We start from the raw sequence: 127,548 nt of genomic DNA, 5'->3' as shown, positions 1-127,548 counted from the left end.
TATTTCACATAAACCTAACGTACAAGTCTCTAAAATTGGCGGTAGTACATTACAGAATCGTCAATTAGGGTTCTTCCCAGGCACCAGACTTCCTATAAGTTCGTTGTCGCATTTACTGGGTGTCATTTTCGCACTTTCCAGCGCAGACAGCTACGGGTGGGTAAATCTACACGCCAAGTCATCTCGTTTTGTTGTAAAAAAAGTATGGCGCGATGCAAAAAAAGTGGGGCTGAACCGAGTCCCGAACCGGTTCGGAACGGTTCCTTTGAATCGTTCCGGTTCGGGTTCAGTTCCAAGATGGCGAAAAAAATATGGGTTCGGTTCGGTTCCGGTTCCGGGCAAAAATTCGGGTTCGGTTCCGGGTTCGGGTTCGGTTCCGGTTCGACACCCTGCGTATGGCTGCTTCAGAATCGCTGAAAATAATGTCAGCTGAGGTGTTAGCTATGGCTAAAGCAATTGCCGCTTCCTACGCCGTCTTGAAGGAGGTGGTGTATATCGTGGCGGCTGGTAGGGGTGAACCGGTCCTGGTCACCGCACCTATCGCGCACGCTTTGTGCGGTGTTAGATATTCCGCCGCGTCCACGTAAGCGCGGCCGCGGGGTGGTCCTGGTACTTGTCGCGTAAGGCGCGGGCTCTCGCCTTGCGCCTTCCCCATGGTGCGTAGGGTTTGACAGAGTTCTGTGTACTTCGGGAAAAAGTTGTTTCGAGTCCTCGGTTAGGGGTTCGGCGTTGATCTTTATAAGGTGCAGGATGGCCCTACCTGCCTTTGATCGCGTGAGACGTGCGTATTGGGAAGCGAGGTGTGCTTCACACAGTTCGGGTAGTGTGTTGTGTATGTCAAGGGCTAGCAATCTGTCGTAACTCGTGCTGAAGTAGCAAGCGAGATGATGAAGTTCCTGCAGAACAAAAAAATTGGCTTTGGTTTAGCTCTGGTTAACCCTAGTTGAATTGCGAAAGCAATTGAGCGCGTTGTCTCTTCCTCGCTTCGTTCTATCGTTATTGCCTCTCTTTCGCACTCTCTAAAACGAGCAGAATGTTGTTGTTGCGACCGAGAGAAGGATGAAAAGGAATGTGCATGGGCGTGCCGACCGGCTCGAGCCCAGCCACCACCGCTGCCACGGGCAGATAGAAGAGAGTTGAAAGATAAGAGGAACGAGTGCAAGAAGAGACGGAGGTGTCGCCTCGTGGGATATATATATATATATATATATATATATATATATATATACCACGAGGCGACACCTCCTCTCTTTCGTACGGCGTCCCTGATAGCCTGAGTCGCTTTGGGATGTTATAATCCAGTAGTCCAAACCAAAGCATCCTCTCCCTCTACCCCAGCGGAGCACATCTGGCGCAGGGAGGGGCGACGGCAGCGGTGTCGACGGCCGAGCCATCTGTTGGAGCGCGGCTGCGGCGTTGCTAGGCAACGGCGGTTCAAGGTCGTTCGTGGGCGACGGCATACGGATGAAGTGCGACCACGCGACGAGTCGAGCTGGCTGGCGTAGTGTTGCTTTCGCAACAACACGCGAACGGCAATGAACACAATTAACGCCTAGGGCCTATGGCTTCAGCGCCTGGGATGTTGCGGGCGAAAGTGAGATCGGGGCAGCTGTCCTGTGTGACACTGTTTCCAATGCGAGTAGGCCTGTCGGGGTCTAGGAGTAGTGTCATGAACATAGGTAGCATGAACATAGGTAGCGACCACTATGTTCTCAGCACAAGCTTCACGGCTACACACAACAAAGCCCCCAACCGAACAATCAGGCACACTAACTGAGACGCCTTCCGATAAGTGCGCGCCAAACGCACTTCGGCCCCCATAGACGACCTGGACACATGGACAAACTCGCTGCTCGAAGACACCGCCAATGCAACCTCTACGACTTCCCAGGACCAGGATGGCCCCTCTCCCGACGCCAAACTCATACAGATGTGGGAGGCCCAGCGCAGTCTTAGCGCTCGCTGGCTCCGCCAAAAACACAATCGACCCCTCAAGCTCCGTCTCGTTCGCCTCGAACGAGAGATCGAAGCTTACTCCATCAAACTGAGTCGGGAGCAATGGCATCAAACCTGCGACCGTTTTAACGGCCAGTTAGGATGCAAAAACTCGTGGTTCTTGCTCAGACATCTACTGGACCCAACTCACACCAAATCCACATCTCACAAGAACCTCACCAGTGTCATACACGCTTTTCAGGGAACAAATGAGGAACTCCTCGCTACCCTGAAAGACAAATACATCAATACTTCCACTGAAATTCCCATCCCTTCAGGATACACGGGTGCTCAGAACACCAGCACGGACGCCGACGTCACGGCAGGAGAAGTCCGCGCCGCCCTCAACCAGATTAAAACCACCGCGGCCGCTGGCGACGACCACATAACCAAGAAGATGCTTCATAACCTCAAAGATCAGTCCGTCGAGGCACTCACGGACCTCTTCAACCAACACTGGCATGAGGTCGCCTTCCAGACACTTGGAAGCATGCCTAAGTGATTTTCATACCTATGCCAGGCAAACGACTCGAGATGGGCAACCTTCGGCCCATCTCGCTCACGTCCTGCCTGGGAAAGGTCATGGAACACGTCATACTCAATAGACTCCACACTCCCGTAGACCAAGAGGACCTTTTCCCCCCACTATGATCCGCTTCAGTACCGGCCTCTCCACTCAAGACATTATGTGGAAAATCCAACACGACATCCTCGATCCGAGACCCATCCGAGCTACACGAACCATCCTAAGCCTAGATGTCAGCTAGGCTTTCGACAACGTGTCACATGCTTCCATCCTGGCAATCCTCCCACAAATGAATGTAGGCAATCGCACTTACAACTACATCGCCGACTTTCTTCATAACCGTACAGCAGAACTTCACATTGCAGACCTCCACAGCGAGAAGATCACTCTTGGCACTCGAGGAACACCACAAGGAGCAGTCCTATCTCCGTTCCTTTTCAACACTACAATGAGAGGCCTCCCTCCGCTCCTGGAAGAGATACCTCACATTAAACACTCAATATATGCCGATGAAATTACCCTGTGGACCAACTCTGGCTCTGACAGGGAAATCCAAAACTCCCTCCAAACAGCAATCGATAAAGTACACTCCTTTGTACAGGCGAACGGGCTCACATGCTCCTCCACGAAGTCCGAATTACTAGTCATCAGGGACAGACGAGCTCGCTCGCCCGTACCCGACCCGCGAGAACCTATTGTGCTTCAAGTCGACACACATCCCATACCTCCGGTCCGCACCATCCGCGTTCTGGGTATGTTAATACAGAACAACACGCAAAACTCGGAGGCCATTCAGCGCCTCCGCACCACAGCCAATCAGATCAGCGGCCTTATCCGCCGCATCAGCACCCGCCGCAGAGGTATGAAGGACGATGACCTCAGTCGGCTCACGCAAGCTTTCCTCATTAGCAGGATAGTCTACTCCTACCCCTACTATCACCTCCGCCGGATGGACGAGGAAGCTGTGAACAGCATTATACGTTCAGCGTACAAAGCGGCACTGGGGCTACCTCAGTACGCCAGCACACAGCACCTCCTCGAACTCGGCATGTACAACACGCTCACAGAACTCATAGAGACAGACAAGACCGCCCAAATCCACCGCCTCTCCCGCACTAAACACGGGCGGCTCATACTTGACCGTCTCAACATCAACCCCATAGGCGACGTCCACCCCACGACGCCCATTCCGATAGGGGTCTATAGCCGCCTAGTTATAAAACCAATCCCCAAAAACATGCTACCTGGCCGCCATGATACGCGCCGTCAGCTGAAAGCCCAAGCACTAGATGCCACATACCTTGCCGACGAGCACGCAATATACGTAGATGCTGCACGGCTGAGTGCAAACACATACGTGGCTTGTGCAAGCACGCCACAATCTACTCTCGTCACCGCCGCCATAGTAGTAGCTCACTCTCCGACAGCGGCAGAAGAAACCGCCATCGCGCTGGCCATCGCTGACCCACGTACGCGCACAGTCCTCAGCGACTCCAAAAGAGCGATACAAAATTACTCGGCAGGTTTTATCTGCCACCCCGCTGCACGCATCCTTCGCGGCTGCACTCCCGACCATAAGATCAACCTGGTCTGGGTACCCGCCCACGCGGGAAACTCTGGAAACAAAGGGGTCGACCGACTAGCCCGAGGACTCAACAACCGGGCGGCCGGCCCCATGGACCCAGACGCTCTTGCCGAGGCTCCCCAGACCTTTGCCGAAATTACCAACCTCTACGGAGAGATGAGACACCAGTTCCCGCCTCCACACCACAACTTGAATCGAGCGCAAGCCACCTTGCTGCGCAGGTTGCAGACACACTCCATCCTTAGTCATTCTAGACTTTCACTCATCACAGACGGGGAATACGACCGCGTCTGCCAAAATTGTTACCAGGGAGAAATCGCCACCCAGGCTCACATCCTCTGGGGTTGCGCGGGAAATCCGCCCCCTCGAACCTTACTGCCAGCTCCCTCCGAAGACGGATGGAACCAACTCCTCAGAAGGCCAGACAAGAGCATCCAACTGGCACTGATTTCGTGGCCCCAGGAAGTCGCCCCCACCTGGGGGCCACACCAAGCCCACCTGCCCTAAATCCCGCCAATCTATGGCAATAAAGTTGTTTCTCTCTCTCTCTATGGCTTCAGCGCCGCGTTTCTAAGCCAACCTTGTCAGTTCCTGAAGCCCACATCTTTCTATCACCCCACGTCATTATAAGCGCGACTCAGGCGCCCACTAACCCAGGGAGCCATTATGCACACTTCCTTTCCTTAAAATGATCGGAGTGCAAAACGTTGTCAACGCCAATAAACGCAACGAACACCGACGGGCTATGGCTTCAGCGACGCCGACGGCTCCACCAACGAGGAGAAGAGAAACCATTGGAAATAAATAAACGCTTCACAATTCATACTGCACATTGCCTCGTCTTCAATTTAGTCATGGTTACAAGTACCGGAATTTCAAGGTTTCACAGGGTGGAAAGCAAGCTAATAACAAGCTGACACGTAAGAAAAAAAGAACAGTAGCGCAACCAAGACGAACCCAGTCAACCACGGATATCCGTAGTACGTACGATTAAGATCCGAATCTCCAGTGCCAGGTGGGGATGTCCGTAGGGTATGCCTACGGACGTCCATATTCGGACATACGCATCGGAGATTCGGAGTATGTCCGAAGGACGTTCGCTATCGGATGGCTGGCGGATATCCGCGGACGGATGTCCGACGGGTATCCGTGAATATGCCTGTAGGGATGTGAACTTACGACGTCACATATTTTGTTTTTCCTCACATAAAAAAAAATGAAAAGAAATTCTATTTTGCAAACGACAAATTCAGCCGATCAAATTTTTATACCGACAATTAGTTGCATATTCGGATTAATCAATTAAATCGCTCGAATATGGTGCTGATATGAAAGAAACTGAATTCTTCCAGCATTCCGCCGAGGTAACCGAGGCATGCTGCCTTCCATGAAAACTAAACTCCTACCAGAAGCCGCGGCAGGACGACAGGCCTTAAAGTCGATCCAATCCAATCCGTCAGCCACCAGTTCCGGCGCGTGCGGCACGGTGCACAACAGCGCGATCTTTGCGTAGTTTTTCGTGGCATCATGTTTCTTTCGACCTTTATTTTTGCTACAGTATGCGGTTTGTTTGTTCTGCGGTTGCTTGGCTGTGCTATAAATGTGATCAATCACCTATGCGCTCGACAAGACCTTCTTCTGCATCAGAAGCTTTCGTGAAATAGCCCGGACGTCGTACTGCACCCGACTCTTTGTTGCCTCGGATGAAAGAAGCGGCGTGTTATAACTTGCAAGTAAGTAACTGTGCTTGAAGATTACTTAGATGATGCTGCCGTAGGATGAGCAAAATGCTGAGGCATATTATACTCACTTGCACAACATAATTGTTTGCACTGGAGTGGAAGTTACAAGTACGATGCGGTAGCTGCCGCAAACGTGTTTGCCCGCGTACGCGAGCCTGTCGCGAAGCTCCGTAAGCCAGTGCATCGCGCCTCTCTCGTTCTACACTACGAAAAAAATTGAGACGAGGTGTACACATGCATGATGTGAATCTTAAGGCAGTTGTACGTAAGTTCTTAATAGCGATCAATCAATCAATCAATTTTATTTCCTTAAAGACCCCTTTTCAGGGGCATTACATAAGGGGTGGGTACAACGTTTGGTGCGACAAAGTAATCATGCGTTATGATGATGACAAAAAGGCGTTAGCTCTGCGTGCGAAGTTCGCGGGACAGGTTACTGTTGCAATGTCAGCGGGAAGGCCATTCCAGTCCGCGGCGGTGCGTGAAAAAAATGAAGCTGCGAAGGTGACTGTGCGTGCACGTGGACGGCTGATCTGGAGTTGATGGAGAGTGCGGTGAGATATGCGTGCCGGAGGGACCATGTAGGGTGCAGTTCGTAGATGGCTGTAAAAGAACTTGTGAAATAATAAAAGACTGGCTGTGCGGCGACGCAGCTCGAGTGGCTGTATGCCTGAAAGCGATTTCAGATATGTAACACTCGTGCTGTAATGATATGAAGAATGAATAAATCTGACTGCGCGGTTTTGCAAAATTTCTAATGCGTTGGTTAGATAAGCTTGATGTGGATGCCAAATGGGTGATGCGTATTCTAATTTCGATTTCACAAGTGTTTCGTAAGCTAATAACCTAACATGCATGGGCGCATCGTGTAGATGACGTTTTAGAAAACCAAGGGATTTGTTAGCTGAAGAAATGATGTTAGTTATATGCGCTTTCCAGGAGAGGTCAGCGCACAAGGTTACTCCTAAATATTTGTATGATTCTACTGGCAGCACGGGAACGGAGTCTATGTGATAGAAGGGCACGAGCGGGTTACGGCGGCGATGAAAAGAGAGTACGTTGCATTTGTGAGGGTTAAGCTCCATTAGCCAAATTTTACACCAATCCCGAATCTTGTTAAGGTTGTTTTGGAGAGATAATTGATCAGAATTGTTATTAACTGCTTCATAAATAACACAATCGTCAGCAAACATGCGAATTTTACAAGACACATGCGAGGGCAAATCATTTATGTATATTAAAAACAAAAGGGGACCTAGTACGGAACCTTGAGGGACGCCAGATGTTACAGGAAGGAAGCTGGAAGTGTGTTCATTTACAAAGACGGACTGAGTGCGGTTAGTTAGGAATTCTTTAATCCATGCAACAACATTAGGATCGATATTAAGGTTAGATAACTTGTACAAAAGGCGTTTGTGGGGAACTTTATCGAAGGCTTTTATAAATCAAGAAATATAGCGTCAGTTTGCAGGTTAAGATCTAGGTTGGCATGCAAGTCATGAATAAAAAGGGCTAGTTGAGTGTCGCAAGAAAAGCCTTTCCGGAACCCGTGCTGAGCAGGATGAAAAAAATTGTTCGAATCCAAGAAGGCAATGACATGGGAGAATATGACGTGTTCCATTAGCTTGCAAGGCACGCTTGTTAAAGAAATGGGGCGATAATTTAATGAAGAATTTGTGTTACCGGATTTGAAGACTGGAATGACCTTCCCATTTTTCCAGTCACGAGGAAGTTGGCCAGAAGAGAGTGACTGCTGGAATAGCAAACATAAGTAACTGGCACTGGTGAGTTTCGTATTCTTAAGAAATTTGGCGTTGACATTATCGAAACCGGCCGAAGATGAAAGTTTCATTTTATCGATTAGTGACAGAATTCCCGATGCGTTAAATTCAACAGGTGACATAACATTATAAATAAAAGTGTTTGGCACAGAAAAGGGGGCATCATATTCATTAGTGAACACTGATTGAAATGCAACATTGAACATGTGAGCGCACTCTGCATGACTAAGCACGTCTCCTGCTTCATTTGTGACACTGATATCGCCTTTGTGTTTTGGGTTGATGGTGTCCCAGAATTTTCGAGGATTAGTGTGTAGTATTCGGGGCAAGTCTTTGTTAAAAAAGGAACGTTTGGCGTTCCGAGCAGATGAATTATATGCCTTTTCGGCTGCGTAATACTTATCCCAGGCCGCCTGGTTAGTTTTTGCTTTGGCTGCACGAAATAGACGCTTCTTTCTATTCTCCAAACGTTTTAGCATTTTAGTGAACCATGGTTTCTGTGAACTCTCTCGGAAGGTGAACTTAGGAATGAACTGATCAGCTAGTTCAGTAATTTTCTTCTTAAATATAGTCCAATTTTTTTCGATAGACCGAATATGAAAATTAGTTCGGAAAGATTGAAAGAAAGCGTCTAGTTCACGATTAATCTCTGCATAGTCACCCTTATCGTACAAACGGATCGTCTTTTTAAAAGTTTGGTTCCGAAGCGGAGTTAAGGCTATATCGGTATGAATTACTTCGTGATCGCTTATTCCAGGAAGAATCGTGACTGATTTAACACTTTCGGGATGACTGACGAGTAGTAGGTCTAATATGTTAGCGCTCGTTTGTGTTATTCTTGTTGGCGCCAAGATAACTTGTGTAAGGCCAAAGTTCAGGCACACTTCTATGAAATTTTTGGCTTCCACCGTGCCTGATGCTGAAGCAGTGTTAGTAATCCAGTCAATATCCGGGAAATTAAAATCACCAAAGAGAAGTATATGCGACTTTTGATATTTAGCAGTAAGTTCACAAAGCAAGTTAGTAAGTTTCTCTGAAAAGTCCGGAGTACAATGCGGGGGCCTGTAACAAACACCGAGAAGAACCGACTGAGGAGGACAACGGCAGAAAAGCCACATTATTTCTAGATAAAACAGATAAAACAGAACGCACGAAAAGGATAATGTCGGGGCTGTGTGTGTTTTGCAGTGATTCGCGACTGATTTCTTATTTTCTTACTGTCTTTGCGGTGTGTATGTGGCCCGCCTGCGGAGTGTATTGGTGCCTAAATTATGTCATGCCATGGAAAGTGCAGGTAGGTTGAAAATAATGTAAAATTCGTCTACCTTCACAGCTTATCGACTTGTTTCAACATTAGGCTTGTCAAATGGATGTTTCCAGCCATCTACAGCACAGTAATTTGCGCTGAAATTAATTTTTCATCTTTTTCCTTGCAGCCTGTATGTGGACAGCTCGTGCAATTGATTGTTGCAAATGTGCCACATCGTAGTGTCAACAGGTATGTATTAGTTGCAGTGTAAGTCCATGTTGCCCACTCACAACCTGTCCACTTGTTCCCTCAGGGTTGCTGCACGGACGTCGCCAGCCCATTCAGAGCAACCGTGTTGTAGCTTGCGCTGCAGAGCATTGGTCTACATGTAAGTTCGAAGTGTGTTGAAATTATCAGCTCCCCTCATGCACTCTTCATCTTTTCCTTTGCAGCACGTGTGTGGACATTTCGTGCAATTGATGGCTGCGAATGTGTGACATAGTCAGCAGGTATGTTTTGCTATGGTATTTTTTATTATGATCTTCAGTGGCAGTATCTTGAATTGCAAAAATCATGTACCCTTTCAGTGACAGTATTTTTGCATTTTTGTTTGTTTTCTAGGGAAAAACTTTTTTACAACAGATTCAACATGAGAATACAACCTCCATACAGTAACCCGTCCTATTGCATGGGACCTCTTCCAGCGTCAAGCGTGAAGAATTCCTCTTGAAGGTTGAAAGCATGCATTAATGCCTTTAATAAAATTGTTTGATTTTAAGACAACTTGCGTTGTGTTTGGTTGCTTCCTATAGGCATATGCATTTGATGTACGATGAGGCCTGTGCCTGATATAAAACACTTTGTGGGCTTGTATATAAACTCATTTAGTATATGACAGTTATATTAGTGGCTGCAGTCACAAAGGCCTGCAACATGCCAATGTCCTCTTTAGGTCCGCGGCGGATATCCGCGGATATCCGTATCGGATGTCCGTGGGAGATCTTTCAAGTTACAAATGTACCTCCGTCGGACGTCCCTCGGAGATCCGTCGGAGGTCGGCGGATCTCCCACGGATATCCGTACATCCGTTAAGGGACGTACGTCGTACGTCCGCTGGACGTACAGTGGTTGATTGGGAACACAAGAGAGGACCACACAGGACTAGCGCTAAACTTCATCTAACTTTATTCACTAACAGCGCAGCAAATATAAGGAAAACCAGGACTCGTGCAGAGAGATACCAGTTTCCACACAACACTATCTACAGAACCGTTAAAGATACGCCTTTTACGAATTGAAGAGGCTCACCGACGTATTGCTAACACAAGATACACCTCTCTTCCTTATATGAAATGCTTCCAATAGTTCCCTTGCCCTTGTGTCTTTCCTTTTTCCTAAAATCTTTATCTCATGAAACCGTGTTTAACACTTTTTGCAGTACTTGCATCGTGCCTGTGGCAAATGTTCTGCCGCTCGAGGGCTTTCCTAACACAGCGCAGTGCTGAGAAAGGTGTGCACCACTTAGGTCTTTCACTGACCGGGCGTGCTCACCTGCCCTTTCATTGATGCACCGCCCTGTTTGGCCCACATAGGCTGTCCCGCATGACAGCGGTATTTCGTACACCACCCCGATGCAGCAATTCACGAACTTCTTCGCATGTCTGATGCGGCACCCACTCTTGTCTTTGCTCGCGATGCGCGCGCAGAGCTGTTCCAGCTTGCGTGGGGCCGAGAAAACAACCGGTACGCCATGTTTGTTGGCCACTTTTTTCAAGTGGTGGGCTACCTTGTGCACATATGGCACTACTTCAGGTTTCACAGCCGCTTTTCTGTTGTCACATGGCTGCTGCAACTTGATGGCTTTCATCTTGTTTAACAGGGTTTCAGCAACTGCGGTGATGACTGTGCCAGGAAATCCTGCCGAAAGTAATCTTTCAACCTGGTTATCATAGCTCCCTTGCATGGTAGGACAACACGATTTCATGAGAGCCGATTCAAGGCAAAGCTTTGCAATGGCGCCCTTCACAGTTTTGACTGGGCCAAAGCATACGGCAGTAACTCCTTCTGTGAGTAAGAGCCGGTGAAGCTATTGCCAAGAACTTTATTGCTGTGAAATCCAGTGCTACGAGAGTGAAAGGCAAGGCAGCCCAGATGTGCAAAGACTTGAAATTAGGCAGACTAGCGAGTAGCATTATGAACAGTGAAAAGAATGCGCTTACAGTGTTTTTACTGCGAAGACGCATAAACCGTCAGTGCCTTTTAGATCTGTAGTTAGCGAGACGGACACTTGGCAGCTTAATCAAAGCAGATATCTGCAAAAACACCTCAATCATCTTCCTGTACTTGATCCTTTTCGTACCAAGAGTTTAAATGATGTGATTAGTTTTCTAGAAGGAAATGCTTCCATTGGTTATGTGTTTTCCGTCGATGTAGAAGATTTATTTTATTCTGTGCCCCACAGTGAGTTGTTTGCAGCTGTAAGAGAAGCTATAGAAGGGAGCGGTGCTGTTCAATTTCAGAACTCATCAGGGGTTTCAATAGATAATTTTATGAAGATACTTGAGTTTTACTTCGGTGTGACGTTTGTCGCTTACGACAGCAAATTGTATCGCCAAAGAAAACGGATCTGCATTGAATCCTGCGTAGCGCCTGTACTGATTAACATTTTTCTAACATCTATTGACCGCGCCCTTGAACTAAGTTTAACGGGGAAGGGGGTACTGAAGGTTTTTAGGTACGTTGACGACTTCCTGGTAGTTTTTAAAAAACAGAATGAATTGACGTACACAGACGCTGTGAGCTCTGTGTTAAATACTTTTAAAGAAATGGGAGGGGGATTGATGTTCACGCATGAACTGCCTGTGGGGTGTTCTTTGCAGTTTTTAGACATTAACATCACTGTGGGTGAAGGTCATTCATGTCGCCAATATGCACCGCGAGCGCAGAAGGGGCTACTACCGTATGCTTAGGCCAAGTAAAAAACTGTGAAGCGCGCCATTGCCAAGCTTTGCCCTGAATCGGTTCTCATGAAATGGTGTTGTCATACTATGCAAGGGAGCTATGACAAGCAGGATGAAAGATTACATTCGGCCGGATTTCCTGGCACAGTCATCACCGCGGTTGCTGAAACCCTGTAAACAAGATGAAAGCCATCAAGTTGCAGCAGCCATGTGACAACAGAAAAGCGGCTGCGAAACCTGAAGTAGTGCCATATGTGCACAAGGTAGCCCACCACTTAAAAAAAGTGGCCAACGAACATGGCGTACTGGTTGTTTTCTCGGCCCCACGCAAGCTGGCACCGCTCTGCGGGCGCATCGCGAGCAAAGACAAGAGTGGGTGCCGCATCAGACATGCGAAGAAATTCGTGAATTGCTGCATCGGGGTGGTGTACAAAATACCGCTGCCATGCGGGAAGGCCTCTGTGGGCCAAACAGGGCCGTGCATCAATGAAAGGGCAGGTGAGCACGCCCGATCAGTGAAAGACCTAAGTGGTGCACACCTTTCTCAGCACTGCGCAGAGTGTTATGAATGCCCTCGAGCGGCAGAACATTTGCCACAGGCAAGATGCAAGTACTGCAAAAAGTGTCAACCACGGTTTCATGAGATAAAGATTTTAGGAAAAAGCCAAGACACAAGGGCAAGGGAACTATTGGAAGCATTTCATATAAGGAAGAGAGGTGTATCTTGTGTTAGCAATACGTCGGTGAGCCTCTTCAATTCGGAAAAGGCGTATCTTGAACGGTTCTGTAGATAGTGTTGTAAGGAAACTGGTATCTCTCTGCACGTGTCCTGGTTTTCCTTACATTTGCTGCGCTGTTAGTGAATAAAGTTAGACGAAGTTTAGCGCTAGTCCTGTGTGGTCCTCTCTTGTGTTCGTCTTGGTTGCGCTACTGTTCTTTTCTTACAAAAATTCAGGGTCACTTTGACTCTCTAAAGTGCGTAGAAGCGAAAGCGTTTTCCGCCCCACTTTGACTGCTTCTGTGGCACTGGTGGCGTCACATGTAATTTAGTACTAATTACTAAGTGATTGCAAATCACTAATTAATGCTTAATTACTTATTAATGCCTGAATACTAATTAAATGCTAGTTAATGACGCTTAAGCTTCGCTTTTAGGAGTGGAACGAGACAGCGTGTTGTAGCGCTGTCATGGAGTCCACGGAACGCCACCACCCGTTCGGCGCGATGCCTTGCCGTTTGGACGCAACGCTTTTTGAGGAAAGGAAATGGCGCAGTAATTATCTGTCATCTGGGTGGACACCTGAACCGCACCGTAGAGGAAGGGAGGAAGTGGGAGTGAAAGAAGAAAGACAAAGACGGCCCGTAATGAAGAAAATGAAAATTGTATTTGAGGAAAGGAAATTACGCACTAACTGTCTCACATATCTCGATGGACACCCGTCAAAATTCAGGGGGGGGGGGGATGAACTTTTTTGACCTAAAGTGCGGTCACTGATGTGCGGTTAAGATGTTGAGCTTCGCCTCAAAGAGTGGAACGCGACAGCGTCTTGCAACGCTGCCAGGGAGTCCATTGAACGCCATCGCCCATTCGGTTCTACGCCTCCCTCGTCGGTAAATTGGTTTTTGAGGAAAGGAAATGTATCTGTCTCTCATATCTCGGTGGACACCTAAACCTCGCCAGAAGGGAAGGGAGGAGGATGGCAGTGAGTGAAGACGCGCCTTTGTTCATTCCAAACCATCGAGCTGGCATGGCGGAGTGGATAGCGTGCTCGTCTCGCTCTCCGAAGACCGGGGTTCGATTCCCGAGCTCGACCAATTTCCTACTCGGTTTTACTTATTAGAGCGCAGCTCTTTGGCGTCCGTTCCTGGGTTTTTTATATGGCCTGACTAGAAACGTTAATTAGGCTAATTTGATAATTAAGCAATTAACTAAGCTCAGTCCCATTTACTTGGATGATCACTATATGATCCCTTGTATTGGTTGCATGATTACTAACCAAAGTACAATTGGCTCCATTTGAAATTGGCGCACTGTGACGTCACGACCGTTTCGACCAACCTAAAAGCGTGACATTTCTGTCGACAACTGCTGCTTACAACGATGAGGAATTAAAGGCTTTCGCCTTAAAATGTTCTTCTAAACAAGCTTACTACAATACCGTACACTACGTAGATACATCAGAGCAAATCATCGTATGGAAAAGCACTTAAACAATCAATCCTTAGCCGGGCAGCTAAAAGAGGCTTCAGGTTAGGACACTCTCAAACGGATCGGTTCGTCTCGAAATTTGCCTCAGTAATTTTTATCAGTTCCTAAGGAAAAGGAGAGTTTGAATGTCAGCGAAAGCTTGTTAACAAAGTGCGCTTAACCTCTTATACTGCATTGTCATTCGACACATACGATGATCCCAACACAGCGAGAAGACGTCGCTCGTCCGAGGAAAGCGTCCAGTCCTGTCCTGTTGTGTGTGTTGTCTTCGTTTTTTAGCGGCAGTACGCCTTTTGCGTAAACATGTCATGCTACAACCAACTAGCTCAAATCAAAGTATTGCTGATTTAAATTAATTTTCATTTTGAGAGACGGAAAGAGCGCAGCAGCCCTCTCTCTACTCGGTGACACCTCAACCGTATTCTAAGACGGACTGCCACTGATCCAACACCGAAAAGAATCATTTGGGCTCCTGGCCATCAGGGCTTACGAGGTAATGAGGCCGCTGACGCGGCTGCCCGAGCGCTTATTCACCGGGCTCCTCATCCCAGCTCTTCTGGCTTGGAGACTAACCAGCCGCTGCTGCGATTCAGGGAAATAATAACGCATTATACCGACGACCACCGCCTTTTCAAGGCCCCTGCAAATGGCTGAGTAAGACGGAGGAGCGAACTTTAAGGCGCCTACAGGCAGGTGCTCTACTGTGTCCTGCAATCTTAAAGCATTACGATCCTAACACGGATGGGCGATGCCCGCACTGTGGGGAGACCTGTGATATCTTCCACATGGTGTGGGCATGTACTCAAAATCCCCACCTCCCCCCTTCCCCTACCCCTTCCAGAGAGGCATGGGAGACTGCCCTCCTCAACTGCTCCTCGCTTGAGTCCCAAAGGGCTCTAGTGAAACGGGCGAGAGACGGGGCATTGTCATGCGGTGTCCCGGACTAGGCACGCCGACCATGTAGCGGGGCCACTCTGTGGCTCCCAAACTCTATTTCAGAAATTAAAAGTTTTCACCACCACCAACACCTCAACCGCGCTGTGAGGGAATTTGATTGATTGCGCAACATTTAAGGCGGAAGTCTTTAATGCCTCATACTGTCGTCACCAAGACGTGTTAGCAATTGTGTCCGCGTTTCGAATGCAAGCCTTATATGGGCGTGTGCCAATCAAAAGCCAATCGAAAGCCAATCTATCTATCTATCTATCTAATCGGGTGCAATCGAAAGACATCGGAAAATGATATAAAGAGATTTCATGATTATATCATTGTACTTAATGACTAAATGACTAATTGGTAATTAGAGGTTTGGTTTCGTTTGGTTTATTGGGGTTTAACGTCCCGAAACAACTCAGGCGATGAGGGACGCCGTAGTGAAGGGCTCCGGAAATTTCGACAGTAGTTAAGAAGTGGCATGTGGGCCTGCGCACTGCGCCTGTAGCTTAACACTAATTACTCAGTGTACTAGTTAAGGTCACGTTAGCTATCACTAATCATATATTAGCTAGTATAACGAAAGTCATGCTGAACTTTAATTAACCATCATTATTGGTTAAACGTTTCTAAACGCTTCATACAGATTGTGTCGAACATTCTAGAGTTCCGTCACATGACCGGTGAGTGACAGGACATGATGGATGACATTAGATCAATGGTAAAGACCAGTTAGCCTAATTAACCTTTCTAGTCAGATCTGATAAATTAATAAAACCGGGTGCTTTCGAAATTGGTCGAGTCGGGGAATCGATCCAAGGTTTGAGTGCGAGAAGACCACTCTAACCATTTCGCCATGCCAGCTCGATGGTTTTGAATGAACAAAGGCGCGTGTAGCTAACACAGCGTCTTCGTTCCCTCCCATCATCCTCCCTTCCATTGCAGTGAGGTTCAGGTGTTCACCGAGATATGCGAGAGAGATACATTTCCTTTCCACAAAAACCAATTTACCGTCGAGTAAGGGTAGAGCCGAACGGGCGATGGCGTTCTGTGGACTCTCTGGCAGCGTTGCAAGCCGCTGTCGCGTTCCACTGAATTGCAGAACACACAGAGCACTGATTCGTTCTTAGAGGCGAAGCTTAACATCTTAACCGCACATCAGTGACACAAGCAACAACACTGCGCTAAAGGCTTTCGCCTCACAGCTCTTTAGGTCAGCAAAGTGCTCCCCTGAATTTTTATTTCCATCATGAAATACGCTTATCCCCACCTACTGCACGCAGAGGCCTGGGAGACGGGGGTGGTGAAAACTTTTAATTGCTGCAATAGAGTTTGGGAGCCACAGAGTGGCCCCGCTACATGGTCGGCGTCCCTAGTCCGGGACACCGCATGACAATGCCCCGTCTCTCGCCAGTTTCACCAGTCCTTGACTGGTAGCGGCCTCTTCCGGCAGATGGATGGTGGTGCGCTATAGCTCAGGGTCCGGGCTTCTTAGCAGGGTCTCCCAGGATTCTCTACTGGCAATGTTTTAAGGCGAAAGTCTTCAATGCCTCATACTGTAGTTAGCAGCCGTGTCGGCAGCACAGACGGGGAATATGACCCCGTCTGCCAAAATTGTTACCAGGGAGAAATCGCCACCCAGGCACACATCCTCTGGGGTTGCGCGGGAAATCCGCCCCCTCGAACCTTACTGCCAGCTCCCTCCGAAGAAGGATGGAACCAACTCCTCAAAAAGCCAGACAAGAGCATCCAACTGGCACTCATTTCGTGGGCCCAGGAAGTCGCCCCCACCTGGGGGCCACACCAAGCCCACCTGCCCTAAATCCCTCCAATCTATGGCAATAAAGTTGTTTCTCTCTCTCTCTCTCTCTCTCTCTCGACAGATGTGTCGGCAGATGTGTCCGCGTTTTGACGGGTGTCCACCGAGATATGCGAGACAGTTACTGCGTAAATTCCTTTCCTCAAATACAATTTTCAGTTTCTTCATTACGGCCCCTCTTTTTCTTTCTTCTTTAACTCCCACTTCCTGCCTTCCTCTACGGTGCGGTTCGGGTGTCAACCGAGATGACAGAATTGCTGCTCCATTTCCTTTCCTCAAAAAGCGTTGCGTTCAAAGGACAAGGCATCGCGCCGAACGGGTGGTGGCGTTCCTCCCTTCCTGCACGGTGCGGTTAGGGTGTCCACAGAGATGACAGAGAATTTACTGAGCCATTTCCTTTCCTCAAAAAGTGTTACGTTCATAGGCCAAGGCATCGCGCCGAACGGGTGGTGGCGTTCCGTGTACTGCCTGGCAGCGCTACAACATGCTGTCGCGTTCCACTCCTAAAGACGAAGCTTAAGCGTCATTTAATTAGCAGTTAATTAGGACTTGGTCATTAATCTGTAATTAGGCACTAATTAGGAATTCGTCATTACTTCGTCAGCAATTACGTGTGACGTCATCCAGTGGTGACTTCACAAGTGTCACATAGGCAAAGTGGTGCGGAAAACGCTTTGGCCTCTACGCTCTTTAGACGGTCAAAGTGCCCCCTGAGTTTTTTGCCCGCCCCAAATCTAAACACACTAACACACTAAGTAAAATTCACCCCACACTTTACGCACACAATTGTCCGTGGTGCCATGAAGAACCTACACTGTTTCACATAACATGGGCATGTCAAAAAGTCGACGTCGTCCCAGTTATACCAAACCAAAGTGCGGAGCAATGGGAGCGTCTGCTCTCCAGCGACTGCCGCAATGACCAGATCGGTTTGATACGGCGAGCTCAGCTGATGCCAGCATCCAGCGCAGCCCTGGAATAGGTAGGGGCAACCAACCGTTGCGGATGGACTCATCTGACCGCATAAAAAACACTTGTGCTAGAGCCAAATAAAGTTATCCTATCCTATCCTATTCTATCCCGCCCCGGGAGTGTGGGCACTCCTAAATGATGTGATTGAGGGTCCCTCTCGTCCGCAGTGTGTGCATCTATCATGCAACCCCAGCTCTGGGTACACGTGGTACGCCCATACCGGGTTCATAAATGTACGATTATGTTCGCAGTCGCCTCCAAGCGACAGCTTCTTTATTGTTTAATTTTGGGTGTGGTGTGGGTACCGGCCTACGTCCCGATTTGTAGTGGTCAATAATTCCCCCGTAATTTTGCAGACGCTCCTCTTTAACCCAGTGTTCGGGAGGCTCTACGGTTACCCGGCAGGTGGGTAAGAAAGACTTTTAAGGCGAAAGTCTTTAATGCCTCATGCAGCCGGGCTGTCTGAAGGAGCTATTAGTACGCATATGAGGTGAGGCCTGAGGAGAGGGAAAGAAAGGGCGAGCGGTAGTAAGATATTCAGTAGGGTAAGGGTTCGGGCTAGTTGGTTCGATGGAGGCGAAATTCTAGAGGCCCGTGTGCGGTGCGATGTCAGTGCACGTTAAAGAACCCCCAGGTGGTGGTGGAAATTATTCCGGAGGCCTCCACTACGGCGTCCCACATAGCCTGAGTCGCTTTGGGACGTTAAACCCCAATAAACCAAACCAAACCTTCTTACTACCGCTCCCCCTTTCTTTCCCCCTTCCTGTCCTTTTATTCCCGGTAGCCGCAGCTCAGGTGCTTGAAGTTTGGATAGCGGTACAGCGGCAATATACAGTGCGTACAAATACAGGATATCCGGTCCAATACTGCGGGAAGCAATTAAGCGCTGGTGTAAAAATATAGGTTTTTCGATGCGATTGTCCCAAATTACTATATTGTTAATCGGGTCGAAGTTTCCGGAGCCCTCCACTACGGCGTCTCTCACAGCCTGAGTGGCTTTGGGACGTTAAACCCCCATAACTAAACTAAACATCACAGACTGCTCAAAAAGTGTGCTTGCAGGAAATAAGCATTCTGAAAGAACAAATTCTCATGTATATTTATAGTAAGCACCATATTTTTCACGACTGTATTCAGTGTCTCTTTAAAGTGCAGAGTGACCCTATTTGCCATTGCCACTCACTGGCTGTAAGCGGTGCATGTTCGTCAAAGTTCACAAATTGTTTTAACGCACGGGAAGTTTACATTAATTTTGTTTCGCTGTCGATAGCGGGTTCCTTTAAGGTTACCTGTCGCAAAGTTGCCTTTCGGAAGGTACCCTTTCACATCACTCTATTTATCCGGTACTGTGAAAACGGAGGCTGTTTTTGATCTTTGTGACGCTGAGCGGCGCCAATTGCGCTTTCCTTCGGCGACGGCTCACCTGGGCATAGTGCGAGCTGCACCACTGCTTTTTTTTCGAAGCAAGAGTTTGGATCAGTTGATTGCGCTCATTTATTATTGCGACATCGTTGTATGTCTTTGTGGTGTCAGCAAAAAGTGTCCGCAATTTGGTCCTCACGATTACGTAGATCTCGGAAGATAAATATATGAAAGTCTGTGTGTGTGTGAAATAGTGTGTGATAAAATGTTGGTGTGGGAAAAATTTTGTTGATGAGGGGTAATTAAACAGGAAATAACACGAAAAAATATATAGAGAGTCTGCGAAATAGTCATGGATGTCAACATAGTACATGGACGTCAGAACAGCTACGGACGTCGATAAAGTAGGTGGACGTTTTGCTTTCGCATTGCTCCAATGCGGTCGCCTCAGTTTTTTAATAACAGAAAGAAGAAAAATGAAAGAAAAACGAAATAATTATTAAAATAACATGCAAACAGGACAAGCAGCGGCTTTCGAATTTCCTTTCTTAAAGAAATTTAAGTGTAATCCTGTATTTTTTTTATTTACTGTCATTGTAGGGGTTACAGATAGGAGTGGTAAGAAGAGCGGATTAAAATCTTGTGGTTCGAGGATGGAGACTGTGCAGGTGGGCAGGTCGTACCAGTTTAGCTGCTCCTGGGGAGGAAAAAATGAAAATACTGCTTAGTTATCCAACAATAGGAATGTTACTTGTTGAAAAACCTAGAACTACGGCCGAGAAACTAAAATAAGGGTTGGAATTCTTAGCTGGACCGCCGGCGTTAGCATCGCCGCTCCACTCGATGACATGTGGAGTGATTTGTATATATTTCACGACCTTTTTAAGCATGAAATGCTTTTAGCGCCCGTTGTCGGCAGTGTGGTGACGTCACGCCGAGACCGAGAGCCATCATCCGGGCACTGAAACCCACTCATCCGGGCTCTGAAACGAGAACATCCGGGCACCGTACGAGACTTATCGAGATACAACGAGACTCTCTAAGCTCTCCTACGGGACCGGCATACAAGCGCCGGTTGCTCTCCAAACGAGTCACAAAAAATAACTGCTGCCAGTGTCTTCTCAATGCTTATCAAGATATCAGTCGAGCTGTGCATTTGATAATGCACGGAATTATAATTTCCGATTTCTAATAACGCGTGCAAAAAGCAAATAGATGCCACAATACACTTCGTTGTCATACGTGATCTGTGAGGTGCTTTGAGAGAAGGCCGCTTAGAGAAATTTAGCTCCCGTTGTCGACAGTGTGGTGACGTCACGCCGAGACCGAGAGCCGACATCCGGGCACTGAAACAAGAGCATCCGGGCACCTTACGCGATTTAACGAGACTCTCTAAGCCCTCCTACAGAACCGGCATACAAGCGCCGGTAGCTTCGCGCCAAACGGGTAGTGGCGCTCCTCTCTTCCTGTACGGTGCGGTTCGGGTGTCCACCGAGATGACAGAGAACTACTGCGCTATTTCCTTTCCTCAAAAAGCGTTGCGTTCAAAGGGCACGGCATCGCGCCGAACGGGTGGTGGCGTTCCTCCCTTCCTTTACGGTGTAGTTCGGGTGTCCGCCGAGATGACAGAGAATTACTGCGTCATTTCCTTTCCTCAAAAAGCCTTGCGTTCAAAGGGCAAGGCATCGCGCCGAACGGGTGGTGTCGTTCCTCCCTTCCTATAGGCACCCTGCACCCGCCAGGCACCGCCACCGTCGAGGCTGCGTTGAGCTCCCCCGCGCGGCCAGTTCCTCGTCCCTGTCAGGAAGGCTCGCCCCGCGACTGCGAAGGGATGGCGTCTGCTAGCGGCTGCCGCTGTTCGTAGAGGCGGGATTTCGACCTGTTCATTCATGTGGCTGAAAAATTCTTTCGAAGAGCGAACGCCAGGAAAGGAACGAAGCTTTTTGAAGCAGGCCATGTACAAAATGTGAAAGAGGTGGTGTCGTGCGACGGGAGCGAAGTAGCAGCCCGGTGCATTGCGCAGACAAGCATCACTGCGCCACCGAAAACGATCAAATTAACGCTAAGAAATATTTCTATCTAGTGCCTTTCAGCGCTGCACTCTCACTCATTTTTTTTTATGTAGCTATCTTCCAGTAGACAGCTTGCAGCCGCGAGCTGCAGTTGCAAGGCAGGCAAATGTAAACACGCTGCTGCCGCTGCCGTGTTTTTTGGAGCGGTGCGAAACGCTCTCAAAAACGAGCCACCCGCAAGCCTGTGGTGTTGCTGTATTTAGAAAGGCTTACCCTGAACTTTCATAGACGGCCAGGCGGCATAACATTGAAGGTATTTAGAAAACTCCAGTTTCTGAGCGAACGGCGCAAACCTGACTTCATAACATTCTCGTTTGCCGCACCTTCGGTGTTCGATGTGGAATACCCTGTCCAAACTACGCCTTGAAATGATGCGCCCATTGCGTAATCTGCCACTTATATTTTCTCTTTTTTTCGGCAACTGTCAGGCCATTATCGCTACGACACGTGCGTCAGTATTTTGGTGATATGAGATGTCCAATGAACGAGCTTTTGCAAGCAGAAGAGAATGCAAGCTGCGGTGAAGCGCCTGTGCGCACTGAAACTCCTGCGGAAAACATAAAACTTTTTGACTGGAATTCTGCAAAAAAAAGAGTATCCCGGCTACTTCATGCAGGATTCTTGCAGAAAGCTCGTGCTCAAAAAGCGGAATTTCATTGCAAGGTTTGTTTAATATCTACGCATTTAGAACAAGTGCCTTGACTCTTCGGCATTAGGATATACGATTATTGTATTAAAGTATCACCCAGTCGTTCAGACGTGGAGACAAAGATATATCAGCAGTATGTTGCCGTTGCCCCTGAAAACGTGCCTTTACTGTCGAAAAAGACGCTGGACGACAAGGCACAGTGGAAGCGTCAAGCATTCTGCGCATAGCTGGAACTAAGATAAACGATTCTTTGCAGCGCAAAATTTGTCTCCTTCCTAAAGTGTGACTGCGGGCGAGTTTCGGTGTGGCTTTCTAAGCCCACTTATTGTTGACAGCCAAGTCGCGGTGACCGGAAATCGTGGGTGCAAGAAGGAAGGGTTCCCAGAGAGCCATTAGTATTCCTCCGAGTCTGCTGAATTTGCCATGCGTCAAAAACCTGTCTAGGAGGTAATGCATGAGTCAGGTAAGCGTCTTCCGCACGGGTTTGACCATTGTTTGACCAGAAACCGCGCGCGCGTGTTGCCCGTCGCGAAGGGTGGGCCGTCTCCCAATGTCGCGTTGGAAATCCATAAAACCTTGTCCGAAGCGAATTTATAAATGTGTTATTGCATCCTACAACACAGCAATGTGTTCTGCTGTTGTTAAGTGCCACTTTGTTCCCGGGAAGGAGGCGCACAACTGCTTCGCGACAGCGCGCGCAACACAGCGGGAGCTTTCGGACTGCCCCCGCCTTCCTGACAGGGACGCGCGCGCTGCCGCCAGTGGCGCGCGCGTCGCGCCGGAGTTAGATGCGCAGGGTGCCTATATATATCCACCGAGATGACGGAGAATTACTGCGTAATTTCCTTTCCTCAAAAAGCGTCGTGTTCAGAGGTCAAGGCATCGCGCCGAACGGGTGGTGGCGTTCCGAGGACTGCCTGGCAGCGCTACAACACGCTGTCGCGTTCCACTCCTAAGGGCGAAGCTTAAGTCATCAATTAGCAGTTAATTAATTAGTCATTAATCAGTAATTAGTCACTAATTCGTTACTAATAAGTAATTTGTCATAACTTCGTCATCAATTATGTGTGACGTAATTCAGTGGTAACGTCACCAGTGTCACAGAGGCAAAGTGGTGCGGAAAACGCTTTCGCCTCTACGTACTTAGTTTCGAACGCGTCGCATGTAGTACATTCTTGTCAGGCCTGCGTCTCATCGTGTCCGCGTACGCTTCGTGTTATGCCCGCAAACATTTCATGCTTACTCTACTCTCGGTTACGGGAGAGGTAGAGATTTTTCTGCTCAAGCCAGGTCAGGATTTCTTATAGTCGTCCACATAATGGTGGTGTTCTAGCCTGCAAAGTTTCAGCGACGGTTCTATCTTTTGCGACTCGCCAACAGTTCTTTCTTTCATGGCGCTGGATGGTGCGTTTGTATTCACACTTATCAGTTCTTTTCGTTTCCTTTTTTACGGGCCAACAGCAAACACCCCCAACCACACACTCAGAAAAAGTAGAACCTCAGTGTAAAATTGCATGAAGTTACGAATTTTGACGTTTCGAGAAATATCATTTCGGGATCCGTACGTATAAATACGGTCAACTGTTATTCTTTCGTTCAATTGTGAAAATACCCGCATGGGTCAGTTACGTCACTTGTTTTTAGCCCTTTTTTCTTCCTTTCTTCGTCTTACATTCCAAGATAGAATTGAACATCTGAAGGTCCCGATGAAATTTAGGCCAAACAGCTTAAAACCAGACGTATGCTCAGAAATTTCTCCGTGGTCAAATACCACACATCCTAAGAATCGACAGTCTTACAAAAGCGGCTAAATTATTGCTTAGAATCTAAAAGGCGCCGCTGTCATTTTGTCATTTACAAGTTCTAGGGAACTTGGTTGGGCGTGTAAAGATGAACAAGTGGTATTAAAGGTGCGCTTGTTTTCCAAAGTCTATGACAACGAAAGCGCGGAGCTTGAACAACTACCGTAATTTGCGCTGTATTGTCCACACCGGTTACAGAGCCCGCAGGACAAAATTTCTGCTGAATTTTTTTTCTAAATTATCCGAACAGGGTACATAGCCCCAGGAGCAAGGTGTACAATACGACCGTAAAGCTGTACGAACACATTCAGAACAAGTATCACAAAACATTTTGATATTTACATGCATAATTACATACACAATTGAACGGCGGAGCAACAATGACGCTAACAAAGAAAGAGACACCGCATGTGCACAGGCTGTGCGCATGTGGTGTCTCTTTCTTGTTAGCGTCCTTGTTGCGCCGCCGTTCATTTCATCATGCACCAACTCGCCCCTCAGGCCATTCATAATTACATACATATCCGTCAATATTGAAAAACAAAAATGAGAGGGGGCACTTAAGCCCCGCCTTAAGGACATAGGTTATGAGTTGATGTATGCGAAATTGGTCATTCTCAACTTTACACTCATACGTTCCTGGGAGCCCTCACACCAATCCTTGGGTTATGGTGCAGCAATTAAAGGATGCGCCTCTGCCCTGCAATGGCAGGTGATTCCCCCAGGGGGTCTTGTGCAACCCAAGATGCTCTTCCGGAGCAACCTCTTGCTATCCACCATGAATTTAACTGCCACCTGCCAGGGCGGTTTCGCACGGTGGGTAAGTTGTGATGACCGACAAGGTCACGTCACCTAGGTTGCTCCTCCGGCTGTGGCCGAGTGGGCCACCATACGCCGCTCTGTCGCTCACAGCGTCGGCAACGCCGACAGCACTGTATTTTCTGCGTAACGGGGCCTTTAACGCTATCGCATTAAGCAGCGTAGCACGAGTCTATAATAAGGAGTCTGCAAAGCGCTAAACATTAGCTTTTAACATGCATATCCAGGCGACTGCATACATGAAATTACGGTACTTGTCGAGCACAAAAGGAAGCCTAGACCATGTTTAACAGAAACGTCGATCGACATATCAGAACATAATGTTGCCGTCGCACCGCTTCTGCTTACAAGGACCCTTCGTTGAAAAAAATTGGCGGCGGCTTAGCTTTGGTTAAGCCTGGTAGGTTGCGAAAGCAAAAGCACAGCGCCTCCAACTGAAGGAACGCAGTGCGCCGCGTCTACAGGTCACGCGTGGCTACCGGCCGCCGCTGCGCGACGATTCATGAAGCGTCTTCGGTAATTTGTTTTTATATTTTGTTTTTGACGTTGTTGTGACTGAGAGAAAGAAAACATAATCTACAGTTGGTATGTCGACACAGCGGCAGTAGCGCCACAGGTGCGCAGCGCGGCAAACACACACCGTAACTGCAGCCGGGCTCTCCGAAGGAGCGAGTTGGTCGCCCATAATCTACAGCTGGTATGACGTCACAGCGGCAGTAGCGCCACAGGTGCGCGGCGCGGCGTAACTGCAGCCGGGCTATCTGAAGGAGCGAGTTGGTCGCCCATATTCACTCCGCTAAAGGTCAAACGTAACTGCGGCCGGGTCACGCGAAGGCTTGAAAGTGCAAGTAGCATTGCTTTCGCAATAAAGTGGCTATGCATCCTTTAGCCCTGCAGTTGTCATCCTCACTTTTACACTTGAGCCCAAACTTTGCAACCTTTTTCATCTCAGTAAGCAAGATTATATTGCGGTAAGGCCGCCTTATGTCAATCTGAAAGCTTCCTTGCTTACGTCCCCAAGTGCTTCCTTGATGGTGTTCAGCGTCAGGAACTCGAAGCTACCTCCACGCCTCCCTGCTGGCACTCAACGAGCACTTCACCTGACTGCTGCCCCACCTGACTCTCATTTGCGCATACGAGCTGTCATCTGTTGTTGCAGGCGGCGGGTAGTAAGCCTGTGGTGAACGATGACGAAAGAAAATGGCAGCGTGGGTGGATGCCAGTGTACCAGTGTTGCTAGAATGCACTTTTTGCGCTCGCCTCTGGCGGTTTTCCTCCTTTACATATCGAAATTGGAAGAAAGCGCCCACGTGTCTATAAATTAGCCGTGCAATAAAAATTTGTGACACGGTTTTTTATACTTATTAAAGATGTTCGCGTACAATTTCTGAGGGCGTGCCCTGAAGCCCAGTTATTAAAGATGTTCGCGTACAACCACTGAGGGGGTGCCCTCAAGCCCAGGTGTGTGGCATGCATCTCTTTCATGAGGACTAGTGGGGAAACGCAGAGTACGCCTGCCTCCTTTTCGATATGATGGGTGAAAGCTTGAGCACGAAGTTTTCATGTCCAGCGACCATTTCCGCGCCATTGCAGAATAATGACTGCGCAATGAGACGATCAGAGTTTTATATAATCGACGAGGAAATAATCGCAAAGATTCTCTTTTGATATCTGCGAACCATCATGGAGGCGCTCTGCAAGCAGAAATCAGCAAGAATGTTTGAGATCACAGCTGGCAGGTCATAGCTGGCAGGAAAAAGTGTGTGACTACCTCTTCAGTACAGAAGGTCTTGAAAGTGAAAACTAATCATTTTGACAGATCTGCCGGTCCAATTATCTAAAGTAAGAATTCCGCAACATAAAAACGAAGTCCGCAACTTTGCAAGCGAGCGCAATCCTGTAGACGAACTTTCGGAGGACTCGGACCACAGAATCAACTTTGACGAAATCAGCATCCTTGGAATCAAAACGAATTACCAAAAAAGGCTTTAACTCGAATCCTGGCACTTCCAAACTATTCCGAGCAACATCAATCGCACAAAGGGACACCTTCCCACGCCCAGGGACTTCACTCTGCAGCTCAAAAAAGAGAAGTCGCCACGGTCCGCCTCGCCAAAGTCCGACAACGTGACTGACAGCCTTAACCCCCCCCCCCCCCCCCACCTACCCCTCCCACGCACCTTTCGCATCACAGCTTTCGCTCTTGTGGCCTACTGCTCCCGTCCATGCATACTGAAAGAATATAGCTACTGCTCCCAGCCAACCCTAAAGGAGCCGAGCCAGCACCGAAACGTTGAGTTTCAAATTGAACGTTTTTGGTTGGAGATGTGTAAGTTTATTATAAGAATGTCTTAAAATGTTTCCTGTGTTGAATGTAAAGAGCATGGTTTGAAAAGGAAAAAGAAATATTTCGCAGCTTTCTTTGCAATTCCTGAAGTGCAATATGGCTACGATGTCAGCCTGTTTTTCCCCATTCCTCAACGCACACTTACCTCACTGGTGTTGTTCTGCAGCAGCTAGGCACCACGGCTGGAAGGTGAGAGAAGTTCGCACGAGACTCGACTATTCCAGAGGCCCCGCTGGGAATCCCATGCAGGGTTCTGCAGCGACAGCCCCACCGTGAGGACGAAAATTCTTTTTGGTTCTTTTTGGTTCTAAACAATTTCTTGGTTCTAACCACGAAAAAAAAATTATTCGATATTATTAACTAACCCGTACTGTGCGATTTGATTGTATTTTTAACTAATGCACTGATTCACTCTTTTTGCACTTATTTTGTTCTGTATATTATTTTCGAATATGAAATGATTGTTTCTTGTTATTCTTCCCATAATATATATTTACTGTACTTCCGAACTGTCGTGCTTGCTGCCATGTTGTCCGGGGAGACGGGGCCAGTGAAGCTACCCTTGACGCAGCTTTTATCCCGTTACCCTCGCCACACCTCGTACATGCCCTGTAGTTGTTGTGGGAAAAAATTCAGGGGGCACTTTGACTGTCTAAAGTGCGTAGAGGCGAAAACGTTTTCCGCACCACTTTCAGTGATTCTGTGGCACTGGTGACGTCACATGTAATTGAGTACTAATTACTTTGTGATGCAAATCACTAATTAATGGTTAATTACTGATTAATGCCTGAATACTATTTAACTGCTAATTAAGCTTAAGCTTAAGCTTCGCCTTTAGGAGTGGAACGCGACAGCGTGTTGTAGCGCTGCCAGGGAGTCTACGGAACGCCACCACCCGTTCGGCGCGATGCCTTGCCGTTTCAACGCAGCGGTTTTTGAGGAAAGGAAATGGCGCAGTAAATCTCTGTCATCTCGGTGGACACCTGAACCGCACCGTAGAGGAACGGAGGAAATGGGAGTGAAAGAAGAAAGACGAAGATGGCCCGTAATGAAGAAAATGAAAATTGTATTTGAGGAAAGAAAATTACGCAGTAACTGTCTCACATATCTCGGTGGACACCCGTCAAAATTCAGGGGGGGGGGTGCACTTTTTTGACCTAAAGTGTGGTCACTGATGTGTGGTTAAGATGTTAAGCTTCGCCTCTAAGAGTGGAACGCGAGAGCGTCTTGCAACGCTGCCAGGGAGTCCATAGAACGCCATCGCCCATTCCGTTCTACGCCTCGCTCGTCGGTAAATTGGTTTTTGAGGAAAGGAAATGTATTTCTCTCTCATATCTCGGTGGACACCTAAACCTCGCCGGAAGGGAAGGGAGGAGGATGGCAGTGAGCGAGGACACCGTATTCACTAGACGTGCCATTGTTCATTCCAAACCATCGAGCTGGCATGGCGGGGATTCTGCTTCTGGCTGCCCTGCTAGACGGACGCAGAAATGGCTCGCTCCGGGCGAGGTGTCGCAACGGCCTTTGTTGGTCGGGATAAATCGGTGTCTGGACCACCTCCTGGTTATCGCTTTCTGCTACCGTCACTGCCGGCTGACGAAGGTATGCGTTTGTGTGTTTTCTTGCACGGTGATACCTCGAAGCGTCCGTATCGAATAGAGGACTTTCGTCAACCATTAGAAGATGCCGGCGTCCTTAGGGATGTCAGCGGCATTGGCGCTTACCAGATGAGCCACCTCTGGCTCGTGAGGTTCCGCACCCAGGAGGCGAAGGACACTGTACTTGCGGCCGGGGGCCTGAGTGTGAAAGGCGGTTACTGTGCCATTATTGATCCCTGTCGAAAGGAGATTAACGTGAAGATTCACTGGGTGCCATTTCACATACCCAGTGAGACCCTACGGAAGGCCCTGAGCGAGTTTGGGGAAGTGATGGAAATTCAGCATGAGGAATGGGGTGTTCCAGGATTTGAATCGGCGGAGTCGACAACACGTGTCGCTCGAATGGTGCTTAAAGAGGGAGTCACGGCGGAGGAGCTACCGCATCTTTTCAAATTCTACGGGGGCTCCGTCCTTGTGGTTGTGCCCGGTAGGGCGCCTGTTTGTCTCCGATGTCGCAGACGCGGGCATATCCGCCGCGACTGCCAGACGCCCCGCTGCACTAAGTGCCGAGCCTTTGGTCATGTCCGTGAGGACTGCATACGTACGTACGCCAATGTGCTAGGGGCGGCCTCAGAGGACTGTGATGATAAAGAGGATATCATGGACGTTGAGGAAGCTGAAACGGCGGCCCCTGATGACCGTCCAAAGAAGAGTGCGTCTGGGGAACAGGGAAGCGTCTCCAACGGAAACATGGAAACTTCGAGCAAGACGCCGAACGAACAACGAGCTTTGAGCAACGCGACTGAAACGCCGCCGATGAGTGACCAGGCGTCTGCCATGAACGCCGAAGCGGAGCCAGTCGAGGATGAAAGGGCATCACATGACACCTTCGGTCCGGCTAAGCGTGCCAAGACGGTGTTGCCGTCCCCTTCACAACCTTCCACCGAAGTCAGGTCGCAACGCCTTGAGCCCCAGTGGCTCAGACCCACCGGGGCCAAGGGGAAGTATGTGCCTGAGTGTCGTTCATCGTCCGCGTCTCCCGTGCGCAGCGCAAGGAGCGCTGATTAATCGCCCCTTCTCGGAGGGTAAGGCGTACGCCTGGTAAGGGACTTGTACCTTTTTGTGCTCAGGATTTTCAGCATGGCTTGTCTTCCGTCAAATTTAAAATGCGGCACGTTAAACGTGCGTGGACTAGCAGCTAGACGTAAACAATGTCAGCTAAGGCGCCTGCTCTATGAGAAAGACCTGGACATTCTTGCAGTACAAGAAACAAAGGTAGAGAGTGCGAGCGCGACAGACGCTATGGTTGCGCAGTTCAAGCCGCGATATAACGTGCGTGCTAGTCATGCAGTGGGGACATCAGCGGGCTGTGTTCTGTTAATTAAGAACAGTCTTAATATCGAGGAACAAGCAGTGGTGTATTGCACGAGGGGAAGGTTTGTGCTCTGTGATCTGTTGTACGGGGAGGAATATTTGAGAGTTATCTGTGTGTATGCTCCTACGAAACCCCGTGAACGACTTTTGTTTTTCCAGGAACTATGTGCGTATCTGGAATGCAATAGACTTGTCATTCTTTTAGGGGATTTCAATTGTGTTCTCAGTGCAGATGACCGATCAGGCTCAACAGTCACCGAAAGCGAAAGTGCTGTTTTCTTGAAAGAAAACATTGAAAAGTATTCACTTCAAGACGTAGCCCAGTTTGCAAAGGGCGGAATGAGGCGTCATTATACACATTTTCAAGGGTGTAGTCATGCTAGGCTAGATAGAGCTTACGTTTCCCTTGACCTGGCGGCAATTTGCGATAACTACATCGTCGAACCGGTTACGTTTAGCGATCACTGTTGTGTCATATTCACCATTGGCAGCAATGTGACACCTCAAGCGAAATTCAGCTGGGACTTGTGGAAACTGAATGCAAAGTTACTAAAGGACGATTCGTTTGTTTTAGAAACAAAGAACGTGTTAGAAGAAGTTCGGTTGAATTATGGAAAAAGTTGGGCAGAAAAGTGGGAGGAATTCAAAATTGATGTCAAAATGAGGGCTATTGAAAGGTCCGTAGAAATCAAGCACGCTGAGAAAGCGAAACAGAAGAACCTAAAACAGATGTTGAAAGAATTAATTACAGAGGAAAATAGAGCTCCGGGACTATACAGTGACCTTATCAGCGAAGTTAAACAAAGCTTGAGGTTATCGATGCGACATTGTTTCAGGGAGCTGCAATTCGTGCACGAGCAGATCGCTTGCTGGCAGATGATATGCCCAGTAGGCGAAATTTGACGACAGAAAAAAGATACGCTAGAAGAAAAGATATCGTAGAAATTGAAAACAAAGGCATTCTGACAGACAATCCCAAGGCGATAAGGGAGGCTTTCAGTGAGCATTACCGTGATTTGTTCGCTTCCAAATCGGCAGATGTACAGGCCTTTCAGGATGAATTTTTAAGTCTATTACCCCGACTGACCAGTGAAGACACTGACATCCTGTCTGCCGACTTATCAACAGCGGAATTGGAATGCGCTATTGATGAGCTTCACTTGGGGAAATCGCCAGGTACTGACGGGATAACAGCAGAATTTTATAAGGCGTTCAAACGTGAAACTGCTCTCATTTTGCAACGCGTTTATGAAGAGTCATATAGAACTGGTATTTTACCACCGTCGTTTTCTCGTGCACATACAGTACTTATACCGAAAACTGACAATCCTGCTCAGCTTAAGCAAGTTACAGGTTATCGGCCGATAACGCTTACTAATGTTGATTATAAAATTTTTATGAAAGTATTAGCCAAACGTTTACAATCAGTTATGGACATCTTGGTTGGCCCCCACCAGACATGTGGAATTCAAGGGCGGACCATCTTCACGAATGTTCATGTCACTCGGAGTATACTGGAATGCTGTGACGCTGACTTTAGGCGAGTCGCAATGTTGCAAATTGATTTAGAGAAGGCATTTGACCGTGTATGTCATGACATTCTTTTTAAAATCCTTGAACATGTCTGTGTTGGAGAAGTTATTTTAAAAGGGGTTAAAATGGCCTATAGCAACTGTACCACGAATCTGGTTGTTAACCGAGAGCTCACAGACAGAATTGCCGTTAGAGCATCCGTGCGGCAAGGCTGCCCAATGTCACCGCTACTTTTCGCTCTGTACCTGGAGCCACTTTGCCGAAATGTAATAAATAACAGCTGTATTCGTGGTTTCGAACTGGAAGCATGCGAAATTAAAGTATTGGCTTATGCCGATGATGTGGCAGTTTTCTGTAGTGACCACAGCAGCATAGAACATGCGATGTCGGTTGTTCGTAGATTTTGTGATGTAACCAATAGCGTTGTTAACCTGGACAAGTGTGCGGGCCTTTGGCATGGGAATTGGGCATCAGCGCCTTTGTTTCATGCAAGTGTAAAATGGTCACATGTTCCTTCCAAATACCTAGGTGTACCTCTTGACAAGTATCGAGATAACGATGACTTTTGGAAGGAGAAAATTCAAGAACTCTCCACGCGTGCACAGAAATGGTCGGGGAAGGAACTGTCTGTATTCACGCGCGCAAACATATGCAATGTATATCTGGTTTCAAAAGTGTGCTATTTGTTGCAGGTCCTTTCATGCTCTCGACTTAGCATTCAAAAGTTTCATCGTCTTTTCGCAGTTTTTGTTTGGCAGTCCTCATGGGAGAGGACTAAACGTGATAATTTATTTCTGCGTTTGAGAAAAGGGGGTCTTTCCTTGCCACACTTGTACCTGAGGCAGGTGGTGTCAAGATTTCTGTTTCTTCGAGATCAACGCGACCCTTTCCTGCGGACATTTATTCAAGTGAGGCTTTCTTCGGCTTTGCCAAACTATGTTATTTCCAGTGTGGACGGGATGAGATACAGTGCAAGTAGGTTTTTGAAAGAAGTGGTCTTTGCTTTCCGGTTTCTGAATGCGCGCTTCAGTTTGGAATATCTTTCTAATGTCACGCGTAAGAAATTGTTAAAAGATTTGCTCGACACTGTCTTCCCGGAGCCAATCTATCGATCTATGTATAGTGGAGGCCAAGCAGGAAATGTTTTAAAAAGAGTACGAAAAATGTTGGTGCCAGCGGGTGTGAAGACGTTCTTCTTCAAGTTACACACTGGGACGTTGCTGGTTAAAACATGGATGGAGGAAAAGGGATTGTTTCTACCATGGGGTGCTGACTGCTTGTTGTGTCGCAAACCAGAGTCAATAGAACACGTTTTTATTGATTGCTGGGATGCGCTGCTCTTTTGGGACGTGCTCCAGCGTACAATAAAGAAAGACTTACCCCTAACGCCGTATGGGATACGATTCCTGGACATAGAGCCGGATCTTTATAAATATGATGTAATTTTCCTGCTTGGCCTGCACAGTATTTGGCGAAGCAGGATGGCTGTACGACACTGTGATGAAGATGCGCGTTCTGTCCGCGATTACTTCAAAGAAAACATATTTAAGCTACGTGAAGTGTACAAGGAGCTATGTTTTGGAGATGAAGTTATCGAGTTGATGGGAGAGTTGTGTTCCCTGAGACAGTTTTGATTTTCTCACGCGAGTGAAACACATGTCCGTTCTTGTTGTTTGAGTGTGCAGCGCAGAACATCTGTTTATGATCTGTTGTAATCTGTCAAAACAGGCAATAAAGACAAAAAAAAGAGCTGGCATGGCGGAGTGGATAGCATGCTCGTCTCGCACTCCGAAGACCGGGGTTCGATTCCCGAGCTCGACCAATTTCTTACTAGGTTTTATTTATTTATATGGCCTGACTAGAGAAGTTAATTAGGCTAATTGGGTTATTGAGCAATTAACTAAGCTCAGTCCCACTTACTTGGAGCATCACTATATGGTCTCTTTAATTGGTTGCATGGTTACTAGCCAAAGTACAATTGGCCCCGTTTGAAATTGGCGCACTGTGACGTCACGACCGTTTCGACCAACTGAAAAGCGTGACATTCTCTGTCGACAACTGCTGCTTACAACGATGAGACATTAAAGGCTTTCGCCTTAATAAACTGAAACTGAAATCTCTCTAGAGCCCCGTACAGGATGAGGCTAAGCCTAAAGTGAGTACCACAAGGCCACCTGGTGGGGGCAGCGGAAACTCAAGGACAATACTTCCGAGAATAGATACGACAAGGTTCAGAATGCTGAAGGACACTTCCACAAGAAAGGCAAGCGTCAGTGTGACTGAAAAGAAGACGAGCGCTTACCTCCACATATTGACAAATGGATCGATGCAACGCTCAAATCAGTTAAGTGTGCCTACCGGGAAAGTAATTCCCGCGAAAACGCCAATCCAGGCTCGGTACATGGACAGAATCTCACGCTTGATGTCGAGGTTGTTTAGAGCAGGGATCGCCTGTACTGTGTTCTCCATGTTGACACGCGTGTCTACATTTCAAGCTGACCTATAACACGTAAGAGTGCGCGACTGTAGAGCATCTCTCTAGAGCGTTCCTAATGCACAGCTGACATTCAAACATTTCTAAATACGAATGCGTTGTTTCCCCCTCAACACAGTGCCACAACAGTGAATCAGAGTTGCATTCGGACTAAATGAATCGCACCGAAGGTCTTCCAGAGCAGACTAACACTCTAATAATTTTAATTTTAGTGTATATGGCCTCTGTGAAGTGAGGTAATAAACGATATATGCAATGCTTTGCATGTGCACAAATAAACCTTCGCAATCGACCGCTTGGCTGTGTACCAATTGACGGGCGATGTTCAGAGCTGTCCCTCCAGCGTGTTGTGCTTGTATGCCCAACCTTTGTGTGCGGCCCGTGCACAGAGATGTGGAGCTATCCTGCCATAAGGTCGTTTCAGTAAGTGAACAAGAGCGCAAACAGCGAGCTTCTAGATGAGCAAGCTAGATATTTATCTGCCTTTCAGTTCGTAAGCCTGCGTGAATCATACAAAAATAGGTGCTAACTCACTTATGAAGTTGATTCAGGCGCTGGAAGCCCGGGAGTGTCACTTGTCGATGGACAGCTGGGTACCACATCTGAAGGAGAGCAAGCTCTGCGAAGACACCAGAAAAGGATGTTGCAGCTACAAGGCACACCGGGGCTTAAATGTACTTTTACTACGATCTTCTAAGGTTTAGCAGAGATTAATTTGTTTCAGGTAAACGCAGCGCTCCCTCTCTAGTGGCTCAATTGCAGTAATCAACTAGCACTAAGCATTTCCGCAAACGAACAGACGCAAAAGCACAACTATACTTTGAAATTTACCATTTCTCAAGCTTTTGATGGCGTTCTAGGCATCGACAACCGCCACCGCCACCGATTTTTTTCGAGCTCCATTTTCTACGAGTTTGGTTGGTAGTTTCACCGCTATTAACGACCCTTACCAAACCGGGACTGCGAGAGCGCTTGGTGGTCAGTCTCGTGGCACATATTTCACGCATGCTTCCCGCTGAAAACGGCTAGATTCATAGCCGCGATACAACGTAAGTTATGACGAATGTCGGAAATGTAGAGAGATACATCGTTCGACGAACTTACAGGGGATGATTTCAGGCTTCACTGATGAATTCTGTATTGTTATTCTAACACATCGGTCTATTGGTCAGGTTTGATCTGTACTCACAACAAAAAACATTAACCTCCGATTTACTTCGGTAAACTAAAGACGACTCAGATGCGCCAGCAGAAAACCTATGAGCCGTTCGTGTAAGTTATGAAAGGTTTACAGACAACGTAAGCAGCAGCTGGCGCGACGCGGTGTTTCCACTAGGCTGCAGCAGGCGCACTACCATCCGCTTCACTTGCGTGCAGCTGGTATGCACGGTTTTCATCTTTTCCTTTTGGCTGAGCGAAGCCGGTTTTCCTTCTTCACGAGCTGACCACCAGGCTTCACGGGGCAGATAACTGTTTTTTCACTAGGGACGCACCTTGTGGTAGCCCACAAAGAGGAAAAGATGGGGATTTCCCTAATCCCCTATCGCTACACTGTCACCCCCAATTCCTCACCGATCCACCTGCTCCTCTTGCCTCTCCCACTTACATTTCCCTCTCATCTGTAAGTAAAGGGCAATCCCCCCCCCCTCTACACGTTTCAATCTGCCAACGGCTGCAGGTGGCAGCTGGTAGCTCGAGGCCTCATCCGCTGGCAGAGCGGCTTTTTTTCGGTAGCGAGGCATCTAGTAATTGGTGCTTGCGCACTAAGACAAACACCAGTGCAAGTTGCTTCCAGTCGGCTTTGTAGATTTCATCCACTAACGCCTTGCGGTGGAAGAGGTGTTTCAAGAGGCAAATAAGAAGTTTAAGTAGCCCACAGTGATTAAGTACCGGTGCCTGCAGTAGAAATATCCTCCTGCCAGTTTAGTGGCGCATCGTATAGCTTCTACGCCACTGCGCTGGTAGTGTAATGAGGACTCGGCGTCATCTATGAATGTTAACTAGAGGATGTCCAGTTCTGCATATATGGGCATTGCCACACTAAAGACATCACGTCGCACCCTTTAGGCGGAGTTTAAATGCCTCATTCAGTTGGACAATAAACATAATGCTTTGGAGCATCTCCTCGGTTCCTCTAGTCAATCTACTTTATCAAGCTTTCGCCAGCTCTGACTAATTTTGTTCCTGATTGCTCTTTTAACGCGTGCAAGTCTGGACTGAACAAAAAGAGTACAAAAAATGGGCAGGGCTTTAACGTGGTTAAAGCGAGTAGACGTGCGAAAGCGTGTGTTTAGCCTGATTAGCTCGTCGTTTTGCTATGCTGGGTCGTCGGCACGTCTGAGGACGATATTAGACACTGGTTGTCTCTGATCGAGGTTAAGCTGTTCGCATCGCGGATGGACTGGCCAGCTGAACTGATGTGTTTATTCCTACCACCGCAGGCTCGAATCCCTGTCGTGTTAATATTTATTTATCATTTATTTATTTCACGCACAAGGAACATAAATAACGTGGCATCTGTTGCTAAGTAAAGGCTCAAGACCGGTTGAAGAGGTTCATGTTGGTGAGCGCAAAGTGCTTTTGACTAATAAAAACAAACGGCAACACTGGAACGTGTTTCCAACTCTTGAAAGCCTTATATCAACATTCCTTGCATAAAACGCACTTGTTACTTCACCAATATCACGGCAAAGAACCAGGGCGGACCGTTACAAGTATTAGTGGTGCAAAATGTACTCACATGTGACAGGTGTCTGACAGTGGCATCCCCGCTGCAAGGAGAAGGCGGGTCTGGCTGTCGGCGACCCGACTTGCACCCACGTTACGAAGGCATTCCAAAGTGCGTGCGTGGCCAGTCTTGCGCTCGTCCAAGACACGCGGTGGCCTCCAAATCTTCTTCAGTGCCACAGTAGAGCGACCACGGATGGAAGCCACTTTGGAAAATTCCGGACAGCTGGTATCGAGAGAAGTGAAAGATATTCGGGTTGAGTTCAAAGAGATTGAGTTGATCGGAACAGACTTACTCTCTATAAACTCGAGTACGCCTCTAGGGGAGTAGAATAGAGTGAACTGTCCTCTAGCACACTCCCTTTCATAGATGGAAGTGCGCTAGAGGGCAGTCGACTGTCTTTTTACTCCTTTCTGTTAACGTCTGCTACTTTGAGTGTATATTCGCGACATTGTGAACAATAAGAATTTGTGATGTGCTCTGTTCAAATAGATGGTGCAATCCGGGTTATGTTCCCTGAGGAATCATGCCCAACAATTTTGCAAAAAATCATTTTTAGCGGGAAACAATTCACTGACGCAGTTTTTTGATATAATGCAAGTTTTCACTATGACAATTTATACGCAGTGACTTTGTGTTTTTTTTCCTTTAACGTTTTTGCTGTCATCAAAAGCCTTCTCTGTTGGTTGTATATGGCACTATCAACTGTATTTTGCTAAATATCACAAGAATGTACCTTTACCTTCCATATTTTTGCGACCGTATCTTACAGTTTTTCAATTTTCAAACTCTTTGTCTAAGAGTATTGGCTATATGTGGGAACTGAGAAACGTGTAGCTAAGCTAGCTACGATCTATGACAGACAGAGTGCAATTTTCTCGCATATTGCTTTAACAGTCTTGCTTTCGCGCATAAGTAGCGATATATTGTGTCATCATATCAATTACCTTTTAGGTATACAAATATGAATGAATGAACAGGAGACATGCGCCCACAGCACTTGTTCGCACCTGAGATAGAGATATCTGATTTTCATTCTATACACTGACTGACTCATACTGAACATTGCTACTAACTTACCCATGCATACAAACTTCAGGTGCTGGAACCACCCTCCTAGTAATTCTAGCCGACGGCGAGGCACCACGTTCAAAGGAGAGCCGGCTCTGCGAAGAATTTCGTGCTCATATTACAGCTTGTGCACCCATACCCTTTTTGTTCAAACTTTTGTTTTGTTCAAACTAAGTTTTGTTTAAACTAAGCGTAGAATCGCTTCCGCAATGTGGACAAATATTTCAAGTATAGGTCAAACTAAGCGTAGAAACCAGAAAGCAGTACGGCAGACTAAACACGGATAATCTTAGCACAACTTTCAATTTCGTTCACCAGCTGTGCGCGGCTCCAGCGTAACGTGAGATTAAACTCGCCTTAGAAGCAGCAATCACGTGAGCTCAAACTGCTCACCCAAGAGATTCGTCTGTTCGCGACCCCCTCGGTGAGCCGGCAAGTAGCCTGCCATTCATCGCGTCAGATTCTCGGCCTTACAGGCACAGAAAAATCACGTTTGTTTCGCTTGGGGTGCGCCGTATTCGGTGTTTATGGATGCAGAAGTTCTTGTTGTAAAAGTCTCAGGTGCACACCGACCAAAGATAAAGGTAATATAAATTGTGTTACACTCATTGGCCGCCACTAAAACTTCTTAGGTGGAAGCTCTGTACGCACAAGTTAACTATGCCGTTCAATATGCGTCTCCACCTCTGCCGAATCAAGCTTTCATAAATTCCTACGGCTCGCAGCAGGCTTGAAAAAGTAGCGAGCTTGTTTACTGCACCATCCGTAGTCGTTTTATAATTTATAAGCCTAATTGATTAAGTTTAATAAAAGCAGCGAACTCACCCATGAAGTTCACAGAAGCCCGGCCACCTATCTCTGCATTACATGTGGTGGTCGGCTGCCATGCCAGACCAAGTACCGCGTCCAAAAGAACACCGGCTGCAAGAAAGAATTGAAAGAATTTTAAGGGCTGCAAAAGAGACCAGTGTTTATTCATTCTTACTGATCAAGAACATGGTTCGACTGAAAGGGTTGTCTTCAAAACGCAGCGCTCGTAATGCAGGGGCACGACGCCAGTAACTGATTATTGCTACGCGCCTAAATATGTTCAAATCAACGACATCACGAAGCCACAATACCACCACTACAGACGTGCTGAAAACAAAAGAATGCAGCTTTGAATGCTTCTTTAAGGGCTTGCTGCAGTGCAAGGCATTCCAATCCTTCATAGTGCAATGATATGGCATAGAGCTTCATAACCAGCATTACTCTCACGTTACCATACTTTCCGAACTGGGATTGCGAGTGCTGTTTGCTGTTAAGCTTGTTGGCACTCACAGAGCAGTCCAGCGTTTTATAAATTTAAAGCTGCAGAATACAGCGATCTGAATTGTGCAAAATCAAAGAGTGCGTTGATTGATTTCTATACTGCCGCGCCAATTGCAGACACCGGAGAAAGGTATCTGCTGGGCTTTCTGCGTGTGAACAAATCTTTATCGCCGAAATACGAAATACCGAGGGATATATTTGGGCGGCATGGTCCCCAGGTGGGGACCGCTGCCGGGTCACAGGACGTGAGGGCGACTTGTTGCGATTTCTCTGTGGTTGTCAGCAGTCCATTCCATCCCTCTTCAGTGGGAGCTGGCTGTAGGGTGTTTGTGGGGAGGTTGTTTCCCACATCTGCATAAGATGTGAGCCTGTTTTCCAGGACTACCATTGTGACAATTTGGCAAGAAGGTTTGGTTTGCTTAACGGGGTTTAATGTCCCAAAGCTACTCAGGCTATGAGGGCCCTCATAGTGCAGGGCTCCGGAAAATTTCGGGTGGCTTGTTGTCTGTCGAGGTCAGGATGGAACGGGGGGTTGGGGGGTACATTCGGTGTTCTCTTTATAGGTTGGTAATTTCATTGTAGGTTTGGATAGTCACCGCCTGGGGCATTAAGGAAGGAGGATGCGTTCGCAAAAGCTTGGGCCAAGTGGTCGGCTCCCTCGTTCCCCGAGCTCCCAGCACGAGCAGCAGCCCAGGCTGTGGAAGCGTTCAGCCGAGCGCACAAGGATGTAGCATTGGTTGCTTCAATCTATGGCTGAGGAAGAAGAAGCGCCACCGCCAGATCTACGGATAGGTCAGTGGTTAGTGCTGGTGGAAAAAAAAAAAACATCTATTCACTAGCGTGCGCTGTTACACGAATTTTTCGTAGGATGAGAGATTACTTTGCAAACAGGGGACGTGCGCGGTACAGGCCATAAAATACACCTGGCTTCAATTTTCTTGATTTAAGAACCCCAGGTGGTCGAAAATATCTCGTGTCCCTCCACTAAGGCACCTTTTTCTTCTTTTCTACTTCCACTATTTTTGAAGTATGTATGCCCCTAATAAAGGAAAACAGGGAGATATAAGAGATAGAAACGAGGAAACAAGGGCACAACATCCTTCGTCAATTCAGCGCCCACGAACTTTTTTAAAAGATCACGAACACACCAGAGGGTGAAAATGGTTCTCTTCTTTCATTCCTTCCCTTTTTCGCCTCGTCGCAGTGGCTCAGTGGTTACGGCGCTCGGCTGCTGACCCGAAAGACGAGGGTGTGATCCAGGCTGCGGCGGCCGAATTTCGATGAAGGCGAAATTCTAGAGGCCCGTGTGCTGTGCGATGTCAGTGCAAGTTAAAGAACCCCAGGTGGTAAAAATTTCCGGAGCCCTTCACTTCAGTGTTCCTCATAGGCTCATTCGCTTTGAGACGTGAAATCCTAATAAACCAACAAAATTTTCCTCCTACTTGCATTCCGGTCGCAGCGGCCGAATTTCGATGAAGGTAAAATTCTAGAGGCCAGTGTGCTGTGTGATGCCAGTGCACGTTAAAGAACCCCAGGTGGTCGAAATTTCCGGAGCCCTTCACTTCAGTGTTCCTCATAGCCTCATTCGCTTTGAGACTTTAATCCTAATAAACCAACACAATTTTCCTCCTCCTTTCATTCCGGTCGCAGCGGCCGAATTTCGATGAAGGTAAAATTCTAGAGGCCAGTGTGCTGTGTGATGCCAGTGCACGTTAAAGAACCCAGGTGGTAAAAATTTCCGGAGCCCTTCACTTCAGTGTTCCTCATAGCCTCATTCGCTTTGAGACTTTAATCCTAATAAACCAACACAATTTTCCTCCTCCTTTCATTCCGGTCGCAGCGGCCGAATTTCGATGAAGGTGAAATTCTAGAGGCCAGTGTGCTGTGTGATGCCTGTGCACGTTAAAGAACCCCAGGTGGTAAAATTTCCGGAGCCCTTCACTTCAGTGTTCCTCATAGCCTCATTCGGTTTGAGACGTTAAATCCTAAAAACCAACAAAATTTTCCTCCTCCTTTAATTTCGGTCGCAGCGGCCGAATTTCGATGAAGGTGAAATTCTAGAGGCCAGTGTGCTGTGTGATGCCAGTGCACGTTAAAGAAACCCAGGTGGTCGAAACATCCGGAGACCTTCACTACAGCTTCTCTCATAGCCTCAGTAGCCTTGGGACGTTAAACCTCAATGAAGGAAAAAAACTTTCCTCCTTCTTTCTTCCCGGCCGCGGCGGCCGAATTTTGATGAAGGCGAAATTCTAGAGCCCCATGTGCTGTGTGATGTCGGTGCAAGTTAAAGAACCCCAGGTGACCGAAATTTCCGGAGCCCTTCACTACGGCGTCCCTCATAGCGTGAGTTGCTTTGAGACGTTAAACCCCAATAAACCAAACTTCTTTCAATCCTTTCCTTCAATGCGCAGTTAAGGTCTACCAGAAATGGGACTGTCACTGCGTCATTCCTTTTCATTGAGAAGTGAACACGCATCAGCAAAATACAGAATGACGTCAGTGCGATAGACAAGCAAAGCCCCAAAGCCGGAGGCCCCTCCTGTTTATATCAATGCTACACCGTGACTTATCAGCAAGTAGTCACCGTTTCTCGCCGTTGCGTATCTCGCTGAAGGGATGGGAGAGCATGATGATCTATTTGCAAAGACTGAGCCAGGTACTAACCGTTCGTTTTCTTCAGCTCGTAGTGGGCTGCCGCGGCACGCCCACTTGGACATGTTTGTCGTACTGTATTGAGTGGAGCGACAGAAGAGAAGCACAAGAGCTCGCGAGTCTCAGCGGCACTCTGCTGGTACCAGGTGCTTCGGCTGTTTGTCTGCATGACAGCGAAGCAGCAGCGTCTTCCCTGAAAGCACCTAAAACATGGGCATTGGAGTAAGTTCAGATTAGAGAGAGCAGTTTTTTGTGGTACTGTTGTAAGAAACAGAAACATGCTGCAACGCAATTTTTCTCTACAGAAGTGGCTAAATTCTGCACCTCTGTTCAAAAAAAAGGGACACTTAAGCTCCGCCTTAAGGGTACGATGCGATGGAGTTAATGCACATATATGCAGAATTGGTCATTCTCAACTTTATATTCATATGTGCCCGGGATTCCTTATGCCACTCCTTGCGCAGTGGTGCAGTGGTTAAGGAATGTGCTATTGTCCTGCGATGGCTGGGGCTGCCACCGGTGGGGCTTCTGCGACCCTTGTTGCACCTCTAGAGCAACCTCTCGCGATCGATTACTGACTGCCACCTGCCACGGCGGACAGTCTGCTCACAATCCGGTTGGCAGGTTGCGATGACGCTACAAGGTCACGTGAGCTAGGTGCTCGACCTAGGCCACCCTATTTTTCGATCACAACGCCCGATAACACTACATTTTCTGCACAACAGGTGCCTTAACGGTATGGCGTTCAATCTTCATTGTGTGTACACAGCCATCAATGCCAAATGATCTTGCACGGTGTGTCTACGTGAACGCACGAAACTTTTTGATGCAGAGCTACAAATCAGCGAGTCGTTTAGCAGTGGACCCGCAAATGACTCAAATGGGCAGAGAGCTCATAGCTCACAGCTCATAGCTGCGATAACGTAGCTGCTGATTGTTAGCTTAAGTTTTACCATAGCATTTGTAATTACTTCTGAATAAACTTTCAAAGTTTGAAAGCAAGAAAACGACCGTCAAAAACACGTTGTAAAAAAATCGCAGAATCTACGAAAGATACCAAAGGAAGATTGGTTGGTTTGGTTGGTTTATGGGGTTTAACGTCCCAAAGCGACTAAGGCTATGAGAGACGCCGTAGTGGAGGGCTCCGGAAATTTCGACCACCTGGGGTTCTTTAACGTGCACTGACAAAGGAAGAGCACAAGTATACGGCTAGGATTGACAAATCTCTGTAGTGTGCCCAAAAATAAAATCAGTACGAAGAGTAAAAGGTGAAATGTTTAGCTCGTTTAGGTTTAGAAAGTATTAACAGTTTGCAACTGGCTCAAATCTATTGTTTAGATGTGCAATATAAATTTAAACATTCAGTTCGACGCCGTCAAGAAAGTGGATCCAGCCGCAAGGTGCAGTAGACCACAATTAACGATCAGAAAATTTTAACCATCCAATTAACCATCCAATGACTTTTGTCTATAAAATCTATGGACTCTGAATAGACCAATACTAGAGAATAGTCTATAGGTAATTCAAATGATATAGAGTCTACAGACAATCTGCAGATTTATGGCCACACACTTTAAAAATATAAACAGTCTATAGAATATAAATGGACAAAATGAATTTTTATATTAAGGCAATAGAGTCTACAAGAAATCCATACGCTCTCTGCAGACCATTTTTATTAGGGAAAGGTTCTTATCTTTAGCGTAAACCGTAACGCACCCGGATGGCTGCAGAGGAAAGCTGTACAATTTTGTCAGCGCACTGAATGTGTGGGCGCGAGGCTCTCGTAGCCTGAGTGATTCACTGCAAAAATGGCCGTCAACTCACCCACGATGGCTGGATTCAGGCGCAGGAAGCCCCTCTTGAGCCGCACAGTGGTGGTCGCGGAAGTACCGCATCCAAAGAAACTGCGACGCTTGAAAATAAACAAGAACATCGGCAAACGTTTTTCTGGCTACGTCGACGATCTCTGCTTGTATAAGTTTACTGAACATCGTATAACTTGCACAAACTGGTAACTGCGGGAATATAATCTTCTTAGGGGCATTTCCGAGCTCTATATTTAGAGAGTAGTGAGCACATTTACATTTAGGTCGACATTTATCTATTCGCGGTTATATTCGTAAACAGGTGAGTCATATTATTCGGCGTCAAGCTTTGGGCCGGTCACTCACCTCGGCCCTAACGTGTTTTCTACCCACAGAAGCATGCCGCAGTGAAGATGCCTTGCACATGACCGATATCTAACGTACCGAGACAGCTGCTTTTTGGTTGACTCAGGCCAGCGTGCGAAGTGCACAGTAAGAAACTCAAAGTAAAAACTTTCATCTGTTACCACTTCATCAAATGTGAAGGACGCGTAAACATGGAAGACTTCAAAGGTGTACAGTCGCATACTACTCAAGTCTGCAGCGAAGCTCCGCCCACAGTCCATCCACGACAATAAAGTAGACCGTTGTTAAAACTTTGTTACCTAAAGAAGAACTTAAGCACAATAAAAAAATTACAAGCTCTAGATTTCTGATACCTGACTTGACTACTTTAGCGAAACATGAAAAAATTGATTTCGTTTTTTGTTGTGATTGGCCAGCGGAGTAATACAGTTCGCCGTGGAACTTGACCAAGTGTTAGCAACTGCCGTTTTTTTTTATGTTGTATCCTGCAACAGACGTTTCATAGCCCAAGGAGTAGAAACAGTTATCGATTGTAAGGACGCCATTTTGCTGCTTCTTGGAGAAAAAAATCTACAGTTTGTCGCGGGCATTAGGCTTATGTGTCTTAAACCATCTTATGACTCTTTCCAGATCGCCCAGAACAACGGACTGTCTGTCTTTCCTTCCAGTACGTACCTGGGGACCCGACTGCCTACAGGGGCTGCAGTACAGGTGACAGGCAAAGTGGTTGCGACTCTGAGCGCAGGAAAGCCATCACCGCGTCTGCGACGAGACCTGCCAGGAAGGCACTGCGGTGGAGAAAGAAAAAGCCTTCGTCGGCGCAGGACTGTATCCGGTCTAAAAATACGACAGAATTTTCGGTCGTCCTGTCGTGACGACAAATATTTCTGTAGTGTTTCGAAGCTGCAGCGCGCATCGTTGCGACAGAACTGTCTTTGTCATTACGACAGGAAATTGCTTAGTACTACGGGAATTCCTGTTGCCACGACTAGAATTTCTGTTGTCAGCTCTAAATTAACATTGTTACGACAACAGGAAACTTTCTGTTGTGTTTTTTGATAGCACAGGTATCTGTGATCTGCGAGTTGACAGGCTAGAGTGCAAAGTTGGAGAGATTTATTGCTCATTCGACGGCGGAAAAAAAAAGGTGCCTCCCGTCTTTTCTTTGCAGAAGAAGCGTGTGCGTTCAGACACCCTCCTCTGTTCCGAGTCTCAGCAAGGTGAAGCTTGGTAAATTTGAATGCCGCTAACCTCAGCGCATGAACCACGCTATAAGCAACGCCACGGTACACTGTGTGGACGCATCTAATTAAGTGCGGGAAAAAACGGCGCCACCGTCGACCGTGAAGTGCGCGCGCTTACTAGATGCAGCCTTTGTAAAAAATTCGCAGCCCATTCGTTTTGCTTCTGCGTCGTGCAGTGTACCTTCTTATCACCACCGGCTTTCCAGATCTCTCTCGGTCACAACCCTTGTCGTCAATCGTGCATGGTATAAGACCCGTACGGGTGCTGGAGAGTACAAATGCACGGCTTACACAGAAGCTCCTTGGACTGTATATTTTTAACGCAAGAGCATTATATGGCTACGCACGCGTCATCACTAAGTGTCCGCAAATTGTGTCCGCACGTTCATGTCGTTCTTTAAAGATATGTGAAAAAAAGTTTGATTGCATTACGTAGTGGGTGAAAGAATCTTGCTGAATTCCAAATTAGGTCGATGTAGAGTAATTATTTGTCAAAAAACTCACTTAGACGTTGGAATAGCCATGGGCATCGATATAGCACTTGGACGTCAGAGTAGCAAAGGCGTCGATATAGTATGCGGATGCTTTGCTTTCACACTGCTCCAATGCGGGTGAAAACAAAAATAAAAAGTAAATAAATTTAAAAATAATAGAAGTAACGCAGGGAGAGAAAGGGACAGGGAAAGATTCTCGCATTTCCGCTCTTGAGCAGACCTAAGTGCAATCCTCTAATTTTTGACAAAGAGTGCACCTTTTCAAGTCCCCAAGTATGCTAGTTGTTCATTTCTTGCAGTTTGATAATGAAGTTCATTTTTAGGGCTAGTACAAAAATAAAGCGCAATTAAATTAATACTTTGTGGCTCTACTCAAGCGTATTTTCATGTTTCCGAAGCTCTGTATCCAAGGTCTCGCGTTCTTGCAATAAAAAACGATCGTTTATTACCTGCCTGGTGCCGCTAACAGCGACTAAGCACACGGGGCACCAAATCCCATGAACCAAGCGGCAGTTCTGCTTACCCACCGCAGGGTTCTGCGAAGACAACCCCGGAGTGTCGGGCGCTCCGAGTGTGGTTCTTGGAGGCCTGCCTGGCACCCACGTGACGAAGGCACTCCAGGAGGCGTAGGCTACCGCAGGACTTCGTTCCATGCAGAAGACGGCAGTTTTCCTGCTTCGGGATGAAGGCAGATGTGCTGCTGGTTAGAATCAGCAGCACAGCAAATACCAAAGCTCGGTGCAATGCTGATCCCATTCGAGCACGTCCACGACCTGCAATACGGAGGAATGTTACTTGCGAACATCTATAATATGTATATATATATATATATGTGTGTGTGGGTGGGTGTGCATGTGCGTGTGTGTGTGTGCGTGTGCGTGTGCGTGTGTGTGCGGCGCATATACTGGGTGTTTTACGTAAAACTTCGCGCAATTTTTAAAAATGGGAATTTTCAGTTAGAAGACCACTTTTTTGGGCATAGCATGGTCAGCACTGTAGCACATTAGATTATAGCTGAGACGTTCTAACGAATTGGCTAACAAATATTGAATAGTTAGCTTTTTAACTATTACTACTAGGCTCCTCAATTACCGAGAAGCATGCCGCCTACCGTAAATAATACCCAGATCATTTTTGAGAATTTTGAAAAGGAGGTTACCCTTGGCGCTATAGCCATACAAATTACCGCTGCATCGCGCCAAAATACGAGCGCTTTCGGGAAGTTTGCAGCATAAGCAACCACTCCAGTGCACGTAACTCGTTGAAATAGCCAAAATCTGTAGGGCCACAGCGCTGACAGTAAGCGTTTTCAAAATTCTAAAAAGTGATATGGGTATTACTTACGGTGTGCGTATCTCCGAACATGCTCAGTGCTTGTGCGTTACTCAGTTCACTGCAATATGAAGGTTCTAGGTAGATGAAGAGTCACCGATAAACCTAAAGCATTACATTAGTGCCAGTAATCTTGCCTTTGATGTGTGTTTATTGTTGAAAGGAAGAAAGCTGGTTGTGCTGGTGCTAAGAAAAGTACGTATTTAATCCTTCCTTTTGGTTGCACAAAGCATTATTGAACAAGCCTTATTAGTTATGACTACAGATACATCCCAAGCATAGGAAGTAATTGAGCTGAATAACCAAGGTGTAGCATCTATGCTTGTATTACACTAGCAAAAATATCACCCACACTATTCCGTGACGTCAGTCGTCGTCATCCGCTCTGCGTGGGGCTCTTAATAGCGCTATGTTTAACATTTCTAATTAAAAATTTAAGAACGTAATTACTAAATGGGCCGCTATCGTACAACGGAAATGATTAAGAATGTTTTCTTCCATCTCTCAACCCCGATACGGCACCTTGGGCGCCGAAGGCGCGTTACTAGACCAAGTCCATCCGCCATGGCTGTCCACACATGATGCGCCACACATGATGGCAATGGTCCAGACATTCTACACTCTAAACATGAATGCGCGCATATAGAAGTGATAAGGGAGTAAGCACTCATTTATCGTACTCCCTTTTATACCACCGCTTCACCGGAGCAGTCGCTCTACCAATTGAGCTAACCGGGACGGCAAGCTTATGGTAGGGCGAGAGCGAATTGATCAATAACTCGAAGTGGGAACTGTCTTGGTCATATGTTTAGGAGAATCCCCCAAGGTGGTGTAGTCTACTCCACCTTGGGGGATTCCCCTAAACATATGACCAAGCTATAATGAACACTCGTGGCCATCAGCTCTCAGGATAAAAATAGCATGGCTTGGGGAACTGAACAACAAACCCAAAACAAAGTCCTGTGTAGTTTTCGAATTTCTAAAATGGGCTTGAAACTCCAACGAGTGCTGCAGTTGTGTTAGGACGACAACGATGTTTCACGAAGTCCGGAAAACAGTTTTGACTTGGCAATTGTTCATTTTCACCAGCATGTAAGACGGCCTAACAGATCAGCAGGCCTACTCAGAACGAGCGATTTAACGCATCACTTCTGCTGCAGAAAACGCTGAAAATTGCAACTATTCCGAAGCTAAACTAGTAGAATGCCGGAAGTGACCGACGGGAAAGCTACTACTTTTTAGTCTTTCACAATATATTATTTTCAAATAGAAACGCATTTATATAACATTTGAAACTAACTAAACTAACTGTACCAAAGAGCTTGGATACTTGTGTTCGTTTCAGCAATATGGACAAATATTTCAACCGTTGGTGCAACTGAGCGTATAAACCGGAAAGCTAAATAAGGGAGTAATTACTCACTGACATCCCGAGCGCAGCCATACGGCTACAAAAGAAAAACTTCGTAGTTAAAGAAAAATTCGTCCCACTCCGAGGTTCGAACACGGGACCACCGCTTCACCGGAGCAGTCGCTCTACCAATTCAGCTAACCGGGACGGCAAGCTCATGGTAGGGTGAGAGCGAACTGATCAATAACTCGAAGTGAGAACAGTGTTGGTCAGCGTTGGCTGCATTCGGGTGGATGTCACTGAGTAATTGCTCCCTTATTATAAATCTACTCCACCTTGGGGGATTCCCCTAAACATTTGACCAAACATGAAAGCAGTACCGCAGACTAAACGCACTTTTTTATACAACTTTCAACTTCAACCTGTGCGAGGCTCCTGCGTAACGCCACATTAAACTCGCCGTAGAGTCACCGATCACGTGAGCTCAAACTCCTTACCCAAGTGGTTCTACTGTTCGCGACTCCCTCCGAAGCCGGCAGGTAGCCTGTCAGGTACCCTGTCACATTGTTTTGCCTTAAACACACACAAGCATCACGAGGCTTGTATCTCTCGGGATACGCATTATTCGATGTGTATGGATGCAGAAGTTTTCGGATGGCAAGGTCGCACATGCACACCGGCCAAAGATGAAAATAAAATGGTTTGGTTTATGGGGTTTAATGTCCCAAAGCGACTCAGGCTATGAGGGTCGCCTAAGTGAAGGGCACCGGAAATTTCGACCACCTGGGGTACCTTAACGTGCACTGAGAGTATAAATTACGTTAAACTCAATGGCCACCACTGAAACTTTTTGGTGGCAGCACTGTATGCCCAAGTTAACTCTGCTGATTGTTATGATGAATCTTCAACCATGTAGAATTAAGCTTGTGGTGAGCTTGTTAGTGGTGAGCTTTTTAACGGCACCATCCTTAGTCGTTTTATTCATAAACTTCACTGATTAAATTAAATAAAAGCAGTTAACTCACCCTTGAAGTTAACAGAAGCCCGACCACCATGCTCAGTCATGCGGTGATTGGCTGTCATGATGGACCAAGCACCGCGTCCGAAAGAACGCCTGCTGCGAGAAAGGATTGAGAGGGTTCCGAGGGCTGCAAAACAGACCAGTATTTATCCATTCTTACTGATCAACAACAAGGTTGGACTCAAAGGGTTTTCTTCAAACCGCAGCGCTCCAATGGTTTAGTTTTGTTTATTTGGGTTTAACGTCCAAAGGAAACTCGGGCTATGAGTGACGCCGTAGTGAAGGTCTCCGGAAATTTCGACCACCTGGCATTCTTTAACGTGCACTGACATCGCACGCACACGGGCCTCTAGAATTTCGCCTTCATCCAAATTCGCCGGCCGTGGTCGCGATTGAACCCGCATCTTTAGGGTCCGCAGCGGAGCGCCGTAACCACTGAGCTACCACGGCGGGGCTGCTCTTAACGGAGCGGCTCGACGCCATTAACTAGTTGTCACTTCGCGCGGATATATTTTAAAATCAACTACATTGAGAAGGCTCAACGCATACTGAAAAAGAAAGGAATGCAGCCTTGAATGAAACCTCGTGTAAGAAATTGCAGCTCCGCACGCCTTCCAATCCTCAGTGCCCAATGAAATGGTGTGGTCTGTCGCGTTACCATCCTTTGCGAACTAGGATAGTGATTGCTGTTTCCTGTTAAGCCCGTTGGCGCACATTGGCACACACCTATATAGAGTCCAGCGTAAAGGCTCGAGCATATTTCGGGCATATTTGTCGACTTCGATTAAGCGAGTATAAGTCTGTTTTATAAATTTAAAGTTGAAGTATTGAGCGATGTGAATACTGCAAAATCAAATAGTGCACGGATAGACTTTATGTTACCGCATGCTCAAATTGCAGTCAGCTGAGATAGGAGTCTGCTGGGCTTTCTGCGAGTGAACAAACTTTATTCCTACAAATGGAAATAATGAGACATAGTGGGGTGGCGTCGCCCCAGGTTGGGGGCGATTGCCTGGGCCAGGACGTGAGAGCCACTTGTGGCGACTTGTTTGTGGTTGTCAGCAGTCCATTCCATCCCTCTTCAGTGGGAGCTGGCTGTAGGGTGTGTGTGGGGACGTTATTTCGCACATCCGCATAAGATATGAGTCTGTGTTCCGGGGGTACCATTGTTACGATTTGAGCTAGAAGGGTAGGTGATGAGTGCCACCGTAGGTGATGAGTGCCAAACGAGAGTGACCGAGTAGGGAATGAGTTTGTAATCGAGTGAGCAAGGTGGCTTGTGCTCTGTCGGTGTCGGGATGGGGGGGGGGGTATATCTGGCGTTTGTAGAGGTTAACTTCAGAGTAGGTCTCGGGAGTAACCGCAGAACATCAGTTGAGGACGGCGCGTCGGCCGCCGTTTTCCAGTTCATAAAACCTCGGGCTGAATGGTCGACTCCCTCATTCCCGGAGTAACTAGCATTCCACCGGCTCCCTGCCATTGAAGACTTCCTGGCGGAACAGCGAATTACTCCGCACATCGCCTGTCTGCAAAATATGCCGTCGTGTGAAAAAATTCCTAAAAGATTTAATCGTATGTTCAATAATCGCATGAGTTTTGATTTCAAAGCAGTACTAAGCTCAGAAGTATCCGTAGCTCCTTGTGAGCCACGTTGACTATTTGCGCGAACTGATTCGCACCATCGTGCGTGAAGAGGTCCTCAAATTTTGCAGCCCTTCGCAGTCAGCTCTTGGTTCAATTTCCGCTCTTGTTCGCGAGGAGGTGCAACAGGCGTTCAGGGGTCCTACTGTCGAAACACCACCTCTACCGGGCGACTACAACCGTCCCACCCATGGCGAAGTTGAGAGACGCCCGGCTGCCGCTTCGCCACCACCATTTACAGTAGTGCCTCCTGTATAAGCAGGAATCCAGGCCGTGGAAGCGTTTCAGCCGCGCGCATAGGGATGTAGCATTGGTTGCTTTACTCTATGGCTGAGAAGAAAAAAGGCTGCACAAGGAGCTACGGATACGTCTGAGCTTCGTACTGCTTTGAAATTAAAACTCATGCGATTAGTGAACATACGATGAAATCTATTAGGAACTTTTCACACGACGGCATATTTTGCAGACAGGCCATGTGCGCAGTACAATCATGAAATACATCTAGCTTAAATTTTATTCACTTGCAAGTAAAGAGGACGCTGTGAGCTTGATACTGATTGTCAAGTTTGCTAACCATCAGTGATATTAGCAGTTTTCACCTCGTCCGTCTCGTGGATGAATTGCAACCAGAACTCGCACCAGCTTTCATCTGCAGTTTCGAGTAGATTTTTTTTCTTTTAGTATCAAGCCCAGGTGTGCAAGATGCATGGCATTTTCGAGCAGCCACACTAGCAGAACTTAATCAGTTGTTCGAGTGTGCGGAAAGAATGTCTGTAAGGTTGTTACCAAAAAATGACCTCCCGTATATTTCGTAGAAGTATGTAAAGATTAACAGCAAAAGTAAGCTAGGAATCCACTGAACCAAATAGTTCAAGCCAAGCCACTGAAAACCTGAAGTGGTTTTTGGTGCTGTGCCACTACAAAAAAGCGCCAGAACTAGAATAAAGCAAAAGATTTGAGCATACATAAATAGCAAAATAGCGTTGATATATTATAAATTGATAAAATGGCAGGATCACCTGCAATGTCTCTTTCAGTGAACTTTAGCGCTCGCTATTTACTGGCTCGAATGTCATGAGTCAATACTCCGCCCTTACAAACGTGGTATCACGCTGGTATAGAGCACTAGCACAATCGCTGATATGCCTTCCGAAAATACGGTAAGTCGCCGCAACCCGTCCTGTGTTTTCCGAGATCTGGAACCGCTACTATAGAAAAAGGATCCATTCATGTGCGTCTCCCTATGCTGGCCTGTTCTGTTCATAGGAATGCTACAGCATGATCGTCACCTGTTACTGCCACCTGTCAGCAAGTAGCCACGGTTTGTCTCCCTTGTGTATCTTGATAAAGAGATGCGACAGCATGGTGGTGTATTCCTCAAGACGGAGCCAGGTACTAACCGTTTGCTTTCTTAGCGGGTCGTAGTTGGCTGCTGCGGCGTATCCCCTTGGACATGTTTTTCGCACTGGACTGAGTGGAGCGCCAACGGAGAGGCACAAGAGCTCGCGAGTCTCAACGGCACTCTGCTGGTACCAGGTGGCTCTGATGGTTGTCTCCATGACAACGAAGAACCAGCATCTTGACTGAAACCACCTAAAACATAGGTGCCATAGAGTGAAAAACCTTTTTTTCTCATATGAACGTTCAAGTAGTATAAAAAAGGGAGAACGGTTTTCAATTCTAGTGTTGCATGAAACAGAAATCTGCTGCAAGGCAATACATCTCTACAAAAGTGGCGAAATTCGGCACCTCTCGTGAATAACACTTGACACTTAAGCTCCATCTTAAGGGTACGACGCGATAGAGTTAGAGTTAATGCCCATATATGCGGAATTGTCCATTGCCAAATTTACATTCACAGTTGCCTGGGAGTCCACATGCCATTCCTTGCGTACAAAGGTAAAAGTTTTCATCCTGTTTCCTTGCTATTTTCTGTACTAGGCGGAGCCATGTGGAACAAAATATTCAGTTGTTAGAAGCCCGCATACCTTTGTGTCTATATGCGTACTATGCGCGCTTGGCGTGCTTTCTGTCCAGAAGCTAGTGTTGCCCTCGCTAGCTCGGGACATCGAGGGACTTATGTGCAAAGCTGCAAGTCTGATCCCTTGTTCGCGTCTTCTTTATCTGCCGCAGGATAGCTGAAGCACCCACCATTCATTGAGGCAGTTACAGTGCATCTTTTAAACAGCGCTACGAGGTCCAGAGTCTCTCAATTTTTGTATAACGCAGCCTCGCTCGAATTAAGAAAAGTGGGGATAACAATGTACATGCAAGTTATAAAAATCAGCAGCATATGGAAAACATGGCTGCTGATTGTTACCTTCTGTACAAACATAGCATATGTAATTTACTTCTGAACAAACTTACAATCTTTTGAAACAAGGAAACGCACAGCAAAGACATGTCTCCAAACCAAAGGAAGAGCACAGATATACGGCCAGCAGTCGAAATTCTATGTGTAGTGCGCACAGTACAGAACTCAGTACGAGCAGTGCAAGGTGAAATGTTTTGTCCACAGACTTCTGTCTATCCTGGCAAGCAGTCTATACGCAATCAACTGCTATAGACAGACTATAGACAATCTATACATTTATGGCCATACACTTTCAGTATATAGACAGTCTATAGACTATGAATAGACAAAAATAAATCTCAATATTAAGGCAAGAGAGTCGATAAAAAATTCATACAGTGTCTGTAGACCACTTTCGTAAGGAAAGGGCCTTATTTTTAGCGTAAACCTGAACGCACCCGTACCGCGGCAGAGGAAACCTGTACAACTTTCTCAGCGCACTGCAGATGTGGGTGCTAGGCGCTGGTAGCCTCAATGATTCATTGCAAAAATTGCCTTCAACTCACCTACGATGGCTGGATTCAGGCGCAGGAAGCCCCTCTCAAGCCGCACAATGGTGGTTGGGTAGGTACCGCATCCGAAGAAACAGCGACGCCTGAAAATAAACAAGAACGTTGGTAAACGTTCTTCCGGCTACGTCGAAGATCTCTGCTTGTATAAGCCTACTGAATATCGTATACCGTGTGTGAACAACTAATTGCTCGAAAATAATCTTGTTACACGCACTTCTCAGCTCTATATTTAGAGATGACATTAATGAATTCACAATCTTATTCTTAAACAGAAAAGTCATAATACTCAGCGTCAAACTTTGGGTCAGTCATCGGCCCCAACGTGTTTTGTGCCCACAGAAGCATGCCGCAACGAAGATGCCTTGCACATCAAGCGACCTCTACGCGTAAGTATGAAAGAATCGGAAAGGTGTAGTCGGATAAAACATAAGTCTGCAGCGGAGCTCCAACCACGTTCAAGACCGCCGCACAGGATTCCTCCACGACAAAAAAGTAGTCCATTGTTAAAACTTTGTTACCAAAATAAGAAGCTAAACACAAGAAACATTACAAGCTCTACAATTCTGATATTGACATCATTAATATAGTGAAACATTAAAAAGTTGATTTCATTTACCATTGTCACTGGCCAGTGGATTAATAAAGTTCGCCACGGACCGTGACACAGCCTTAGCAACTGCTCGTTTTTGAGTTGTATGCTACAATAGATGTTTAATAGCGCAAGGAGTAGAAACAGTTATGGTTATCAAGCACGCCTTGTTGTTGCTTTCTGGAGAAAAAAGCTAGCTTGTTGCCAGCGTTAGGCTTACGCTGCTTAAACCGTTTTTGTGACTCGTTGCAGGTCGCCGAGAACAACGGACTTTCTTTCCTTCCACTACGTACCTAGGGGCCCGACTGGCAGGAGGTGGTTTTCTGTGGTCGCTATGTTGAGCGCCGAAAGCCATCACCGTGTCTGCGGCGCAACCCGCCAGGAAGGCACTGGGGTACAGAAAGGAAAAGTCTCCGTCGGAACAGAACTCTATCCGGTCCAAATACATGACAGAAATTTCGGTCTTCCTGTCGTCGCGACAGATTTTTCGGCAGTATTGCGAAGCTGTGTATTTTTGCGACAGAACTGGCTTTGTCGTTACGACAGGAGACTGCTTAATACTGCAAAAAATCCTGCTGTTACGACAATGATTCCTGTTTTCAGGTGCCAAAATACTACATGACAGTCTGTTATGAGAATAGGGAATTTTCAGATGTGTTTTTCGATAGGGCAGGTGTCTATGGTCTGCGAGTCGAGAGTCTAGAGTGCGAAGCTGGCGACACTATTGTTCATTCTTAGGGGGAACAAAAGGTGCCTCCTCTGTTTTCTTGACACCAGATGCCTGTGCCTGCAGACGCCTTCTCTCTTCCGTGTCTCAGTAAGATGAAGTCTGGTAAATTTGAATGCCGATAAACAGCCCACGAGCCAGGCTATAAGCAATGCCAGGGTACGCTGTTGACACACGTCTAATTGATTGCATGCGTAAACCGCGCCACTGTCGACCGAGAAATGCGCATGCTTACTAGGGGCAGGTAAAAAATTCACAGCCTATTTGGTTTGCTTCTGAGTCGTGCAGTGTTGCTTGTTATCACCACCAGCTCTCCAGATCCCTCGAAGGTCAGAATCCTTGTCGTCATTCGTGCATGGCTTAAGACTAACGGATGCTGGAGAGTGCAAATGCCCGGCTCACGTAGAATACCCTTTAACTGTATATTTTTACAAAGAGTTATGATCTTTGCAATCCTCCCAACCCTTCAAAAAAATTTTAGACAACCTATAGACTGCCTATAGATTTTTGCCTATAATGTCTTTAGACTCTCAACAGGTAAATCCTAGAAAACAGTCTATAGGCAATACAAATTCAATAAACGGTCTATACAGGATCTATACATTTATGGCGACACACTTTGAGTAGAGTTTTGTCTATAGGCTATGAATAGAGAAAAAGAAATATTTATAGGAAGGCAATAGAGTCTATTAGAAGTCTACAGATTGTCTATAGACCATTTTTATAAGGAGAGTGTGCTAGCCGTTGCATTTGTTTTCGTCATCAACACAATTTTTTTAGTACAACTGAAAAAAAATTACAGCAGGGAAATCAACAGTTAGTGGTCATATTTTGAGTGATTATCCATGTTTTAGAAACTTGATATTCACGTTCTCGCACTCTTGGCATAAAAAAATTATTGTTACCTGCCTGGTGCTGCTAACGGCGACTAAGTGCGAGGGGGGGGGGGGAGTAAATCCCACGAACCGAGTGGCAACTCTGCTTACCCACTGCAGGGTTCTGCGACAGAGGAGGCTTCGTCCGGACAGATGAGGCTTCGAGTGTGGCTCTTGGAGGACTGCCGGGCACCCACGTGACGAAGGCACTGCAGACGGCGTAGGCTACCGCAGGACTTCGTTCCATGCAGAAGACGGCAGTGCTGCTGCTGAAGAATAAAGGAACAAAGGGCGAAGCTGGTCAGAATAAACAGCACAGCGACTGCAAAAGCTCGGTGCTATGCTGACCCAGTCGAGCACGTCCACGACCTGCACTATGGAGGAGCGGTCGTCTATATTTGCAACGCATACAGGGTCTTTTTCCTAACACTTTGCACAATTTTTAAAAATAGTCTTTTTGAGTTAAAAGACCGCTTTTTTCGGCATAGCGTGGTCAGCGGTGTAGTACTTCAGAATAAAGCCAAAACGTCATAACTAGCAGGCTGGTTAATTATTATTGAATGGGTAACGTTTTAACTATTACTGTTAGGCTCCAAAAATATTCAGACACGTCTAGCCCAACCTGAGGAATATTCATATCAATCTTTAGAATTTCGAAACCGCGCTTACCATGCTCGCTGTAGCCCATCAAATTTCGGCTACATCGCACCAAAATGCATGCGCTTTCGAGAATACTGCAGGCAAAGAAGCTCCTCCAGTGCACGTAACTCGAAGACACAGCCAAAATGTGTTGGGCCACGCAAAGCGGCGAGGGTCTAATTAAAGCCGTTATGGGGGTTTAACGTCCCTAAGGGGCTCAGGCTATGAGAGACGTCGTAGTGAAGAGCCGTAATAACGGCTCTCGCCGTAGTAATGCTAGAGCAGCGCGATCTGCTCTAGCATAATGAAGCTTTCATGTGGATCACTTAACGCAACGAGCATCAATAATTTTCTCTGGTAGCACAGTGTTCGTGGCATGGTACACATTTCATTTCCTCTGTCAGGGACGGCTTAGTGGATCGCTATTGATTGCTTTACTGTGTAAGCAGTATGAGTCCCATTAGGAGAAATTGCCCGCGTGTGTCTCTGCGTGGCCGCTGAGTGAAGCCTCCGGTGCCTACAGTGAGTGAGACGAGTGCTACAACCGTACCCTGACGAGAGGTGAGAGAGAAAATCCGCGACAGGTGAGGAGGAGAGGTTGGAGCAGCAACAGCCCAAGTCAGCGGCGAGTGCGGAGAGAAGGAAAGAGGCACCGAAAGTGAGCGCCACGTCGCCGGATCGCATTCAGTGCGCCATGTGACATGAAATGCATAGAACGTAACAGAAGTAAACGCGTAAAAAATCATTAGAGAGCCGTGAAGCCAGCCAAAGTATGTAAATAGGCGTTAGGTGTAAAACAAAATCCTTACGCAGCCATGTGAGCTGAGCTGAAGTAATGTGAAATTGGCTCAACTTTCATGCAGTGAGATGCGGCAAAAGGCAAAAGCAAATCAAACAGAAAACGACATCTTAAAATTCCATTCCGCTTACGCAGTTTATAGCATCAGGCCTTCTGAGCGTTTGTCTTACACTGCACGGGTGAATGTAGATTTCGCCCCCCCCCCCCCCCCCCCTGATATTCGGCGGGAAGATTTTGGGTCACCTTTCTGCTTAAGTATTATTCCACTTGCTCAAAAACAGCCCTGCACGGTTCGTAGAGTGAATTCATTAAATCTACAACGACCAATCACTGGGGCACTGCAGCAAATTGCGGCCGCTAGTAATTCGTCGTCTGATGGCAGGCATAAACCACACTTAACATTAGGCTTAACTCGGGCCTGCCTACAGTGCGCTTCGCGAACCAACAACATTGCGCATGCAAGAAACGGCAGGGGCCACACGAAAAAAATCATTCATAAACCACACTTTAGGGCAAATATTAATCTTCTAATGCTGAAAGTCTTCAAAGATAGATAGCTACATGGAATAGATTACAAGTTTGAGGTATTCTTTTTCGTGGAGGAAATTTATAAGAAAAAATGTGCCTCACAATGTGCGAGTGGCGCTCGATGGGAAGTGAAAGATTATCATGAGATAGATTAGCGAAACGCATTTGAAGGGAAATAAAGCATGTTTTGGGGGCTGCCAAGATTAAATAGGACGAGCGAGATAAAGGAATTGTCCTTGGTTGGCTGATATGAGCGGCTGTATGAGCCCTCCAAGGGTGCAATTTGCCTAGCAGTCTTTAACCTATTTGATAATAACCAAATGCCCTCCTATCTGTTGAAACATCATCAATAGGCAACCATCGCTGAAACATCACACATATGCAAACTCAGTGCGGTCGGATCACGAAGCAGGAAAAACCTAGAAGCAGCCAAGTTCTAACCAAGACAGACGATCTAGGACCGCTTACCGCATTTCGCTTAACTCGGGATGTCGTAAACAGACCGAAAGATGTATTGAAAGGAAAATAACATTGCACATAGAGTCGCCAAGCAATGGGTGTAACTTCCGCAGGACTACTGCCTGCTGCCAAAAAAAGCTTGTACATTCTACCATGTATAATCTGTGCTTCTATGTACACGGAAATGCATGCAATGTACACTCTAAATGACCATGTACGCAGCCTGCGCTCATGAAGCCGTGGGTGCTGTTTATCATACTGTCGAGCTTGGACCCATAATGTTCAGGTGACCTGTGCAGTAATGGACGCTAATGTCTGGACGCCAAAATTTGGTTCAGGACGATATGTTGCAAATACGCTTTATGGCTGCTCTGACTATTCGACGACTGTCTGCATCCAATTCGCGATAGTTGTTCGCTTTCACACGAAGCAGCCCGTTGTGTAGTAAAACTTCAACACATATCAGGCTTGCGAAAACAACAGAAGCCCTGGGCACCTCCTCCTCTCTATAGGTGATACGGCACGAACATCTTTTCACGGTGTTCTAAAAACCATCCACATCTTTCTCCCTTTAGGCTATACAGATTAGTTCTCCATGAACAGGGTACGACAATTTATTAACACAAGTACGAAAGTGTGCCGGTATTCTTTTCCCCTGATGTAATTGAAATATGGAACAAACTGTCAAGTGATGTTGGGGAGAGTGCGAACGTGCAACAGTTTGAGCTTGGTGTCGATATGTTTTTGAGAAATGGTGCCCAATTTTGAATTCTGATTCACGATTGCTCATTAAAGTGATTATAAAATGTATTTGTTTTTGTTCCCTCCCTGAAGCGACCCTCATTGGAGGATTAACAGTATGACCAAATAAATAAAAATTAAAGCGAACGCATCTCTTCTCTCCTGCGCTTACTATATACTCACCATGTGAACCGCCCTTTTATTCAAGGCTTTGTTTGCTCTTTTACGTATCCCATGTCACAAGGAGCGGGGTCCCTGCTGAAGCATCCCCAGCAAAAAACCAGGTAAAATGCGGTACGCCTACGCTACGTGATGCCTCCCGAGGCTGTCTCTGACAACACAGAATCCACGCCAGTCTTTTGCACTCCACGGGCACCTGGTATGCACCGAAACTCTAAAAGCGCCTGTACGTCGTCATACGTATTTGGTTTAAATATGCGATACGCTCCAACTTGACGCCTTAAGTATGCATAGATACTTCTTTTCTAAATGAGCACGCTGTTACTTGATTTGTACTACACGAAGCATATTACTGCGAAGAGCTAGGTTATGACGGCTTCTTACGCTGGCAAATTGCTGCGAAGTGACACGAGAAAAACGAATAATAAAATAAATAAAAAAAAATCGTCTCACCGTGTGTTTTGCGTGAAAAAAAAAATGCCGCCCGGTGAATGCCAATTTTTAGTTAAATCAGGATGATGCAATTCAAGCAGACTGAGAGAGCCTTAAATAGAAAGTATCTTTAACAACTCAAACAGGGCAATTTTCGAACGGCGAGAAGTCAGATGGCTTTCAAATAGCTGGTTTATTGGGGTTTAACGTTCCAAAGCGGCTCAGGCTATGAGGGACGCCGTAGTGAAGGGCTCCGGAAATTTCGACCACCTGGAATTCTTTAACGTGCGCTGACATCGCACAGTACAGCTTTCACATAGCTCCACTTTACAAACGTACACTTCAGCAATTTAGCAACTCAAGGAACTACGTCAGAAAATATTGCCGTTAATGCGGATCTCAAGGAGTGACTCTCGTACAATTCACGGCATGAGCGCCCGGTTAGCAAGCTGCGGGATACTTTTGCTTGGTTTGCGCTTTGCAGAGCAGCACGATTGTACGACAGCAGGATTTGAAGCGAGCTCACGCACATGCGGTGTAGCCTGAGACGCCGGTTTCTCAGTCTGCGAGCACTGAGTGGTCGATGGGGATATACTGCATCCAAAGAAGCAGCAGACCTGCAAGAAAAAAAGAATTTCGGCGCTTATAATGAAAACGCGCCAAATTACGCGCGCTTTCGAGAAACTTGTAGGGAAAGCAACCTCTCCAGTGCGTGTAAATCGTCAAATTTGCCAACATTTGTTGAGCCACTGCGCCGAGGGTAACCACGTTTTCAAAATTATAAAAATGATATCGATATTACTTGCGGTGGTCTACGCGCCTCTCATATATTAAGAAGCCTAACAGTAACACTTAAAATGGTAACTATTCAATATTAGTTAACCTGCCTGACAGTTAGCATGGGTTAGCTGTATACTGATCTACTACGCCGCTGAAATTGCTATGCAAAAAGCGCTCTTATAACTCAAAAGGCCTATTTCTAAAAATTGTGTAGAGTGTAAACCTGGAACCGGATGGCGCGATTTCGGACGCGATTGCCGCGTGGATGGTGGGACGCCCGCCGCCGCGCGGTTCTACGCGAAGTAGAAACAAACGCTTCGCACGATACGTACACTGACGTCACGATCGGCGTCCACCAATCAGCGAGCATTCAAGTGTCATTTTGGTTTGTTGGTTTGCTAACAGATGACTGTGCCCTGCGCGACGCGTAGGCGTATGGCAGCGTACCACATGAGCCTCTAATGCAATGCCTAGAGTCACTGGAAATGCCCTCCGCCTGGAACGACGTGCTTCGTCGCCTCTATACACGCTGTACAGTGGTGGCCACAGTGTGCGGCGTCAGCTCGGAGCCAGTGGTCGTACAGAAAGGGTTGAGGCAGGGCTACCCGTTGTACCCTCTTCTGTATATGTTGTACGCTGCAGGGGTGGAACGCAAGCTGTTGGAAGTGCAGTTGCGGTTCTCGCTAAGCTACATCAGCGATGGTGTAAAGGACCGATGGATATTGCCAGGCCTAGTCTTTGCCGATGATGTAGTATTAATATGGCAGAGACAAATGCGGAGCTCCAGGGCCTCATCAACATATGCGCTGAAACCATGGCACCACTGGGCCTGAGCTTCAACTGAAAGAAGTCGGCGGTGCTGTGTTTTTCAGCGCGGCTGGACGCCGAGCAGCCGGCCCACCTACCTAAGGGGGACGTCCTCGAGATGGCAACGGAATACCGATACCTAGGCATTAGGTTCAGCACGCAGCCAGAATATGCTGCAAGACATGAGGAACACTTGAAACAAGCTTCGCAGCGAGCGGGAAACATATTGAGAAGGCGGTGCCTATGGGGCTGCAACCGATTTGTTATGGTCCGCGAGCTGTGGAAGGCAGTCCATGTGCCCGCATTGTCATTTGCAAAACTCAGTTATCTGCTTGACATCGCCCACAAGGGAATGGCTTGAGCGTGGTCAACGCGCGGTGGGACGCCTGGCGCTGGGGTGCCATGGGCGGGTGGCTAACGAGGCGGTACAGGGAGACCTCGGTTGGTCTACCTTCGAGGCGCGCGAGGCAAGAAGCAAAATAGCCTACGACGGCCGGCTGCGCCTGATGCACAAAAATAGGTGGGCGCGCAGAGTCTGACTATGTAAGTCAAAACTGCCTGCGGACTACATGGGTGAAGCGGCTCCAACACCTTCGTCGCAAGTTCGGCTTCTTCAGAAATGAAGTACAAGCCGACAACGCGAGGAAATGGGCCCAGGCAGTTGATGCCCAAGTGCGTGCGCAGGAGCGAGAGGCGCAGAGGGCTGCCATGGAGGGGAAGTCGACGCTGGAAGTGTACCGGGAAGCCAAGCATGACATCTGCGTCGAGAGCTTCTACGACAACAGTGTAGGCAGCCGCCTGTTGTTTGAGGCAAGCGCGGGTGCCATGCCAACGCTGGTGTATCGCAAGCGCTTCGACACTACAGTCGAATGCACCCAATGCAGAGCCTGCGGAGAGCACGACGAAACAAAGGAGCATATCGTCCTACTCTGCGAGAAGCTGTCAACGCCACCGCACGAAGGCGATACGCTTCCGCAGGCGCTGGGTTTCCGTTCTTCGAACGAGAGCTGCACAACGGAAGCGGCAAGCCATGCGGCAGTTGCAGCGACGAAGCGCCGATTGACAGAGTGGTGGACGCTGGTGCGACACTAGAACAGTACTGTTTCGTCAGTATTTGCGTGTGTGTTTGCCGCTTCGCGTTTGATAGTGGTGTTTTTATGTGTGTGTTTATCCAGCCAGGGCACCTTTGGTAGGCGCCCGCCCGTTACAAAGGGAAGGCTACATCATCACCACCTCGGCGGAACCTTTCTGGCGGAACCTGCATTTTTCTACATTTTTCTCGTACGGGTGCTCGCGCGTCGGCGGCAACGCGGCCGTTCGCTCTCGAAAAACGCTCCATGCGGGTACGGCTCTAGGCCAAACACCCTGCATACTTGTCTAGGGATCCAAGTACTCACCACCGGCGACGCTATGCTTAGCTCTTGAGCGGGCGGTCGGGACTGGTGCCTTCGGACATGTTATTCGTCCTGGACAACTTGGAGCGACAGAACGTTGCTTTAGTCTCTGGTGTCGTCAAGTCGCCGTCGAAAAAACGGACCTGCGGACGGCGATCCACCAGGCGGCTCTGTCGGCTGTTTCCATGACAACGACGAAGTGGCATCATCTTTCGGCCCTACAGGAGTGTAGAAATTAAAAGAGTGTGTTAAGCTCCACGGTATTTTCTTCGCCTCGACGATTAACAAAGAGTAAGGTCCATGGTATGTTCTTCGTCTCGACGATTACGAAAGAGTAAGCTGCACAGTATTTTCTTCGTCTCGACGACTTACAAAGAGTAAGGTCCATGGTATGTTCTTCGTCTCGACGATTAAGAAAGCCCTCCACTACGGCGTCTCTCTTAGCCTTAGTCGCTTTGGGACGTTAAACCCCATAAAACCAAACCAAACCAACCGATTAAGAAAGAGTAAGCTCCACGGTATTTTCTTCGTCTCGACGATTAACAAAGAGCTAAGTTGAGTTGGAAGTTTTTATGCGTAGCATATTGCAATCACTCAGTTCAGCCCTTGGGCGTGGCCGGGCAGCCACCAAACCACGTGACTTGACGTCACGAAACAACGTAAAAAGTAAAGAAAAGAAAAAACGAAAAACAAAAAAAGGAGCGTATATGCGGAGTGGGCGAGGAGCTTATTCAAAAAAGACCTCCTCAGATCAGGAGAGGGGGCTTTACGCGTCAAAAAAGTTTGCCGGTATTTAACTCCATTTCAATCGATGTATGACGTGCGAAAGTGCGCTGACGAAATGGTAACGCCACAAGCGACACCACAACAACGAGATGGCACAAATCTCAAATCTGTGAACTACAACTTTTTCAGGGGTAGCTCGGAACAAAATTTTTGGAAATGACCGAGGTCAAATTAGTTGGTAGCCATCGTGTCGGGCGAGGTCAATTATGGCTGTGCCGTGTCAGGCAGAGTAAAACACTGTCACCTTACTTGGGCACCTTGCTTGTGCATCGCTCGTTGCCGTAGCAACTCTGACGCCAAGCAGTAAGAATTTAGCCCAGGAAACCCACCAAATTTGATCTTGGCCAATTTGGACAAAAATCGATGTTCAACCATAATTAGGCTTTTCCAACATGTCGGTGACCTCAAAGTTGGGCCCGGCCCATTGTAAAAAGTTCGCCCGGGACAGCCCCGAAATATTACCCTGGCCGATTTGGATCAAAATCGATTTCCAACCGTAATTCAGGTGTAAAATTAACTGCGGTTTAAGTACTATTGAACCTATTGCTGCAGTGCCGCGTGCCTGCCACAACGTTGTCATCGCTAACGCATGCCATATCTCTCACCACGCTACGTGCCTCAAAGCGCTATTGTGGTGGCCACTGACCCGGGGAGCCAGTTATGCGCCCTTCCTTTCCTCAAAATCGCCGGAGTCTACAACGCTACCAACGCCAGTCAATTAACGCCGACGGCTTATAGGTTCAGTGGCGCGTTTCTGCCACAACGTTGGCAATAAACGCCGACGGCTTATAGGTTCAGTGTTGCGTTTCTGCCACAACGTTGCCAATGCTAACGCACGCAGCTGACGTCACTAGCGCCACGTAGCTTGAAGCGCGATTGAGGTGTCCACTGTCAAAGGGGGCCAGTTATGGGCCTTTCCTTTTCTTTCGAAACTCTTGCTGAAAATGAGAACTTTTATGAGGAAAGAAAATGCCGCAGTAACTGTCTCACATATCTCAGTGGACACCCAAACCAAGCCGTAAGAAAGAGGAATAAACGATCAAGGCAGCGAAAAAACAAACGGAAGAGGTGTTCGAACCTGTGTACTCTGGTTAAGTAGCTCATCATCGGTTTCGGCGCAGCTCCGGAGCGGCTGCAGGTCAAATCGACGGAGTCGGCGAAACTCTCGCAACATGGCGCACTAAAGCCTCCGCTTTGAAATCGACGCCACACTTTAATGCGAAAGCATTATATGCATGGCCGATCGCTAACGAAACGCGGCGTCGGCTCTGACCAGCAGCTGGTGGCTCGAAAATCCCAGATGAAGCCACCGCGCCATTAATGAAAATTTAAATTTCTTCGGAAGGCGCGAGGAGTTTAACGAGGACTTTCGTTCTGCGAGGCGGGCAAGCAACGCATGGGGCGCAAAACCACGTTGCTTCTTGTCGAACAAAGCTGAACCTAGCATACGCACTGACTGTATGCTAATGACTAGGCCTGTCCTTAGAAAGGAAGAGAAAGGAAGCAAGAATAATTTTGGAGGACGCTTAAGCGTCGCTTTGAACAGTGGAATGCGACAGCGTCTTGACGCGGTGCCGGGGAGTCCACGGACCGACATCGCCCTTTCGGCGTGACACCTTACCCGTTGGGCGCCTTGCCTTTCGGAAAATTGATTTTCGATGAAAGGAAATGACGCCGTAGCAGTATCTCTTGTCGCGGTGGACATCCGAACCGCGCATGATACGCAGACCCCGATTATAGATCGTCGGTTAGAATCCCAGCCGGGAGCTAGCTTCCAAATAATGTTTACGCTGTACGAACCGCTGAAACGTGTGACACCATGGTGGTGCTCATTACAACAACATTACATTACGCGTGGTGCTCATTACAACTACGACTACGCCGACGGCTTTTCGACCGAACGAGCTTTTACGCTGTCGCGTAAAAATAAAATCAATGCTTTCGCATTTAAAGCGCCCAAGTCTCCTTAAGTGCCATAAACAATTTTTCAACTGCTTATCGAGACGGGTGCGTGACAGCGTTCCTTGCATTGGTGCTCCCAGCACTCATTACACGGACGCACGCTTTGGCTGAGCCAAGGTGTTAGAATACCATGGGCTGAGCGCGTACGATCGGAATTCTAATTTTGCTAAACAAGTGACATCGTGAACGCTCTTTTCATGGTTCCATCGATCGCTGGTGGCTCGGTTACGGTATGCTGAAATGGTAACACCACAGGTGCTCTATCGCGATGATGTCGCAGAAATATGACTGGCTTTTTAGAACTGCAAAGCACGAAATAATGTGAGAAAGCATGTTTTTTTTTCGTATGGACACCACCGCCACATAGCAGAAAGCCCGAGTGACGTGTCCACAAGCCGGCGTGGCGGCTCAGTGGTTATGGGTTTCACATCCCAAAGTGACCCAGGCTATGAGGGACGCCGTAGTGGAGGGCTCCGAAAATTTTGACTACTTGGGGTTCTTTAACGTGCACTCACATCGCACATTAAACAGGCCTCTAACATTTCGGCTCCATCAAAATTCGACCGCCGCGGCAGGGATGGAATCCACGTCTTCCGGGTCAGGGGTTCGATCCCGGCTGCGGCGGTCGAGTTTAAATGCGAATAACTGAGTAAATTTTCACAGGTTCTTTCGTCTTCCTTATTGCACCAGCGGTGCCCCGCCAGAGACGGGTTGGTTTCAACTCGAAGACTGAAGCTCTTCGCACCAGCGGTGCCCCGTCAGAGACGGTCTCTCGATGATTCGAGACGCAGGGAGGAAGGGAAAACTTATGTACAGTTTATGTACAGCAATTTACAATAGATACAAGTTCAGGCACTCGAGACAAATTAACGGCACAAATATACAAAACAACAAAAAGGCGGATCCGGCTAATACTAGGGGAGGCCCCTCTCGGCGTTGCCGAAGATGCGTTGCATCTGACCTTAGCGCAGAACCCCGCTTCCAGCTCCGGGGCCCGGTTTTAAAGCCCTAAAGGCCCGGCCCACATTTCGTGGCTTCCAATCATGTTACGATGTTCACATGATTGGTTTATCGAGAGCCTGGCCAGCCCTCCAGCTTCCGTAGGGCAAAACGCCCTTTCCACAAACCTAAACGCACGGTCGTGTCAAATGAAAATAAACACAAATATACATTCGTGCTCGGTACCGCGTGTCGGGTGGACACCCGTACTTCCCGGTGCGTTCGCGAGCGGCCGCGTTCCAAGAAAGGAGACGCTCCGCTTTGAGTGCCCCCAGCCGCGTTCCGATGACCCCCGCGAACGCTACCGATACCTTACACGCCCTTCCCAAGATTGTACAAAGGGCCCAAATGGCACTTTTAGAATTACAAACAAAAGGGATCGGTGTCTGACACGAAACTACCCTTCGGGTGACATAACATAAACAAAACGTACACATTCAAATGCGCGTTTCACACCTGTAAATCCAGCGCATTCACCGAAGTCCAAGCTGTCGCGCTGCGACCAATTGCACCAACAAAACCAAAAACAACACTGTACACGGGCACCAACACAACATTACTCAAAATGCACACTTAAATACACACAGTGGCATGCCTGCCGTGCGCCGTAACACAGCGTCCAAGTTGGTGCGTTGCACCCAGTTCGCCTGCATGCACGCCGTCGTCTTGCTCGCGAATGAGCACACAGACACAGACACTCGCGACTGGAGCGTTCACAGCACTCGCCCAATGCCCACGTGAGCCTCCTTAGTCACACCGAGCGTCCCTGTGTGAGTTCGAGCCACCACACGTCTCAATAGACACGATCAACACCAATGGCCACTATGCCCATTAGGCCGATGCCACAGCGGGGCAAAAACTCAACAGCTGGTGCCCTCCAGGATCAAACACGTCCTGGTTCTCGATGGGTCCAAACCCATGACCACACGACGCACCTGAGGGCCCGCTCTCTCTGGCGCGCCGGTACGAGCCGCGCGCTGCATAAGGAGCATAGCCCCTGCCTTGTCTAAATATATCAGTACGGTCAGTCTTGCTACATTTGATGTTGCGACCTGTAGCACGGTGCGTACTGTTCCTGCAAGGGCAAACATTTAAATTGCCGCTCCCTACTTTATAGGAGCTTGCCGGCTCCGTAGTATTGTTTAACTCTGGGGCTGCATGAGCCCCCTCACAGTCATTCGGCCTGAATTTGTCTTGTTGCAAGCAGCCACACATTTCCCTGTCATCAGATGACCTGATCGGACGCACATCGGGTGCGTTCGACAACTGGACGGCGCTGCGTTCCATCCCGATACTTTTGCCACCAGAGATTCCAGTTTCGCGGAAAGCTGGCTCTCTTTTTACTTCTTCCTGGCTATTTTTCGTTCGCTCTTTTGACGTGTCGGAGGTCACAATCTCCGTCACCGAGCCTGCAGGAATTTGACCGTTGTCCTGTTGGTTATCGGACACCTTGGTCTCAATTGGGCCTGGATCATCAGAATTGGGCTGCTCCTGTTCTTTGCTAGCCGCCCGCGGTGGCGGAAAAGCTGTGGTATTTCCGCGTCCTTCAGGAATCCTGTTTTCACTTCCTGAACCTTTCGCGGCGTTTCCTAAGAAAGATGCGTTCCCGCATACCGGCTGATTGCTTTCAGCGTCCTCACTGCTTTTTCCCTGACCTGTGCATGACAAGCATAATCCTTTGTCTTCCAGCACAGGCTGCCTCACCTCTCGGGACTCGGAGCAGTTCTCCCTGGTTGGTTCACTAGCTTTCCTAGACGCCTTGAGCTCAGCGAGCTCCAGCGCTAGCTGCTGGCGCTTTGCTTCTAATTCCTCCAAGACGCACTTAACATCCTGAGGTTTTTCCTCGCACAGCGGCGCCTTTCCTCCATTCACTTTCGCAAGTTCAGCCTGAAAGTACGCTAACCGCGCCTTCGCTAATTGCACTTGGTACCTCACATCGAGTGAGGGCCGGCATGGATAGCTTTCCATACCGCCTTCCGTACCCCTCAGCTGTCCTATCGGCTCGAACACAGGGACGTGAACAATGCGACCAAGGAAACTCACGGTTTCGATGCGTCGATCCGCATTGCCAGCTCCTTGGCGTCGGGGTCCACCGCCACTTTCCCCGGACGCTGCGATGAGCTGTCGCACGCCGCTGGTCCGCCGCCGGTGATCGTCGAGTTCCCGACGCGCTGCTTCCTTGACCGGACGCAGTCCCGCGTCGCTGGACTACTGCCGTGGTCCTTGCGTCCTTGCCGCCGTGTCTCCGCAGGTCCGTTCACGAACGCTGACCTGTCGCCTTGTCGTCACCTTTCTCCCTGCCTTGTCTTCTTCCTGCGCCGTCTTCCGATGGCCGCAGGATCCTGTCGACTGCGCCAGTAAAGATTCACACAGGTTCTTTCGTCTTCCTTATTGCACCAGCGGTGCCCCGCCAGAGACGGGTTGGTTTCAACTCGAAGACTGAAGCTCTTCGCACCAGCGGTGCCCCGTCAGAGACGGTCTCTCGATGATTCGAGACGCAGGGAGGAAGGGAAAACTTATGTACAGTTTATGTACAGCAATTTACAATAGATACAAGTTCAGGCACTCGAGACAAATTAACGGCACAAATATACAAAACAACAAAAAGGCGGATCCGGCTAATACTAGGGGAGGCCCCTCTCGGCGTTGCCGAAGATGCGTTGCATCTGACCTTAGCGCAGAACCCCGCTTCCAGCTCCGGGGCCCGGTTTTAAAGCCCTAAAGGCCCGGCCCACATTTCGTGGCTTCCAATCATGTTACGATGTTCACATGATTGGTTTATCGAGAGCCTGGCCAGCCCTCCAGCTTCCGTAGGGCAAAACGCCCTTTCCACAAACCTAAACGCACGGTCGTGTCAAATGAAAATAAACACAAATATACATTCGTGCTCGGTACCGCGTGTCGGGTGGACACCCGTACTTCCCGGTGCGTTCGCGAGCGGCCGCGTTCCAAGAAAGGAGACGCTCCGCTTTGAGTGCCCCCAGCCGCGTTCCGATGACCCCCGCGAACGCTACCGATACCTTACAAACTGCCTTAGTTTGTAGGTGGGCGCCACCGCCTACTCAAAGCGCGATTGAGGTGTCCACTGACCCAGTGAGCCAGTTACACTGCTATCTGCAGAGGCATCACACACACGCATACCGCTGAAACCCGTGGATTCCGGCTCAAGTGCTTTCGCACTAACATGTTGGATAGCGAGCGGGAAGCTTTTGTGTGCCGATCCCAACTCAGGGTGCTCGGCAGCCAAACTCCATAGCGACAAAACCACCGAGGCACTCAAATCAATATATTACGGGCGTACAGAAATGAACATGTGAATGGGTGTACAAAAAATGGAGGGCGGTTAAGCTTCGCCATTGGGAGTGGAACGCGACAGCGCGTCGGAGCGCTGCCAGGGTTTACATCGAACGCCTTAGCGCGTTCGGCGCGACGCCTTGCCCGCTGGAAACAACTTTGAGCGCATTTCTCATTCAATTAATTCAATTAAACACACAAATTGAGTTAATTATCATCAAACATTGGCTTTTAATTCCGGGGATTTTAATACCTTTGAACTGCTTTTCCCAATTTCTTTATTTCTCGCAATAATCAGTTAATTACAATGATTTCAACTCCTCATCGCATATCACACACCAATTGATCGTCGGTCAATGGAATCTCAAATTACCATGGTACATTTTTCTTGCGCAGCCCCCCAATATTTTCGACACGCGGTGCTGCCCACTGCGCCGACGGCTTTTTTGGACCGAACTATAGTTCACTATAGACCGAACGAGCAGTATGCGCGGCCTCGTAGAAAGAAAGCATAGCAGGAGAAGAAAAAATTACCGACGATTACTTTACTTCCTAATGCGAAATTTGAGCGCAGCAAATAAGCTGTTTCACCTTTTCGATAGTGAGTCAACCCCAGCTGCGGAGTTGGTTTCAGGGACAACGCCGCCGATGCCGACACAAACAATATGATACCCTCGCTTCCGCAGCGCTAAGAACCAGGTCTAGCCGTGGGAAGGTGGTCACGTATTCGTCGACGTGCCGGGGCCTACGTGAAATAACCGGCGCGTCGGCAACTGAAGAGCACCCTATCCGCCACACAAGAACAGGGGGGGGGGGACCCTTTCCTCCTCTTTCTGCATGGCGGCGACGGTGTTCTATGCAGTCACGTTATCTTGACTCTCTAGCGGCGTCAGCGGCATCCAGCGGTATCAGTCGGTCGCTGCTAGCGCTGGGGGGATGAAAGGGGGGCGGAGCTGGTTACGAGGCCGACGACAACGCCGACGACGACGCGAAACCCAGGAACGGACGCCAAAGAGCTGCGCTCTAAAAAAAAAGTATCTCACTGTGGGTCGAAGAATGCTCACGGGCGGCGGAAGCCGAAGAGGCAGAGTGGAGTCCGAGCGTCGCAATGTCGCGGCCGGCTGAGGCCGATCAAGGGTAGGCTGTACTGCGTGGCAGACTAAGTAATCGGTACAAAATGCGGGCCAGACGTTAAAGCCCCAGCGCAGGATAGAGAGTTTTAGAAGCTGTTAAGTTGAAGAACAGGACAGGTTTCAAGCAGCCAACAAATAATCGGAGGCTGCGTAAAAATTGCCGCAGTATGTTCCAGACAGCGACACACCATTATCATTTCGTGCAGCATAAACTTATTAGTTAAGTTAAAGCCTAAAGCTCAATACAAGGATTCGAACCAGCGACCTATACTCGGGGGAACCGAGGACCTGTAATCGGGGCTGCATAAAAACAAGTCGTTTCATGCGCGTTTTGGGTGTCCACCAAGATAAGTGAGACTGTTACTTCGTCATTTCCTTTCCTAAAAAAAACTCGATTTGTCGAGCGGCCAAAACGTCACGATGAATTGCGCTGGCGTTTCCGTGGACTCCCTCGTAGCGCTGCAACACGTTGTCGCTTTTAAGGCGAAAACCTTTAATGGCTCACACTGTTGTGACCAAGACGTGTTAGCAAATTTGTCCGCGTTTCAGATTGGTCGAAATGGTCGTGACGTCACTGCGCGCGAACTTTGACGGGTGTCCACTGAAATATGTGAGACAGTTACTGCCCAATCCCCTTTCCTCAAATGCAATTTTCGACTGGTGTCCACCGAGATGTGCGAGACAGTTACTGCGCAATTTCCTTTCCTCAAATACAATTTTCATTTTTTTTTCATTACGGCCGCTCTTTCATTACGGCCACTCTCAGGGCGCGGCGCGCAGTTAATTATATATCGGACGACGGGCGAAATTGGCATTTTGTATACTGCACAACGTTCCTACATTTTACACATGATCACCAGTGGACAATCTGCGTGCTCGATATAGCCTTGTTATCCGTACTATCCATGTTCAATATATCCGGACGTCATATCCGGGCACATCCTTCGCATACGCGCCAAGCGCAGACTGACTGAAAATATTTATTGGGTAAGGCAAAAGTAATCATAGGACACTAATGTTTGGTCCTTAGTCCACAACTGCGCTGTCATTTGCACCCTTCTCAATCGCTTAGCTCAGCTTAAGCTGTTCATTGAGGTCAGAACTGCCCAGCAGGGACTCCCACTGCTCTCGAAGTGCACATGCGTTTTCTTAGATCCTACTTGCCCTCACATTCCCACTCGCAATGTGGTGGAGCGAAGCGAGGGATGAGAGTCTTCGCACCAGTGACAATCATCCCTATACCAAGTCAGGCACATGCGTCTATATAAGAGTAGGTTTGGATAAAACCCTATTTGAATTTTTCCCCAGCCCTGCATTTGCTTTTTGTCGCCGTCTTTGTGTGGACGAACATAACAGCATCTGTGGCTACAATGATGTTCCGGGCGATCAGCGCAGGACTCGGCACCCGGTGTTGATGCTAGCATAGGTGTCGGGCGGTTGGCGCAAGCTCGAGCTAGCCTATTTGCTCCGTCTTTTCGTCGTAACCCTTAATGCCCCGGCATCAAATAAAGTACACCGGGGTGAAATTTCTATTCGCATCTTCGTGAGAATCCTGAGTGCGTTCATGTCTGTCCTGCCGTAGGAAACACGCGTTGTGTGTGTGTTTCTGTGTGTGTGAGCGTTTGTAGATAAAGTGAGGTGCTGGTTTTGCCACGCAGAACTGCTCAGACTGGCCAGGGGGTCGGCAGGTTGATGCCGAAGAATTGAGTGGCGGTAGCAGCAAAGCTCACCGCTCCGAAGAGGACTCCCGATGTCCTGCCACCATCCAGAAAGGGCCTTGTCGGAGAAAAAAGAAGGTCTGCACAAAGGCCGCCATATTCAAGAAATCGGCCGGTGCCCGTTGCTTGCTTCCCAGAGGAAAGAATTCGGAAGGACGCGAAGTACAGCGACCAAAGACTCCTGCTGAGCAGGTTGCTGAGAGAGATGAGGTTTCCTCAAGACCCGGCGTTCGGTAGTTGTACGGAGATAACGCTGGGAGATTGCAGCCGGGGGCAAAGACTAGAGGCCGCACCCTGATGACGGAAAAGTACTAGCTCTGCAGTTGTATAAAGCCTTAAATAAACTCTGGTGTAATCTGCAATTTTTGAATGGTTGTGCTTCGTCGGGAGGTGAGAGGAAATAGTGGAATGGAAGAAAGAAGAACGTGCCGCGTCACTACCTCAGGACCCTGCCTCTGTGTGATATCCTGTCTCGGAATATCGGATGCCCCGGTGAACTTTCCGTGGTGTGAAAGAACGCTTGGAGGCCGAGGCCCTCCGCACGAAAAGGATCTCGGATATCGGCTCTGTTGCGATGAATTCCTGCAACCAGCGCCGCACCAATACCCGGCCAAATAGTTCCACCCACCTCCCAGCATCCCAATTCCCTTTCTCTACACCCTTTCCTTCCGGCTACTTCTTCGGGCAGATAGGGGTGTCTTCCCAGGCTCACTCCCCTGGCTGTCGGTTCATTTTACAGCAGCTTCCTCCAAATATAATATTCTACCCTCTGTTGTGCCGAATGTTTGTGGACGTTTTCACTTATCGATCATTGGATTAAGGCTGCTGTGCGTCAGCAGTGCAGGCAGTGTCTCATCAGTACAGTCTTTCTTGTAGCTACAGCTTAATGTATTCAAGCTAGGAGTTTGTATCTGAACGGCTGCTTACAATGAAAAAAATAGCAACATGGAACGACGACCTCATGTTAACTCATAACATAGTTTAGGATAACAATAAGCAACAGATTTTCGTAAATAGGATAAAAAAGAAGGGAGCTTAACTTTAACTGCATTTTTTGATGTCGAGATTCCTGGCATCTCCTCGCCCTAACCAGTCTGCAAAGCGAGAAAAAGGTAGCGATAGGCGGCAAGGCATTGAAAGAAACCGCTAATCATGACCATACGAGCACGTTGATAGGCGGAAAATAACATTGGGGTTCTCTAAATTTAACGGGTGCTCTCAGGTAGTGTACAGTACAGTGCTGGTATTGATCTAGGGGAAAGCGCGTGATAGTTTTGTCTTCCCTGTACTCACATGTGGGGAGGAAACATGGAGGCTAGCGAAAGGTTTTGAACTTAAATTGAGGTGAGCAGAGGGAAGAAATTCAGGTAAATAATGCCCTACCTGAAGTCAAGAAGAGAAAATGCGCATGGCTGAGGCATGTAAAGCGAAGGGAAGATAACAGACTATCGTTAAGGGTAACTAACGGACTGCATTCCAATCAACGCTACCATGGCGCGAAAGAGTTCAATGGGCGGATGAAGTTTACGGAGATAGGTTGGGTGCAACCAGAGCAGGCCCCCTCTTAATTGCAGCCATACTGGAAAGGCCTTAGCTCGTCAGTGAACTTAGCTGGGACGATGAAGGCGAAGATTAAAGCTTTCTCAGAATTCAGGTATTTTGCAACGAAAAAAGCTCAGTGGATGCTTAGGCAACGCCCGGCGTCTTTTTTTATGGCGAAAGCCTTTTATGTCTCATACTCCCGGTCAAGGTCACGTTCGGTGTAACGCTGTCTTCCACGAATAACGCGGCAACTAATCACGACAGGAGTCAACGAATGGCAGCATGAGATAGGGGGGACAAAATGTAACCACAAAGCGAAGTTTGTTGACTGTAGAGTGATTAAATAATTATAGCTAATTATAGCAAAGGAAAGCAAAGAAAACAACGAAATACATCGTTAGAGCGCAGACTTCGATATAGCGACGGGAACGGTGTGACGTCACATCGAACGGAAGTCGTCACAGCATGGTGAAAATAATCACAGAATTGGCAGAAAAACGCCGGATTTGTGTCGAATTAAGTTGAAAAAAGAGTAATTAATGGGAATAAGAAGTTCTTCCATCAAATAGTTTTTCAACTTACTGCTGTGGCCCTTGATATGGTCTGTTTTCGATCCCCCTGAGTATAGTATTTTCAACGAGGCTGCACATCAAGCATCCAGACCGCGATGTAACGCTCTGGTGGCATCCGAAATGCTTTGGGATACAACCTGAGATATCACACGATGTAAACTTAGGCTACGCTGGCATCTCTGATGAGAGAGCCGTGTCTGAGATTGCAGTTAGAAGATTATTCTGAAATGCGCTCCTTGGTTCACGCATCTTGATGACATGATTAAATGACTCTTCGGTGCATGGGTTCTCCCCTGCAGACAACTCTTTAGAAGCTCTTGCGGATCTGCTTTACTGAAACTATGCTTCACTGCGCGTAGGACCGATCTGGGCATGTTGTAGTGCACGAAACGCTCGTTCGCCATGCGCCGCTTGTACGCGCACCAAATGCCTGGCTGTTCCAAACAGAGCTAGCGAAAGCGGTCCCTATCAGCAGCTAACGTTGACTACTTCCGATCTTTATGCGCACCAAGCTGTGTACAAATGGGGCATTTTTGTTCCTACCAGTTTGCTAAAAGAAAGGAACAGCAAACATACTCTTCCGTGTTTAAATATTTTCTTTAGGCTTGGTGCAGCCAAGCCGGATGCACTTGTGAATAGTCAGCCATAAGTGGTTGCTGAGCTGCTTTTGTCTGCAGGTCTGCTTTTGCGTGTCTTGCTTTCTTGCATTGTATGTTTCAAATATTAAAGAGTGCACTTCTAAGTGTTGTGGGCTTTTTTTTCAAGTTGCTTTAGCGCTGGTATTACAATATATGCGAAAGTGCGGGAAAGGTGGTGGCAAGAAACGGTGGTTGCGATTGCATTTTCAAGCAGCCACGTTTTTTTCACAGCTGCAAATCAAAACTAAAGCAAACAGAATGTATTTACAAAACACTGACGGTTATTACATGACTGCACGGCGCTAGAGATAGGCGTGTTGTGTGAACTGCGGCCGCTCATTGCGAGCGTAGGCGTTGCTCTCATGTTAGTTCGTGCATTATAATCATGAAACTTTTCTGCGAAATTTCTCAACTCAGCGCCAGTTAATAGGTAGTTGGCGTAGTGAGTGCGTTATATCAATGGTAAGCTGCCTATATGTTTTTTCAATTTCAAAACAATTTGAGTACAAATATTCAATATACAGTCTGTAAATTTCCAGTCAGTTTATCAAGTGAAACTTGAAACTCTAATTGAAACTTTAATTGAAAACTCTATGACGTCCTCTTCAAAATTTTCTGAAGAGCCAAAATATACCTGCATCACGTGACCACTGAAGACCGTTACTCGACAGCGCCTCCCAGCCTGCTGGCAATGCCTTTGCGATGTTAATCCAGCAGGGCATAAATTCAACCCAATTTGCTATTTACGCGGAAGCATGAATACAAAAGATGGGTGAAGAGTGCATCTCGGCACCTACCAATTCGGTAGTTTGGATAAATGCAATGAGTGCACAAGATAACATGTCGAAGCAGTGTTTGAACTGTATACATGAATAATAAGCAAGATACATAAAGAAAACAGCAAAGGATTAAATCAACACCACCTGATATGCGAAAAAAAATAGAAAACCTAAAGGAGACGTTCCTTGCAAACATTTAAATAATGCATAAATACAGTGACAAAAATGATAGAATTTATTACAACATTCAAGCATGCACAGCCTTATATCAATACTGTCAGCATAATGTAATGCTTGAAAAGAAAATTACATTGCTTAGTGTGAAGTATTTTAGAGGGCGAGAAAAATTGCGGCTTTCCTTGACCACCACACTGAGACTGTTCCATATTTTATTTTTGCACAAATGTAAGCTAGCAATCACCAGCTATATAGTTTATGAATAGTCGGCATGTTAAAATTACAATTGTCTTCAGTTTGTGCGCTCGTTTTTGGAGATATAAAGATATCGATCCAGGTTCCTAGCTCGGGAAGACTAGAAATTTTCTGGTACTACATTCGACGGCGTCACTAATGCCACCTGCCCAGAGAGAAAGGCGCCTACACAGTCGTGTAGAATAAAATAGTGGGTCTTTTTCCTCCCATTGAGGACTGGTAGTCGCCCTCTCCGTCGGGGCAGAGGTCCCTGCTGTGTGGAGGAGGCACGACGCCGCAAGTGTCCACGAAGTGGTCGATGCACATCTGAGGCACCGAGTCCTTGTATTTGGGCCGCGTCCACAGAAGGCACTCTGCAAGTTTGAGAGAAATATCATGCAGTGAAAGAGGTAATGAAGCCATAGAATTATTCGAACGGCAAGCGTTGTTAGAAGTGTGAGAAACGGCGACACCCTCGCCGATAAGTTAGCATAACTGAATGCCCTTTTTGACGTGCGAGCATTGGGACATCGCAGAAACAAACCAGCTCTCCTTGTGCAAGTGTTCCTTTCTCGCTGCTCTTTTTCATTGAGATTGTGCATCAGATTGCCAACAAAAGCTGCGAGTCTTCTGGGGGTTCAATGATGCACCAGTTTCTTAGTAACAGAAAGGAAAATCGGGGAAAATGTTTACATCCTTGGTTTATTTGTTTTTTGTTGTTTAACGTCCCGAAGGAACTCAGGCTATGAGGGACGCCGTAGTGGAGGGCTCCGGAAATTTCGACCACCTGGGGTTCTTAACGTGCACTGACATCGCACAGCACACGGGCCTTTATTCGCCTTCATCGAAATTCGGGCACCGTGGCCGGGATCGAACCCGCGTTTACATCCATTTAATACACAATGTTCATAACACTACGGCATCACGCAGGTAATGATGGCCATTTTTTTCTCTAGCTCTGAGAAATCTGCACAATGAAGCAAGAAAAACAGAGTACAGGCTGAAAGTTGATGCACCTTAAACAAGTATTCCAAGGGCTACAAAAGCAGATATGCACAAACAAAAGGAAATGCATGTAAAGAGCAAGTTGGGAGGCAAAAGAAAAGGCCAGATTGCCGTGCGCTGCCGGTAAGTAGTTTCAGGTGACAGATTTTCTTCAAGTTGAAGCCTCAGAGGGCTGTTGCTCAATGGTAGCATTACTTGTTTCTTGTTGTGCTCATTCAAATTTGTATGCATTTTCATTGCGCCTCTTCAACGTGAAGGTTCCTTTTCCTACGCGAGCCAAAGATGTAAACCTTGGCTGTAAACCTTGGATTAAGGGCCCCGTGTTCCATGAAAACCCAGCTTCATCGTTTTTCGGGAGCGAAAAATCCTCGAACGATCCGCAAAGACGCAATCTAGGTCCAGGTGGACAACCCATGTCACGTGAACTTGTGACGTATTTGCAAACTGCTCACCATCGCAGGTCGCAGGAAAACTAATGATTGACCCAAAAAGATTGCTGAGGAAGGGCATTCTTGGTCTCACAAGGCCCACTGATGACAGCACCTGCCATCGCAGGTTAGCGGCGCATGGCTTAACTGCTGCACCTCAGCGCCAAGAGTGGTATGAGGACTCTTAGGGATCTACGAATGTAGATAATGACGAATGCCTCTTAAGTGCGCATTACCCCATTAACGCTATCGCATCTTACCCTTAAGGCGGAGCTTAAGTGTCCCCTCCAGTTTGTTCATTTATTTTTTTGAAGACATGGTGCCAAAGCGGTCGTTCATTATGCGCACAGCCACCTGTCGGCAAAGCAAAAAATGCTTTGGGCTGCCCTGCTCGCCTTCAACCGGACTCTGAATGCCACAAACACACCAAATGCTACACTCGTGGAACCCGGAAATGACAGTTTGCGTGTGACGAGCCTGGCTCGTCTAAGACCATTAGCGGGTTAACCAGAGAGCCATGAATCACTTTGTTAGTTTTGCACTCTTTCCCCAGGATGCAAGGCTCTCACTAAATGACGCTTTCTCCATCTGCTAATGGTCAGTGACTAATTGATTGCTTTTTGAGCGCTATAGCAACGCTCGAACTATGAGAGACCCTTAATTAGGACTCGGGACTAACAAAGAGCACCTCAGATTTCTCAGCCCACACCAAAATGTCGGGGCTGTTGGTAAAATTGGTAAATTGGTTTCAGAGGAAAGGAAATGGCGCACTACCTGTCTCCTCATCTCGGTGGACACCTGAACCGCGCCATAAGGGAACGGAGGAAGGTGGGAGTAAAAGAAGAAAGAAAGAGGTGCCGTAGTGGAGATCTCCGGAATAATTTCGACCACCTGGGGACCCTTAACGTGCACTAGCCGCCGTGGTGGCTCACTGGTTATGACACTGGACTGCTGACACGAAAGACGCGGTACGATTCCGGCCGCAGCTGTTGAATTTCAATGACCGCGAAATTCTAGAGGTCCGTGTACTGTGCCATGCCAGCGCACGTTAACGAACCGGAGCCCTTCACTACAGCGTACCTCATAGCCTGAGTTGTTTCGGGACTTTAAACGCCCATAAACCCAACCTCTAACGTTAAGTGACATCGCACAGCACACGGGCGCCTTTTACGTTCCGCCTCCATGGAACAGCAGCCGCCGCGGCCGATGGGGGCGAAACGCAAGAGGCGCCCGTGTGCTGTGCGATGTAAGTGCAAGTTAAAGATCCCCAAGTGGTCAAAAATAATCCGAAGACCTCTACTACGGCACCGCTTTCTCTCTTTCTTCTTGCCATTATTGCAGTTCGCAGAGCGATGACTTACGATGTCCGTGGTATTCTAGATCCATTACGATGCACTCATCGACCACGTAGTAGTATATTCCTTCCATGAGCGTCGGATCTGCGGACGAATGAAAGAAACTCAGATCCATAACTTGCTTCTTTGCCCGCTGAAGTACAGGCGACTTTCACGGACATAGTTATACATCACATTTTTTTCTTCAGAAAATCCTATGCACTATTCGGCACAAAAGTATGCAGTATGCGATTTCAGCGATCTGGGTGCTTAAGTCCTATGCTTGCCAACTATGACATGAATTCACTACCCCTTATTAATGCGACACCACTATACGGCTCTGTCGCGTCAGCAAAAAAGTGTCCTCAATTTTGCCCGCACGGTTACGTCGCCTTCTGAAGATAAGTGTGTGAAAGTGTGATTGTGGCAGATAATGTGCGATGAAAAGTCGTCGAGGGAAAAATTTTTTGGTAAATTGTAATTTGGTAATTAAACGCGAAAAATAACTATACTTAGACGTCAAAATTGCCATAGACGTCGATATGGTACACGGACGTCAGAACAGCCATGGACGTCGATATAGTATGTGGACGTTTTGCTTTCGCATCACTTCAGTGCGGATCGCCGCAGTGATGTCAAAGTTTTTATAATGCCCAAGTTCTACTTTCACCGCAACAGTAGCGGCCTCGAACCGCCGGCTGAGAACGCAGTCATCAGCTTCAGCCAAACCCGCAGTTGGAGCACTTGCGGACAATCATTTTCAGCCCTTTTCGGAACAGCTCTATTCCAGTCACAGACATATACCGCGGCTCGCCTCTTCCGATCGTAGATAGGGAGCAGCCGCTAAACCAAGGCTGCTCCATGGAGCAGTTCCTACAGCTCTGCCGGAATCCGGGGATTCGGCTGGAGGTCTTCATTCCGTAGGCGCGCTTCCTCCCGCTCTCTAGTAGACGTATGGATAGATGGAAGAACGTGCCCTATGAAATCGGATGGTGAAAGTCGCCACCATGCTCGGCATTTTTTTATGTCTTTCATTTTTCTTTATATTTCTTTAAAATGAGAGTGCTCTCTGCCCGATCCCTTCGCGCTGTCACGGAATGGGCATACAGCTCCGGATCAGCGATTGGAATTCACCAGTAGAGCACCACGACAGACTTTTGTTCCAGATAGTACTTCTTTGATAGACCTTTTTTGAAGAATTCGTGGAGCCTGTGTGTGACGTGTGCGCGTATGTATCTAGTCAGCGTCTGGCATCGCGTGTGCAGCTCGTTCTCTTAAGCAGTCGCCACCTCACATCTCTACTCTGCCCCTAACCTTTTATTTCCACGTTCTCTCTACATAGTGTCAAGTAGCAGGCCATACACCTGTCGCTTCTGTCAAGAGGTTCATGATTCCTCACATTACAAACATTACTCCCTCTCTGTTGTTTCTAAATTGAGCACAGCCATAATTCTACTAAACCAACAGTCTGCCACATTAGCCACTGTCTGTCCGAGATAAAAAAAATGGGCAGATCAGATCCCGTCTTAAAGAACAGGTCCCGTATTTTTATGCTTGTTTGGATCGTGTTCTGCAAGACATTGCTTATAATACTCTCTCCGCGCCACACAAAACCGTTTATGTAAATACTGCGTGTAACCGTTTTGAAACATAAAAGGAACAAACTAAACAAAGACTGTTCATTTCCATGGACGATACTCTGCTTGGCGCAGCGATGGCGTCTCGAACAAAATAAAAAGAGCACTCGTACATACATTGAATCGATGAAACAGCGACCGGAAACGATAACATCGTTTCTGAAATGCCCAAAACGAACTAATGCAAGCCCAAAACGTTTGTTCAGCAAGCGAGGAACGGGAATCAACCATGTGGTAATGTTTACGACGTGTCCACAACATTGTAACCCGTAGAGATCACCTAAAAACAAGTGCAGAAAAAGCCAAAATTTAAAATATACCTTCGAAGGAACAAAAAAACATGGACGACGCTTAATCTACTCCTAACAGTACAATACGATAGCGTTATAGAGCTCCCTTCCGCACAGGTACTCCCCAATGGGCACTGAAACACCAATGGATGTCCGCAGGATGTCCCAAACGTCCCTGTGATGTTCAAGGGAGTCTTAGTGGCCATTGGGTTCTTCCTCATATCCTCATATTATCCCTAGTGGCACAGTGGTGAAGCAATGCGCCACTGCCACAGCAGCCCAAGCAGCACAGGCAATCGGCCCAATGCTGGAAACATATTAGGAAAAGCCGGTCCTAGAAAGGATCGGAGTGAAACCACCCTTATCCAATATTGGGCCGATATTACTTGAGGTGCCCGGGAGGTGGCTGTTTCAAACACAGCCACCTGTGGGTGGGACTTGTTAGATCCAAGTAGCTCTTCCCGAGCTGACGTCATCATCATCATCACCCTGACTACGCCCACTGCATGGCAAAGGCCTCTCCCATGTCTCTCCCATTAACCCTGTCCTTTGTCAGTTGCCGCCACTGTATCCCCGGAAACTTCTTAATCTCATCCGCCCACCTAACTTTCCGCCGTCCCCTGCTACGTTTGCTTTCTCTTGAAATCCACTCCGTTACCTTTAAGGACCAGCGGTTATCTTGCCTTCGCATTACATGCCCTGCCCAAGCCCACTTCTACCTCTTGATTTCAACAAAGATGTCATTAACCCGCATTTGTTCCCTCATCCACTCCGCCCTCTTCCGATCTCTTAACGTTACACCTATAATTTTTCTCTCCATAGCTCGCTGCGTTGTCCTTAACTTAAGCTGAACCCTCTTTGATAGCCTGCACGCTTCTGCCCCATAGGTGGAGCAGAAACGTGGAGGCTACTCCACCTATGGGGCAGAAATGTGGAGGCTAACAAAGAGGGTTCAGCTTAAGTTAAGTTAAAGTAAGGCTTATTTTTGCACAGACAGTTCTTCGGAAGGCTGTTGATCTCTAGACCAATAGGCTGATGCTCAGTGATAGGGTAGGCAGGAGACAACTGCGCCAAATTTATTTCAATTAATATCATTGCCACCTGCCATTGTAGGCAGCCTGCCCATAACGCGGTGGGAAGGTTTCCACTGCAGGGGAGACGCCTGCTTTTTCCTGAAACGTATTGACGGACTCCGGCCCTTCTCGTGAGCGGTACTTCTAATGCTTTCGCATTAAGAATGATACACGGCTGCGAAAATTCATAGAAAATGATCAGGACGCAGAAAACATACAATGATACTTTTATTATAATGTACGTGCAGCTCAGCATACCTCCGGAGCTGCACTTTAAGATAAGGTATTCCTTAAATGTATTCACAGGATGATCACATCTCTCCTACGCGAAATTCAGGAACAGCTGTTTTTGCGCGATATACTGAGGTAAGGAACATGAGAGGGACATGCATATACCGTGCCTTGAAAAGCTTTGAAGTACCTTAGGGTTCGAAATAGCAGCTTCTGGAAATTTAAAACTCCTGAGAAGATCCTTCCGGAAATGCACCTTTCTTGATCCGTAATTGGGCTAACGCATGCTTCCTCTTTTAACGCGACAGAGTTCTGCAGAAAAAACGGGTGTCAGCGCTGTCGGCGTCGACGAGCGCGGCTCTGCCAGGTCGTCCCCAGAGAGCACGGTGTAATAATAATTCTTACACCATGCCAGACAGCAAACTAGGAGTCAGGTGGGTCCACTGATCTCCACTAGGTGGCTGGATGCAGCATTCCCGTTCTCCGAGACGAGCGCGAGTGAAGCCACCGGAAGTTGGACGGCTTGCCTGGGAGTCGGGTGTCTCTGTATTTCAATGCAAAAAAGTCACGTCTTTCACCCTTTTGTTCTCAGTTTTTTGCGTTGTTCTCGTGTAATGTCTGTTGTATAAAAGGAACGAGCAAGCTGAACGCGAGAAATGTGAGCGTTGTGTGCAGAACCCTGGAATTTCAGAGAAACCGAAGAAAACAGGCATGAAGGTCTCACCCTGCGGCGGCAAAGGAGTACGTGCATTAAACACTATGTTCTTGTCTGGTTCTTCCCTTCCGAGAGTGAAGGAGAAGTAGTGGAATTACGATGAGGCTGTCATCTTAAAACTATTTAACATTAGTTAACTAACCTGCTCGTTAGCACGTCTGCAGACTGATGTACTACACCGCTGACAATGCTCTGCCGAAAAAAAAACACTCTTCTAACTCCAAAATCCTGTTTTTAACAAATGCGTAATGTCTTAGGTTAAACAATATGTATATGGGAAATATACGCTATCACATCATACCCTTAAGGTGGAGCTGGAGTGGAACCTCTGATTTTCTCTATCCACAATTGCTAGCTAATTTGTACATCTTCCATAATATTCCACTTAGGTTTGCGAGGGCGGTATTACTGTATTAACATGATTTCTACATCTATAAAAATATGATTATCTGCTGATTTGCTGCACTTTTTCTAAGAATGAGCGTTGCTGCAAATGAACGACTCACCATCATTGACCGTCATGACCAGCGTACGAGGAATTTCTCCAGGTCTGGCATAAAATCGGACTTCTTGCCTGCAGAGTTGGGAAAGGGTTGTAGCGGTGTTAAGAAGCGCAACCTCTGATGAAACAAAACTATGGGGACACTTAAATCGCCTCGAGAGTGTAATGTGATAGCTTTAGATTTCGCATTTCTAGCAGCTTCTTTTCGACTTTTGTGTGTGTTGGCGTCAGTTTGATTGAACTTTTTGGTCCATCAAAGGCAATACTCGGACTGCTAGCTGCAGTGCCAGATATCCCCTTGTGTGGTGCCGGTGCCGACATTTGCGTATATCACTTTTTTCTGAGTTTTCATGTCGATTCTGTACCTAGGTTGCTCAGTAGAAGCAAGAATGCTCTCAATCCAATTGGCAGTTTGTGATCCCGTCACAAGACCACGTGACCTCTCTCGACCAATCAGCGAAGATCGTGACACCAGACATCGGCGCGTTTTGGTGTGAGGACAACTCACTATATCGCACTAAAAGGTTTTCGAAAGATGCGGCTGTCCCACTAATGTTGTTGGAACTGAACGGCGCAGAGGCCGTTGTCTATGGAGTTGGACGCTGAAAACAGCAGTTGTAGGTTAATCTGTCTTCACGTATATCCGAGCCGAATTAAGCATTAATCACGTCACAACCCTGCTGTTGCCGTCTTTGTTTTTGTCGTATTTTTGTTCTTTTTGTTGCTCTTCATCCTCGTTCTCTTTGCTGTAAGCCTTCCACATTTAGTGCGATATCTCATTTAATAAACTTGAAAAACCAGTTGAAAATTCAGCGCTGTTTGTTGTTTCTTTTCTGTCCCCTATTTCGCGCAATTTTTCTTGCCTCAGTTATGCACTGACTGGTCCTTCCATGCTCCTTTTCTCGTGACGAGAGCTTCCATCTCTTGGCCTGTCTGGCTAGAGATGACTAGTGATGGCATGACCTATGTTGACATGACCACAGATGACCTGCCCTGCGTTCCCTGTGTCCAGTACACCTTAGGCACGGCCGCTCAATGGAGAGCGCCTCCATTGAGCGGCCGTGCCTTAGGCCTCTCTTCACAATGTTTTTGGCCAAAGGGGCCATTTCTCGGTTACATTGTGTACTGTCGAAAGTCCTTCATAGAACTACCGCTCTAAGAACCCGAACAACGATTAAAGTTATTTCGATGTTTAGCCTTGTGGCAATGGAAATTGCAGTGACAGCAGGGGTGTCATGAAATGAGATCACAATTGGCAACAGTGTTCCGAATAATCTGCGCGGTGCATTGCGCCTGTTCTTTTTTTTTTCTCTCTCTATGATATCACTACCGGCGAGAGCGTTTCAGCCAATCAACGTGGCGTCGCGCCTGCTCTTTCTCTCATGAGCCCGTTGTCCCAAAGGGCGGTGCGGGCAGGACACTTCCTTCTTCTTTCTTTTTTCCGCCCTTTCGAATCTATGCCTCTCTCTGTAGTGTCACTACTGGTGAGAGCATACTGACCAATCAGCGTAGCGCGGCACCTGTTATCTTTGTTCATTGCCTCTTTCTGTTACGACGGAGACTACGACGCCGCGTAACTAGGGAAACGTAGCCTTAACAGCTGCTGCTGTAAAATTATTACTCAACAATGATTAGTACTGGGATGAGTGGTCTGTTTCCGGAAGGACCCACAGGTACGTCGCAGTCCTGGTCACTGGATCCAACTGCGTTCGCGTCCCCGTCAGGCACTCGAACATGGTGTCGTTGTCCGAGTCCGAGATGGCAATGGCGATAGGCCAGCTTTCGAATACCTGCGATGCACAAGAGGAGCAGAAGGGTGTGGCCAGTAAAGGGGCCTTTCTTTGAGGTAAACGGCGAAAGCGTCGTGGTATGCCGCAGCTTATAAGTCCCACGAAAAACTCCGAAAGAAAGGCATCGCGTACACAAAGAGACTGCTGCCAGAACATAGCACTAGCGATGCATGATCACACCGGTACAGCCTACACCAAAAAAAAAAGAAAGGTGCCAGCACATAGCTCTAGATAGTTAGGAGTGCTCTCTTCAAGACTTCAAGCGGGCGGCATGTGCAGCGATTCGGAGCAAGTATAGGCGCAGTGGTTCATTCATCTATCCAGGTGCGCGCCTTTTCTACTTCTGCATTGAACTTTTTAATGAAAAAAAAATTTGTCTTGTTTCTTCGCCTATACTGTCTAAGCATGACTTGGCTTGCAAGCCCAAGCAGCAAACTCTCGCTGCCGCTGTCACTCCATAAGGGAGAGAAATTGGCAAAGGCAAAACGAGATCTTGTGCTAATAGGACTCATCTACAGTGTTTGTCAAAAATAAATAGACCAAACGATTTGCTCCTGGGTCGTGTTGTGTAGCTTGTTATGCGTCGCCAGCGTTCCGAACCTCTCGAAAGTGAGACCGAATCTGCTCCTTACTCCTTTGAAAGTGAGACTTCCAGGGATGCCGCAGGATACCCGCTTGGTAACTAAGGAGTAAACCGCGTGAACTCTCTACTTCTGACAAAGGCAGTGCGCCTTAATAGCACTGTAGTATAGGGAAGCAGTCACCAGAGAACATGTGGACATAGCTACACTGGCAAAGACTTCCACTCTCGGCAGGACTACGCCTCTCATCTGTGCTAGACAACAAGCTCGGTCCGGGGGGGGGGGGGGGGGGGGGCGTATTTTGAATCCGCCTGGTTTGAGCGGAGCATATATTAGACAGTTTTAGCTGAGCGTTTATACGGCCAGCGGAGAGGAGCGGACGAGCGCAGGCACCACTGCGCACGTCGCTGGGCCGGCCAGTGTTTTTACGGAGCGGTAGGCAGAGCGCGAGCGTGCGCAAGAGCTCGCGGACGTGTATGGGTATGCAAGATGGCAGCCTCTTTTCTACATTTAAAACGCAACACTTACAAAATAATTAACTGAAAACATGGAATCTACCTTTGCTAAACAGTTTCAGCCCATTATTAGCAGGCTTAATGGATTTTCTTTTCACTCTAATTCGAACTGTGACCGATAGGAGGAGCAGTAGAGCAAGCGACTCTACTCCGCTAACTCCGCTCCAGAAGAAGGGCGATCCGCCCGGCTAGACCTCTTTTCTCGCGCGCCTCTCCGCTGGTGTATCAATCCGCTCGCCCGCTCCACCCCGCTAGCCGTAAAAACGCTCAGCTATAACCGTCTATTAACCTCTACCTTTGGAAGTGAGTATCAAGCATTGTGCGAATGCCTGTAGTCTTCATTCGCAGGGAAATTCTGGCTTGTCAAAAGTAGAAGGGCGCACTCAGTCTCATTGGCTTGAGAGATACGGGCTAGAGTGGAAAATTGCAAAGAGCAACGCGATCATTTTTGACTCATTGCTGGCCTGAGAAACTTCAAGGCAACCGGCACCTAACGTTTCCAGCGCAGTAAGCACCACCTCTATGGTAGCCACCTGAAAACTACTGCACTGCTGTCAATGAATCTGTCTCTCAGTTGTGCTCAATTGGTACTTGCGTAGTTTACAATATCGTCATCTATGATGCCATGCGGCAACACCGAAAAAAAAGGATTAGAGAAATTTCGCGACTCGTTCCAACTCTAGCTTCTGCCGAAATGAAAAGGATTAGAGAAATTTTGCCACTCATTCGAACTCTAGCTGTGCTTCGGCGCATCGTGTAGCGGTGTAGGGAGGATTTCCAAGAATACTTAAACTCTGTCAATGAAATATTCTTGATACGTCTTGGTTTCTGTTTTAAGCAGACGGAAATAGCCATTAAAACAAAAACAAAATGCGCCTCCAAATTTGATGTGCGTGATGCTAGCTAGGTGGCGACAGCCGTGAAGCTTCCTTAGAGTAGCTGGAAAATCTTGCCACTGGGAAGAAATTTGTTATGCCTCGAAGCTGTCTAATCCGGCGGCGCGTCCAAACGAATCGCATTACTGTAAAAACTACTCTATATTACATCTCACGCTTCCCTGGCAGTACAGTGGAAGAGACGAGCCCGGGGCGACACCTTCCAAACTTGGGGGGAACGTTTCGCCAGCATTAGAGAACTGTGCGCGCGTGGCAGGAGTTTTCTGGCTCTCGTAGTTGGCGGTTTACAGCTCCGATGTTGTGAGACGAGGGACTGCTTACGGCGCGTACCTGGAAAGCGTCCGGCACGTCGGAATGCAACTTCTGTGGTCCCCCCGGACGTCCGAGCTTTCCTAGGACAAGGGTGGTTGAGCACGTAGCGAGGACCAGCGTCAATGCGAACATTCTGCGCGGCATCCTGAAGCTGTTCTAAGCTGTGCACCCTGCCCTGGCGTGCTAGTCTGCACTAAATAGGGCATTAAAACAGGGGGAATAGAAACAGGCGCTCTAGTCGGCAAGCACAAAACGAACAAATAGAGAATAAAAACAAAGGGGACAGAAATAAAGGGCAGGACAGAGAGAGTGACAGGGGAAGCTTTTAAGGCATTCCGACATGTGTATTGTACTCGTGTCTGTATTCGCAGGTATGTTAATTACTTCTTTTGAATTTATTTACTACCCTCTAAACTGAAAGGAATGAAGAGAGATTAAACTGTCCTCTAACGCGCTCTATTATATAAAAAAGAGTGCGCTAGATTAGAGTTTACTCTCTTTTTACTCCCCCATGGGCGTATTCATGCTTAGAGTGTGTAATTTATACCCCCATTTTTCACGGCGGTGGTTTATTAGAAGCGGGAGTCGTTACCAAAGCAAAACAGAGGGTAAAACATAGTATATGTAAAGGCGCCAAAAACCACACACACACAAGATAAGAGAACGGGACAGAGCGCAACTCACAACTCAGTGAGTTGTGAGTGGTGCTCTGTCCCGTTCTCTTATCTTGTGTGTGTGTGTGGTTTTTGGGGCCTTTACTTTTACAATGAATTACCAACTAGCCCAGCAAGAAGTTCTCTTAAGCTACAAAATAGATTAGATTAGATTTATGGGGTTTTACGTCCCAAAGCGACTAAGGCTGTGAGAGACGCCGTAGTGGAGGGCTCCGGAAATTTCGACCACCTGGGGTTCTTTAGCGTGCACTGACATCGCACAGTACACGGGCCTCTAGAATTTCTCCTCCAAAGAAATTCTAGCCGCCGCGGCCGGGATCGAACCCGCGTCTTTTGGGTCAGCAGCCGAGCACCATAACCGCTGAGCCACCGCGGCTACAAAATAGAGAGAAAGCACTAATGGAAAGAGTCAGATCGAATAAGGTGCAGCTGAAAAAAAAACAGTTTAATAGAAGCAGCAATAAGTATCTCCGTGGCACACAGAAATTGGATCGCGAGATGCAAAATAAAAGTGAAATTCTAGAGGAAAAAATGTACGTGTTTTGCAACGAACCTCGCTTTACAAAAACACTCCAGGAGATTTATTTCTTGCACTTGTTCGCTTTTCTAGGGCTCCTCCTGGACAGGCTTAGCAGCGGTGAATATGTAGAGGAAAATTGCACAGAACACGTACTGCTTACAACTGACTGTTTATTTCCCTGTTTGTTTCTGGGTGCCCACAACCACGACGGAAGCTAATCGATGGCGTAAATCGCACAGCCAGCATTCGCGTCGCTGTCCTGGTCCTGTCACCTTTAAAGCGGCAGCACACCCGGCTGAAGAATCGGTTCGTTTGTATTTCTATATGGGATCTGTTTTGAAGCGATAGCTGCCCTAGGCCCTGTAAAACCACGGTCGCCATGCTTTCAGTTTTGACCTTGAAGTGAGCCAGCGGTCAAACCAAGAAGAGCTTATGGTGTTACTATGATGTGCTCGCTTATGGTGCCCAAGGTGAAGGTCAAAAGAGGGTGGCCGTGTGATATGTGACTTCACTGCAAGCTTGATATTGCGTGAATCACGTGACTGATAACGTCATAACTTGTGAATATAAGGAGGAGCGCGTAGCGCCCTCAGGCCATATTTGGGGGCCAGGCCAAATTCTTTCCTAGCGAAGTTGGTTAATTAATATCGGCTAATTATGCAATTCAGTAGAATAGAAACAAACAGCATGACTTACTTCATACAATAGCCAGAGACATGCATTTGGTCGCGTCGTCATAGAGTGCCGCGGTACATTGCTAAACTCTGGTTGAAGTTAGCTGCCACACCCTGTATACTTATTTATTAAACTAATCACAGCGCCATGTAGCATTTCAGCGGACGGGGACGGAGGGAGAATAAGTTAGCGAATTCATGACAGCTAATAGAGTGAAGCTAAAGGAAAAAAACAGGTGGGTAACGATCAAAACATCCAACTGCGCCCCTAAACACGAGCGTTTCGGGGCACTCCTCTATGAAGAGGAGAATATACACCTCTTCACATGCGCCTTTTTTTGGGCGCTGTCATACCTCCACCGAGCTGTGCCAGCAGCGTACTCGTCGGCGGATATCACACAGGCACCTACTAGGCATGCGCAGCACACTCCAGCATGCACGCGCGCTCAATCAACAAGTAGAGAGTGAAAGGTCTATGTTTGGCCACGAATGTTCCTGCTGTTTTTTTGCTAACGCTGAAAGCTGCCGGCGCTCGGCTGCATCATTTGGTTTTGTAACGCAAGTTGCGACCAGACTTATCTCTAAACCCCGAACTCCAGACGCACTTGCGCAGCGCTTCACCGCGTGCCAGGCGTGCCGGGCGCCAGCCAAAACCAGTCTGCGCATGCGCGCGGCGCCAGACGCGAGCAGCGTGAACCCAACGCTCCGAGCTGTCCCTGATTACGCTCAACGCGCCAGCACGTGCTGCGCGCCGTGTAGCTGTGATTGGAGTCAGGGCTTAGCGACCGCACTGACGAGCGACTGCTTCCATATGACGTACCGGTTGTTTTCTCGGCCCCACGCAAGCTGGCACAGCTCTGCGCGCGTATCGCGAGCAAAGAGAAGAGGGGTTGCCGCATCAGACATGCAAAGAAGTTCCCGAATTGCTGCATCGGGGTCGTTTACGAAATACCGCTGTCATGCGGGAAGGCCTATGTGGGCCAAACAGGGCGGTGCATCAATGAAAGGGCAGCTGAGCACGCCCGGTCAGTAAAAGACCCAAGTGGTGCACACCTTTCTCAGCACTGCGCTGAGTGTTATGAATGCCCTCGAGCGGCAGAACATTTGCCACAGGCTAGATGCAAGTACTGCAAAAAGCGTCAACCACGGTTTCACGAGATAAAGATTTTAGACAAAAGCAAAGATACAAGGGCAAGGGAACTATTGGAAACATTTCATATAAGAAGGAGAGGTGTATTTTGTGTTAGCGATACGTCGGTGAGCCTTTTCAAATCGGAAATGGCGTATCTTGAACGGTTATGTAGATTGTGTTGTGTGGGAACTGGTATCTCTCTGCACGTGTCCTGGTTTTTTCTTATATTTGCTTAGTGAACAAAGCTAGATGAAGTTTAGCGCAAGTCCTGTGTGGTCCTCCCTTGTGTGCTTCGATATTCTTCCAGATTGTTGTAGTTGCTTTGGTGCCTTATCTCTATGATTCCTCTCCGGCTTTAAAATGGGAGCGGCCGAGAACGCCAGGCATTCTGTTCGACGACCGCCTAGAACCCTTGCTGTTCCGACGTCGCCTAGTCATTCAGTTTTTGGTTTTATTTATGGTTTAAAGGGTTTGACGTCCAGGAGTGACTGAGGCTACGATGGACGTCGTAGTGGAGGGCTGCGGATAATTTCGACCACCTGGGGTTCTTTAAAGTGAGCTAACATCACACACTACATGGGCCTCTAGGATTTCACCTTCGTCAAAAAGCGACCGCCATGTCCGGGATCGAACGTGTGTCTTTCGAGTCAGCAGCCGAGGATCATAACCACTGAGCCACCGCGGAGGCTCACTCAGTTGTAGTGGACGCAGGGCAGCCCAATAAACAGTTTCTCGTGTAAGCCTTTTCGCTGGGTTGACTGCCGGACTGCTGTAACGACTATCACTATCATTATCACGACCCATCATTGGAGGTAATTGTAACACTGTCCTGCGGCAATTTATTCCTTTGGAGGATTACTCCTGAAAAAAAACAGACTTCCAGGAGAAACCAGTTTCGCGATTCCTTTTAGGTGGTTCATGAGCGTGATCAAGACGAAGTGAAATAGCGTGCACCAAAGTTCGGGGCAAGGTTATAACGGTCCGGCCAGACACAGCTGAAAAACTCGACTCGACCTTGGGCGCTGGAGGCTCGATGCAAGCCCGTTACACATGTAAGAGGAAATACCGTGGTTTTTTTTTTGGGGGGGGGGGGGGGGGTGTGTAGGGGGGGGGGGAGGGGGCTGAAAGGGTTTCATTTTTTTACGTCTGCGTCAGTGCTTTTTAAACGCCGGTGAAGTTTTTAAGGTAAAAACGCGTCAACTTGCAGGCGAACGTCACTTATGTCCGCGTGGTATAACACTGACAATGTTCCCGTAATAACATTTTGTCTCACCGTATGCGAGGTTTGTCTAGTTGACCGCTATTCATTTTCATTTCAAGAACATAAAACGACCGAGAGCTCCGTCAATGACCGCTCTCGGCGTTTAAATAATCAGTTGTGTCAGCTGCCTGGCGTTAGTGGCTATAGGAGTGCAAACAAGTGCGCGTCTTATTGCCCGGTGAGACTTATACACTGGCTGAATTTTTCAGAATAATGGCCGTCTACATGCGGTTGACATAAACTCAGGTTTGACGCGTACTATAGAAAGCGCGATATCAGATACAATTGTCCGAGGTCGTTTCTCGCTAATTCATGTATATGAAACGTGCAATGCGAGCGCAAGAATACCAGGTATTAAGGCGGAAGCCTTTAATGTCTCATCATTGTAAGCAGCAGTTGTCGACAGAAATGTCACGCTTTTCAATTGTTCGAAACGGTCGTGACGTCACAGTGCGCGAACTTCAAGCGGGGCCAATTGTACTTCGGCTAGTAACCATGCAACCAAATGAAGGGATCGTATAGTGATGTTCCAAGTGGGACTTAGCTTAGCTCAGTTAATTGAGCTCAGTGCTTAATTACCCAATTAGCCAAATTAACTTTTCTAGTCAGGCCATATAAATAAATAAAACCGAGTAGGTATTTGGTCGAGCTCGTGAATCGAACCCCGGTCTTCGGAGTGCGAGACGAGCATGCTATCCACTCCGCCATGTCAGCTCGACGGTTCCGAATGAACAAAGGCGCGTCTAGTGAATACGGTGTCTTCGCTCACTCCCATCCTCCTCCCTTCCCTTCCGGCGAGGTTTAGGTGTCCACCGAGACATGAGAGACAGATACATTTCCTTTCCTGAAAAACCAATTTACCCACGAGCGAGGCATACAACCGAATGGGCGATGGCGTTCTATGGACTCCCTGGCAGCGTTGCAAGACGCTGTCGCATTCCACTCTTAGAGGCGAAGCTTAGCATCTTAACCACACATCAGTGACCGCACTTTAGGTAAAAAAGTGCCCCCCTGAATTTTGACTGGTGTCCACCGGGATATGTGAGACAGTTACTGCGTAATTTCCTTTCCTCAAAAACAATTTTTATTTTCTTCATTACGGGCCCTCTTTGTCTTCCTTCTTTCACTCCCACTTCCTCCTTTCTTCTACGGTGCGGTTCAGGTGTCCACCGAGATGTCAGAGAATTACTGCGCCATTTCCTTTCCTCAAAAAGCGTTGCGTTCAAAGGGCAAGGCGTCGCGCCAAACGGGTGGTGGCGTTCCGTGGACTCCCTGGCAGCGCTACAACACGCTGTCGCGTTCCACTCCTAAAGGCGAAGCTTAAGCGACATTAATTAGCAGTTAATTAGTATTCAGACATTAATCAATAATTAAGCATTAATTAGTGATTTGTGATCATTAGTAATTAGCACTCAATTATATGTGACGCCACCAGTGCCGCAGAAACAGCGAAAGTGGTGCTGAAAACGCTTTCGCCTCTACGCGCTTTAGACAGTCAAAGTGCCCCTGAATTTTATCCCTTCTATACTGCGCAGCAGACGGCTGAGAAAGGAATACGGGAAAAGAAAGACGCATAAAATATGTCGGAGTGTGAAAGTGCTTATCTAAAGTGATTGATATGTGTTCTGGTGTCTTTAGGAGTGCTGCAGAATATGAGCTTGACGCTAGCTTGCAGCTGGTTGGTGCCCCAAACGGCGGCGTTACATGTCGTATGGCGGTCACATTATGCGCAGCCGGCATAGAAAGGGAGGGTCCGTCCATGACGTGAGTACAGATAAAGCATGACTCACCAGCTTGTCCGAGCATATTTGGGCTGGGCTAATAAAAGGCGGCTGTGAAACAACGTATGAGTAATCCATTACTTCTCTGCAATTGCTCAGCTTCTGATACTTCCCTTCAGGGAAGAGGTAGAGGGTGCGTTCTTGTCGTCTAATGCTGCCACCACTGCAGAAATCACACTACTCTCAGAAAGCAATACGCCTGCTTTTCTTTTTTTTGCATGGATGCGTGTGTGCTCTGTTTACTCAGCAAAAACAAATGCATCGGATAAGGTATTGCTTAACGCAAACAGCTCAGCGAAAACCTGTTCCCGCAGCTGCGATGGCGTGACTGGGCACGGTTGGGTCCGAAGCCTACCTTTTATGTTTGCGAGCAGCCTTGGGCTGACAGCAGTGTTGTTGTTGTTGTCCTCAAAATAATGGCGCGTACCCATATCGGGGGATTGCCCAAGACAGAGGCGGTTAGTGGCATATGTTCAAAATGTGCAGCAATGAAATAACGAAAAAATATAATGGTAATAATAATTAATATTATTTAGAAAAATAATGAAAGGAATTAAGATATGTAAATTGAAGTAAACTAAACAAATACTGTGAGATCAGTGACTTGGGAACGGGGCGAAACGTGCCATGTTTAGGACAGCTTTCGTTGCAGCGAAATATTGATCATGAGAGAGAGCTTTGGACGGCAGCCGTTTAGTGTCTGAAAGGAAAGTTTGAATGGCGGAGAGCACATCTACAGCTTTATAAGCCTCGCTTTCTCGCACGAGCACTCCGAATCTTGGCTGCCAACTGCGGTTGGTCTGACGGTCCTGCGTCTGCCATGGCAAATGTGCTGCTTGCAGCTGTTGCGCGCAGTTATGAAGTGCCGTCACTCCACACCATTCATATCGAGCCTGTCATGGCTCTGAGGTCTTGTAGTAGGTTGGCGTGCCCGCCCACCGATCAGCCCCGCATATTGACGAAAGACAGTGCAGGACTGTGCTCTGTAGTGTGGGGGCTGGCAGACCGACGTCTGCAAGACGGAGAGCAAAGGCCGAACAACAGCTACAGGAAGGAACGTCATGTGTAGGTGAGTGCGTGAGGGTTCGCATAGTGGCAAGCGCTGTGCCACAGAGCTGTGCGCTAAATGGTTTGGAGTGGCCGACGAGCTGGCGATCCAGGGACTGGCCACAGGCGGAAACCCCGGCTGCTGCGGAGCACGCCGTCCTGGCATAGTGTGTCATCCGGTCTTGCGATGGCCCGCAGACCTCCATCCAAGTATCAAGTATTTCAAGAGCCGCCGGCCTACGCGCCTTCTTGACCAGTGTGCATGCGCTTTGCAAAAACTCTAGAAGAGTTACTGTTCTGTGCACGTTCCCTGGTACCCACTATTCTGCTGTACACCCTGTGTCCCCCTCTTGTAAAACGCACCTTTATAACACCCACAAAGAGCGGCTTCGATACAGTAGTCTTACAATTTGGAGCCAAACAGGTGCATTTAGTGCAGTCGGCCGCTTTTGTGTCCCACAGTTTTTTAAACATACAGTGAAACAGTTGCGTACCTGCCAATCTAAACCATGTGCTTCATTGATTGTGACTGAACAAGGACTTATTGCACACCACTTGATGAACTTGTACGCGCGCCACAACGGATTCATGGAGTAGCGCTCACCGGGTGACACATCGGGCTGTTGGGATTTGGTTGGTTAGTTTATATTGTTGAAAGCCCCAAAGAGACTCAAGCTATGAGAGACGCTGTAGTGAACGGCTGCGGCAATCTCGACCACCTGGTGTTCTTTGGACATCGGATAACGATCCCCGAAGCAGAGACGGTCAGAGCTTGAGAAAGCTTACCCATTTATTCTCATGACAAATGAAACTAAGAGCTCCGCATACAACGTAGAACACTAATACACTGCACGCCGTCTAAGGAATGTTCCCTACGACATACTCAGGGAGAGCGGTTTCATTAAAATGCAGGACATTTTAGCCGAGTGGGCATGATCTCAAATTTGCATTCTTTAGGGGTGTCCACAGTGTTGCAGCATCGATGTTATACAACTGGGTGGACCCACCTAGTGTGGTTAAAAGTTTTGACTACATCTGCTGCTGATCCTAAGCGAAACTGAAAAGGTTCCAGTGCGTTGTGCGATGTCAGCGTACGTACGGGCTAAACCTTACATGTCGATCACTAAAGACTGAATGCTTTCAAGCTTTCACCATACTCCCCCAAATCCACCGTGCCCAAATCCACTCTTTCAGTGCCTGGGAAAACGAGATTGTGCCGATTTCAAAGTCAATTTTTGTCTCTGTAGACTCAAAAATTGAGACTTCACAGCATGCGCAGGAGCAAAGCTGGGCAGTAAGGAGTTTCAGCGATGTTTAAGAGCACATTCCGAACCATTTCCTCGTCGAGTGGACTGCATTCATGTGTGTTCCCTATCTATCTAGCATCCGGAGTGGCAAAGTCGCGTAGAATTGGACGAACGATGGCTTTCGAAAGATAGTTTGGTGCTAAGGATACTAGAGAAAAATTATCTGCCACTGGCGCTGTGGACTGCAGGCCCAGTATCGCAGTATCCTACACATTTTTTATTCGAAGCTGCATTAGTGAATAGTGGCGTTGTGCAGGAAAATGGGGAATTTCAGGCTATCATCAGCCTTCGACACATCTAGATAGTGTCCTCAGTAAAAATAGATTACCACGGCTCCTTTCGGATGATGGGTTCCCGGCTGTCGTAAAGTCAAAACCAAGATTGAGTATGACGCACCATTTATCACACCCTTTATTATGCCATGCTTGATCGGCAATATGTTCAACACTGCATTGCTGTAGACGCCCCTGCGATTGCACGTTGGAAAAGGCAGCTTTTAAATGAGAATGTGAGGCACTCGCGGGCCTTCATCGGGCTTGTGGGGTTTGTGGAGATGGGAGGACTGCTGGCGGAAGTGACTTGCTCGCACCCTTCTGCACGCTGTGCACAGGCTGCCGCTGTTGCACGTGCTTGTTGGCTGCTGAAGCTCGTCCTGGACACCGCGTCGTCGTCGAGGATGAAATAATGATTATTAGAATGCGAAACACTAAAAAGAGCATTCCTGCAGCAAGAGATACGCATTCCCACCAATTGCCTGTAGAAGCACCTGTACTCCACCTGATGTGCATGGTTGGTCATACATTTCCAGGCCACATGGTCTGCTTTTGAGCCACATGGCTGGGCATTTACGTCGTCCACGAAGATGAATATATCTATACATGGTAGGAAAACCATCGTTCTCGCCTTCACAACCTTGTTATATTGACAGCGGTGTTAAGCAGGGTGTTCAAAGTAGACCCTGTGGCATGGGAACTTTTGAACACCTCTGTACATCTATGGGGCCTCCATATAAATAATTTATAAATTGGGTGTTGAGAAAAGGTGCAGTAATTGCCTCACTTCTCTTTGGACACCCTAACCAGTTCTATTACCAAGATCACATTACGTGGTCATGTGTGCTGTGTACAATATTTGAGAAAAATGAGAACGAAATTTTATGCACACGAATTTTGAATATCTGCTTATCTCTTCGGTAAATCCGGTAAACGTTTAGATATTATAGGCAAATATGAAAACTCGCTTAAGAGAAAATGTCTGCTTACCACGCATAATTATGTAGTAATGAATAAAATGAATGCTGAAACTTTCCCATACTGCACACGACCCACATGTATACAGTGTATACAGCAAGATTACACTGCATAAACAGTGCAAATAGAGCGCACGCTTACTAAGACAGGCTGGTCGTTACTATTATCCAGGTTTATTCCTGAGTGTTGGTTGGTTGGTAAACATTTATTAAAACAGTCAAGGGGCCCAAAGCCCAGATCTAGGGGTCGGCCTGAGTGTGATTTAAAAGTAAGTTAAATGATAGCGAGTGAGGCCTAAGGTCGCTCTTCTGCATTGAAACACGAACCCTGAAGCATTTATACACGCATCAATGGCTTGGTTTAATGGTATTTAACTTCGCAAACAGAACCTATTACACGAATGCAAATGAAGTGTCAAAGACATGCAACACAGATGTTGCTCCTGAATGGCTTTCGTATATGCAGTGTTTAAGTTCCGAAGCGACACATGGGCGAGGAGCGTTGTAATGGAGAGCTCCGGATTGATTTCAATCATCTCAGGCTCTTCAACGTGTACTGAGGCCGTACAGCAAGCGGGATCGAACCCGCGACCTTGAGATCGGCAGCCGCCAACACGGAGGTTGCAGAAAGTCTTTAATTGGCGGAAACCACTCACTTGTCAAGACCTTATTTGTGAACGAATTTTTTCGAAATGTGACTTGAAACATTAAGCATGCTGGACATTAATAAATTACTTTCCAGCATCCTTTAGAAAACCAGTTCGGCGTTCCCATTAGATATCTCCGTGCATGGAAAGACACCGTATGGAAGGAGCTTAACTCCCATACAGGCGTACTCCTGCTTAGAGTGCACGAACAAATCATATGATGTACAACACTGAATGTGGCACATACGTGAAAGCATGCCCAGCGTTAGATGAGTGGCTGCTAACAGTCTACTAACCTACAATGGTGCATTGCAGAAGTAGCTGCAAACTCACCTTTGCATTTCAGCGGAAGGCACCGCCGGGAACCATTTGTCGAACTGAGGGTACCACGTTCAGAGGATAGCGCCGACTCTGCAAACGTGTGAAAAGAAATTTGCAGACTACATCGTACACAAGCTAATATACTATACAGAGTGATTTTCTTTTAACGTTTACAGATTATTCTTTTAAACACTGTGAGCGATCCTTCGGTGTCGTCTGTGCAGCTGGATTGTACAGCAACAAGGCGGAAACAGAGGGTGACACAGCCCAATGAATAAATGATTAAGTAGAAAACTAATAAACTGTAAGATTATATCGCAATGGTGAGCACAGTTCTTTCATTTTCTTTAGAGGCCAATGGGGTTCGAAATGTTGAACTTCGAAATTATGTATTCAAAGCTTGATGAGTTAGCCTTCCGCGTTGCATATTTATAAATCGTCCGTGCGCATAGTACCGTCGCCGATATCACGTTAACTGCATTTGCGTCAGAAAATACGTAAATACCGTGTCTATTTGTTGCATTATAAATTCAAGTCCATCATTAAATAAATGTGTCGTTGTTGCATTATAAGCTCAGGTCACATCATTATATAAATGTGGAACGCGAGAAAGACGACTCAATGAGCTTTCAAATACGTATATATATCTCGAAGCCATCATTTCCAATCAAGAAAAAAATATTAAAAACGGCTCATCTTCGATGCAGACATCCTTTAATTTCGTAATATAATCTTGACGCATGTAATGCCTGCCCTGCTGTACAATGCACCTGCACAGACCCCACTGATGTGTATCAGTTTAAAAAGAAATCTGTAAACGTTGAAAAAAAATTAGCAGGTATGTACTGGGTACTCATCATCAATGTCTGTTTCAAACAACTTTTTGTTTCAGGAAACGGTAGATCTCAGTATGTAATGACATAGGTACTAATCACGTACCGTAATTGGCTGATTTTTAATGCTTTTTCCCATGAGAACAGTCTCGAAATTGCATGCGGATTACAATCGGATACTAAAAGTTAGGCAGCGGTTCAACTCTGCCGAACCCAGTTTCACGTAGCGAAAGCTACACAAGCAAGCGGTCTGCCGGATGGTCAGAAGTGGCTTGACGCAATTTTCGAGGATGCAGTTTACTATACGTGCGCTCCTCAGCGCGCTCCTTCCTATTTTGGTTAAGCAGGTAGTGAGTCGCGAACAAACGCGTTCGACCTCGACGCAGGTTGTGCACCGAAAAATGAAACGAATACGCGTCTCCGAACGCCGATTGCACAAACGCTGAATCCCCAAAGGTGGAAGTGAAACACTCCGACACACTGTTCGTATACCTGTCGCGAACTAGCCTCCAAACTGACTAAAAAACGGATGCTATATGGAAAAGGGAAGCCCTACGCTACCACTCACAACGGTGTGCGTTTGATGGTTGCGTCACTATTTCAATACGAAAACTGCTTTTCGAGGGAAGGAACTGGCGTAATTATCACACATCTCGACATCTAGGTGATTACCTGAACCGCGCCTTAAGGGAACAGGTAGTCTGGGAGGGCTTGTTTGAAGCACTGTCGCAACCTAGCCTCCAACTAAAACACGTGGGCTACGTGCACAGAAAAATTGTATGACACCATCTGGAACGCTGCAGGATGAACAGTGGCTCCTAATTTTGGTGCAAATGTTGACGGGATTACTGCCGCCACAATGAGGTCAGCTAGTTTATGGCTTATGGGGGTTTGACGTCCGAAAGTGACTCAGGCTGAGAGGGAAACCGAAGTGCACATCGGCACATCGTGCGTCATAGCCCGAGTTGCTCAGTGGAGGACTCCGGTGTGGCGTCCCTCATAGCCCGAGCCGCTTGGGACGATCCCTCATAGACTGAGTCATAGCCTGAGTCGCTGTGGACGTTAAGCCCCCATAAGCCATATACTAGGTGACCTGATTGTGGCGGCAGTAATCCCGTCAAGATTTGCACCAAAATTGTGAGCCATTTTTCGTCGTACAGCATTCCAGGCGGTAGAGATGAACATATCTATAAAGGCGACGCATTACACTTTATAGGTAGGTTAACTGTTGTGTGACGGTTAAAAGAAAGAACAGCGTCCGTGTCTGCTAAGTGATATGTCCTAATCATACCCTTAAGGCCGAACTTAGGTGTCCCCTAAAGGTTCTTCTCACCGAGATCAGCTTCCTGCCCTTATCGTCATCCCCTATATGGGGATGCTTGCGTCGCGGTTCACACCCACGCGACGAACACATTTCATACGCTGAGGCCACTCTGTGTGCTGTGCCGTCCTAGCACCGGGGCCTCCCTCGCTGCCTGTTCTTGCTGTTTTGCTGTTTCAAGAGAAAAAGGACGCGAACAGAGTGATTAACATCCTGCTAGCAACTGCGATTACATAGTAGGATGGAACTTAAAAGAAACAGCAATTGGCAACAGAACAATATGGCCAAAAGGGTGGTGCATCGCGCCGCATACCAATCGTAGCAGAAAACGAAACTTCCTTCATGCACGCATGAACGAATCCAGCAACCCGCAACTTCTCTCACACCAACTGCCGCTTACCGGAAGAGCAGGAGTAGCTGATGCTTTGAGACGGCGAGGAAGGCCTCCGCGCACGCGACGAAGGGGTTGTACACGAGCCATTCAGCGCCACACCATCTGCACAAGAATAAACTACCTGAAGCCGCATGGTGCTTCCAAGGGACATCATCATGCTGACTACGCCCACTGCAGGACAAAGGCCCATAAGCTCTTTTACAAAAGTATTGCCGAAAGGAAAGACTTTATGATCCGTATTTTGCAAATAGCTGGGTTCCATTCAGATACAGACTGGTCAGTTTGTTCTCGCTCACATCAACAAGGATACCACAGCTGGTTTTTTGCGGTGACATTTGACACCGTTTTTGACGACACAAAAATCTGGTTTGGTTTGGTTTATGGGGTTTAACGTCCCAAAGCGACTAAGGCTATCAGAGACGCCGTAGTGAAGGGCTCCGGAAATTTCGACCACCTGGGGTTCTTTAACGTGCACTGACATCGCACAGTACACGGGCCTCTAGAATTTCTCCTCCAATGAAATTCAACCGCCGCTACCGGGATCAAACCCGCGTCTTTCGAGTCAGCAGCCGAGCACCATAACCACTGAGCCACCGCGGCGGCGACACAAAAATCTAATTTATTGCAATCAGCAATCGCCTTCTGCCAGCTGATATGCCGGAAAAGGAATTATGATTCTTCGACTGTCAGCGGGCAGAGGTGATCAGCACAAGAAAAAATTGCCGACGATTACGTTACTTCCGAATGCGAAATTTGAGCCCAGCTGATCAGCTGTTTCAGCTTTTCGATTGGGGCAAAGAATTCAAGGAAGACATGCATGTAGAATTACAGGTAAGTTGTTACTTTTCATACATATTCCTTCCTCAAGAGACCAACCGTTCTTGATTGTCATGAAGGAAGCTATGTGGTCGCAGAAATGGATATATGCTCAACTTGCTGCACCAATCCCTGGTTCTCAAAGACGAGGTCTATGCAAGTATTTCGCGACCACAGCCGTGGGAGGCGTTCCGAGCGAGATTAACGGAATGTTCACCCGCATAAGTGGCAATTAATTCCTGTTTGTCTTTATGTCGACATAAAAGTCCCCACCCACCTTGCCACCCTGGCAGGTAGCAATCGATGGTTGATCACGAGAGTTCGCTAACTGTTGTCAGTGCTAATTACGCATGGAGCCCACATCTCTTGCTCATCACCACAAGGACCTTTAGGCGTTATTCAGTCGTCCACATACCCAAGGAGCCAGTTATGCTCACTTCCTTTTAAAATGATCGGATTGTAAAACGTCACCGCCAAAGCCAATGAACGCCGACGGCCTATGGTTTCAACGTCGCGTTTCTGGCACAACGTTGTCAATGCCAACGCATGGAGCGCACATCTGTCACTACCACCACACAGCTTTAGGGATGATTGTGTCCACTGTTCCAAGAGGGCAGTTATGCGCCTTCCGTCTGCTTTCTAAGCTCCCGCTCCACTGGAGCTTAAAACGGCACTGAGGTGTCCACTGCTGGTTACGAGAAACAACAGCGACTGGGTCGCCGCGAAACGCAGAAACGGGCGCCAAAGAGCTGCACCCTACAACAGTGAAGGGAGAAAGTGGAAGCTTCGAAGAGCGTGGGTAGGTCACGTGCGCAACAAAGGTGGCAGTCCTACTTGCAAGGAATGGCTTCCTCTTCCCCGCGCGACCCACGCTGTCAGGGCGACGCAGGTGGGCTCGTCGGAGTCGTGGCTGACACCCACGCAACGAATGCATCCCCGGCGCTCAGCTGGGTTTCTTCAGTTTTGTGAGTCGCCGCGTACTTCTGCGGCGAGGAATGTGCGAGCCTGACGAGAGACAGTAGCAGGCACCCTGCAGTTTGACACAGAACAGGTGTGACAGTGTCCCTATCTTGCCACGGTCAACGTCCTGCATTTTGAAACCTTGCTACCACCCAGCAAAATACATACTACTTTTATCAAAAGCTTGCTTACGAGCTGCACCGTGTGGCTCGTATGGCATCCCCAGCGTTGCAACACGGCTGAAGGTGAGGAGATTTCTGGGCTCGTCACAACGATGGGTATGAATCCCACGAATTCTACAGGAGCTCCACTACACAGCTTAGAAGGCAAACCCCTACGCTATAAATTTGTGACAAAGCCTGTGCTTTCTTGGTTCCATTGTTTATTTCGTTGCATTAGTATGTCTTCCGAGTTTCGTCATCTTTCTTCTCCTGTTTAGACAGAAAAAAGGCAGTGACTGGAAACATGTTGCTAGGCATCGCACATTCTATGCTTTTATTATGCGATAGCATAGAAATCCCGTTGGAGGGAAAACCAGGTGCCCACCGACGTCGCACCCTGCCAGCAACAATAATGTGAAACTCTGTAAAGTCTATTTGCATGTTATATGTTGTGCGAGATTAAAGGCCATGAGACTGCATGTCGACAATTAGAGACTCCGTATTAATTTCACCCACATGGGCTTCTCGTCATCCATGTTCCACTGAGGATCATAGTCAGAAGTAGTGTTGAACGGGATCTAGACAGCAGGCGGGGTAGAGGTCCTGAAGCCAGTGCACTCCTGCGTATAGTAGATATGCCGACTCTACATCGAGAGCTCCACATTCTTGGAACAGCTGTGGCAGCCTTTATGGCAACACATCTTAGTAGCCAAATTATAGTGGCAATGTATTCTAGACACAATGGCCAAATATTACTATGAAGACCAAATAAAGGGCGTTCTCCAAATTATAGTACCAGTATAATGTAAGCACTATGAACAAATTTTACTGCACACAAAATGCTGAGTGTACTCAGCAGCGTCCTGCCACGCCGCGGTGGCTCAGTGGTTACGGCGCCCGTAACATATAGCGGAGCTCATGGGCGCTTTTGCATTTCTGCGCCATCCAAATGCAGCCGCCGAGTCCGGTATTTGATCGCACTACCTTGGCCTGGATACGACTTACCGCACGTATATGGCCACCAACGTGCCACTGCCCCAAGCTGGTATGCTATATTAGGGGTAAGTTTCCCTGAAGTAGCCTGGATACTTATTTGAGAATGTAGCTGCGAGCTTACCTTTGCATTTCAGCCAGGAGGCACCGCTGGACACCACTCGGCCGGTAGCCTGAGGGTCCTCGGAAGTACTACGTCAGAAGAAGAGCTCGTGCTCTGCAAAGCGGAAGAAGATTTTGCTCGTATGCAAGCTTATTGATCACTGTCCATGTCTAATTAAGATCACTTTTCCTACTTTTTCCTTGAGCAAACCTTGACTCTGCACTCCAAAGTGTACACTGGAAGGAACCAACTACCGCTAATTCCGTACAAATATGCACACGCACAAAAAAAAAACAGATCACATACTAACTCATATCTCACTGAGCTTTATACTTCGTTCTGGTTGTGTGATCAGTGAGTATTCTTCAGCAACAACTTCAGCCGGTTTCTTTTCACCCACGATCCAGTGGTGAATGTCTGCGTGCAAAGCCAAAGGTGACTAAATAATTCTGTGGCTGTGATTTTCTAATTCTGGAGCATTTTGGGCTGTGTGTCAAAACTGGCAAGCATTCAATGAAGAGTGACCTTTCGCAGAACATTATATTTTGTGTTCGACTGCCTTGCCCACGCTGTTAGGCCCGTTACAGGAGGCCATTGCTCGAAAACAAGACAACTAAGGGCATTTTCACTAAGCTTAATTCATCAAGCATCCTCTAGACATCGTGTGAAAAATGCTAGAGCATGATATGGTTTGTTATGCTTTGCTGATACTGTTTATAGCATGCGTCTTCAAAACTTTAAAGCGCACTTGGGAGGCAATCGCTCGAACAATGGATGGACAGAAATGTTTGCACTTTAGTACAACAGGAACAGTGTGCAATAACCCTAAGTCAAAGAATGATTGCTCGTTAGATGGAAATATATGGAAGATTACACGATTGCGGTAGCGCGGATGATCGCTAGCTTATTTCCCCGGCACTTTCTCTGCTTATCTTGTGACTCAGGGTTTTGTATAAACCACAATTTTGACTTCTGTCTCTCATACGGGGGTTTCAGCCTCGCGGCGGAGAACATTGGGAACCTAGTGTCTTTCATGCGAACCTTTTGCTTGCATTGCCTTTTACTTGAGGATAATTTCATGGTGGGTTTTGAGCTCGACCGCCAGCGCTTTGGAGGTTCGTACGGGCGTAAGGTTTGGCTTCGTCCAGTGCCTTCTTAAAACAGAGCGATTATCTGCACTCCTGCGGTGGAGTCACCGCACGCTGTCCAATCCACAATACCATGCCATTAATTTAACATCCTATGCACTCGTATCTACTGCGGCCGCCGCGGTGGCTCAGTGGCTATGGCACTCCGCTGCTGACGCGAAAGACGCGGGTGCGATGCCACCCGCGGCGGTCGAATTTCGATGGAGGGGAAATTCCAGAGGCCCGTGTACTGTACGATGTCAGTGGATGTTAAAGAAGCCCAGATGGTCGAAATTTCCGGAGCTCTCCAGTACGGCGTCCCTCATTTCGCAGCCTTGACCACATTGCTAGGTCGGCATACCTTGAGGGCTAGCAGACTCTTGTTGATCTCGGCGCCCTTCATACGGGTCTGAAGGTTGGCGCTCGACGCGTCGGCACCCCGCTCGTTCCCCGCCAGGTCAATGAGAGAGAACTTGCCGTGCAGACGCCCAGACTTCCTGCAGGGGGCAAGGGAGATCAGCGTGAGAAGCTTGAGCGGGGAGAATCCTTCCGTTTCAGCCAGATGCACCGCTGGACACCACGCGTCCGGTAGCCTGAGGGTCCTCAGAGAGGTACCACATCACAAGGAGAGCCCGTGCTGTGCAAGGACGGGAAGAAGATTTTGGGGAAGCTCAAACGCGCCGTGACAAAAAAAATGGCTGAGGCTTAGCTAAGGTTAAGCCTAGTCAGATGCGAAGCATATTGATGGCTAGGCTTGGTATTACATGGCTTTCCTTGGTTGACGTTCATCCCACTCTTCATCGGTCTCTGTGGCACGCTGAAGCTTTCGCTTCTCGTTCAAATCAGCCCTGCTTCTAGGCGGCATCCCAACACCTGGCCGCCTCGTAAGTGCCCGGAGAGCGAGGCAAGCTCAGCTTTATACCGCTCCTGTAGCGTCACGTGGTCAGCTGCAGCGCCTCTGATGTGGAGCCTCCACCGCCGCGGCCGACCGCGCGAGCCGGCAGCCCATCTCTCCTCTGCTGTGACGTCATGTTGTCACGTGGTCAGCTGCCGCGCCTCTGATGTGGATCCTCCACTGCCGCGGCCGACCGCGCGAGCCGGCAGCCCATCTCTCCACTGCTGTGACGTCATGCTGTCAAGTGGTCAAATGGTGTCACGTGGTCATGCTAAAGGTCAATGGTAGCTCCACCGCCGCGCTCGACGAGCTGTAGTGTATTATAGTAATATGCTTCGCATAAAAGAATGAACGCTAGCTTGAAAGAAGGGTTTAGTCTGTGTTCGTGTTTCTCTCAGGGCGCGCAGAGTTAAAGTCAGCCAGTTGTGCTTCTTTTCCTCAAATAGAGTGGAGCGCCGAGATCGCGAATAAGGTTGAACTTAGAAAAGCGCAATAAAAAGACAGGGACAAGAAGAAGAAGAAGCACGCAGGACAAACGCTTGTGTCCTGCGTGCAGGACAAGCACGCAGGACAAGCGTTTGTCCTGCGTGCTTCTTCATCTTCTTGTCCCTGTCTTTTTATTGCGCTTTTCTAAGTTCAACATGTATTACCAACTCGCCCAACTTTCTGCATTGCGCGAATAAGGCTAGAGTAAGAACCTCATTAATGCGAAAGGATTGGATGGCTATGCTGACGCCGGAGGTGTCCGCAGATTGGGTCACCGGAACTTTTCCCTGTGACCTCACCAGGCATCTGAGGTCATCAGTCAATATACGTAATGATCGAGACAGAATCAAAATGCAAGAAAATTGTCGTCTAGGTGGAAATCGAACCGGAGCCTCCGGCGTGAGAGAAGACGTTATAAGATGACGCAGAATTTAGGGAATGAAGACTTAACACCCGAGCTAAGTCACGATCGCTGCCACGTTTAGATAGGAGAGAGGAGGAACGACGGAAACAGGAGTGTGGCGCAAAACCGCGACCGCCGAAGCGATGATGCTGGCTTGAGCAACATACATAAGAATGAGATGATAGTCAAAAGGTGCGGACTTGCTTAAAGGGCCACGGTAGATTTTCAGACTACTTTTCTAACTCATTACATACATTGAGCACTTTGTTGCGCCACGCAGAAACTGCGTTGACGGAGAACAAGGCAGAAGACGCGCGACGGACGTTCGCTTGGCTGCCTACTCCGTTCCCCGTAGTCGGCCCGAGAATTCATCTGTAAATAAGCCAATTCCATCCACAACAATGTTCGGTGGAGATCGGCTGAGCGTGCCGTCCTGGATCTCCTGGCCCTTCGCACATCTTCAGCATTGCCCTCATCCAATGGCGCCTGCCAATTCAAAATGTTTATGGGGGTTTAACGTCTCAAAGTGACTAAGGCTATTAGGAACGCCGTAGTGAAGGGCACCGGAAATTTCGACCACCTGGTGTTCTTTAACGTGCACTGACATCGCACAGTGTGCAGGCCTCTAGAATTTGGCCTCAATAAAAATTGCACCGCCTCGGCCGACATCGCATCCACATCTGGAGGGAGGAAGAGAGGAAAGGTCAAGGCATTCACATTTCCACTGTTAAGCAGACAAGTGCATTAGAGTAATTTTTCGACTTTTACGACCACATTTCGTCACAGGCCGTTCATAGTGATCTGCTTGCTAAGGGTTTGTACGCATGGTCAGGAACCAGCGATTCTGATGGAATGCGAAGGTCAATATTAAACTTCATATTAAACTCATATTAAACTTCAAATATACCACGCCTTGTTCTCGTCATATATTAATTATTGCAATTTAGTATGGCTAACAACTACTAAAGGGAACATTAAAAAGATCCACATGTTACAAAAAAAGATTGTGCGCAACATAGCTAACATTGACTGCTTATCTTCTACTCAACAGTATTTCCGTCAGTACAATATCATCCCGATACAAAATATGTATGAATTTCGCATGTTGCGCTCATTTTATGTTTCATCACGCCCTTTCAGACAATTTATTTCTACAATCGCATCCCTTCAACATAACAGCAATAATGCATTTACACGTAGCACTGATTTGTGGCAAATTCCCCGTTTCCGCACCAATTACAAACTACAGTCCGTTAAGCACAACCTCCCGTTAATTTTAAATAAACACTCGCAATTTACCAAACCCAGCCTTAACCAGTTGCGACAGTACTTTTTATCCGTATAGATGTTCTGGTGAATAACTGTTTTCCATTGTCCCAAATATCTTTCTTTATATTTTTGTTTCACATCATACAATCATTGTAACCACATTATATAACTGTTTGTTATTTTCTTGTGCTCTGTTTTTCTCTCTTGTGTTCGACTGATGTTATTTATTTTGATTTTGAATGTGTTGAAATCATTCATATGTATGTTTTTTCGAGTTTTTACATTACTTCAAAACTGTACACACGTTTCTACTTGTTACCGCATTTTACACGTCTTTCTGTGCTGTGTGTTTAAGTATTGATATTTTTCTGTTCCTTTATTTTGCTGTTTTTCAATCTCTGTATGACTTGCCCTGCCTTGTATGCTGGGCCCTGGGCCTCGTCAAGCTGACAAAAGCAGCTTTTAGCCCAGGTGTCCCACCAGAATTTTGTTTTCTGGAAATAAACTGAAACTGAAACTGAATTAGCATTCTCCCTTACCTGCGGCAGCGCTTCGCCGTCTCCTGCCCCATCCAGGCGGTCGGGACGAGGAGCATGCTGGCGTTGAGGACGTCGCAGACACCCACACGACGAGTGACTCATCACGTGGCTCAGGCTCCTTCGGTTTTTGGCCTGCCTCGCAGTCAGTCCTTGCTGCTTCAGGAAGAAAAGAGAAAACGCATACAGCGGATAGCCTTAGCACAGCCCACACTGCCACCACTCGCACCTGTCAGCGGCCGTGACACGCATGCGCACCTGGGCCCGAGAGGCTCCAGGTTCATCCTCATGTGGAGTGCATGCGCCGGTCGACACCATTGTGCAAGAGCGACGACGAAGGAAATCAAGCCGTTCTGTCAGCGATCGCACCGGTGGGGCCATCTCGTTTGTTCACCTCGCATATTGCTCGAAGACTCCACCGAAGACTTGAAATACAGTGAAGTTTTGGCCAAACTACGTTTATTGTGGTCATCGATAAAGCAGATGAAAAAGCGTCTTCAAACCTTTTGCAAAACAACCCGACTCCCCTCCCTAATCGAATCTCCAAGGCCGAAAAAAAAGATGGCGCCACTGGTGCGATCGCTGAAAGAGCGGTTTAATTTCCTTCGGCGTCCCCGCAGACGATGTGAATATGTGACTTCTGATGGAATCAGGTAAGTAACCCCCAAAAACGTGGTATAAAATAATTTTGCCGCTCAAATGCCATTTCTGTGCGAAATTTGCGCTCAATGTGCCCGTGTAGCTAGAATGTCTGGGGCGTGCGTTTATTTGCGCAACACGTTGTGCATGGCAACCGACGTGCCACTGCGCCAAGCTGTTATGCTAGTTTAGCGGCAAGTTTCACTGATGTGGCCTGGATACTTATTTGAGGATATAGGAGGTATTCACTGAGGCCGCGCAACCAGACGGCGCGGGCGTCGTCGCGGCAAGCGCGCCATGTTTGCGGTCGTTTCAGGCCAGCTCGCGCAGTGTCACGGTGCGCCGTGAAGTACCCGGCCTGAACTGTTAGGGATCCGTAACATATTAGTACGTTGTTGAATACGTCAGCGACCACTTATCTTTCTTGAGCGCGTATTGTGCATGAAGTTGGCAGCAGAATTCTTCTGCGCCGTCATATATCCGAGCTGCCTCAACTCGGCAGCAAAACTGGCTGGCAGCGCTGCACGCAAAAATGTACACGACTTGCAGCTTTTAATATCAGTTGATAACTGTCAGCTAGTCATGCAGGGCACATCGCGGATAAACAGCACGATTAATTACCAAAATTCCAAAACTGCCGCCGCAGAAATTGATAATTCAAGCGCCTGTGGTCCGCGAACTGCTGACGCTTCTCAGACGGTCTTTCAGCAGAAAGGCAAAGCGTCATAGCTGCCTTATTTACACGACAGAACGGTGAAATAAATACTGCCAAGCGCTCGCAGCACGAACGGCAGACAAAGCGAGAATGTTTTGCAGTTTTGATTGTAGCTACGTAGCGCTGCTTCGTATGCACGAGACGTCTAGCGCTTTCGCAGCAACGCAGTGTGCAGCCATTCCGCTAGATTCAGTAGTAACACGTCACTTTCAGCAGATAGAGATGACAGGTTAAGCTACAGCTAAGTGAACAGACCCTTCGAATTACTCACCTCTTCAAAAACGGCACTTCGGCCGTCGGCACCGCGGACGTCAGCACCCTCAGCACGGCTCTTGGACTCACCCGCTTGTCAAGTAATTGCACCCTCTCATAGGTTTATATCCTTTAATTCCTTGGCCTGCCAGCAAACATAAGCCGTGCACAAGGTGGGCCTCGATACCGGTGAATTCAACGCGCGGCAGCAGTCCTGTACGTCTCACACTGCGCCGGCGCCTCCGCTTTCTTACGCGCTGACCTTTTCACAAAGTGGAACCTTTTGAGCGTGGCCGCTCTTTTCTGCTTTGCGCAGTTCCCGGAACACCCTCTCAGTAACGCGGTGTTACAGGCCGGACAGTAATTATCTATGGCGAGACGCGAAATACACTCACATCTCACACATCACCGGCTATTTAACGCTGCGGCTGGCTGCGGCGGCCGCGCGCGCGACCACCAACATGGCGAATGCCGCGCCGGCCGCGAGCGCCCCTTGCCGATGACGTCATGTGAACACCTCCTATAGCTGCGAGCTCACCCTTGCATTTCAGCCAGAGGCACCGCTGGACACCACTCGTCCGGTAGCCTGAGGGTCCTCAGAGAAGTACCACATCACAAGGAGAGCCTGTGCTGTGGAAGGAGAAAAGACGATTTTGCATATAAGTGACGTACAAGCGCTTATGCAAGCTTACTCAAGACTGACCATGTCGAATTAAAGTCGCTTTTCGCATGGGGAAATCTTCTCTGAGCTCCTCAATGTACGCTGGAAGTTACTAACTAGCACTAAATCTGTACAAATATGCACACACACAAAAAAAGCACAAACCACGCACTGACTCATATCTCACTCTATATTTCATTCTGGTTGTGTGATCAGTGAGTATTCTTCAGCAAAAAATTCAGCCGGTTTCTTTTCACCCACGCTCCAGCGGTGAATGTCTTCGTGCGAAGCCAAAGGTGACAAAATAATTCTGCGGCTGTGATTTTCTAATTTTGGAGTGCTTGACAAAATTCCGAAGCATTGAAAGAAGAGTTACCTTTCGCAGAACATTATATTTTGTGTTCACACATCCGTGCCCGCACTGATATGCACGTTACCGGAGCCATTGTTCGAAAACTAGCCCACTAAGGGTGCCTACACAAAGCTTAATTTATCAAGCATCCTCAAGACGACGTTTCAAAAATGGAATAGCATTGTACAGTATGGTATGCAATGTTTTGCTGTATTTAGCATGAGACTTCAAAACGTGCTATTTAGACGTCGTATTTGCGAGGAAATGGCACGAACAATGCATGAATGGGAAATATTTGCAATTTAATGCATCAAGAAGTGTGTGCAATAACTCTAAGGCAACGAAGAACTGTTTGTTCAAAAGAAATACATGTTTGCGAAAGGTTACATGTTTGCTGCAACACGGATGATAACTGCTAGCTGTTTCCGAGTGATTTTATTTCTCCGGTTACTGATCTTTTGTTTCAGGGTTTTGTAAAAATCGCAAAATTTCATTTGTGTGTCTCTCACGGGAGGTTCCAGCCTCCCGTGCGAAAATGTGAGGATTCTAGCGTTTTTACGCAAATCTTTTGCTTGCAATGTCTTTTGCTTCTTGAGGACCATATTTCGTGGTCGGCTTGAACCTCGACCGCCAGCACTTCGAAGGTTTGTACGGATGTTACTTTTGACTTCGGCCAGTGCCTCCTGAAAAAAAATTGGCTGTGGCTTAGCTAAGGTTAAGCCTGGATATCTCAAAGCGAAAAGCTCTCGCTGCTTTTCAGTCAACTCCTAAGCTACCACTTCTGGATCGGTGTTTCTGCGCCCTCCGACTGTTGCTTCTCCTTCCATGGCAAGTGTCTGCGCCTGTTGTATGGGCAAGTGCGCCTTATATACTCCGGCTTTCAAATCAGCACTGCGCACGGCTGCGGCGAAAGGTGAAACAGCTGCTCGTTTAGCTCTGGCGTTTTCATTCTTTCTTCGAAACCGCTCGATGTCTCCCGAAATACAGTCTTCGTTCACCTGGACACTCTCAGTTGACGCAGCCAAACGCCGCAATTCAGCGTCGTTTTGCCGCCGTTTAGCAAGGCATGCCTCTCGAGCTTCTGGTGTTTCAGCCGCTTGTCTAGCCTTGCACTTTTCATATGCTCGCTGCTTGTGAGAGAACTCTCTCGCTACCTCTTCTGGGTCTTTTCCCCCTTCCATGGCGAATGTCAGCGCCTCTTCTACGGCCGCCCCCGCCGCTCACGCGTTATCGCAACGCCTTGCGAAAGAACCTTCTCTTCGGACTACTTAGGACTGCGGCGGAGGCCGCGCGGCAGCGGCGAAAGGTAAACCGGTGGCGAGGAGGAGAACTGAAGGGGTGGCGAGGAGGAGGAAGGGCGCGCCGCGGCGGCCAAGGTGGATGCGGCGGCGCCCATGGGTGGCCCACTTGAGGCTTTTCGCTTCAAAAGAGTGATCATCTGCACTCTTGCGGCGGCGTCACCGCACGCTGCCCGGTCGATAATGCTATGCCATTGATTTAGCACCCAGTATTGTAGTATCGACTGGGGCGAGCAGTGGATATGCCGTTGGCGTCCAGCGAAAAACACGAGAATTTCGAAGCATAAAAGTGTAACAAATGTGTTAGAGTGTTTCAGGGCTAACATTCTTTAGGGTATTCATAAACGCCCTTATGGTGTCCATTAACACACTCACACCATAAGGGTGTTCACTGGCTCTCTTAAGGAGTTGGCGAACTCCTTCGAAGGGTGTTTGTCCCCCCGTACCAAGCGAACGCTGCGTTGTAACGATATTTCAGTACTGTGTTTTTTTACGCTGTGTACCCGCTGGGTACCCCTGCTGTGCTGCTCGCGCTCTACCTCCTGTAGCTGCTACCCCGGCTCCCACCAGCTGTGTACAAGCGCTTCGCATGGCGTTAACACCCGCCACTACTATGCGTAGCCCGAGAACTGTAAAAACGGAAGATAGCATTTGTGAGATAAGCGAGTACTTTAGGGGACGCTCGGAAAAATTTTTAAAACCGAAACTCATAAAAAGGCCGCCATTATCATGCGTTGCGCATAGCATAAAATCGGACCACTTGCCACAAGAAGGTGTTGGTCGCTCCCCTAGTTGTGGCGTTTCATTGCCTCCAGAAACAGCAGTCAGCGGGCACGCCTTCCAAGCGTGTGTCGTTAGCGACACGAACGCCGATCGCAAGAATTTAAAGCGCTTCGAACCAACACACGCGACGAGGGACCACCATTTGCTTCAGGGCGTCTGCTGCTATGCCACAGCGGAGACGTAGCGCTGCAAGTCCGCGACAGACGATGCGGACTTTCCGTTTCTCTTAAGGAACCCACCAGAGTGCCATGGGGAAGTTTATCGGCAAATGCCAAACGTTCCCTCTTTGTCGCACTGCGTAAACGCACGCGGCGGGATCTTTCGTGTACGCAATATGCGTTCGTGCCCACGATGTGTGTGCAGCATTTAGGCAAGATATCCATGCCTAAACTTTCTAAATACTTCCGCACAGTACCACAGTAGGATTTCCGAGCACCATTTAAGCCACCAGGCTTTGAATGCACGCAATCCGCATACTGTTCACTCTCAGGGGGTCAGGCTTGACGAAATTTCTTGGTCAAATACCTTCTTGATGTCCGGTAAGCGGTGAATTTCCTAACTGATCAATAAGCCACCAGGTGCTCGCTTCGTCTACTACAGACGCTTTTCAAACACTTCTAACAGCAGAAATGGTTCTCTAAGAACCGCAGAACATTGTCACTGCTAGTTTTTGGACGTACCGTCTTTGTCAAAAGTACCCAGGCTGCAAGGTTTGCTTCTAGCTTGTATAGTGGAGCCCTTGTGGCTTTCCTAAAGATCAAAACTAGTTGGGAGGTAAGAAGAGTCACAGTCCTTAGTTTTAACGACCATTTCAGCTTCAGGGAAGCTGTAAGGGCTCCACTGTACGAGGTAGAAGCAAACCATGCGGCCTGGTTACTTTTGACAAAGCCTGTACAACCCTCTACGCGAAGAGGCATCCTAGGAAAAGCAAAATTGCGTTGGAGCTGGCCTTTGAACCAGCGCTCTAAAAAGACAAGCTATTCCAATTAGCTTGGTAGAGGAATAACAAATAAGTGGGACTTATCGGCTCACCACATTAGTTAGTGAAAGCTTACTGGCATTATCGGCCGAGAGGTCCGGAGCTACAGGCTCATCCTGACGTTTCACACGAGGCCGGCTGTTTTGGAGCCCCTACGCTCACGTGAATGCGGTACCAGTTCGACCACGTTTCCCACAGATTTCACGGACTTGAGGACCCGCTTACACGAAGCGAGCAAGACTGTCCAGTTCACAGTCTAACCTTATCCGCTGTCGAGACCCTACACTAAATTTGAGTGAAGGAAAGGCGCAGTACTGGCTCACTTTGTCGGTGGACACCTGAACTGCGTAGTGAGAAAAAAAAAAGCAGTCAAGTCACGTGGCTCTGTGCCGGCGGCAGCAGCGACAGCGGCGATAGCGCGCGGCGAGGCGCGCCAGCTGTAGTGAGGTCACTCGCTCCTCGCGCATGCGCAGTATGGCCTACGGAGAGAGGAGCACAGACCTTTGGGCTAGTTGGTTCATAGCAGACACGTACAAGCGCTAAAAACACGGACAGAGAAGAGACTTGGACAACACGAGCGCTCGTGTTGTCCAAGTCTCTTCTCTGTCCGTGTTTTTAGCGCTTGTACGTGTCTACGGAGAGAGCACGCGAAACGGCGAGACTGTAGCCAATGTAGCGCAGGCTACAAAAAAGGGGCTGAAACGCGGCTGCCACGGCAGGGACTGAAATAACGTTGCTTGCGCTTCGAGTGCAGGGCGGTGCTAGAAAGCAATATGCACAAACAGAGACGCATGCCTGATTAAGAGCGTTGATCTGCAACATAGTCTGCCCCTGTCAATCCTTCGCGGCACAGACCCGGGCACACTTGCTTGAAGCGAATTACACAGCCTAGTTCCCAGTTCAGGCTTATTCGCAGTTTTTACCACGTTGCTAGAAAGTGGTCTAGACTATCAGCTAGAATTGGGGGCGGGAGAGACGCATAACAGGTCCACTTTGACGATGAACACTCAAACACGCCGATAGAAAAAAGCACGAGCACTGGCTGGAAACAAGCGTTTAGCCGGCGCGGTTGAGGTGACCACAGGCACAGGCAAACAAACAGAGACGCATGCCTGATTAAGAGCGTTGATCTGCAACATAGTCTGCCCCTGTCAATCCTTCGCGGCACAGACCCGGGCACACTTGCTTGAAGCCAATTACACAGCCTAGTTCTCAGTTCAGGCCTATTCGCAGTTTTTACCACGTTGCTAGAAAGTGGTCCAGACTATCAGCTGGAATTGGGGGCGGGAGAGGCGCATAACAGGTCCACTTTGACGTAGAACACCTCAAACACGCCGATAGAAAAAAGCACGAGCACTGGCTGGAAACAAGCGTTTAGCCGGCGCGGTTGAGGTGACCACAGGCACAGGCAAATTAGCCAGTTTTTATGCGAAGCATACTAAAATAGCCCAACCCAGCTCCTCGAGCGCGGCGGTGTCGTTACCATTGACCTTTCGTGACCTCATGTCATACCACGTGATGCGTGACGTCACAGCAAATGAAAAACGGGGGCCCAACTCGCGCCGTCGCGCGAGGCGTCGTGACCAAGGATGACCACGTGGTGCGTGACGTCACAGCAGATGAGAAACGGGGGCTTAGCTCGCGCCGTCGCTCGAGGCGTCGCGAGCAAGGAGGACCACGTGATGCGTGACGTAACGACATAGGAGAAACGGGGCCCCAGCTCGCGCCGTCGCGCGAGGCGTCGCGACCAATGTGTTTCCTGCTTCTGCCGCTAGGTGCGCTGTAGTGAACACGTGATGCTGGAGCGGCGGTATACAAGGGGGTGCGCCTGCCTCTGCTAGGCGTACACGGGATAGAGATGCCTCCTGCAGACAGGGCTGCTCGTTGCAATGAGAAGCAAAAGTTGCGGCGGGCTACAGAGACTGATGAAGAGCGTGAAGAACGTCTAGCCAAGCGGCCTGCTCGATATGCAACTCGGCGACAATATGCTTCGCATCTGACTAGGCTTAACCTAAGCTAAGCTTCAGCCATTTTTTTTCCTTCCCTTAAATCCAGCGGAGCGTTCAACTGCGAATAAGGCTAGATTAGGAATCTCACTCGCGGTCTAAACACTCGCTTGGTTTTCAGGAAAGGAGAGAAGCATTCCTAGCTCACTTTGCAAGTGAGGACACTTCAGCCGCGCAGTGAGAAAATGCGAAAGTAGACCGCGTGACGTTGCGCGTATTGGGATGCCTGCTCCGTTTCCACTAATCCACCCAGGATTCACGTGCAAATAAACCCATTCCATCCGCAACAATATTTAGTGGTGGTCGGCTGGGTACGCCGTCCTGGATCCCATGTCCCTTAGCGCGTCTTCAGCTACGTCCTCATCCAACGCAGTTGCTCCGTGGCGCGTACCAATTTAAAAAAAAAATGGGAAAAACAGCGAGTTTCGATGGGTCTGTAGCATGTGATGTCACATAGTCAAGGTTTCCCTCAGAGATATTCAAATTTTCTGCGCAAGCAGAAATCCGATAGGCTCCAAAATCTGGCACAACTGATTAGAAGACTTGGAAGAACCGGACGTGAAAAGTTCAGTAAAATGCTTGGATGTCGAAAAAGCAAACTTGGAGAGAAAAGGAGGGAAAAGACGTAGTAGTTTCTCACCAATCGCAAGTGTAATCGGTTAGAATACATATTACGTGATCGGGTATACAGCTCGCTCCGTGAAAAAGCCGTCGGTGTCGTAGTAGCTGCGATTGTGCACACCGCGCGTCGGAAAAAAATCATGCCAACCGTTTGCCGCAAAATGATCCGGACGTTGCCACACAATTCAGCGTTTTGTGGAGCATCAACTTACTAGCGAAGTTTGAGCGTAGCTTGCGCCAGGAATTCGAACTGGCGACCTATAATCGGAGGTGTGGGAATCGACCGAGATATGATAGAGAGATTGCATCATTTCCTTTCCTCAAATCCAATTTTTGGTTGCTTGGATGGTTTTCTTTTACGTGCACTGACATCGCACAGTACACGGGCGTCTAGAATTTCTCCAAAGAAATTCAGCCGCCGCGGTCGGGATCGAACCCACGTCTTTCGGGTCAGCAGCCGAGCACCATAACCACTGAGCCACCGCGGCGGCTCAAATAAAAAAAAATCAAATCCAATTTTTATTATTACGGCACCTCTTTATCTGCTTTCACTCTCACCTTCGTCCCTTAACTTATGGTGCCTTTCAGGTGTCCACCGAGATCTGAGAAAATTACTGCGCCATTTCCTTTCCTCAAAAAATGCCTTGCGTTCAAAGTTGTTTCCAAAGAACGAGGCGTCGCGGCGAACGGGCGATGCCGTTACGTGGACTCCCTAAAAGCGCTGCAACGCGCTGTCGCGTTTCACTCCCGAAGGCGGAGCTTAAGGATCCTTCAATTTTTTTCTGCAGCACACCCACACAGTGCAGCGCTAGTGTATCTTCTTCAGCTTAATAAGCTGGTCGCGGTCTCGTTCCTCACGGAGTGCATACATGTTCCTTTCCCGCACCTTGTCTCCGCTGGGGGGACGAGGACGCCGGCTGGTGCGTCCGCCCAGATGACACCCACGCGGCGAAAGCGCTGCAGACGCTCAGTGCGGTTCTTCAGCCTCCAGATTGCTCCGCATCCTTCAGCGACGCTGGGATCGCACGAGCCTGACGAGAGACGGGACCAGCCGCCTGCAGGTTAAAAAGAAATCGCGGTCAGCAATGATCATGAGACAGATGCAGGCGTATCCCTTCACTGGCAATGTGAAGTCCCTGCGTTCGTCCACTTTAGGAAAGTCCGGAGGGTTTGATTTGTACACTGCCGTTGTCTAAATTTCGGTCACTCTATTAATATGAACGCATTATTATACGCCTCATCGGTAACGAAACCCGGCGTCAGCGTTGGCCAACAGCAGTGCCCGAAGAATCCCAGATGTCGTCACCGCGGTATCAAAGAAGAGCGATCTTGCGCAGGTGCGGGGCAATGAACCCAAGGCCTTCAGACTGTGAGGAGAGCCGCTACTCATAGGCAATGAAATCGCGCTGCGTATTGGTGAACAAAACAACCTATTGTATGCGTTGCCTTACGACTGCATGCTAGTGGTCATTAGAAAAGAAAGCAAAAATGAAAATCGAAAAACTATATGCGTTCACACTCAAGACAACTCCTACGCGCCTTAACTTTATAATTTACAATGCCGGTCGTCATGGTCTCCTGAAGCACAGGCGGCGATACGCGCTTACAGAAAGGGGTTAGAGGCCCGAATATTGGTAATCCATGATGGCGCTTCGTGTCTGCTGCGGTCATTCTGCATGGCTTCAGCAGTGCTCCTGCCAGCAAGACGTAGAAGGGTTTTGGAACAGAAGAACCCAGCGCCTCATCTGATAGGCAACGGTGGCTGTATGCAGCCGCACATAGAGGCGAGGATCAAGGCTGCTGGCAGCAGCGCTAAGGCTGCTGATGAAAATGACGGCTAAGTGGGTGTAATCCTTCCAGGAATGTGCCGCACGGATCCTGCAGAAACAGCGGCTCTTCTGCGAAGCGTCCTATGCTGGCGCCCATTCCGCTGGAACGGTTGTGTACCGGAACGCCATATACAGAACATCTGCGACGCGCCCCTGACTCTGGCACGAACACATTACTGAAGATCTGTCACGGATTCTTCGCCGTGGATTTGCCGTGGCCCCCTATTTCCGCTTTCATAATTTCGTTGCAACTCCTCTTACCACTACACCCGTAATGTAGCAAAAAAGTCAACTGACAAAATTTGACCCTTCAATTGTGATTTAATTTATATTAAAGCACTCGAAAGCAGAAACAACGAGAGTTGTATTTGACTCGTGGTAGTGGGAGCTTCTATGCACCTAAACCCCACCCGAGACGGCGGCCCTCTTTGCTTTTAGGAGCCACAGAACGCGCTGAGATTATGCTAATGAAAATGTCCTGATATTTTTATGCTAATATGCGTTGTAACACAACTGCCCTGAGATGAAAGAAACCACTCTGCAGCGCTTTTACGACGCCAGACGCCGATTAATACCAGCGTCCGCACTCAATGATGAAGCACCCAAACGAAGAAGCAATCAGTGAGGCACGCGTCTCTCACAGCTCAATGTCGTCAATATTACGTCGCCATGCGTGTGTGAGTGTCAGTTGCTTGGGCACCGATTATCCGCAGCCCAAGCTGGACAGCACAGGTTCCCTATACGCGTCCCCGTTCGTGGAAAAAATGCGCACATATTTCTGGGAGGCCCCTGGAAGAAACAGACTGCCGTGCTAAATCAGATAAAAAATTGTAATGCCGGGTTTAATGTCCCGTAGCGACACATGCACTATGAGGTACGATTAATTACTACCGGGACACACGGGCGTTCATTTCGCCTCCATCAAATGCGCGGGTGTGTAAAGCGCGTGCTGCAATGCTATTCAAGCAAGCGAGAAAAAAAGGTTCCTGCAGAATAATAATAACAGCAAGCGGTTCGCAAAAAATAAACGCGTTCAAGGTAGACACCTGAACTAATTCTTGTGGCAAAGGTTGGTTTATTGGTTTATTGGGGTTTAACGACCCAAAGCGACTCAGGCTATGAGGGACGCCGTAGTGAAAGGCTACGGAAATTTCGACCAACAACTGGGGTTATTTAACCTGCACTGATATAGCACAGTACACGGGCCTCTAGAATTTCGCCTCCATCGAAATTCAGTCGCAACGGCCGGGATCGAACCCGCGTCTTTCGGGCCAGCGGCCGAACGCTGCAACCACCGCGCCAACGCGGCGGGGTACGCTTCTCGGTTCTCAGCCTTTTGGCTATGATCAATGTGCGTGTGGCAGAGGAACGGGGGAGCTAATGAAGAGAATGAAATACGCGCCGCTAGATTAATTCCGGCTTTATAAACGCAATAAAAGTGCCCCTCTTGTGCATTCCTTTACCGAGCACTGACAGCCCACAGCATACGGCGTCTTCAGCACTCCGCCCGAATCGAAACGCGGCCGCCGTGGTAAAGACCGAACCTGCGTCGTCCAGCTCAGCAGTCGAACACGCAAACACACAGCCACTCCGGCGGGTTTACCTCAGCCAGCGAGTCCCCAGCGGGGCTCAAAAGCCCTTTGCAAGGTAGACTGTGCGTCGAGGGTTAATCTTCCAGGATGCCGCATTCTGAACGTACAGCGTCAATCACACTTAGAGTGAACGCGGCTCCGCGTGGCCACGTACCTGCGGAGTGCCATTGCATCTCACCCGTTTATGAATCAATGCACAGTGGCGCACAAAAAGAGAGACCTCGACGTGGTGCTTCTTGTCATCTGCCCCTTTGCACAGGTTTGCGACCAGCTTGGTCACAATGGTGATCCGCGCGTGTGCAGCCACGCGGAGCCGTGTTCCCTCTAAGTGTGATTGACCCTACACGTTTCTAAGCACACGAGAACTTGGAAGAAGCCGGCAGTTAGGCTCTCATGTACTAGTGACATATCACCCAGAAATCGGGACCCGGCTCACGCACGCAATGGCTGGCTGTACAGTACCTCTCATTCATTGACAAAGCATCGAGTGCAGATAGAGGAACAAAGCCGGCATGTAACGCTTAAGATTTGCGATGGGAGAGCACAGAACGCTGACTGTCGAGCGAAGTCGAACGCTACGACTACTACAAAGATGCCTATATAGGAGTCTCATTACCGGCCGACAAATCCTGTTAGACTTCCAGTCAGAAACATTGCCTGGATAAGAAAAATTACCTAAATACCCTCGGTGCCCTCGGATACGCCATCGCTTCGCAATTATATAAGTGGACCAAAGGCCTCACCTAATGCTATGACGTGTCGATCGCCCGGAGGGGCTGCCGCTGTGGAAACCAGTTGTCGGTCGCAATTCTCCCAGGAAAATGCCAGAAGGCCTCCAGAGCGCCGACGATAACTTCAAGGAGTCCCCTATTGAGCCTTCTCATGAGGAGCTTTCTTGGGCATGGACACCGCCACTCCGCATCGCTTGCACTGACCCTGGAGACCCGTCATGCTCGGCGCAAGGCGACGTAACCAGTTGCACTCACGCGCACGCACGCGCTCTCCCTTCCCTCCGCCCACTGGTCTCGTGCTCTCCCTGGCGTCGATATCTTCGGTATTAGTCACGAGACCTTTGCTATTTTTTTTGGCTTGGTTTTTTTTATTTTTTAGAAAAGGAAACGGCGCAGTAACTACCGTTTCTCGGTCGACATCACAGTGACGCCGTAAGGAAAGGGATAAACGGGTGAGCGAGAGAGTAAGGAAGAAAGGGGTGCCGTAGTGGGCGGGTGTCCGGTCGACCACCTTGTGATCTTTAACGTGCACTGACAGCGCACTGCACATGAGCGCCTCTTGCATTCCGCCGCCTTCGAAACGCAGCCGCCGCGAACCCTGGAACTCCGGCTCAGTAATCGAGCGCGCTCAGCCGCCGGGTTGCCTCATTCGTTATGGCGCTGGGCTTCTGTCCCGAAAGACACAGGTAAGATCCCGGCAGCGGCGGTCGAATTTCGATGGACAACAAATTCTAGAGGACCTTGCACCGCGCGATGTCATTCCACACTTAATAAACCCAGACGATAGAAATTTCCAGAGCCCTTCAGATACGGCGATCCTTATAGGAATATTCGCTTTGCGAGGTAAAATCCTGCCATAAACGATACTTCAAAAGCGCGGCATGGAGATACGGGAGGCCTAAAAAAAGGTAGTCAAATGTTCGCAGCAGTCAAGGATAGCGGATTAGTTTCGACCACCCGAGGTTCTTTGACGTGCACTGGTATCGCCCAGCAGACTGGCTTCATATGCGTTTCGCCTCTATATGCACGAGGCTATGGACACGTGGTATATACGTACGACGTACTACTGTGCGTAACAGAGGGAAAATCAACTGCGGTTTAACTATTGTTGAATCTTGCTAGAGAGCAAAAGCTATGGCGCATCGGGCAACTATTATAGACGCGCTTTGGCGTCAGTAAAGTGCGTTTCGGACACTGGATAGACAGCGCGCTCACTCAGCCACACTGGCAGGTGGCAGTTAATAGTTGATCGCGAGTTTACTCACCCAATGAACGCTGCGGCCAATTGTTGCAGTGCCACCTGTCTGCCACAACGTCTTCAGCGTTAACGCATGGAGCCTACAGTTATCTCTCAGCACTGCCACGTACCTGAAAGCGCTATTGAGGCGTCCATTGACCCAGACAGCCAGTTATGATCCATTCCATTCCTCAAAAGTCACCAGAGTACGGAACGTTGTAAACGCCAACGCCAATAAGAAAATGAACCCCGATGGCCTATTGCTTCAGTGCCGCCTTCCTGCCACAACCTTGTCAATGCCAATGTATGCAGCGCACGTTGCACAAAGCAGCGACTGAGGTGCCAACTGTTCCAGGGGGCCGGTTATACTCATTTCCCTTCTTTTCGAAGCTCCCGTTCATCAGTTTCGGCGCCGTTTCTGAGCGGCTGAAGGTCAAGGATTCGGTCATAGCTAACGCATACAGCCCATATCTTTCTCTCATCACCCCACTAAGCGCTATTCAGGCGTCCACTGTCCCAGGGAGCCAGTTATGTGCAGTCCTTTTCCTTAAAATGATCGGAGTTTAAAACGTTGTCAACGCCAATGAACTTAACGAACGCCGAAGGCTTATGGCTTCAGCGCCGCGTTTCTGGCAAAACGTCGTAAACGCCAACGTATGCAGCGCACACCTGTCGCTAACGCCACGTAGTTAAAAGCACGATTGAGGTGTCCGCTATTCCAAGAGGGCAGTTATGCGTCTGCTTCAGGTGTCCACCGAGGTGTTTGAGATAGTGCGCCATTTCCTTTCTTCAAAAAGCAATTTACCAATTCTTCCATCTGCTTTCCAAGATCCCGCACCATTGGTTTCGCAGCTTAAAGCGCGACTAAGGTGTCCACTGCTGGTTACAACAGACAACAGCAACGCCTCTAAAAACGGATACTGGCGCCAAAGAGGTGCGCTCTAAAAAATTGCAGTGCCGGGGTTAACGTCCCGAAGCAACGCAACACACGCTCTTTGAGGCACACTGCACTGGCATTGGAGGGTTTCGGATTAGACCACCCGGGGCTGTTAAGCGCTAAAAACGCACAGCACACGGGCGTTCATTTCGCCTCCATCGAAATGCGGTCGAAGTGTTTTCCAGTCGAATCCTCGGTGAAATAAATACAGAAACGCGGGCCTGTCTACAACGCGTGCTGATGTAGCAAGCGAAATAATGAAATCCGTACAGAATTAAAAGGAAAGCAAGCGGTTCACAAAGAGAGACGCGTTCAAGGTAGAGGCCTGCACTAATCCGTGTGGCAATGGAATTGAGCGAGTGAATAGAACCAGGAAGGGATGGGATGGTTGCGGATTAATTTCGGGTCAATAAATGCAACGAATTTGGCCCACCTATGAACGATCACTGACAGAGTACAGCATACGGCGTCTTTGTATTGCGCCTCAATCGAATCGCGGCCGCTGTTGTAGGGGCTGAATCTGCGTCGTCCCGCTCAGCTTTCGAACTCACAAACACAGCCACCGCGGTGGGTGCAAAACATGGACCCAAATTTCCACGCTGAACGTCGTGCAGAGAGAGCCAAATCATTAGGCAAATGCTTCCTTAATGATACCTCTGTGGTATATGTTGATGCAGCAGATTCTTCGGCTGACAAGATGGTAGCTGTGGTCACCACGGAATGTGGTGCACTCATAACTGGGGGCAATATACGCACTCAGCACACACATGTTGGAGAAGAAACAGCCCTTGCTCTAGCCATTGCGGGATCCTCGGCAGAAACCATTGTCAGCGACTCAAAATTGGCGATACGTAACTACACGTTTGGAAGAATCTCTCCACAAGCAGCACGGATTCTGCTAAATTACCAGCCCACGCGGCGCATTTGCCTAATCTGGACGCCTGCTCATGCCTCCCTTGCTGGTAATGAGGCGGCTCATAACCTAGCTCGAGAACTGTCCCGCCGAGCTGGGTCGTGCAGTCCACCCGCCCTATACTCCGGCAAGGACAGGTTGTTTTCTTACAGATAAATCCTGCAGCACTACAGGCTTGCAAGACTCAGATTCCCCCCAGCAGATAAAACGCTTTCCAAGCAACAGGCCAAAGCCTGGCGTAAACTTCAAACTAACACCTATCAAAATCCCCAATTGTGTAGCTTCTATTCGGATGGACCCTACTCAGACAAATGCAAAAATTGTGATGCGAAAGCCGATATAAATCATATGATCTGGAACTGCCCGCAGTCCCTACCCGCGAGTCGATTCATTACCGACTCTGATCATTGGGAGGCTCTATTGTTCAGCCCCGACCCGGGGACACAGATCAAGCTCCTCCAGCTGGCTGAAGACGCCGCCGCTGCCCAAGGGATAGCGGCTGCCATTTAAGCGGGGGGCGACTTCGGGTCGCTCCTCTATATCCGCTGGTAATAAAGTTCCACCACCACCACCACCGCGGTGGGTTTATCTCACCCAGTGAGTCACCACTGTGTCTCGAAGGCCTTGTGCGAAGTAGAGGGTGTGTCCGGAGCTAGTCTTCCAGGACGCCCCGCTAGGAACGTTAGGTTTAGAAAGTAAAGTGCTTGGAAGAAGCCGGCGATTAGGTTCGTATGTAGTTAGATATCTCCTTGAAATCGGGAACAGGCTCACGCACGCAAAGGCTCATTCATTGGAAAAACCTCGAATGTAGATAGACCATCCGCAAAACCGACAGGGAAAGCTTGGAATTTGCGATGGCGGAGCAGAGAACGCTTCGATGGTCGAACGAAGTAGAACGCCATGACCGCTGCGAAGATGCCGAGAAGCCCCATTACCGACCGATAATTGCTGCCAGAGTTCCCGTGAGAAACCTTGGCGGGTTAAAAATTACCTGCCTACCCTAGATGTCCTCGGAGACGCCATAGCGTTGTTATAAGCGGACCACAGGCCTCACCTTACGTTATGACGTGTCGAGCGCCTGGAGAGCCCGCCGCTGTGGAAACCAGTTGTCGGTCGCGATTGTTCCAGGAAAATGGCAGGAGGCCTGTAGAGCGCAGACCATAACTTCAAGGAGTCCCCTACACAGCCTTCTCATGAAGACCTGACTGGAGCATGAACACCGACACTGCTTCTGTTGCACTAATGGGCGTCCGGAAGGGGGGCGAGGGGGGCGGTTGTAGCCCCCCCCCCCTCCAAGAATTAGGGATATTATTTACACACTAGTTCCTTTTTGGTGCTAAGCTACCACCGTCCCCATTCCCAGACATCGAATGCCCCCCCCCCCCCCCCCCTCCACCCCTTGGAAAAAGTTCTGCGGACCCCCTTGGTTGCATTGATCCCGGATACACGTCGTGTTCGGCGCAAGGCCACGTCTCCAGAGCCACTCAGGCTCATGCACGCGCTTTCTCTTCTCTCCGCTCAATGGTCTCGTGTTCCCCCTAGCGTCGATATCTTCGTCATTAGTCATGAGACCTGTGCTAGTTTTATTGCTTTTTTTTGAGTAAAGGAAACGGCGCAGTAACTGTGGCATCTCGGTAGACATCTGAACCGCGCCGTAACGGAAGGGATAAACGAGGGAGTGAGACACCAAAAATTGGCTGTGGCTTAGGTAAGGTTCGCCCCGTTGGCGGCCGCGTCGATAGAAACCACCTCCTACGAGACGGCGGAGGAAGCGGCAATAGCCTTAGCTATAGCGAACACGCGTGCTGATATTATATTCAGCGACTCCAAAACAGCCATTCGCAATTTCGCGAGGGGCCGTATCACATCTACCTCACTCCGCATCCTTCAAAACACCCGCCTTCCGATTAGGGAAGTTGAATTGATCTGGGTCCCGGCCCACTCGTCTAATCCGGGGAACGAGGCGGCTCACGCGCAAGCCCGAGGTTTCGTCGACCGGGCAGTGAGCGCGCCCTCCGACCCGAATTTCACGAGGGACGGGTTAATCTCATTTCATGACATCACCCATCACTTTAGGCTGGAGAGGCGCGCATATCCCCCTCCCCACAAGTCGTTAACAAAAGCGCAGGAAGTCACCTCGCGCCGTCTTCAAACACGCTCCCTTCTCAATCCGGCTCTGCTTGCCCTCATGTACCCTGGCCAGTACGATCCAAACTGCCATAAATGTGGTGAAAGGGCCACCTACGACCACATTCTGTGGAATTGCGCAGATGATCCGCCCCCGGCGGAGTTGATACAGCTCCCTTCTCCCGAGCGGTGGGAGGCCGTGCTGGTCAGCTCGGACCCCAAGATCCAAGTGCGGGCAATCGAGCGGGCCAACGAGGTCGCCGCTAGCCATGGGCTAGCGGCCATCTAGTACGTGCCTCCGCAACCTGCTCTCGATGCAATAAATGTTTTACAATCCAATTAGGTAAGGTTAAGCCTGGATATCTCGACACGAAAAGCTGCGGCGATGCTCGTGGTTTAGCGTAAGGTTATACTTACGGTTACGTTTAGAGTATACCTTCCTGGCTTTTCCGAAACGTATTATCTGGCATAGGCGGAGGACGAAACGCCCGTGTAGTGAATACGGCGCTGTCTTAAGAGGTTGCTTTAGAGACATGTACTGTGGTGTGCATTCCTTTGGGGTGTACACCAATATATGAGAGACAGGCATTTTCTTTCCTTAAAAGAAACGACCGCTGACAGCGTACAGCATACGGCGGCTTTTGTATTCCGCCTGAATCGGAGCGCGGCCACCGTGGCAGAGACTGAACCTGCGTCGTTCTGCTCAGCAGTCGAACTCGTAAACACAGCCACCGTGGTGGGTTCACCTCAGCCAGTGAGTCACACTGGCCAAGAGGAGCACAGTTCAAGTGTCAGGGTTGCCTAAAACACTGTTTGGTATGGGTAGTTTGTGGTGACTGTTAATTGGACAATTATGACAGCACTCATAGTGGCACTATGCAGTACACAAGGCTGTAGCAGTCATTACTAATGCATGCACAGCTATTCTATCATTTTCATAATGGCTTTCCTGATATGAAGCGGTTCTGGGATTGGTATTCTTTGTTCTGTTTGACAGATATTGTGTTTTTAAACGGAAAAAGTAGTGTGCGTTCTTGTCGTTTAATGCTGCCACCACTGAAGAAATGCTCTCAAAAAGTAAAACACTTGCTCTTTTTTTTTTTTGTAAGGATGCGTGTGTAGTCTGGTTACTCAGAAAAAAAATTGCAACGGATAAGGTATTGCTTAA

General features: G+C 48.2%; 3 protein-coding genes and 1 long non-coding RNA gene across 4 annotated transcripts; 2 read left to right on the top strand and 2 right to left on the bottom strand.

Moving 5' to 3' along the window:
* The first annotated feature begins 8,770 nt into the window (after positions 1–8,770).
* LOC149347823 (uncharacterized) lies at positions 8,771–9,542 on the top strand. The gene is made up of 3 exons (XR_016292221.1): positions 8,771–9,266; positions 9,331–9,387; positions 9,500–9,542. It is a non-coding gene; the product is annotated as an uncharacterized LOC149347823 (long non-coding RNA).
* A 9,375-nt stretch (positions 9,543–18,917) lies between these two features.
* On the bottom strand, positions 18,918–62,708 carry LOC149347821 (uncharacterized). Its single transcript, XM_089587491.1, has 17 exons — positions 62,659–62,708; positions 60,205–60,291; positions 56,008–56,165; positions 54,588–54,683; positions 53,700–53,788; positions 52,241–52,433; positions 49,204–49,326; positions 46,019–46,268; positions 44,433–44,545; positions 43,411–43,498; positions 41,596–41,786; positions 38,446–38,541; positions 37,630–37,715; positions 36,562–36,774; positions 34,356–34,440; positions 26,968–27,075; positions 18,918–19,830 (listed from the first exon to the last, which is right to left on the bottom strand). Exons 4-6 carry the CDS (start codon positions 54,647–54,649, stop codon positions 52,252–52,254), a joined length of 333 nt encoding a protein of 110 aa, XP_089443617.1. The 5' UTR covers positions 54,650–54,683; positions 56,008–56,165; positions 60,205–60,291; positions 62,659–62,708; the 3' UTR covers positions 18,918–19,830; positions 26,968–27,075; positions 34,356–34,440; positions 36,562–36,774; positions 37,630–37,715; positions 38,446–38,541; positions 41,596–41,786; positions 43,411–43,498; positions 44,433–44,545; positions 46,019–46,268; positions 49,204–49,326; positions 52,241–52,251.
* On the top strand, positions 28,241–33,081 carry LOC149347822 (uncharacterized). Its single transcript, XM_089587490.1, has one exon. It carries the CDS (start codon positions 28,313–28,315, stop codon positions 29,486–29,488), a length of 1,176 nt encoding a protein of 391 aa, XP_089443616.1. The 5' UTR covers positions 28,241–28,312; the 3' UTR covers positions 29,489–33,081.
* A 13,967-nt stretch (positions 62,709–76,675) lies between the features above and the next one.
* LOC149347820 (uncharacterized) lies at positions 76,676–104,431 on the bottom strand. The gene is made up of 9 exons (XM_089541640.1): positions 104,014–104,431; positions 103,413–103,516; positions 102,610–102,805; positions 100,966–101,061; positions 98,424–98,501; positions 85,343–85,494; positions 83,709–83,776; positions 79,284–79,361; positions 76,676–76,863 (listed from the first exon to the last, which is right to left on the bottom strand). Exons 6-9 carry the CDS (start codon positions 85,438–85,440, stop codon positions 76,676–76,678), a joined length of 432 nt encoding a protein of 143 aa, XP_089397766.1. The 5' UTR covers positions 85,441–85,494; positions 98,424–98,501; positions 100,966–101,061; positions 102,610–102,805; positions 103,413–103,516; positions 104,014–104,431.
* Positions 104,432–127,548: the final 23,117 nt, after the last annotated feature.

Source organism: Amblyomma mixtum, chromosome 4 (genome assembly GCF_055824585.1).
Source record: "Amblyomma mixtum isolate Tamu chromosome 4, ASM5582458v1, whole genome shotgun sequence".
Lineage (NCBI taxonomy): Eukaryota > Metazoa > Arthropoda > Arachnida > Ixodida > Ixodidae > Amblyomma > Amblyomma mixtum.
Note: the sequence above shows the minus strand (reverse complement) of the source record. Positions and strands in the feature narration are given on the sequence as shown.

Excerpts from the sequence above, each read along its gene's own strand:
- LOC149347821 (XM_089587491.1), bottom strand. The coding sequence starts at position 54,649 with ATGGCTTTCGGCGCTCAACATAGCGACCACAGAAAACCACCTCCTGCC. Across the intron at positions 53,789-54,587 it reads CCTGCCAGTCGGGCCCCTAG|GCGTCGCTGTTTCTTCGGAT; the intron begins GTACGTAGTGGA and ends GTTTATTTTCAG. Across the intron at positions 52,434-53,699 it reads CCTGAATCCAGCCATCGTAG|GTGGTTTCAGTCAAGATGCT; the intron begins GTGAGTTGAAGG and ends CCTATGTTTTAG.
- LOC149347820 (XM_089541640.1), bottom strand. The coding sequence starts at position 85,440 with ATGTTCGAGTGCCTGACGGGGACGCGAACGCAGTTGGATCCAGTGACC. Across the intron at positions 79,362-83,708 it reads GGTCATGACGGTCAATGATG|ATCCGACGCTCATGGAAGGA; the intron begins GTGAGTCGTTCA and ends ATTCGTCCGCAG. Across the intron at positions 76,864-79,283 it reads TCTAGAATACCACGGACATC|AGTGCCTTCTGTGGACGCGG; the intron begins GTAAGTCATCGC and ends TCAAACTTGCAG.
- LOC149347822 (XM_089587490.1), top strand. The coding sequence starts at position 28,313 with ATGGCTCGCTCCGGGCGAGGTGTCGCAACGGCCTTTGTTGGTCGGGAT.